At 43.7% G+C, this 111958-nt stretch overlaps 6 protein-coding genes, 3 long non-coding RNA genes and 1 pseudogene across 19 annotated transcripts; 5 read left to right on the forward strand and 5 right to left on the reverse strand.

Annotated features, from left to right (window-relative positions):
- Positions 1 to 223: 223 nt before the first annotated feature.
- LOC144298136 (uncharacterized) lies at positions 224 to 7540 on the reverse strand. The gene is made up of 3 exons (XR_013365127.1): positions 6819 to 7540; positions 4028 to 4118; positions 224 to 1195 (listed from the first exon to the last, which is right to left on the reverse strand). It is a non-coding gene; the product is annotated as an uncharacterized LOC144298136 (long non-coding RNA).
- Positions 7541 to 10570: 3030 nt separating this feature from the next.
- On the reverse strand, positions 10571 to 29561 carry DEFB119 (defensin beta 119). 2 transcript variants are annotated; one of them, XM_077872610.1, is made up of 2 exons: positions 29267 to 29473; positions 10571 to 10828 (listed from the first exon to the last, which is right to left on the reverse strand). In XM_077872610.1, exons 1-2 carry the CDS (start codon positions 29319 to 29321, stop codon positions 10635 to 10637), a joined length of 249 nt encoding a protein of 82 aa, XP_077728736.1. In that variant the 5' UTR covers positions 29322 to 29473; the 3' UTR covers positions 10571 to 10634. The 2 variants fall into 2 exon arrangements, with proteins under 2 accessions (XP_077728736.1, XP_077728735.1); XM_077872609.1 differs by lacking the exon at positions 10571 to 10828 and adding an exon at positions 27839 to 28124 and having other exon boundaries at positions 29267 to 29561.
- LOC144298133 (uncharacterized) lies at positions 27272 to 31866 on the forward strand. Of its 7 annotated transcripts, none has more exons than XR_013365122.1 (5): positions 27272 to 27409; positions 27957 to 28183; positions 30175 to 30245; positions 30614 to 30812; positions 31659 to 31866. XR_013365122.1 is itself a non-coding variant. In XM_077872608.1 (5 exons), exons 2-5 carry the CDS (start codon positions 29508 to 29510, stop codon positions 31671 to 31673), a joined length of 339 nt encoding a protein of 112 aa, XP_077728734.1. In that variant the 5' UTR covers positions 27272 to 27409; positions 27957 to 29507; the 3' UTR covers positions 31674 to 31866. The 7 variants fall into 7 exon arrangements, 1 of the variants encoding a protein (XP_077728734.1); XR_013365123.1 differs by having other exon boundaries at positions 27957 to 28160; XR_013365124.1 differs by having other exon boundaries at positions 27957 to 28146.
- A 3463-nt stretch (positions 31867 to 35329) lies between these two features.
- Positions 35330 to 40123, reverse strand: DEFB121 (defensin beta 121). Of its 2 annotated transcripts, XM_077872611.1 has the most exons (4): positions 39919 to 40123; positions 38545 to 38698; positions 37900 to 38251; positions 35330 to 37780 (listed from the first exon to the last, which is right to left on the reverse strand). In XM_077872611.1, exons 1-3 carry the CDS (start codon positions 39974 to 39976, stop codon positions 38152 to 38154), a joined length of 312 nt encoding a protein of 103 aa, XP_077728737.1. In that variant the 5' UTR covers positions 39977 to 40123; the 3' UTR covers positions 35330 to 37780; positions 37900 to 38151. The 2 variants fall into 2 exon arrangements, with proteins under 2 accessions (XP_077728737.1, XP_077728739.1); XM_077872613.1 differs by lacking the exon at positions 37900 to 38251 and having other exon boundaries at positions 39919 to 40106.
- Positions 40124 to 47796: 7673 nt separating this feature from the next.
- Positions 47797 to 51397, forward strand: LOC144298141 (uncharacterized). Its single transcript, XR_013365129.1, has 3 exons — positions 47797 to 48021; positions 49686 to 49830; positions 51065 to 51397. It is a non-coding gene; the product is annotated as an uncharacterized LOC144298141 (long non-coding RNA).
- LOC144298139 (HIG1 domain family member 1A, mitochondrial pseudogene) lies at positions 48406 to 49008 on the forward strand (annotated as a pseudogene).
- A 4035-nt stretch (positions 51398 to 55432) lies between the features above and the next one.
- Positions 55433 to 72119, reverse strand: LOC144298140 (uncharacterized). Its single transcript, XR_013365128.1, has 2 exons — positions 71861 to 72119; positions 55433 to 55669 (listed from the first exon to the last, which is right to left on the reverse strand). It is a non-coding gene; the product is annotated as an uncharacterized LOC144298140 (long non-coding RNA).
- Positions 70568 to 81682, forward strand: DEFB123 (defensin beta 123). The gene is made up of 2 exons (XM_077872614.1): positions 70568 to 70870; positions 81435 to 81682. The coding sequence occupies exons 1-2, from the start codon at positions 70603 to 70605 to the stop codon at positions 81578 to 81580; spliced, it is 414 nt and encodes a 137-aa protein (XP_077728740.1). The 5' UTR covers positions 70568 to 70602; the 3' UTR covers positions 81581 to 81682.
- A 14639-nt stretch (positions 81683 to 96321) lies between these two features.
- Positions 96322 to 100705, reverse strand: DEFB124 (defensin beta 124). The gene is made up of 2 exons (XM_077872619.1): positions 100448 to 100705; positions 96322 to 96681 (listed from the first exon to the last, which is right to left on the reverse strand). The coding sequence occupies exons 1-2, from the start codon at positions 100503 to 100505 to the stop codon at positions 96527 to 96529; spliced, it is 213 nt and encodes a 70-aa protein (XP_077728745.1). The 5' UTR covers positions 100506 to 100705; the 3' UTR covers positions 96322 to 96526.
- A 1237-nt stretch (positions 100706 to 101942) lies between these two features.
- On the forward strand, positions 101943 to 110818 carry REM1 (RRAD and GEM like GTPase 1). Of its 3 annotated transcripts, none has more exons than XM_077872615.1 (6): positions 101943 to 102072; positions 103088 to 103462; positions 104521 to 104603; positions 106979 to 107026; positions 108503 to 108704; positions 109950 to 110818. In XM_077872615.1, exons 2-6 carry the CDS (start codon positions 103123 to 103125, stop codon positions 110219 to 110221), a joined length of 945 nt encoding a protein of 314 aa, XP_077728741.1. In that variant the 5' UTR covers positions 101943 to 102072; positions 103088 to 103122; the 3' UTR covers positions 110222 to 110818. The 3 variants fall into 3 exon arrangements, with proteins under 3 accessions (XP_077728741.1, XP_077728743.1, XP_077728742.1); XM_077872616.1 differs by having other exon boundaries at positions 102064 to 102193; XM_077872617.1 differs by lacking the exon at positions 106979 to 107026.
- Positions 110819 to 111958: the final 1140 nt, after the last annotated feature.

Below are 111958 nucleotides of genomic sequence, written 5' to 3' on the forward strand. Positions count from 1 at the left end.
CAGGGGTAGAACCTAAGGGTAGGACAAGTTGTCCTCAATAGACAGGGGCAACCACAACATCCAGAGTTGTTTTGGGTTCTATATTCCAAGCTGCCACCTAAGGAACCAGATGAGAGCTTGACGCACATCAGTTCTCTTTCCATTTGGTGCCAGCCTGAAAATGATTCCAAAGCCCTCTTTCCTATATTTTTTGCCATAAAAGTTTTGAGAAAGCTTTTTTTAGATTTTTAAAATTTATTTATTCATGAGAGACACAGAGAGAGAGAGAGAGGCAGAGACATAAGCAGAGGGAGAAGCAGGCTCCATGCAGGGAGCCTGATGTGGGACTCAATCCCGGGCCTCTGGGATCACACCCTGAGCCAAAAGCAGACACGCAATCACTGAGCCACCCAGGTGTCCCAAGAGTCTGGTTTTTTGTTTGTCTCTTTATTCTTTGTTTGTTTTGTTCCTTAAATTCCACATATAAGTGAAGTCATATAATATTTCCCTTTCTCTGACTTATTTCACTTAGCATTATTATAATTGAATAAAAGAATTTTAAAAAGAAAAATGTAAACATACTATATGCAAGTTTATACAGCATTCTTTTGTTCACTTAACAGTATTTTGGGATTATCTTTCTATAACGTCACCAAAAGATCTACCTCATTCTTTGTAAAGTTGTGAAATCTCACTGTAAGATAAGTCATAATTTAGGTAGTCATTTGAGAATTTCCTAATTTTCTAATAACACATCAGTAATCATACTTATATAAAAAGATTGATATAGAATAGATTTATGGGAGCCAAATGGCCAGGTTCAAGGTCAGTGTAAAATGTTTTCTTACATGAATTCCTCCCTTATTTACCTCTTATGACATTGCCTATAAAAATTGCTAGCTATGGGGTTTGAGTAATACTCTGGTTGCAATTCTAAACACAATCAGGGACAATTTCAGATGGTCCACATGGAACCAATTGTGTCTGCTTTGAGTTCTGATGAGGGTGGTGAGACTAGGAAAGAGACAGATGTGAAAGATTTGGTAAAAGCAATCCATGAATCATGGGAACTCAGAGCATGTGGGGAAATATTACATGTTCTGGGGTTTCAAGTCTGAGGGTTCTGGTAAGAGATAAATTTGGATCCATTCCCTTGAAGGAATAGTTCAAAGGATGAAAGAAGCATAAAGTCTTCATGTTTCATCTTGGACAACTCCTAAGTTTAAAGACAAGAATAAATATTAGTGACATTTTTATAAACATGGAAATCTCCCCACCTCTCACCAGCAGTGCACCAGGGTTACCATATCACCATATTCCTTCCAACACTCACATTATTTTTTCCAGTCTCATGGGCATAAAGTAATATTATGCCATTGGCTTATTTAATTTTTTAAAGATTTTATTTATTCATTTGAGAGAGAGAAAGAGAGTATGAATGTGGGAGAGGGGCAGAGTGAGAAGGAGAAGCAGATTCCCCACTGAGCAGAGAGTCCATGCGGGGCTCAATCCTAGAACCCTGAAATCATGACCTGAGCTGAAGGCAGGTACTTAATCAACTGAGCTGCCCAGGTGCCCTTACACCATTGTTTAATTTGCATTTCTCTTATGATCAAAATACATGAATGGCTTCCTCTCAATGACCTGCAAGACCCTTTGAGATCTTAACCTCCATTTTTTTTCTCTAGTTACTCTCCACCTAACTTATTCTGTTGACAGCATCACTACCTTATGGTTTTTCCAAAACTTCAGGATAGATCCTGCCTCTGGGCCTTTGTACCTGCTGCTTCTCCTCCCTGGTACACCATTCCCACAGTTAGCATCAAAGCTCCTTCTTTCACGTCCTCTCCATGAAGTCTCTTACTCCTTCCCTTTCAATCACACACTTCCTGCCCAAACTTTCCTGCTTCACCACTCTCCATAATGCTTGTCTGTATTTAACTATGTCTAATATAAAGAAAGCTGGGATCCCTGGGTGGCGCAGCGGTTTGGCGCCTGCCTTTGGCCCAGGGTGCAATCCTGGAGACCCGGGATCGAATCCCACGTCAGGCTCCCTGCATGGAGCCTGCTTCTCCCTCTGCCTGTGTCTCTGCCTCTCTCTCTCTCTCTCTCTCTCTCTGTGTGTGTGTGTGTGACTATCATAAATAAATAAAAATTAAAAAAAAAAAGAAAGAAAGAAAGCATCACCTTTTCTCTTACTTATTGTGTTACTATCTCCGGAAAAGACCAACATCTCCATGATAGCAGGACTTTTCATTTATATTGTTAATGGATGTATCCTCTTGTATCTTGAACAGTGTCTGATATGTAGTCAACACTTAATAAAAATTGTTGAATGAATGAACAAGTGACTCTTTCCACTTCTATTAATTGCCTATTTGTGGCATTTGGCCATTATTTCTTCTGTGCAGGTGATGCTTTTTTGTTGATCTACAGGAATTCCTTATCTTTGATATGATTCTCCAGTCAGCTTTAGTCATTGGGTATATTATCTCCCAAACTGTCATCTACCTATAACCTTTGCCCATGATATGTCGTTCATTGAACAGAAATACTTAATTCTGGTCTAATCAAATTCAACAATTTTTTTGCCTTGTGGGCAATGCTCAGTCATTTTATTTTTTATTTTTTTAAGATTTTATTTATTCATGAGAGATACAGAGAGAGTCAGAGGCATAAGCAGAGGGAGAAGCAGGCTCCCTGCAGGGAGCTTGATGTGGATTCCATCCCGGATGCCGGGCTCATGACCTGAGCCAAAGGCAGATGCTCAACCACTGAGCCACCCAGGCGTCCCTGCTCAGTCATCTTATTAAAGAAGTTTTTTCCCCATTCTTATGTCTCAAAAATAATGTCTGACATTATTTTCTTTTTAAAAATTTTTTATTTAGGGGACCTGGGTGGCTTAGTGATTCAGCATCTGCCTTTGGTTCAGTTTGTGATAATGGGGTCCTGGGATCAAGTCCCACATAGGGCTCCCCACGGGAGACTGCTTCTCCCTCTGCCTATGTCTCTGTCTCTCTGTTTGTCTTTCATGAATAAATAAGTGAAATCACAAAAAAAAGTATATAGAAAAAAAGTTAAAAAGTATATACCCACATGTATTCTTTATCCAATCATCTGTTGATGGATGGGCTCTTTCCATAGTTTGGCTATTGTGGACATTGCTGCTATAAACATTAGGGTGCTTGTGCCCTTTGAATCACTATGTTTGTATCCTTTGGATAAATGTCTAGTAGTGCAATTGCTGGATTGTACGGTAGCTCTATTTTTAACTTTTTGAGGAATCTCCGTACTGTTTTCCAGAGTAACTGTACTAATTTGCATTCCCACCCACAGTGTAAGAGGGTTCCCCTTTCTCCCCATCTTCACCAATATCTGTTGTTTCCTGAGTCACTAATTTTAGCCATTCTGACCAGTGTGGGGTGGTATCTCATTTCAGTTTTGATTTGCATTTCCCTCACACCAAGTGATGTTGAGCTCTGATACTATTTTCTAACAACTTTTTTGCTGTGCCTTTCACATTCAGATCAAGACACGAGATGAAATGTGTAAATTCACTTTTGATTTTTCTCATGGAGTGAGCCAGTTTTCCCAGAACTATATGCTGAATCATCTATGCTTTCATCCTTGAGCCATGGTGTCATTGTTACAGTATGGAATAGATCGATGAGTGTTAAGAAACAGAAATAGCAGTAAGAAACCTCTTCTTCCCCAAAACCTCAGCCCTGGATGATTTTTAAAATTTTAGTAAAATACATAAAACATAAAATGTACCATCTTAACCCATTTTAGGTGTATAGTTCAGGGGCATTACACACATCCACATTGCTGCATTACCATCCCCGCCATCTCTCCCCAAAACTCTTCACTGCAACTCTGAAACTCTGTACCTGATAGAAAGTGACCTCCTCATCCCCCTGACAACCACCATGCTACTTTCCATCTCTCTGTATCTGACTATTTTAGGTGCCTCATACGAGTGAACTCATATAGTATCTGTCCTCTTGTGACTGGCTATCTCACTTAGCATTATGACTTAAGTGCTCACCACATTGTAGCATGTGTCAGAATTTCCTTCCTTTTAAAGGCTGAGTATTATTCCATTGCATGTGCACACCACATTTTCTTTGTTCATTCATCTGTTAATGGACAGATAATGTTAAATGTGAGTTCTCCTAATTTCACAGAAGATCAATCCAAGTATTACCTTATATAAAATGTTCCAGAAAACAGGAGGGAAAAAGAATTATAGCTCCATTTTGTTCATAAATATAGACCCAGTTTCTTAACACTCATTGATCTATTCAAGTTTACATTTCCTTCCTGTGCCATCCCTGGAATATTTTTCAGGATTTACCCATTTCATCTAGATTTTTAATTTTAGTGGTGTACAGTTATTGATAATTTTCTTCTGTTATTTTTAATACAGTGAATCTGTTTTGAGTTCACCATTTCACTATAGCTGTCATTTTTGTCTTCCTTTTTTTCTTAGTCTTTCCAGAAGTTTTCTGATCTCATTTATTCTGACTTCATTATTCCTGACTTTATTTTACTATTCTTCTAATTTAAGTTTTATTTTTTACCATATTATTTAATTTCTAAACACATGAAATTTTTAGTTCTAATATGGCATTTAGTTGGAAAGCATGGAACACATAAACATTAAACACTATTGAATTATACTAATACACTATTGAATATTAAACACATGAAGTTCACTGAGGTTTTTTTATGGTTGAAACCTTAAACCTTAAACAGAAACCTTGCTCTATAAAATGTAAGCCTTGGAGCAGCAGTGTTGGCATCACCTAGAGGATTTAGAAGAGCAGAAACTCAGGCCCTGCCTCACCAACTGAATTAGAATCTACATTTTAAAAAGGTCTGTATATGATTCACATGCACATTACAAAATTGAAGAAGCACTGCCTTAATACCTAAGCAAACAAAGCATCTCATGTAGGAATATCTACACTATTCTAAGTATCTAGTAACATTCCACTTCTAAGTATCTAGCAATGTTCTACTTCTTAATGAGAATACAGGCAGGGCAGCCCTTGTGGCTCAGCAGTTTAGTGCCGCCTTCAGCCCAGGGTGTGATCCCGGAGACCTGGGATCGAGTCTCATGTCGGGGTCCCTGCATGTAGCCTGCTTTTCCCTCTGCCTGTGTCTCTGCCTTTCTCTCTCTCTGTGTCTCTCATGAATAAATAAATAAAATCTTTTTTTAAAAATGAGAATACAAGCATATGGGTATTCACATTATTGTTACTAGTATGTTTTATAGGTTCATTTGAATATATATTTAAAGTAATTAACCACATAGAGTATGACCAATGCAAATAACTCCTCTACAACAGTGACAACAGATCAACTTTCTTTGTGTGAACAACATCTCACAGCCCCAGGCAGCTTCGTTATAGTAAGCTCAAATTTCTTGTGACTAGCAAATTTCTTTTCATTTATGGTAAGATTCATCTCACTTTCAGAAAAGTTAAAAAATGGGCAGGTTGGAAAAGGTACTTTTAGAAACCTGGTATTTACCAGGCCTGAGCTGGGAGTCTTAAGACCAGAGTCTAATTATGACCCATGATGTTGTCATAGGATGCCAAAGATACAGTCAGTCATGCTTATAAAACTGAAAGCATCAGTAGCCTAAAATAACCGTTATCTTCTTTTGTTATTTAGCCTATGGTGGAAAAAAATGCTGGCACAAATCTGGATACTGCAGGAAAACCTGCAAAGCTGACGAAGTGATAAAAACAGCATGTCAACATTATCAAGTCTGCTGTGTTCCAGCCCAGAAGTTTCCTATCACTTCTCCCACACACATATATAATTTTCTATTCGATATTACTGATACAATGGTAACAAGTGTTACCACACCTAGTTTTGAAATAAGTACCATGAATAAAGAAAATGAAAAGTTTGACTCAGAATTGGAAACTTAGAACTTTCTCTGAGAGGTTCATCAAAGCTCATGACTTCCTCTTGGCTGTCTGTCATTCAGCCCCATCCTCAGAAGGATCAACTCAGTCATAACAATAAAGCACTGAAAATACCACAGTGATCCACCCCGACCCAATATCAATGTGTAATTCTAGATAAAAACAGCTGTCTAAAGAAGTCTAAAATTTTTCAATATTTCCAACAAATAAACTCCTCAGTGCTTTTCGCAAAATTTCAAAATTTTTGTACGGCAAGTTTTAAACCATTTTTACTGTCTCTTGTTTGCTGGTATTCCATTCCTGTTCTTTCCATTGTCCTATCTTTTCAACACGTGCTTTGGTATAGTAGAGGCGTCCTTTGGGTTTCATCCTGCCTCTTGATGGCAGCAAAAATTGTCACAAAGTTACAAATCCTTGCATTTATAAGAGTAGCTTCTAGGACACTAAAGCCTTTCTTTACAACAACAGACACCTCAGGTGAATGCACTCATTTTACTACTCACCACCTTTGTTCCTAAACGCCTATATTATCACTCACTGTAGGAAAATGGCGACCCAGATGTAAGCTATGAGGACTCCTTTTTGCTCCAATTGCTTCCAGTTTAGAAGAGAAGCTATTGAAAGGTTGGTCTCATAAGCCCATTTCCTGATGGGTCATTTTGTCCACTCGGTTATTGAGAGCTTTTTTTATCTCCCTCTGATGGCACAAAAATATCTACACACTCTGTGCACTTTCAGAGAGGCCCACTCACATAACCACCACACACATCATTTTTACCTAACTTCTAATCTTGTTCTAAGACACTGATTAGCTCACCAGTCAGCATGTTATCACTGTCCATGAATTACTATAGATCCAGCATCCCTCCTTCTACAGAAACGATTTCCTTTACTCACTGTTGAATTTCAGGGTCACTTCTAAATCAGGCTATAAGGCATCACTTCTGGACAGTGCTAGTATTTGGTGTAAGCCACTCCACAAGCCTGGTTTTCCTTTTCCTCCTTTGTTATCTAAACATAGGAATTCTCTGTGACACCATTAGTGTATATGAAGGAGAGCAAACAAAGCACAGGCATCTGAGCCACCTGGTCCTACAGGTTATTTATGCCTTTCAGATCTACTGAGTCTCTGCTTTGAATATATCATTTCCACCCAGTACTGGAATGCTTTTCACAATGATCAGGTAATAACCACATAATGATGGAAAATTCAAATCTCATTAATTTATTTTTTCAAATTATTCTTAAAATTATTGTTACTAATAATTCTGATATTTGAAGTCCTTGAAGTCTGAATCTCTGGCCTGTGGTTTCTGCTGGCTTTAATTCATGGTGCCTTATTTCCTTGTGATTTTTGTGATTTGGGGCTCTAAGCTATGCATTTTCCTTGGAACTTATCTGAGTAAATTAGCTGACTCATGACTTAAAGATCCACTCCTTCATTTGCTTCTGTCACACATCTTTGTTGCTACTACTTTGGGACAACTTTAAGCTAAATCTCAGCTTAATTTTTTTTTCAGACCATCTGTATACCAAGAAACTATGTGAGAGGAGCGCTTGGCTGGCTCAGTCAGAAGAGTATGTGACTCTTGATTTGGGGGTCATGAGTTTGAGCCCCACACTGGTGTAGAAATTACTTAAATAAATTAAAAAAAAAGAGAGAGCGAGAGATGGGCCACCTGGGTGGCTCAGTTGGTTAACATCTGCCTTCAGGTCAGTCATGATCTCAGGATCCTGGAATTGATCCCCATATCAGGCTCCCCACTCAGCAGGAAGCCTGCTTCTTCCTCTACCTGCTGCTCCCCCCATTCATGCTCTCTCTTTTGTGCTCTCTCACATGTGCTCTCTCTCTTTCAAATAAATAAATAAAATCCTTTAAAAAAGAAGAAGAAGAAGAAGAAGAAGAAGAAGAAGAAGAAGAAGAAGAAGAAGAAGAAGAAGAAGAAGAAGAAGATGATCCCTGGGTGGCTCAGCGGTTTAGCGTCTGCCTTCTGCCCAGGGCATGATCCTGGAGTCCCTGGATCGAGTCCCGTGTCGGGATCCCTGCATGGAATCTGCTTCTCCCTCTGCCTGTGTCTCTGCCTCTCTCTGTGTGTGTGTCTTTCATGAATAAATAAATAATATCTTTTTAAATAAATAAATAAATATAAATATAAATAAAAAATTTTTTAAAAAAGAAGAAGAAGAAGGGACACCTGGGTGGTTCAGTTGCTTAAGCCTCTGCCTTCTTCTCAGGTCATGATCCCAGGGTGCTGATCCCAGGGTCCTGAGATCGAGCCCCACATCAGGCTCCCTGCTTAGTGGGAAGTCTATTTCTCCCTCTCCTTCTGCACCTCCCCTCCGCTACTGCTTGCTCTCTCTCTCTCTCTCTCTCTCAAATAAATAAATAAAATCTTTAAAAATTCTTTTAATTTAAAAAAAGAATATTAAAAAAGAGAGAAGCTGTGTGAGAGCCAACCTGAGGTTGTAAATTCTCCACAGAGATTTTTTTTTCATTGTAATGAGTACCAAAGTTTAAGACCAGACAGTATTCCTTGAAAAATGCCTAGTGAAGGAGGACAAATATTGCATCTGTTTTATCCTCCTTACACAGCATGTGTAACACTTTCAGGACTGAGATTTATGTAGGAGTCTCCTACAAGACTCCCGTTTTTTCAGACCCTAGGCACTGTCTCCTCTCCCCTTTCTACACCTGATCCTGGCCAAAGCCATGGAAATCAAAGCTCAAGTTCATCTGATTCAGCAAATGCTTTCAAGACAAAAGCCAGCCTCAGTTACTGCCTTCAGAAAAGCAACTGATTTCACTTGGCTTTAATAGTTTTTACTTTTTATGAAGGTCAAGGATGCATAAGGGTTTTTTTAAGATTTTATTTATTTATTCATGAGAGACACAGAGAGGCAGAGACACAGGCAGAGGGAGAAGCAGGCTCCCCCTGCAAGGAGCCTGATGTAGGACTTGATGCTAGGACTCCAGGATCACGCCCTGGGCTGAAGGGAGGTGCTCAACCATTGAGCCACCCAAGTGTCCTAAAGGGTTTTTTTTTTAATATTTTAAATTAATAATTAATGATTTTTAAAAAGATTTTACTTATTTATTCATGAGAGATACAGAGAGAGAGGCAGAAACATAGGCAGAGGGAGATGATTTTAAATATTCTCAATTAGAAGGTTCATCTGGGTTCTTAGACCATTACTCTTCCAGAAACAGAGGTCAGAGCTGCCAGTTTTGTCCAGATCATAAGGTTTGTTGTTATGAGAGTCTGGGCAACAGCACAGAAGGAAGGAAGAGAAGAGAATTGTCAAAGGAGGGGACTGATAGAGTCTGAAGCCAAAATGCTGAAATGATTGTTTTCTTTTTATTCCTCTCTTTTATTTAAGAGAGCCATGCTGATCATACATAGGCTCATTAAGCAGAATAAAGTGCTGAACTTATACAGCATTTGAGGAAATGATCCTGGGGGAGTGGTGTTGGTTACAGATGCAGAAATGGGTTGATGACAACTTACAAGTGTTGACCCTGAAGTAAACCCAACTCTAACTGATCTTCAAACTATAATGCTCTCACTGACGATTTGGCTTCCAGAGGTGTGTTCACCGAAACAAATTGTCACTGATGGATGAGAAAGGTTTCAAACCTCTCAAGGTGTTTACTTTTTAACGTGGCTATAGAACCTTTATGCTAGGGATATGGAAGGTTTTGATTCTCAGAGGACAAGAGAGATTCCAGAGGAATGCAAGGAAGCAAACGACAGCAGAGGAGCTCCAAAAGTAATGGAGGAAGAACAGCCCAGAAGTTGGGAGGAAAACAAAGAGTGAAATCATAGAAACCAACCAAGTTCCTGTTTCTAGGGAGACAATGAACTCCAGGTGGAAATGCTACCAAGAGGCAGAGTGGGATGCAAGATGAGCAACATCCATGAACCTTTCAAAAAGGAGGTGCGACAATGAGCTTGGCCAGAGCCAGTTCAATAGAACAAGAAACACAAAAACCAATTGTAATGAGTTGAGGAGAAACAGCAGATAGAGAAAGATAATCAGCAAATGTAGCTCCTCTCCTTTTGACAAAATTTGAAACTTAAGGTGGAGAAAAAAATGAGATATTAGTGGAGGTAAGACATAAAAAGCACAATGAGAATTTGACCTTAAAAAGCTAGCGTTGGTTGTAAATGGGGGCACAAGCCTCCTAGATTTTCAAGAATTAAAAGTCCTTAACAGAATCATGGAAAAGAACAATAGCATCTAATGTTCAAATTCCTTCCTTAATGATCACCAAACAGACCTCTAGCCTCACAACCTTGAAACTTTGACAGGACAATGTATTTACCTTATAACCTCTGGTTAGGAGGTTCTTCTGTAAACTAAGACACATTTGTCTACAAGACCTCCACCCACTGCCCTGTGCATCCATCCCACTAGTCCAGGGCCCCCTCTGAGCCTGACATAGAACAGACGAAGTCATGGCTCAGCCCAGACTCTTCAACCCTCCCTCGGTGGTCTCAGGACATTCTCTCCCATCTCCCATGGTTTGTCTAGATTCCCTACAGTTTTCTAGCCTTCTCTCCTGTAGGGCTGGATCCGAAATGGGATGGATCACCATACAAAACTCAGTCTCTCACCATGTTTTCCAATGGATGAAAGACAGACAAGGGTAACAGATGCATGAATTTTAATAAGGGGTCTTGACAGCAGGTTGAAGATGGTGATCACCAGCACTCAAGATATTTTTGGCCAGCGGTTCTGTTGACTCCAATCATCTTTCTCCTCTCTGCCAGAAATACTTATCCTCATGTAGGACTGGAGGCAGCATGACTGATAATTTAGGCAGTAGAGGTAGGGCTGTTCAGTCTTTCTGCAAGAGGGTCTACAGATTCCGGTGTTTCCCATGCATCGAAGGATGTGATGTTTGCCTGGCCGAGACAAACAAACAAAATACAAATAGTTAATTTCCACTCAACACCAACCTAGATGTGAGGCATCAAGGAACATAGTAAAAATAATGATAATGAGATGCCACTGCACACCTATTAGGATGACCAAAATCTGGAACACTGACAACACCAAATGCTGGCAAGGATGTGGAGCAACAGAAATTCTAACATGCTACTGGTGCCAGTGAGAAATGATGCAGCCACTTTGGAAGACAGCTGGTCAGTTTCTTACAAAACTAAACTTACGCTTACCACACAATCTGGTCATTGTGTTTCTTAGTGTTTACCCAAAGAACTTGAAAACTTATGTCTACACAAAGATCTGCACATGAGCTGCTTCATGCAGACAGTTTGAAAATAAAGTTCCAGAGAAACAAAAGCTATTTTAGGAGGATAATGGAATTCCAGCACATCTAAAGGGCAGATGCCCTCCCTGTATAGAGCTTGTGTGATGCATCCTGGACGATGCTCACAGTTGGTGGAACAGCATATGCCATATATCAGCTAGCTGTGGCTCCATTTCCCAAGAAGCAGGAGTGATTTCAGTTTATTATCTCAGCAGGATCAGTTTCATGTAGCTCTCTATGGACCACTAATCAATAAATTACTGAGTGCTTCTTTGGAGATCAATATTTATTGATTTATACTATACTAACTCCCACGAATAAAGCAGTCTTTACCATGAAAAAAAAGAGCTATACATGATGTTTGTAGTAGCTTTATTCACAACTGCCAAAATTTGTAAACAACCAAGGTGCCCTTTAGTAGGTGAGTGGATATAAACTGTGGCACATCCACACAAGAGAATATGATTCAGTGCTAAAAAGAAATGAACTACCAAGTCATGAACAGACTTGGAGGAATCTTAAATGGCTATCACCGAGCGAAAGAAGCCAATCTTAGAGGACTACATATTGTGTGGTTCCGACGATACGACGTTTTGGAAAAGGCAGAACTATGGGGACAATAGAAAGATCAGTGTTGCTAGGGGTTGGGGTAGAAGACAGATGAATAGATAGAACACAGAGGATTTGGAAGGCAGTGAAATTACTCTATATGATCCTCTATTGATAAATTCATGTTTTTACGCGTTTGTCCAAACCCAGAGAATGTACAACACCAAGAGTGAACCCTAAGGTAAAACGTGGACTTTAATGATGTGTCAGTGTAGGCTCATCAGTTGGACAAATGTACCACTCTGTGGGGGAATATTGATAATAAGGAAGATTGCGCATGAGTGGGAGCAGAGGGTGTGTGGGAAATCTCTGTACCTTCTTCTTGATTATGAAGTGAACCTAAAACCAGTCTAAAAACATAAAGTCTTTAAAAAAAAAAAAGAAAGAAAGAAAGAAAGCAAGCAAGCCCTGGGCACTCAGGTGGCTCAGTTGGTTAAGTGTCTGCCTTCCACTCAGGCCATGATCCTGGGGTCCTGGGATCAAGCCCCACATCGGGCTCCTTGCTTACCAGGTAGTCTGCTTCTCCCTCTGTGCTCTCTCTCACTCTCACTCTCTCTCAAGTAAATAATTTTTTTTAATCTTAAAGAATCCCTTAAAAAACAAATAAAGCTGTTATGTTATGTTATGTTATGTTATGTTATGTTATGTTATGTTATGAACGTTCATCTACAAGGTTTCAAAACTAAATTTTCACTTCTCTGGAATGAATGCCCAGGAGTGATTTGCTAAGTAACATGGTCAGTGTATATTTAACTTCTAAAAAAGGAAACTACAGGGTACCCCGGGTGGCTCAGCAGTTTAGCGCCGCCTTCAGCCCAGCCCTGGGCGTGATCCTGGAGACCAGGGATTGAGTCCCACGTCAGGCTCCCTGCATGGAGCCTGCTTCTCCCTCTGCCAGTGTCTCTGCCCCCACTCCTCTCTCTCTTTCTCTGTGTCTCTCATGAATAAATAAATAAAATCTTTAAAAAATAAAAAAGTAAAAAAAAATAAAATAAAAAGGAAACTACAGAACTATTTCCCAGAGTTTAACCACTTCACATTCTCACTAGCAACGTGTAAAAGATGCAGTTTCTCAGCATCATTGCCAGCGTTTGATATTGCCACTATTTTTAATTTTAGCTTTCCAACTAGTTATGTAGTGAAATATCATGTGGTCTTAATGCACGTATCCCTAATGGCTAATGATGCTGAGCATCTGTTGGTGTGCTTATTTGCTTATGTGCTTATTTCTGTATATCCTCTTCAGTGGAATGTCTTTCCTTCTAGTTTGATTGGTTTTTACTGTTGAGTTTTGAGAGTTATTTCTATATTCTAGATACATGTCCTTTGTCAGATATGTGGCTTGCAAATATTTCTTCCACTCTGCAGTGTCTTTCCATCTATCCTTTCCACAGGCCTTCTTGCAGAGTGAACATTTTAAATTTTGATTAGGTCCAATTTATTGATTTTTTTCTTTTGTGAATTGTGTTTTCTTATATAAGAACTTTTCACCCTACCCCTAGGTCTGAAAGATTTCTCCTATATTTTTTTAGAAGTTTTATATTTTTATATCTTATGCTTAAATCTATGATCCATTTTCAGTAAATTTCATATGTGAGGCTGAGATTGAGGTTCTTTCTTTCTTTCTTTCTTTCTTTCTTTCTTTCTTTCTTTCTTTCTTATGCTCCAGCACTATTTTTTGAAAATGGCATCTTTCTCCCACTGAATCGCTTTTGCACATTTTGAAAAATCAGTTGTACATATGTGTGACTAATTGTGATTTTCTATTCTGTTCCATTGACCCATATGACTCTCTCTCTACCAATACCACACAGTCTTGATTATCTTAGCTATATAGGCCTTGAAATCTGGTAGAATGCTTCCTCTGACTTTGCTCTTCTTCTTTAAACTTGTTTTAGCTATTCTCATTGTTTTGCCAATTTCTCTACAAGCAAGATATAGAGAAAATAATCTTATCTGTATCTACAAATGATGTTGCTGGGATTTTGATAGAAATTGTGTTAAGAATGTCTCAATTTGAGGAGAATTAGCATCTTTGCTTGTTTAATTTTTTTGAAGATTTTGTTTATTTATTTAAGAAAGCAAGTGAGAGTATGAGAGAAAGAGAGAGAGAGAGCAGGAACAGAGGGAGGGGCAGAGGGAAAGGGAGAAACAGACTCCACAGTGAGCAGGGAGCCAGATGTGGGGATCAGAATGTGGGGCTCAATCCTAGGACCCTGAGATCATAACCTGATCTGAAAACAAACACTTAACTGATTGAGCCACCCAGTTGCTCCTGCTTGTTGAATCTTACAATCTATAAACATGATATGTCTCTTCATTTATTTAGATCTTTGATTTCTTTTATCAACATTCTGTAGTTCTCAGCATACAATTGCTACACGTGTTTTATTAGATATACATGTAAGCATTTATATTTTTTGGAGTGATTGTGAATGGTACTGTATTTTTCATTTGAATGTTCACATGTTCGATGATAGTATATAGAAATGTAATAAATTTTTTATGTTTATCTTGTATCCTGTGGCCTTACTGAATTGAATTATTAGTTCTTGATTTTTTTTGTAAATTCCTAGGGATGTTCTACAGAAACCATTATCACATCTGTAAATAGGCAGATTTCTTTCTTTCTTTCTAACCCATATGCTTTTTTTTTTTTTAAGATTTTATTTATTTATTCATGAGAGACACAGAGAGAGAGAGGCAGAGACACAGGCAGAGGGAGAAGCAGGCTCCACGCAGGGAGCCCGACATGGGACTCAATCCTGGGTCTCCAGGATCACGCCCTAGGCTGAAGGCGGTGCCAAACTGCTGAGCCACCGGGGCTGCCTTTATTTCTTCCTTGCTCGAATGCATTGGCTAGAACTACTCAGATTTAAAAGGAATAATCTTTTTTAAAGATTAAAAAAAATTGATCCACACAACTTGGATGAATCTCAAGAGCATAGTGCTGACTTTAAAAAGGCCAATCTTGAAAGATTACATATGATTCCACTTATATAACACTTTTTAAATGATAGAAATTAGAGAGATAAGAAATGGATTAGCAGTTGCCAAAGGTTATAGTGGCAGAGAGTGGAGGCAGGAAGAGAGTCTGTGCTGCTATAAAGGAGGAGGAGAAACGAGGTGTCTGGGGGGCTCACTTGATTAAGCAGCCAGGTCATGATCTCATGGGCTGTGGGATGGAGCCTAGCATTGGGCTCCGCGCTCAGTGGGCGTGGGGGTTGGGGCTGCTCAAAGATTCTTTCCCTCTGTCCCTTCCTCCACCGGCTCTCTCACTCACTAAAAGAAATAAATAAATCTTAAAAAGGGGCGGAGCGGGGGAGGAGGAGACTAGTAGAGGGAAGACCTTTATGCTGATAGAATAGCTCTGTATCTTGATCACAGTGGTGATTACACAACTCTACACTTGCAATAGAATATCATAGAAGTCTGCACACCCATTGCAGCAGTATCAGTTTCCTGGTTTGTATATTGTACCATATATAGTTCCGTATAATATAATCTTTGGTGAGGATAAAACTGCATGGAAGGTACATGGACCTCTCTGTGTACTATCTTTGCAACTTCCTAAGAATCAACAATTATTTCAAAATAAAAAGTTAAAATAAAAAATTGATAAGGGTGTGAAGAAAAGGGAACCCTTGTGCATTGTTGGTGGGAATATAGAATTGGTGCAGCCACAAGAGAAAACAATATTTTCCTCGAAACATTACAAATAGAATTAGTGTATGATCCAGCAATCCCTCTTCTGGGTATATACCCAAAGGAAAGGAAAACAGACTCTCAAAAATATACCTGTACTCCTACGTCTACCGCAGCAGTATGCACAGTAGCAAACCTATGAAAACAATCAAAGTGTCTGTCAACAGATGAATGGCTAAAGGTGATGTGGTATAAATATATAATGGAATATTATTCAGCCTTGAGAAAGAAGGAAATTCTCCATTTGCAACAGCATGGATGGAACTCGAGGGAATTATGTTAAGTGAAATAAGCCAGAGAGAGACAAATACTGCATAGTATCACTTATACATTTAATATAAAAAAAAAAAGTCTAACCCCTAGAAACAGGGAGTGGAAAAGTGAATGCCCAGAGGTAGAGTGGGGGATATAGGGAGAGGTTGGTTAAATGGTACAAACAGTCAGCTATGAGATGAATAAGGTCTGAGGATATAACGTACAACATGGTGAGCATAGTTGATAACACTATATTGTATAATTGACATTTTCTAAGAGACTACAACTTAAATATTCTCTCACACACACAAAAAGATAAATTTGTGAGGCAATGGATGTGGGGAATTAACTAGACGGTGGAATCTTTTGCAATCAAATCACCAAGATGTACAATTTAAATATCTTATATGTTTACATGCTAATTATATCTCAATAAAGCTGAAATAAATTAGAACACAAATAAAATAACCTAAGGAACTATGGAGTGGTTAAATGAACAGGAAATGAAGTCAAGAACTTTCAAGTTCAAATCCTAGCTCCTGCTTTACGTGCTGGGTAACCTTTAGCAAATTTCTTCACTTCCTGCTTCCACCCTTTCCTCATCTACAGAGTGTAGCCTATAATAGTCCCTCACATTTAGAGCTGTGTTAATAGCTTAATAAATAAATGGTGGGGTGCCTGGATGGCGCAGTCAGCTAAATGTTCAACTCTTGACTTCTGCTCTGGTCACAATCTCAGAGTCGTGGGATCAAGCCCACATGTTGCTCTGCATTCAGCAGGGAGTCTGCTTGAGATTGTCCCTCTCCCTCTGCCCTCCCCGCTGCTCACTCATGTTCTCTGTCTTTCTCTCTCTCTCTCAAGTAAATAAATAATTCTTTTTAAAAAATAGCTTAATTGGGATCCCTGGGTGGCTCGGCGGTTTAGCGCCGCCTTCAGACCAGGGCATGATCCTGGAGTCCCAGGTCAAGTCCCCCATTGGGCTCCCTGCATGGAGCCTGCTTCTCCCTCTGCCTGTGTCTCTGCCTCTGTGTGTGTGTGTGTGTGTGTGTCTCATGAATGAATAAATAAAATATTTTTAAAAATAGCTTAATAAATGGAAAGCAATTACGGACTGGCACATAGTACTAAATAAATGTTTTCATTATTACATAAAGGTCCTTTCTGAAGGACCCATTTCTGCCTATGCTATAACGATGAATGATTAGATCAGGAATACACTCATGAAATCAGACAGACATTTAGACATTTAGTCCCTCAGTGGTAGCCAAAGTTTTTTTTTTTTGTTTTTTTTTTTTTTTTGGAGGCTGTGTACACATAGAAACCAAAGACACAGTTCCTAGGCTACAGTAAGCATTCAGTAAATGTTAGCCATTAATATTACTATTCTTCCCCCTTGGGACTAAGGTCTCTGAAACAGGAATGATCCTTTGACTGGAAAGAAAAATAAAAATAATGACCATTACCATTTGCAAAGCACCCACTGTGAGTCTTGTGATTTATGATAAGTTGTTAAATGTTTACTATAACCTTCTGAAGTAGACATCTCTATTTTTCCTTCTTACATTGTAGAACAGAGGCTCAGAGCAACCGTGTTCTGGCAAAGGCCCCGTAACTGTTGGAGACAGAAGGAGGCCTCAGACTCCACTCAGTATGGCTCCAAGCCCATACTCTTTTGGAGGTGCAGCGCCACCTTCTCCACATTCTGGGACATGGCTGGGAAATGTTGGTACCTCCCTGGAAGTAACAGCTGGAGCCCTGGCCAGCTATTATCTTCAAAGTCAAGCCCAAACTTCAGAACCTGGCATGCATGGGCCTCTCCTCCATTCAACAACAGTTAACAGCACCCAGTCTTTGCCAGGCCTTGAACTTGGTGGTAGGCACATAGGGTCCTTTGTGTCCAAATGGGCTTAATACAAAGCCTAATGTGCATACACATACACACACACAGCCTAATCCCTTGTATTAAGTAACAAGGATCTACTCCATTTAATTTTGACCAGAGAAGCCTTTCAAGACACCCTTTCTGTCACAACCCCCAGAGATAAGATCTTTTTCCATCTTCCCTGAGAAGAAGGGCCCTTGTGAGATTAACATCCAAAAGAGGGGTGTACATGGTGTACATCTATCTGAGAAGGTGGATCAGATGGGCCAGCTGGCTTCAACTTTTACCCCTGGAAAGAGACTGTGGCACCCAAGAAAGGGCTTCAAAACTTTTGTCAGGGGTTTGCAGCTCCTAACTCCTGGCCTCCTGTCAGCTCCATGTCACTCTGTGCCACCACTCAGTGTATCACCCACATCTCTATCACATCCTTTCCATGTCCCCTCTGGCCCCCCACCAGAAACCAGAGAAACTGTTTAGGAATCCCAGCACTGTCTCAAATCTATTTATGAATGTAGGTGATGGTGCCTCCTTGGGGCTCATTTTCCTCACCTATGAAACAGAAAGACAAGGGGAAATTGCCCAGATCAGAGATTCTCACATTATGAGGGCTATGAGGAAAGAAACAAGTTTGGCAGGGGACTTGGGGAGTGGGCGTGGAGCTTTATCTCCCAAGGGAATAGTCTCAGGGAATTTTCAAAATTTCACATGCCCAGACTCCAACTGCAGAGACTCAGACCCAGGTTAATTAAGCACTGGAGTTGCTTTTTACTTAAAAACTTCACATGGCTCGAGGATGAGTTCCAAGCCTATTTATCACCTTCCCATCCTATCACTTTCCAGAGTTGTCTCTATGTGCATGTGTAATGAATTACGAGTGAATTTGATGGGGGCGTGATGGCTGTGTGTGGAGACATTAACACCAGGCCCCAGTATTGGCCACTCTTCGACTCTCCCCAGACCACCTCCCACTCTGAAATCTATTATGTCTTCTGAGAGCAAACTAACTGGTGAATGATGAGAACCAACTTGAGCAAGCCCCCAGAGCTGCTCTGCATCCTTTCTAACACTGCCAGCCAGACCCATATATATATATGTTTTTGATACCACAGCTCTCTGATCTCTCTTACCCAGGAAGGAACCCATCCTGATTCCTGGAAGCTGGCATCACCAGGCATGCAGATATAAATAAGATGATGTCTCAATTGCTGAGGATTTCCACCCAGTCTGTATGTGTTTGAGGGGATTGGTGAGAAGTGAGCAGGGATGAACATAATTCTATGATAATGTGACGTGTCATCCCTGCTTAAGGGTGACACTTTGTGAAGCCGATCAGAACTTACTGTGAACCCCTGCTCTATCTTACCGTTGTGTGACCTTGGCCAATTATACCAGTTGTCTAGGTCCCAGTTTCTTCTTCAGTAAGATAGGGATAATCAGAGGGCTTTTGGGGGAATGGAATGATTTCAGGCCCCTAAACACCAAGCACAGTGTCTGACACATAAGGAGTGACAATGGGAACTATTATTAGAGCTATTAGTATTATAATTATTAAGAAATAGTGAGACAACTCAGAGAGGGAGACAGACCATAAGAAACTCTTAACTCTCGGAAACAAACTGAGGGTCACTGAAGGGGAGGATGGGGTGAGTGATGGGCATTTAGGAGGGCATGTGATGTGATGAGCACTGGGTATTATGCACAACTGATGAATTATTGAACTCTACAACTGAAACTAATGATGTACGCTGTGTCAGCTGATTGAATTTAAATTTAAAAAAAGGAATAGTGAACCAGAGCTTATGGAAGGCTTTCATGGGTAGGGACATCAACTGTACTTTGAGGGTGAGAAGGAATTCATCACAGAGATCACCCTGGTGGTGAGGACAAGGTGGAGGGAAACCATGAGCAAAGGCAAGGTTGTAGAGGGTTGGTCTGTGAGCAGTGGTCATGGGAAACGAAGCTGGGCTACCAAGGCCATTATACCCAACCCTGGACAGGAAGGGGCAAAAGAAGCTATCTAAGCAGGAGAGTAACATGGTAAGATGAATTTCCTAGAAAGAATCCCTCTGATAATAGACACCAATGTAAAGAAAATCTGGAGGCAGAGAAGCCAGTGAGGAAATATTTTGGGTGGTCTCCTCCAGGACCTTGGGGCCCAGGTAGCTCTGTTGTGCAGATCGAGAGTCTCTCCAGATCACATAGGTGTTAAGAATGTGAAAGCACAGGTGAAGCAGACCCTGCCTCTGAAGAGAGCCTCGAGATGCGTTGTGAGCCAGAGCACGATCCAAATTCCAGACACAACCCTACCGTGGGTCCTGGAACAGGAATGCAAATGGAGGCTCATTTATCATATGTCTGCATACTTGACAGCTATGAAGCAAGCTAATGAGTGGGGTAAATAAAGTTTGTCCCATGGCCCTTCTTCATAATGACCTGAAAGAGCAGATTTGAATTTATAATTCTTGGATTCTTCAGAGTTCTGTGCAAAAATGAATGTCCTGGGCATGAGAGGAGCTGGCTCAGCCCACAGCCCAACTTTCTTCTCTCATCCACAACTCTTCCCCACACTGTGAAGACTCTCTCATGCAAGACATGGATACTCCATCCTGAACAGCCAAGCTGGCCCCCTGCCTCTGCAAATAGGAGCACCCCTTGGCTCAGGTGCACACACAGTGGGCCCCATCTTCCAGGCGTGGAATTAGAGAAAGTCCATGTGGTCCCTGAAAGCAAGCACAAGTATTCTCTGGACAGGGCTTCCAGGGCCAGCTCCTCAAAGCATGGTCTTGGAAGGAGAAGAAGGCATAGTCTCTGCATGGATATATCCCACTCATTCCCATTGATTCCTAACCCTGTGGGGAGGGACTTAATCCAGAGGATGCCCTAACTAGGACCAGGGCCAGAGAAAGAGGCATCTCTCTTCCCAGAGTCTAAAGGCAGAAATATTGAATTGAGAACAAATTATCTCCATGGATCAGAGTGAACTCCTTCTATCCATCTCCGTCATGCACCCTGCTTTACAGAACACTCCTGGTCTCTGACCTCTGAACTGCAGAGGTTCCGGGGTGAACAATCATGTTGGATAAATGGGGTCCAGACAGTGAGAAGAGTTCGCGCATCTATCAAGGTAGGAAGACGGGGAAAAAGAAATAAAGGAACAAAGGCCTCCAAGGGGGAGGGGCCCCGCGAGGAGCCGGGCTGAGGCCGGGGCGAGTGTCCCCAGGACAGGAGAGCCCCGTCCCGGAGGAGCAGGAGCTGCACCGACCTGCCCGGGCGGAAAGGGGCTCGTGGGGAGTTGGAGCAGGACCAGGAGGGCGAGGAGGCCCCTGGGCTCCCGGGGACAGTAACAGAGCAACTGCGCGCCCAGGAGAGTGCGCCGAGCTCCCTAAGGGCTGCAGCGCGCACGGCGGGACCCGGCGGGACCCGGAGCAGCTGAAGGGGCTCGGGGGCGGCTCCGCGGAGGGGGCTGCGGGGCCCCGGGAGCAGCTCGGAGGGGCTCGGGCAGAAGAAGAGGCTCCGTGCGGAGGGGGCTGCGCGGTTCCAGGAGCAGCTCGGAGGGGCTCGGGCGGCAGCTCCGCGGAGGGGGCTGCGCGGCCCGGGAGCGCGAATCCACCAGCGCAGGCTCCGCAGCACAGGGCGCCCGGACACAGCCCAGGATCCGGCCTCCCCCGGGACAGGCAGAGGCCGGGAGGGCCCAGGACAGCAAGGACGCTCCTGCCCCAGCTGAGCACATCAGCGGCCCCGCCCCGGAGCCTCCAGGCCCTGCAGACGGAGTTCCTGCCGGAGCTGAATCCAGGTTTCCAGAGCTGCCCCGCCACTGGGGCTGTTCCTCCTGCGGCCTCACGGGGTAAACAACCCCCACCGAGCCCTGCACCAGGCAGGGGCACAGCAGCTCCCCCAACTGCTAACACCTGAAAATCAGCACAACAGGCCCCTCCCCCAGAACACCAGCTAGACTGACAACTTCCAGGAGAAGCCAAGGGACTTAAAGAACACAGAATCAGAAGATACTCCCCGGTGGTTCTTTTTTTGTTTGTTTGTTTTTGTTTTTGTTTTTGTTTTGTTTTGCTTTTTGATTTGTTTCCTTCCCCCACCCCCTTTTTTTTCTCCTTTCTTTTTCTTTCTCTTTTTCTTCTTTTTTTTTTTTTTTTCGTTTTTTTTTTCTTTTTCTTCCCTTTCTTTTTCTCTTTCTCTTTTCTTTCCTTCTTTCTCTCCTCTCTTTTTCTCTTTTTCCCAATACAACTTGCTTTTGGCCACTCTGCACTGAGCAAAATGACTAGAAGGAAAACCTCACCTCAAAAGAAAGAATCAGAAACAGTCCTCTCTCCCACAGAGTTACAAAATCTGGATTACAATTCAATGTCAGAAAGCCAATTCAGAAGCACTATTATACAGCTACTGGTGGCTCTAGAAAAAAGTATAAAGGACTCAAGAGACTTCATGACTGCAGAATTTAGAGCTAATCAGGCAGAAATTAAAAACCAATTGAATGAGATGCAATCCAAACTAGAAGTCCTAACGACGAGGGTTAACGAGGTGGAAGAACGAGTGAGTGACCTAGAAGACAAGTTGACAGCAAAGAGGGAAACTGAGGAAAAAAGAGACAAACAATTAAAAGACCATGAAGATAGATTAAGGGAAATAAACGACAGCCTGAGGAAGAAAAACCTACGTTTAATTGGGGTTCCCGAGGGCGCCGAAAGGGACAGAGGGCCAGAATATGTATTTGAACAAATTCTAGCTGAAAACTTTCCTAATCTGGGAAGGGAAACAGGCATTCAGATCCAGGAAATAGAGAGATCCCCCCCTAAAATCAATAAAAACCGTTCAACACCTCGACATTTAATTGTGAAGCTTGCAAATTCCAAAGATAAGGAGAAGATCCTTAAAGCAGCAAGAGACAAGAAATCCCTGACTTTTATGGGGAGGAGTATTAGGGTAACAGCAGACCTCTCCACAGAGACCTGGCAGGCCAGAAAGGGCTGGCAGGATATATTCAGGGTCCTAAATGAAAAGAACATGCAACCAAGAATACTTTATCCAGCAAGGCTCTCATTCAAAATGGAAGGAGAGATAAAGAGCTTCCAAGACAGGCAGCAACTAAAAGAATATGTGACCTCCAAACCAGCTCTGCAAGAAATTTTAAGGGGGCCTCTTAAAATTCCCCTTTAAGAAGAAGTTCAGTGGAACAGTCCACAAAAACAAAGACTGAATAGATATCATGATGACACTAAACTCATATCTCTCAATAGTAACTCTGAATGTGAACGGGCTTAATGACCCCATCAAAAGGTGCAGGGTTTCAGACTGGATAAAAAAGCAGGACCCATCTATTTGCTGTCTACAAGAGACTCATTTTAGACAGAAGGACACCTACAGCCTGAAAATAAAAGGTTGGAGAACCATTTACCATTCGAATGGTCCTCAAAAGAAAGCAGGGGTAGCCATCCTTATATCAGATAAACTAAAATTTACCCCAAAGACTGTAGTGAGAGATGAAGAGGGACACTATATCATACTTAAAGGATCTATTCAACAAGAGGACTTAACAATCCTCAATATATATGCTCCAAATGTGGGAGCTGCCAAATATATAAATCAATTATTAACCAAAGTGAAGAAATACTTAGATAATAATACACTTATACTTGGTGACTTCAATCTAGCTCTTTCTATACTCGATAGGTCTTCTAAGCAAAACATCTCCAAAGAAACGAGAGCTTTAAATGATACACTGGACCAGATGGATTTCACAGATATCTACAGAACTTTACATCCAAACTCAACTGAATACACATTCTTCTCAAGCGCACATGGAACTTTCTCCAGAATAGACCACATATTGGGTCACAAATCGGGTCTGAACCGATACCAAAAGATTGGGATTGTCCCCTGCATATTCTCGGACCATAATGCCTTGAAATTAGAACTAAATCACAACAAGAAGTTTGGAAGGACCTCAAACACATGGAGGTTAAGGACCATCCTGCTAAAAGATAAAAGGGTCAACCAGGAAATTAAGGAAGAATTAAAAAGATTCATGGAAACTAATGAGAATGAAGATACAACCGTTCAAAATCTTTGGGATGCAGCAAAAGCAGTCCTAAGGGGGAAATACATCGCAATACAAGCATCCATTCAAAAACTGGAAAGAACTCAAATACAAAAGCTAACCTTACACATAAAGGAGCTAGAGAAAAAACAGCAAATAGATCCTACACCCAAGAGAAGAAGGGAGCTAATAAAGATTCGAGCAGAACTCAACGAAATCGAGACCAGAAGAACTGTGGAACAGATCAACAGAACCAGGAGTTGGTTCTTTGAAAGAATTAATAAGATAGATAAACCATTAGCCAGCCTTATTAAAAAGAAGAGAGAGAAGACTCAAATTAATAAAATCATGAATGAGAAAGGAGAGATCACTACCAACACCAAGGAAATACAAACGATTTTAAAAACCTATTATGAACAGCTATACGCCAATAAATTAGGCAATCTAGAAGAAATGGATGCATTCCTGGAAAGCCACAAACTACCAAAACTGGAACAGGAAGAAATAGAAAACCTGAACAGGCCAATAACCAGGGAGGAAATTGAAGCAGTCATCAAAAACCTCCCAAGACACAAGAGTCCAGGGCCAGATGGCTTCCCAGGAGAATTTTATCAAACGTTTAAAGAAGAAATCATACCTATTCTCCTAAAGCTGTTTGGAAAGATAGAAAGAGATGGAGTACTTCCAAATTCGTTCTATGAAGCCAGCATCACCTTAATTCCAAAGCCAGACAAAGACCCCGCCAAAAAGGAGAATTACAGACCAATATCCCTGATGAACATGGATGCAAAAATTCTCAACAAGATACTGGCCAATAGGATCCAACAGTACATTAAGAAAATTATTCACCATGACCAAGTAGGATTTATCCCTGGGACACAAGGCTGGTTCAACACCCGTAAAACAATCAATGTGATTCATCATATCAGCAAGAGAAAAACCAAGAACCATATGATCCTCTCATTGGATGCAGAGAAAGCATTTGACAAAATACAGCATCCATTCCTGATCAAAACTCTTCAGAGTGTAGGGATAGAGGGAACATTCCTCGACATCTTAAAAGCCATCTATGAAAAGCCCACAGCAAATATCATTCTCAATGGGGAAGCACTGGGAGCCTTTCCCCTAAGATCAGGAACAAGACAGGGATGTCCCCTCTCACCACTGCTATTCAACATAGTACTGGAAGTCCTAGCCTCAGCAATCAGACAACAAAAAGACATTAAAGGCATTCCAATTGGCAAAGAAGAAGTCAAACTCTCCCTCTTCGCCGATGACATGATACTCTACATAGAAAACCCAAAAGTCTCCACCCCAAGATTGCTAGAACTCATACAGCAATTCGGTAGCGTGGCAGGATACAAAATCAATGCCCAGAAGTCAGTGGCATTTCTATACACTAACAATGAGACTGAAGAAAGAGAAATTAAGGAGTCAATCCCATTTACAATTGCACCCAAAAGCATAAGATACCTAGGAATAAACCTCACCAAAGATGTAAAGGATCTATACCCTCAAAACTATAGAACACTTCTGAAAGAAATTGAGGAAGACAGAAAGAGATGGAAAAATATTCCATGCTCATGGATTGGCAGAATTAATATTGTGAAAATGTCAATGTTACCCAGGGCAATATACACGTTTAATGCAATCCCTATCAAAATACCATGGACTTTCTTCAGAGAGTTAGAACAAATTATTTTAAGATTTGTGTGGAATCAGAAAAGACCCCGAATAGCCAGGGGAATTTTAAAAAAGAAAACCATATCTGGGGGCATCACAATGCCAGATTTCAGGTTGTACTACAAAGCTGTGGTCATCAAGACAGTGTGGTACTGGCACAAAAACAGACACATAGATCAGTGGAACAGAATAGAGAATCCAGAAGTGGACCCTGAACTTTATGGGCAACTAATATTCGATAAAGGAGGAAAGACTATCCATTGGAAGAAAGACAGTCTCTTCAATAAATGGTGCTGGGAAAATTGGACATCCACATGCAGAAGAATGAAACTAGACCACTCTCTTTCACCATACACAAAGATAAACTCAAAATGGATGAAAGATCTAAATGTGAGACAAGATTCCATCAAAATCCTAGAGAAGAACACAGGCAACACCCTTTTTGAACTCGGCCATAGTAACTTCTTGCAAGATACATCCACGAAGGCAAAAGAAACAAAAGCAAAAATGAACTATTGGGACTTCATCAAGATAAGAAGCTTTTGCACAGCAAAGGATACAGTCAACAAAACTCAAAGACAACCTACAGAATGGGAGAAGATATTTGCAAATGACATATCAGATAAAGGGCTAGTTTCCAAGATCTATAAAGAACTTATTAAACTCAACACCAAAGAAACAAACAATCCAATCATGAAATGGGCAAAAGACATGAACAGAAATCTCACAGAAGAAGACATAGACATGGCCAACATGCACATGAGAAAATGCTCTGCATCACTTGCCATCAGGGAAATACAAATCAAAACCACAATGAGATACCACCTCACACCAGTGAGAATGGGAAAAATTAACAAGGCAGGAAACAACAAATGTTGGAGAGGATGTGGAGAAAAGGGAACCCTCTTACACTGTTGGTGGGAATGTGAACTGGTGCAGCCACTGTGGAAAACTGTGTGGAGGTTCCTCAAACAGTTAAAAATATACCTGCCCTACGACCCAGCAATTGCACTGTTGGGGATTTACCCCAAAGATACAAATGCAATGAAACGCTGGGACACCTGCACCCCGATGTTTCTAGCAGCAATGGCCACGATAGCCAAACTGTGGAAGGAGCCTCGGTGTCCAACGAAAGATGAATGGATAAAGAAGATGTGGTTTATGTATACAATGGAATATTACTCAGCTATTAGAAATGACAAATACCCACCATTTGCTTCAACGTGGATGGAACTGGAGGGTATTATGCTGAGTGAAGTAAGTCAGTCAGAGAAGGACAAACATTATATGTTCTCATTCATATGGGGAATATAAATAATAGTGAAAGGGAAAATAAGGGAAGGGAGAAGAAATGTGTGGGAAATATCAGAAAGGGAGACAGAACATAAAGACTGCTAACTCTGGGAAACGAACTAGGGGTGGTAGAAGGGGAGGAGGGCGGGGGGTGGGAGTGAATGGGTGACGGGCACTGGGTGTTATTCTGTATGTTAGTAAATTGAACACCAATAAAAAAAATAATAATAAAAAAAAAATAAATAAATAAATAAATAAATAAATAAATAAATAAAAAAAATGGGGTCCAGAGAACAGGATTTGAGATAAAGCAAAGAAGATATCCAGGCCCTCTAGATTCCTGATCAAATGTTCCCCATGGCTTAGTCTCCTCCCGAGCTAAATTCTTAGTTCAAATGAGACAAGCTTCTGTGTCTCTCAGAGTCTAACACAGCTGGAAGGCACACAGCATGTATTCCTTAAATGCTTGAAGAAATCAATGAGCGATGATAGCAACAGCTAACATTTATTAGGGCTTACAATGTCCTGGGCACTGCAAGCTCCATTCTCTCCTTTCCCACTTCCCCCAATCCTGAGATAGATTCTAGGGTTCCAAAATCACAGCTGGGGAATCTGGAGTGTGGAGAGGGGTATGAACAGAGTCTGACAGCGGTAAGTGGCAGAGCTGGGGTGACTGAAGATCTAAATCCAGGAGAGAACAGAAGAACTGAACAGTGGATGTACTCATCTATAAATGGGTAAGTTCACATGTTTTATCTTTTTTTAGCACTTGGAAACCTTGTGATCCTTGGAGTTGTGGGATCAAAAGCCATCTCAGCCAACTTTCTTAGACACCCAAGGATTTGGGCTCTACTCGGTCCCTGTCCACCCCTAGCCTTTTCACCCCTAAGATGGAGCAATTCTCCCGCCCAAGGGCTCTCCTCCTCTCTTGGTGTCAGCTGTGTGTTTCAGGCTCTTAGCTTCCCCAGGTGTGCTTCTCAGTCCACTCCAGTAGCCTTTCCTGCAGCTGATAGATGAGGAACTACCTTCAAGACTGTCACCATGACCCCCATTGCAATGTCTCTCTGTTACCTCTTAACCTCCATCCTGCCATCCCACCCACCCATCCTCACCCCCACCCTCAATCTGTTTGGAGCATCGTTCCTCATGATTGATGAACACAAGAAACAGCTTGATGAGTTTTAATGGACTGTGGGAGTCAAGGAACCTGGAAACAAAGCCATTTCTATCTACCATGTACATTTCTGTTCTGTTTACTGTCAGGTCTGTGCTTATGTTTCACAGGTTTGGGTGTGTGAGGAACGGTCTCAGGTTCTATTCTTTCAACAGTCATTGGCTGGACCGTTAAGTAGCGACTAGGGACACAGCACCGTTTACGATTTTCGCAGCGTACGACACTGTCTTCATCACTTTTGCACACCAACCGGCATTTTCCATTCATCCAACACTCTTCTGTTGGGCACAGGAACAACCAGTAAGCAGATAGATGTTAGTATTCCTCAAATGGCAAGGTGAGAGGGGCAAGGGGAGGAACAGGGAAGGGGAGAAGAGGAGACAGCTGTGTAAGTAACAGTGAACACAGTCCCAGGAAAGGGGAGGAGTGATCTTGAGAGAGGAGGGAATTGGGACTATTCCAACCTTGGAAACTCCAAGGCTTTTAGGAAAGCCTTTTTCAGACATCCCACCCTCTATCTTCCTATCCTCCAACCTGCTACTCCTAACTTTGGGATCAGGTAATGCCGATGAAGATCCCCCCCCAATGGAGCTTAGGAAGGATGGGAACGGACAATAAACACCTGTAATATTAGGGGATGGAGGGGATTCACCCACACTTCAACAGATCCAACTCTTTATCAATAGCCTAACCCGACTTAAGCCCACCTGGGTCCAGCCACAACCCAACCTCCAATCCACTTAACCATATTCACCCAATTCAAACTAAAACCCCATCCAGTCTTAAGTAGAACTCCCAACTTTACCCAGCTCAATGCCCCTTGAGCCTGAATTCCAAGCCAAACCCAAATTTAATCAAGTCACCAACCTAGATCCTGAGCAGCAGTCATCAGACACCCTGTACTATTTAGTACGAACTCCCAGCTTCAGCCCAAGCTCCAATCTACCCCCAGCACCATCTCCACTCAATCCAACAATCCCATCCCCTCCCCCTCCCCAACCCACCCCAAACCATCATAGGAGCCCAACACCTTATCTCCGACTCACCCTAATTTTCCCCCTGCCACTTCAACCCCAAGGTCTTTCTCCACATCACAGCTCATGCCTAGCCTCTCTAATCTTAATGCCCCAGAGCCCCCAATAAGTCCCCTAATCTGCACCCAACTGGTAACCCCTAAATCCTCTCCCACGATCCCACCAGAAAACCACCCTGCTCTTAAGTGTCAGGTGCTCCAAAGAGCTACCATCCCACCACCTCGGCAAAAAAGAATCAGAGAGATGTAGATGTGAGCTGATCAGGAGAAAACCTCCGAAAGCTTCATAAAATGAGGAAAAAGTTTCATGCTGCCTACAGGAGAGAGAAGAGGAAAGCAAGAAGTTCATGACCAAAATCCCAGACACTTGTGAGAGACCCAAGTTACCTGATATCACTGGTTCCATGGCCAGAAGGATGACAAAAAAGAGGAAAAACTTCATGGCTGGCAGGTCACAGGAGAAGGAGGTGGCTATGCTGCAGGGGATGGATATAGAGTTCTCTGCTGCAGGGATGAGCCTCTCTTTTATTGGCAGGCTTATGGGCGGTGAATTATAGCAGGAGAGGATTTATATGAGATCAGCCAGGCTGAAGGACAGTGTGTAGCAGATGTCACAGCAAAGCACAAGATGAGAGTGTGGGAAACTGGCCAGCACCCGTGCCAAGAGTGGCTTGCTTTCCTGGTGAGGAGACAGATAAAGGCCCCTTGGCCTTTTAAGACTCACAAAAGGATTAATTAATACATAAATATTTATTTGGGAGTATCTGGGTGGCTCAGTTGGTTAAGTGCCTGCCTTCAGCTCAGGTCATGATGCCGGGGTCCTGGGCTGGAAGCCTGCATTGGGCTCCCTGGTCAGTGGGGAATCTGCTTCTCTCTCTCCTTCTGCCCTTCCCACTCCCCCTTACGTATGCTCACTCTCTCTCTCTCATAAATAAATTTTTTTTAAGATTTTATTTATTTATTCATGAAAGACACAGAGAGAAGGCAGAGACATAAGCAGAGAGAGAAGCAGGCTCCCCACAGGGAGCCCAACACTGGACCCGGGATCTCGCCCCGAGCCAAAGGCAGACGCCCAACAGCTGAGCTACCCAGGCAACCCTCTCTCATAATAAATGTAAAAATACATTTCAAAAATTATGTAAATATGTATCAAGAAACACCTAATTTTTAAAAAATACTTATTTTCAGTTTTCTAACAGAAGAATACATAATAAGCATATAGTTCTGAACTTTGCTTGCCAATCTAGTTCCCAGTTCAGGGCTTTAGCGTTTCTTATTTGATTCTTCCTGTAAAGTTCTTCCTTCAGATTCTCCCATGGGTGGCTCCGGTTAATCATTCAGTCTCATCTCAAATGTCACCTCCTGGGTAAGCTTTTCCTGGTCACCCTAGATAAGGGGACCCCCACCTATAGTCACTCTATGTCATTATAACTTGATTCATGACCTGCATAGATTTATCTGTTCTTCTCAATTTTATTTTACATGGTTAATCTTTTGTCTTCCATTAGAATGTCAGAAATTTGCCTTGTAACCCCCAACTGCCCATACCATCAGTTAGATTAGGATATTAATTCAAGTGTTTCAACAGATATTCTCCCCAAACGAGGATTCCAAAAGATAGACATTGGCTTCTTTCTTATGGAAAAGACTGGACAAGCAGTTGAGTGTAGCAGCTTCCTGGTGCTGCAAGGAGCAAATTCCCCTGTGGCCTGATGCCTCTGCCATCCTCCACAGGCAGCTTTGTTTGATGACCCAAGGGGGCTGCTCCAGTTCCTGCTGTCGAGTTCCCATGGTAGCCATTGGAAAGGACGAAGGAGAAAATGAAGTGCACGCTTTTCCCTTTAAGGGACACCACTTAGGATCAGCACATACCACGTCCACTCCAGTCCATTGGCCAGAACTTATTCATTCAGGTGGCCACACCCAGCTGCAGGTAGGCTGGAAACGTTTTCTTTACTCTGGGCAGCCACGCCTACCTAAAATTCAGGGGTAGTCTCACTAAGAAGAAAAGGACGGTAATGAGGAAGAGCTAGCGACCTCTGACACACCCAGCACATCACAGTACTTAATTAATACCTATGGTCTGAATAAATAACATACATTGCGAAAGTGACCTGTGAGAAGCGACCTATTGGGGAAGTAACTCAAGTTCTTTTAGAGAGTAGAGAAAGCACATAGACTGTGTCCCTTCAGTCAGCATCTCAAGAAACTGAATAAGGACTGGGTTTCCTGCAGAACCTCAGAAATTCTGAAGGGAGAAGAAAAAAGAAAAGAATTATAGAATCCTAGAATACCAGCATTGGAGGATAGTTGAGTTTTTTTTAAGATTTTATTTATTTATTCGTGAGAGACAAAGAGAGAGAGAGAGAGAGGCAGAGACACAGGCAGAGGGAGAAGCAGGCTCTGTGCAGGGAGCCCGATGCAGGACTCGATGCAGGACCCCAGGATCATGACCTGAGCTGAAGGCAGACGCTCAACCACTGAGCCACCCAGGCACCCCAGAGGATAGGTTTTGATTTCATATAGATTTGAATTTGAGTGTTGGCCTTGTCGTTTGATACCTTTGACCTGAAGCAAGGTAAATTTCCTGAGCATCCTACAATAAAATTATAACTATCCCTATTTAATTAGGTGGGACAGATAACTTATATAAATCGCTTAGCAAAGTACCTGACACATAGTAGGTGCTGAATTATTGTTAACTATTATTACTGTTGTTTTTCATTGTCTTTATTATTATCATTGTCATCTTCATATCTATACTTTTTGTTATCCTCAGAAGTGGTTATTATAAACCTCCAACTTGGCAGCCCGGGTGGCGCAGAGGCTTAGCACCGCCTGCAGCCTGGGGTGTGATCCTGGAGGCCCAGGATCGAGTCCTATGTTGGGCTCCATGCATGGAGCCTGCTTCTCCCTCTGCCTGTGTCTCTGCCCCTCTCTCTCTCTGAATAAAAAAATAAATCTTTTTTAAAATAAATAAATAAACCTCCAACTCACTTCTTCTTCTTTTTTTTTTTTTTCCCAACTCACTTCTAACAAAAGTGAGGTTGGGCAGGTGACATGAACCCTCAGGGGCTTCCCAGGGAGAACGGAAGACAGAAAGCCAATTTCCTCAGAGGATGGTCAGGAGAAGGTCAGCAAACAGTTATGGTTGTGAATGTTTGAGACAGAAGGGGAGACCCAGAGGGAGACATGAGGCAGACACCCCATCATCACATGAAGGGGATCCTCTTCGATGCCATGATCAAGGCTGGGGCATCCATCCTGTGGGCAACGGGGAATAGTAAGATCTTTTAGAGAGTGGGCATGCCTGTGGGGACATGGTCAGATTTTTTTCCTAGAAAAATCACTCTGGCAGCCCATATTGAAGAGAATTGCCAGGGCAGAGGCAATTAGAAGGAAAGACTAGCGAGGAGGCTGTTTCTCCTCCGGGGAGAGATTATAAGGCCTGCGTTATAGCCAGAAGAGTGTAGACATAAAGAAAGGGTGTAAAAGGAGTAAACATCCAGCAAGTGCAGTGGAGACCTCAAGCGTTCCATCTGCTGCAGGACTGGGAACTGAGCAGCTTGTGTGTCCTTGAGGATGTCATTCAGTGTCTGCTGGATCCAGCACAGAACGAGACAGCAGAGCAGGAGGTTGGCAAGCCTGGGTTCCAAAGTTAGTCTCCTCGCAGTAGTACCTTGGAAAATGTTATCAACTCTGAACCTGTTTCTTTGGCTATAGGATGGAGGTGATAATAGTACTTATTTTGTTGTTAATGAGGTTAATGAGGTTGTTAATGAGGACCAAATGAGTGAATACACAGAAAGCATGTAGTGAATACACAGCACACATCTGATACTTCCCAATTGCAATTAAAGTATCTGCTTTATTATTGCAAAGTTCCACCCTGGGGACTCCCGGCCCCTCCCCATGATGGTTCTTGGCAATGCTTCCTAAGCCCCTTGACGAATCCTCAAATCCTCACAGACACAGATTGCCAGGAAGCATGGGGAAGATTCAGAGAAACAGCCTTGACTGAGAAAAGGAGAAACGCAAAAAGATGGGTTAATTGCAACCACACATCTCTAGTTGGGTATCTGAGTTTACATCTGTATTGCATTGTATCTCTGTGTATTTATGCGTGTGTATAAATTTGTGCATAGCTGTGTAGGCTCACATTTTGTGTGTTTCATGTATATTTTGAATGCCTGGATTATTCCTGTGTATTTTATATATCTGAGTATGTGAACGTTTACAAGTGAGTATGTTTATACTTGCATATCATTTGCATGTAGACGTGAAATTGAGTGGGTGGGTGTTTGTGTATTCTTGAGTGCGTGTGCATATGCATATTTGTTCTCAGATCATCAAATGGCAAGACCTAGGGTTCTGTCCAGTTCAGCCCCACTGGGACAGTGCTCTGACTTTGGAGCATGACAGTTCCATGGTGATTTTCTGTTAAGCCAGGAGACCCCAGCCAAGGTGAAGGGAAGTGGGCAGGAGGGGGCAGGGGCTGCCAATGTGGCCAGCAAGCAAAAGCCACTGTGGGAGAAGAGACCAGGAGATAGGGAATGAGGCAGACCTTGGTCAGAGAGCCAGCCTGGCCCGTGGGAACTGTGTAGTATCTCCCACATCCTGCCAAGACCAGAACAAACCGTAGCTTCTGTTGCCTCCCACACGGTACAGCCCGGCCTGGCCAGTTCCCTAAGACCTGCACCACCCACTCCCTGAAATCTGCACAATTGCATTTTTCAGCTCTTGAAAGGCTGCCCACTCTCCGCAGCCTGAATCCCATGATGCAGAGGGTGAGACAAATGCTAGTGCAAGTTCCCAGCAGGTCCCACACAGGCCTTTTTATCTCCACAAACCTTCCCTCTAACCTATGAAGTTAATTATATGACAAGAAGAGGCGCTCCCGGGTGGCTTAAACGTCTGATTTCACCTCAGGTCATGATCTCGGGGTCCTGGGATCGAGCCCTGCATTGGGCTCCCTGCTCATATATCTTTAAAAGATAAATGACAAGAAGGTGGAAGAAACTAGAACCATAAATCACAGCCTTTTACAGATTTCTTTGACTTGCATGCACTCACATCTTCCCCTTACTTTTCCCAGGGAGGCAGGAAAAGTATCCAGATGAGGGGTTTTGGCTTTCGAGAGGTGATATGAGGCCAAGTTTGCATAAAAGTGTGGCGAGGCTGTGACAGGGGGGCTGGCAGCAGGAGGAACCCCTACACCAGTATAACCCCCCATTGTGTCTTGCAAGCTTCAAGCAATGTGCCATGACGCAGATGCTAGTGAGCGTGTTGCTTCTAAAAGTCATTAACACATTAATGATCACATACCAGTTATGAATGCTCTGCCAACACTCAAGCCTCAACGAGTGCTTTCTTTATTTATATGTATTTCAATCTCAGCTCCAAGACACAACTTGCGAAGTTGGGGAGATGTCCAATGTCAGTTGCTGTTGGGGTTTCCTGCCCTCCTCCACTTGATCCTATCAGGACTCCATGATTCCGGGAAATGAAGAGGAACCTGTTCCTTGCTTCATCATGATGATGCTCATTTCTCTTGCTCCTCATGCTCAGGTTATTGCTAATGAATTCCACCTGCCATTAATCAGGCAGCTCTGGGCATTGGAGAATTGTTCCTCCCCAGGGCCCAACCCCAGAGGCCTTGCTGTTTCTCCCAGGACTACACCTTAGTGGCTGTCTCCGCAATGGTTGTCTCCATGCCGGCAGTCCCATGCAAGTACTTATCAGCTCAGGGCGCTTTATCAAACAGCCTGGGAGCCAAACCCCCATCTCTTCTCCCAGTTGGGTGGAGATTCAACACCTCCAAATACCAGGCCACTCCTCTCCAGAACCTGAAGCTAAAATCTCCATCCCACTGCTCCTAAGACAATCCAATCTAACAGCCCTCCTTGTGCCTGGGCCTCTCTAAGGAAATGAGGATGGGGGGAGGAAGGAGAGTTGTCTTCAGGGCAGCCCCTGAAACTCTAACTCTCTCTCTCTCTCTCTCTCTCTCTCTCTCTCTCACACACACACACACACACACACACACCTATTTTTTTTTCACTTCCCCAGTGGCAAAGGAAGATCAGGATTCAGAACATAAAATCTTGGCCCCCCTTCCAATAACTGGGCAGGAAAAAAAAAAAAAGATAAAAAAAAAGATCCTTTCCCTCTCTATGTTGATGCTTGCTCAAGTAACATGGGGAAAAAATTATCAGGTAATTGCTACATTAAATTCTTAATATGGCGGATCCCTGGGTGGCTCAGTGGTTTAGCGCCTGCCTTTGGCCTGGGGCGCGATCCTTGAGTCCCGGGATCGAGTCCCATGTCGGGCTCCCAGCATGGAGCCTGCTTCTCCCTCTGCCTGTGTCTCTGCCTCTCTATGTCTATCATGAATAAATAAAAAATAAATCTTAAAAAAAATAAATTCTTAATATGTCACCCTGTCACAACATGTGTTTTAAAAATACAAAGTATATTTGTATAATTGATCTCATTAATACATAATGATTTTACTTTTAAGACAAAGCATGGTGTCCACAAATACTCCAGACATTTGGAGAAGTCATCATCTGACTCACACAAGTGCACCTTTCAATCCAATCCCATAATGGAAGTGTTGCCCAATGGCCATCACAGTGATGGAAGGTGTAACTGTACCCATCCTGCTAAGTGTCTAGTCTTACAATCGCAATGTGTATCTCTAATACCATTCTGTGGTTTTTGACTGTCAAACACTGACTCTATTCCGTTGTGAAATGATGCCTGAAAGAGGGAATTCTCTTGTGAGACCATTCTTGCTATCTATTTTAAGTCAAACATATATCTAATTAAGTCAAAATTGTTCAACTAATATTGACTGAATGCTCAATTTGTGCTAGATTCTGTCCTGAGATACAGAAAAAAAGTCAGCCATGGTCTCTGCCCTCATGGGAATGACAGTCTATCATGAAGACAGACACTGAACAAATATAAACACAGGCATGGTGCATGGTGCAAAGGAGAAGTGCAGGATGCCACTGGCAATGCTGGGACTCGGGGGAGGCGAAGGAGGTACAAGGAGACACTCACATGACCCTGAGGGTGAGTGCCCCCTTCTATGTTACACCATAACACTTCCCCCTGCTCACCTAATCAAGGATGTGGCGGTCAGAAAGGTCAAAGTGGAAAAGAAACATTCCAAGTGAAGGCAAAGGCTTGGGGTAAGATTCCCTGGTAGGGATCACTTGCAGCATCTTCAGACACTCAGCTTCTGAGAAACTTTCCATTCTTTGGCTTTTGATGGAAAGGAGGGCTGATGTCCTCCTACAGAAAACACTAAAGGCAAATATTATTTTGCCCCACTTCAAGAGTTAGTGGGCAGGCATATAACCCAGGCTCAGCCAACTGGGTGCTCCAGCAAAGGACTTTGAATCCTAAAGGACTAAATTCAAACCACAGAGAAGATGGAGACAATACTCACATGGTAGCCAGCAGGCAGAAGCCACTGTGGGAGAAGTCCAGGCAAGACTCCAGATGTCCAGTGCCAGGATGGCAATGCTCTGGTGGGATCCCGGTAGATTACTTCTGCAGCTCACTCTCCCTTGGTCCTTCAAGCTCAATTGTCTAGACTACCTATAGGTTTTATGAGCTACATGGGATCCTTCCAAGAAAGGCCCTTTCTGTTTAACTTTGTCTCTGATGAACTCAAATCATTACGTCCAATGACATGTTTAAGGTATGTTATCATCAAATATGTTGAAGAATGTTGCTGTATGCCATAAGGAACCCTTGTGAAATTGGGTGCCAGGATGTGGGACAATCTGACCTGTGAGGGAGATGAAAAGATCAGCAGCAAAACTCAAGGTAGAAAGCCTAGAGTGTGAGAAAGAAGAAGGAGGATGCCAAGGAAGGACTGAGTGGAGACAGCAGCCCTGAAAACAGTGGGAAATAATAGGGTGTGTACAAAGGCATTGCCAAGGAACATTCAAGGGGCCAAGATGGCAGACCTGATATGAAAAGGGAAGAGGAGGGCATTCAAAGTCCTATCAGAATCGAATGTGCACTACCGTCTATGCTGGGCATTTCCTACCTAAATATTTCATTTAATCTTACGACAATCCTGTGCCTCGGGCAGGATGAATCCTCACTTTAGAGATGAGAAGATAAAACAGAGAGGGTTAAATGACTTTGCCTAGCATCACGCAGCAGATATGTGATCACGGATTTGAACGGAGACCTTCAAAACTGGCTGAGGCCAGTTTAGTGTTCTCATATGAAGGGACTGGATGGTGAGGAGGTAATGCTGAATAGAACCTCTCAATTCAGAATAGAGAATCAAGTCCTTTATGATTAGTCAGATAAGCAGCAAGGGTTGGGAATACTTGAGACCATGACTCAAATCATGGGGCTGGTGATGGGAAGATCCTCATTGTCTCAGTTCAGGATCAGTCCTAGAAAAAGACTAGCTCACAATTCAGTATCATGAGGCCTCAACTGGGAGGAAAGGAAAGACATGGAGCAGGAACCCACATGAAGCCTGGTACCAGCTCTCTGCAGCTTGAAGAAAACTGTGAGACACAATCCTGGAACCCCTAACAGGAGAACTGCAAGTCTTATCAGGGGAGTGTTGCAGCCTTTTGGGATGAAACTAGAGAAAAGGAAGCAGTCTGTATCTCAAGACCCTAAATCTACAGTGTCCAATATGATAACCACTACCCACCTTTAGCTATATAAACTCAAGTATAGATTAAATTAAATTAAATATTCAATTCCCCAGTTACAACTAGCCATGTTTCTTTTCCCCCTCCTCCTCCTCCTTCTTCTTCTTCTTTTCTTCTTCTTCTTCTTCTTCTTCTTCTTCTTCTTCTTCTTCTTCTTCTTCTTCTTCTTCTTCTTCTTCTTTAATGTCCTCATGGAGCTTAATGCCTTTTGTGGGGGAAGAGATATCATGAAAATCACATAATATGTATTTATGAATGATTTAAAAAACAAGTGATCTGCATCTGTATTTTTGTCTGCTGCTGACTAGATACATGTACACGTACCTTTAGAAAACATATAATATTAGTTGATGTTTTGTTTTCCATTTCAGGGAATGTCTTTCTTTTTTCATCCCACAATAGGTCTTTTGGAGTCAGGTATGTTTACATCATCTTTTTTCAGTGATATGTAGTAGTCACTAGCATAGATCCTTCTTTTCCCTACTGATGGACATCTGGAACGTTTTTGGGGTTGGCTTTTGCATTTCGAACAAGGGTGCAACAGGTAGAGACCCGCACTTACTCACTAGCCACATCTCAAATGCTCAATAGCCACTTCTGGCTAGTAGTTACCATATTAGACAACACAGAGCTGGGACACTCCATCATTGCAGAAAGTTCTACCAGCAGTGCTGGCCTAGAAAACAAGAATCAAATGGCTGGAATGAACATTCCTCATTTACAGCATCTGGGACAAGCGATGGGCCAGCAGGCTAGGAGCTTTGTGCAAAACAGACTATCACTACCTACTGGTCCACCCTGTTCTCCTCAATCTGCACACACATACCTTCCTTTGCTATTGATTCGTAAGTCTAATGAGGCAGAACTGCCCGACACAGATGGTACAGCCAAGAATGATTTAATAGAACAGTGGGCTCTAATGATGTTGGACTCAAAGTTAAGCAAGAGGGGACAGCTTGCAGAGGTTACCCCAGGCTTTCAGGTGCGCTTGAGGATCCAGCTCCAATAGGCACATGCTTGGGGTGTACACAACACTTAGCTTCATTGGTGCACAATATATGAAATACTTCATTCTTCTCACACGTTGCTCTGCACCTTCCCAACTTACCCCAGCAAGACATGGCTGAAATGAAAAGGGAAGGAGAGAACAACAACAAAAAAAATTTTTGTTTGTTTTAAAAAGGAGAGAGCAGGATCAGTCTTGAAATAAAGCAGAAGCCTGGGGAAGGAGGAGGTCAAAGTTCAGCAGAGAAAACGTTAGTGAGGAAAATAGGACATATGTGGGGAAGAAGCCCTTACAAGGCATCCTCCAGATTTAGGAGAGATTATGGGCCATTATCCTTTCTTTTCTCATTTGTGTCATCAGTCACTGCCCTAAAGCCCTCCCCACTTGGTGGCTTGGGATCTATGAAGCAGCTTCCCCTCCCTGGCCAGCTTCTTTGGGGAAGACAGGAGGTCCCCCTCTCTCCCAACGGTTCATCTCCCCCATAGAATAATGGAAGCAGGTGCCCAGTATCAGCTACCTTTCCCCTTTGCTCTCAGTACCCTCTCTAACCATATCAATGAGATGGGACAGGAATCCAAAATACACTCATCTGGAAATCTGCAAATCCTCTAGGGCATCGTAAAATTCCCAAGAATGTTGTACTCCCTACTCCACAACATCCTAGACCTTTTCACTGGTCTTAACCAGCCAAGATCATTAGGAACAGCTGCTCTGAGGAACCTAAAAGGGCCCAGATAAATTGAAGTTGCCTGAGAAAGGAATTAGAATCCTCAATCAGAAATTCAGGAACTGTGTTACCAGGTGGCTCAGTCAGTTGGGTGTCTTCCTTCAGCTCAGTCATGATCCTGGGGTCCTGAGATCGAGCCCTCCATCAGCCTCCCTGCTCAGCAGAAAACCTGCTTCTCCCTCTGCTCCTCCCCTGACTCCCCCAACTAGTGTGCATACTCTCTTTCTCTCTCAAATGAATAGATGGAAACTTTAAAAGAAAATAAATTCAGGAACATTTTCATAGAGGCAACCCTAGATCAAAATTCAAGTCCCCTCCTCAATATTTTTGGAAAAGTACCCATTTTCTCTATATTCCACATCCAAATCTCTCTTCCATGTATCCTCTTCCTAGATCATCATCTTCCACTCTTCCAGAGCAAAGAAGATCAGAGCAGTCAAGTAAGGGCAGTGGCAAAATCAGTTGGTATCAGACAGCTCAAATTTTCCCTTGGCTACAGAGATCATCCGAAGGCCTACAGGGAGCCTGCCATCCTCCTCGCCCAGGCTGTTAGGGCCCCCCAGAATTCCCTGAACATGACCCACTGCTCCTTGGGAGAGATCCTGTTTACCTTGGGTGACCTGGACCAGGAGCAGGGCAACAGCCAACATCAGGAGAATGAGCTTCATGAAAGCTGGATGCTCAGGGGAAGATTAGGAGGCTTGAGGCTTCTGGGCTGGCAAGACAGGCAGAGGTCTCCATTCTGGGCAGTCCACACTGCTATTTATTGCCTCGGGGAACATAGCAGGCCCATGATCAGTGAACCAGAAAGGGAACAGTCATTTAAGATTAGACAGACAGGCAAGTAGTCAACCACACTGGTTGATTGGCTACTGAATATACCTCCTTGTCTGCACTTCCAGAGGAGGTCAGGACAGGGGGAAGAGATGTTAACAAAGATGTTAACAAAGACATAGGCTTGCCTTTGAAGAGGTTTATAATATAACCGGGGAGCCAAGAAGGGGGAAACGTTTTTACTATTAATTCATGATGTCTGGTAAAAGAAAAGAGAGAGCAATGAGACAGAAAAGGACTGATACTTCTGTATTCCTTGGGTTCCCTCCAGCCGTGAGGTCACCCTTGGATGTCCCATATGTTGGTGGTTCATTTAGACGATAGTAAAGAAGGGGCAGAAGCAGAGGGAAATACCTAATAGCTCCATGGCCATCGCCACTAGAAGCTCACATATCAGCATTTGTGGAGTGGAATGAGCAGGAAGGCCACAGATCTTACTTTTAATATGTGTGTTCGAGAAGAACAAGTAGCATCTTCCTAGGTGGCAAAGGAAAGGCCATTTGCTCCCATCGTGGTGTTTCCTATGACACATGGTAGACTGTACTATTGGCCCCAATTTTACACCCCTCCTTGAATCCACACATTTGTAAGGTCTCATTCCAGGAGGGATGTGCTTCGCTCTCCCTCCCTTTTGTCTTGCCTATGTGACTTGCTTCGCTAATGATGCATGGGCAGAAGTGACAATGTGCCAATTTTGAGCCTAGGCTTTAAGAAGCAATGAATGTTTTCACTTGCCTTTTTGTGCCTCTGCTGTCACCATGAGAAGAACATACCCAGTGGTCCAAAGACGATGAGAGATACATGGAGTAGAGCTACTCCAGCTGACCCATAGATTTGCAGTGAGAAATAAAGCTGCCCAGCTACTCCAGCCCCAAGCAGAGCTATCCAGCCAAAGTCCAGTTAGCTGCAGGCACCTGAGTATTAATAAAGCATTTCTGTGTTAAGGCCCTGAGTTTGGGAGTGGAAGGATATATAGTAATGGCTTACTGGTACATAAGGCCAGCACATAGATCAGAAAAGAGCCAAATGCTTTTTAGTACAATAATGGGAAGAACTGGGATGCCTGGGTGGCTCAGGAGTTGCGTGTCTGCCTTTGGCTCAGGTCATAATCCCAGGGTCCTGGGATCAGGTCCCATATCAGGCTCCCCTCTGCCTATGTCTCTGCCTCTCTCTGTGTCTCTCATCAATAAATAAATAAAATCTTTAAATAATAATAATAATAATAACAATAATAATAGGAAGAGCTATCATTTCAAAATGGGCAGAAACGGGGGCACACCAACAGAAGGAATATCTCCTCTCATATATGGAATAGGACTGTTGTCTCCAGGAAAAATTAACCCTCTAGGCCTCGGGTCATCAGACCTTTTCTGCAAAGGCCCAGATAGTGACCAAAAGCAACCACAGTGTATGAGCAAATGAGTGTGGCTGTGTTCCAATCAAACTTTATTTATAGACACTGAAATTTGAGTTTCATAGAACTTTCACACTTCCCTAAACATTATTCCTTTCATTTTTTTTCAACCATTCAACAATGTAAAAACCAATCTTAACTAATGGGCCATGCAAAATCAGGCAGCAGGCTGGCTCTAGACTGGCAAATGTTAGAAAGCTGAATAATGCCAAATGAGGTCAAGGAAATGAGAAGAGAGGAATCCTCATGTACTGCTGGTGGAGTGTGGACCAGAAGAAGAAAGACTATGAAGCTCATGTAGGTTCAAGGCCTATCGCTTGCTTGGATTCTTATGAGTGTCAAGAATTCTAGAATGTTCTAGCTAAAGAGGAGAAACAGGCTGTAATCAGGAAATGTTAGTAAGTAAGCATTTCAGGCTAATGATCTTAAAAGGTCTCAGTCATCTATTGTAATTGCTTAGCTCATTCTCAATACATACTCACTTTTGGACCTAATTTTGAGCTTGTAATTTTATGTTCTTTTTTTTAAAGATTTTATTTATTTATTTGACAGAGAGAGAAAAGGAGCAGGGGAAGGGGCAGAAAGGAAGGGAGAAGCAGACGCCCACTGAGCAGGGAGCCTGATGTAGGGCTCCATCCCTGGACTCCAGGATCATGACCTGAGCTGAGGGCAGGCACTTAACCTGCTGAGCCACCTAGGCACCCCTTCTGTTATTCTTAAAAAGAATCCTCAAATTCTAAAAGTGGCAGGCCCCACAAAACCTAGCTCCTACTCTGAGATGGAAGGAATCTAATGACATGCAGTTGAATTAAGTTTAAGCATTTGTTGTGACCCAGAAATGGTCCAAAGAAATCTCCACACTTTCCATTAGGGAATATGGTGAGAGCTATCATAAGCTGGAGAATTAGATGCACAAAAATAAATATGGTTGAATGTTGAAAACCAGTGCTCACTATAAAGGTATCACCCCTTTGAAAGTCATTTTGATGGGGGTTTTGGTTTGGTTTGGTTTTAGGGGTTTTATTAAAGATTTATTTTAGAAAAAAGAGAAAGAGAGGCAGGGGTAGGGGAGAGAGAGGCAAATGAAGAATGAGGGAGAATCTTAAGCAGGCTCCATGCTTAGCACTGAGCCTGACGCAGTGCTCAATTCCGGGACCCTGAGATCATGACTTGAACTGAAATCCAGAGTCAGCCACTTGACCCACTGAGCCACCCAGGCACCCTGGTTTTTTGTTTGTTTGTTTTTTAGTTTGATGATTTCTTATCAAGTTAAACACACTTAGCATACAATCCAACAATTCCATTTCTAGGTGTTTATCCAAGATAAAGAAAGAGTTACATCTATCCCAAAAAGTGCACATACATTTTCATAACAGCTTTATTTATCATAAGTAGAAACAACTTAAATATCCATCAAGTAGCAAAGAAATAAATGGCAGTTTATCCATCTAATAGAATACTACTCATCAACAAAGAAGCATTAACTGCTGCTGTACATCATATGCAGGAATCTAAAAAACATTGGACTGAATGAAAGAAGCCACACCAAAAGGGAATATACTGAATAAATCCACTTGTATGAAACTCTAGAGAAGACAAGTCTAATCTACAGTGACAAAAAAACAAACAAACCAACAAACAAAACAAGACAAAACCACATCAGTGATTCCCTGGGGCTGGTGAGAAGAGGTAGGGTAGGCATTGACTGAAATGAAACACGAGAGAACTTTAAGAATGTTCTACACGTAGGAGTCAAAGCTCATTAAAATTTACCGACTTAAAATAGGTGCATTCTGATGTAAGTATAGTGTTTTACTATACATTGGCAAATGAATTTCAATTTTAAAAATGGGTACATTTTATTTTGTGGAAATCATAGCTGAGTAAAGTTGACTTCTTTAAAAACTAGTGCTAGTTTTAAAAGATAAGCAACAGAATGACATATACGACCTAAAGCTACTTATGTAAAATAAAAATACCTACATTTTAAAAAGGTACACATTAAACCATTGGAAGAGGGACGCCTGGTTAAGCATCTGCCTTTGGCTCAGGACATGATCCTGGAGTTCTGGGATCCAGTCCCACATCGGGCTCCCTGCATGAATAAATAAATTAAATATTTAAAAAAATACAAAAACCATTGGAAGAGTTGCCTATGAAGGACATGGTTGGGAGTTGATTGTGGGGATTTAAAAAAATCAATAAATCAGTAAAAATAAAATAAGAGAAGGGCTGTGCATAAAACCAACAACAACAAATTTGCTGTAAATAATTAACTCAATCCTTGCAACAGAGAACTAAAAGAAAGAAAAAAGTCAGGGAGCCTGGGTCGTTCAGTCAGTTAAGCATCTGCCTTTGGCTCAGGTCATAATTCCAGGGTCCTGGGATGGAGCCCCCAGTCCATGCTCTTTGGGAAGCCTGCTTCTCCTTCTCCCTCTGTGATTTCACACACACACACACACTCACACACGCACACGTGCGCACTCTCTGGCTCTCTATCTCTCTGTCAAGTAAATAAAAGAAAGTGTCCATCGAAAGATGAATGGATAAAGAAGCTGTGGTCTATGTATACAATGGAATATTACTGAGCCATTAGAAATGACGAATACCCACCATTTGCTTCACGTGGGTGGAACTGGAGGGTATTATGCTGAGTGAAATAAGTCAGTCGGAGAAGGACAAACATTATATGGTCTCATTCATTTGGGGAATATAAAAAATAGTGAAAGGGAATAAAGGGGAAAGGAGAAAAAATGAGTGGGAAATATCAGAAAGGGAGACTGAACATGAAAGACGCCTAACTCTGGGAAACGAACCAGGGGTGGTGGAAGGGTAGGTGGGCGGGGGGTGGGGGTGACTGGGTGATGGGCACTGAGGTGGGCACTTGACGGGATGAGCACTGGGTGTTGTTCTATATGTTGGCAAATTGAACGCAAATAAAAAATAAATTTATAAAAATAAAATAATTAAAATAAATAAATAAAAAGAAAAAAGAAAAAAAAAGTGCTCCTTGACAAGGGCTTTTTTCTTCTATGGATTACTAGTAAGGAAATCAGCCCTATGGACTAGAATTCATTTCCTTTCCTTCCAGAAAGGTGGCTGAAAAGAAACCCAAAGTGCCATTTGAGTTTACAAGACTCCAGGCAAAACCAAGGCACAACTTCCTCCATTCTTGAGAAGAAGATTGTTCCTAGAGTCATTAAAGACTGGAGAGAGAGAAGAGGGCATCTTGTGGGAGCCCCATTCATGCAGAAGCCTTAGGCTTAAAGGGACTTCCTTTGTACATCCAAAGAACCCTGAAAGGCATGGAGTTTTTTCTCCACTAAACTGTTTCAAGATCTACTTCTCCTAGTAGAGAAGTTCATCATAACCCTGTGTGCTTGTTCTTATGGATGCTGATTAGCAGAATAAATGGCCTAACAAAGGAAGGACATGCAACCATTATGTGCATTATTTAGCAGAATCAACACTGGTTTTCAGCAGTAGAGGAGACTCTCCCATCTACATTTTGCTTCATTGCAGTCTTTGGGAGTGGGGACATTGGAGATTGGTGGGGAAAGATGATGAGACTACTGGCCCACATGATGCTTGGAGATTTTCTGGCTTTCTATGTTTATCTCTATTACATTCCTGCTCTCTGGCTCCTGGTGCTATGAGTAATTAGCAATGGCAGCAGATACGCGGGCACTTTTTCTTCAAGTTTCTTGAAATGATGTATGACAACCTATCACCAGGGCCAGCATGGGGCAAATTTAAAAAAAAAAAAGAAGAAGAAGAAAGTTTCGAAAACAAACAGATCTGGGTTTAAATCCTCATTTTCTCACTTCTCAGCCACGTGACTTTTTCTTTTTAAGTTTTTATTATTTATAATTATTTTTCTTTTTAAGTTTTTATTATTTATAATTATTTTCTTTTTAAGTTTTTATTATTTATAATTATTTAAATTTGTATTATTTAAATAAATGATAAAATAATTTTTATTATTTATATTTATTTAAATTCCAGTTAGCTAACATACAGTTGCAGATGTCCAATACAGCGATTTAGCACCCCTGCAACACCTGGTGCTCATCACAACAAGTGTGCTCCTTAATCCCCATCACCTATTTCACCCATCCCCCACCTGCCTCCCCTTTGGTGACCATCAGTTTGTTCTCTATAGTTAAGTCTGTTTCTTGGTTTGCCTCTCTCTCTCTTTTTTCCTCTTTGTTCCTTTGTTTTGTTTCTTAAATCCCATGTATGAGTGAAATCATATGGCATTTGTCTTTCTCTGACTGACTTATCTCTCTTAACATTATACTCTAGCTCCATCCATGTTGTTGCAAATGGCAAGATTTAATCCTTTTTATGGCTAATATTCCACTATATATATATATATATATCATTATCCATGTGACCTTAAGCCAATTAATGTCCTTGAACCTCAGTTTTCTATTTCTAATATAGAGACAGCACTGCTGACCTCAGAGGTTTGCTGTGAAGATTAATAAGGCAATACCCATAAAGTGCATGGAGCAATGTCTGGCATACAGGAAAGCCCTGGTGACATAGCTGTCAGTATTTATCATGAATTCTCACCTGCCTGGACTTCTTGGAGCATATGACTGTTGACCTTTTTCCTCCCTGCGACTCTTCTGGCTCCTCCCTTGTTGACAAAATCAGTATTCAATAAAGGGGGCAAGGATGTCAGTGATTCAGAGACCTCTCTGCTCACTGTGCTTTTTCAAATCAAGGTTGAAAATTTCAAAACTAAACTAATGTCAAGTCTAAGATCCAGAGTGTTTACCCAGAATCCAGGCTCAAGGACTGATCTGTCTTCTGTGTCTGGAGCATATACAGTGTATCTCTGTTTGAGCTCCAGTGAAAGACTGTATCAGAGTTTCCAAGTGTATCCTTGTTTCTAGCTCTCTTGTGCCTCCTAGGATTACTTCACTGGCTTCCTTGCTGCAGCCCAAACCTTTCTAGAAGCTGCTCTTTCTCTCAATGCATCATTTCATTTGTCTTCTTTCCCAGGAACCAACCACTGCTGTCTCCAGATCAGGTCATGTTTCCATCCCTCCTAGAATGTCTTTCTCTAACTGGCCCCTACACACAACATATCCCCCCTATGCAGGCCTCAATTTATATTCCTGTGGACTGGTACCCAGGACACAGTGGCAGAGGAACTATCCAAGGGGTTCTTGTCCCTAAAATGCTCACAGCTTCTTCAGGAAAATGGAAAGCAATCATTCTTAAATGAACTTCAAAAAACACTTAAGAAATGTTCGCTAAATAAATCAGATCTTGATTGAGCATCAACTATGAACAAGGTGCTCTGTTGAGCATCAGAAATACAAAACATTATAGGATACTATCCCCCAGTAGTCAACTGTATTAGGATAAACTAGGTTATTGTGGGACCCAGGAAATTTAACAAAAATCCCCTACCCCTGGACTAGCAGAGCAGGACTAACTCCATTTTGTGCTGCACCCGCCACCTCCTGGATCACTCCCACATGACCTGCTTATTGCTTAAGGCTGCTGGGCACACCCTTACCTGACACCGGCTCATAACAATGTAACCCCGCCTTGTGTCCACCAAAACTGCCCGCCAATTCTGACCAAAGTAATAGGCTAGTTCAAATGGATACTATAGGGTAAAATGTAATTCAATTGGCCACCTGCGTGTGGACCCACATGACTGTGCAACTTTCTGCGTATGTTACAATCCCATTTGCCACTGGCCCCTATAAAGCTGCTACGCCTCTTAGTCTCGGGGTCCAAGTCCCTGCTCCACTGTGTAGGGCAAACTTGGACCTAAGCTCAAGCTTGTAAATAAACCCTCGTGTGTTTGCATCAGTGTCGGCTCCTTGGTGGTTTATCGGATTCACAATCTTGGGCCCAACAGTTATGATGCAGTGAAGGGGGAAGACAAGACTTGATGGCTTATAAGAACAAAGGTTTATTTTTCATTCATGCTACATGTCCATTGCAGGTTGGCTGAGGACCCTGCTCTACATCTTTTAACTCAGGAACCCAAACTGATTGATAGCGACTCAGTCATTGATAATCACCATGGCAGAGGAAAAACAGACCTCTGGTGGGTCTTCAACTGCAGGTTTCATGCCCTGACCTTGGACATAACTCACTGGCTACAACAGTGACCTGGGCCTAGGCCCCATTCAACCACAAGAGGGCAGAGATACTAAATGCAGAAAGCAGGAAATATTTGCCTAATAGTATTAACAACCTCTACATACATCATTACAGTGGTCAGGTGGAATGGCCACATGAATAAAAACAATACAAAGTTGTCTGTGTTCAATCAAAAACAAAACAAAACCATATTCCACTAGAACAGAACATGGGACAATCTGCAAAGGCCAGAGGGGTCAGCAGAGCTTCATGGAGGACCTTCTTCAGAGCCTTGAAAGAAGACAGACTTCAGAGAAATGGCAGAGAGGAGGGTATAAGAGCGTATTGCAGGTAGGGGAGCTGTTGTGGGTAGGGGAGCCCCTTGAGCAGAGCAGTGGCGACTGGAGGGCTTGTGAGCCATTTGGAAACAATGAAAATATGGCATGGCTATAGCTGGGAGTTCATGCATGATATAATGTTGCAGAATTGCCTGGCCCTAAGGATTTTAAAATCTTGAATGCAAATATAAGAAACTTAGAGTTGGTTTTGGGGTCAAAATCAGAAAATCCAGAGAGGCTAAGAAGGTAGGGCTCTGGCCCCTCCCTTTCTCTTCCAGCTTTAACCTAAGCATCTTTCCTTTGATCTGTCTGAATTCCATTCAGGTCTTTGCTTTTTAAAAGTTTTCTGTGGCTTTAAAAACAAGTTTGAAAATCCGTGATGTTGCGGCTGCACTGCGGGCATGGGTGAGAGCCAGAAGCCGGTTGGAGTTTGGGCAGAGCGTTGTCTTTGGAGGATTCTTCAGTCACAATGTCAACTGGCACAGATGTTTTTCTTTCTTCATATGATGAAGATCAGGGATCTAAACTTATCCGAAAAGCTAGAGAGGCACCATTTGTTCCCATTGGAATGGCGGGGTTTGCAGCAATCGTCGCATATGGATTATATAAATTAAAGAGCAGGGGAAATACTAAAATGTCTGTTCACCTGATCCACATGCGTGTGGCAGCCCAAGGCTTTGTCGTGGGAGCAATGACTCTTGGTATGGGCTATTCCATGTATAAGGAATTCTGGGCAAAGCCTAAACCTTAGAAGAAGAAAAGCTGTCTTGGTTTTGTTGGTGGTGCTTGCTTTTTAGTTAGGTTTGATTTGCCTGGTAACCAAATTACTTGTGACCAATTAACTAGCTAGGTCATTCACGGGAGTCAAATTAGCACTAAAGAAACATGTCACTTTTACATGCAGTGAGAAAATATTCTCCTTCTTAAACTCTTCTGTTAAAATTAGTTGTAAAGAGGACAGTTTGCCAATTCTGAAGTACTTCCAATTGCTGCAGAATATCATATGCTTTTGATGTTATATAGGAATCCTACTTAACTTTTTTCTGCCTGTTTTGCAGACTGAGTACTTCAGTTTTTAGGGCTCTTAATCCTTTCAGAACAGTGCAAAGAATATAAGCTTCCCCACAACTGAAAATATGTGTATTTAAACCAAACCCAAAAAGCCGATAACAGCTGCTTAGAAGTAGTATTTATTTCAGAATCATACTTGTAAACATGAGAATAACTTAACTGTGGATCCCAGTTTAGCTTTTTTTGTAATTGCAGAGTTATATTTATGCTGCTGTTGTATTAGAATTTTTAAATGTCATCTTGAAATAGAAATGTGTATTTTAAGTACTAATGCAAAGGTAAATGAAAAATACTTAAAAAAGAAAAAAGAAAAGAAAATCCGTGATGTTAACAATATGGAGGCTTTTTTTTTTTTTTTTTGAGCATAGATTCTTAGAATTCAGAACTAAGAGGCTGTCTCATCTGTTACAGATCAGAAGCAAAAATTGACCCTAAACAATCCTCATCTTTTCTTTTAAAACATGTCCAGTGATGGACAAATTAGTACATGTCAAGATAACACATTCAATCCCTGGATTCCTGTCATTTTAGGAGGTTATTTCTATTGAACCAGAATTTACCTTCCTGTGACATTTACCCATCATCCTGATTTCTGCCCCCTAACAGCTACAGAGAATGAGACTAGAAACAACTCCGTGTCAAGTACTAGAAAACAGCTACCATGGGTCTGTTTGGTCTTTTCTTCTCCAACTAAACATCCCAAGCTTCTTCTCTCCACACTGAATGCAGGGCAACGTGATCTCTTATTCTGGTGAGATCTCTCAATATACTTCTCTTCCTTCATTAAAGCAGCAAAAAAATAAAATAAAATAAAATAAAGCAGCAAACATTTCAAAGGAGATGTTTAAAGAAGTGTAAGGCCCAGTAGCTTATCTATACAAAGTTTCCCTCCAAATTTGAACATGTTCTGAGTCAGAGAAAACTTAGGTGGTCCTTCAATTTGAACCCTCATTAATAACCTGGAACCTAAGATAACCAAGGCACCTAAGGTAGGATACTGCCATGGTTAAGAGCAGAGGCACTGGGAGTAGACTTATCTGGGTGATAGCCTAGGTCTACCTCCCTATTAATTGGGTGATATATATATTTCTGTGTGTACAAGGAGCTAGGCAAGGATGTGTTCCCAGCTGGAGAGCATCTTCAGCCTGACCTCACAGGGAACCTGCAGCATGAATTGTACCAGAGTTGGTCCTACCTTGAGGCAAGGAGACCATCCTCATACATTTCTGTGTCAGTCAGCCTGGGGGACAGACTTCCCCTGAGAGGAGGTTATGTAAGCCTCTGGGTAAGGCAGTGCCCATGTCATCTAGCCAAGGGCAATTCTCCTGAAAAGGGAGCAGCTGTGACCCTTGCAGCAGCAACTGGGGATGGGAACCTTTGGTCACGAAGGAGTCTGGCAAGGCATCAGCAGCATCCACCGCTGCTGATAATAATGTTGATAATAAAACAATAGCTGAAATTGCAAAAAAGTATAGCTTCAGTTACACAAAGTGATGAACACTCTCTCTCTTTCAACCAAACTCTGCTCAGCTTCTTTTTCAATTTGGTCTCAACCAAACTCTTTTTCAACTGGGTCTCAACTTTTAGGCTTCCCAGTTTGTCTCTGCATTGCCCAGTTTTAGCGAGAATTCTGCTAAATTGGTCTAACTGGAATCCCCCCATCCTCCATATCTGATCACCCTTGATATCTCATCGGGTTCCTCAGCCTCCACTGTCCCACAGATGATGTCTGCTCACACTGCCTTCAGCAAGAATCCTGCTGGGTCATATTAGCCAGAATCTGCCCCCACACCCACCCCTGATGAGTTTTGCTGTGGTCTAAATGTTCGTGGCATCCCCCTCCCAAATTTGTATGTTGAGATCCTAATGCCCACTGTGTGGGAGGTAGGGTCTTTTGGAGGTTTTTGGCCATGAGGGGGGATCTCTTGTGAATAAGATCAGTGCCCTTATAAAAGAGACCCCCGACAGCTCCTTCAATCCTTCAGCTGTACCCATGCGAGCTTAGAGAAAAGACAACTGCCTACAGAGGAAGAGTCTTACCAGATACTGCGTCTGCTGGCACCTTGATCTTGGACTTCACAGCCTACAGAATTGTGAGATATAATTGTTTGCTGTTTATAAGCCACTCAGTTTATGTATTTTTGTTGTAGCAACATGAATGGACTAAGACATTTCTTCTTGGCAATTTTCCAACCTGTAACCCTCACCCTGCTCCCTGGCTGCAAATTCCCACTTGCCCACACCATGTTCAGAATTGAGCCCCATTTTACCATGGGGTTTCTTTTCCCCTGCTGCAATAATCCTGAATAAAATCTGTTTTTACCACTTTTAACTACGTTCAAGTCCAGTTTTTCTTTGACAAAAATGATACAGATAAAGTACTTGTAGAGTGTCTAATACATAGTAATTACTAATAAAGGTTGGCCATTATGAAAGAAAAGAAATATATATATTGGTCTTTGTCCCTGTCTCCTGGACTGAGCTCCTAAAACCTTTGCAATTTCCTAAAACAGCTCCCTGTTTTCTTCTAGGAGTTTAATGGTACAAGTCTTACATTTAAGTCTTTAATCCATTTTGAGTTAATTTTTGTGAATGGTGAAAGATATTTTCACTCTTTTGCATGTGAGTACCCAGTTTTCCCATCACCAATTATGAAAAGACCATCTTCTCTCCGTTGAATATTCTTGGTTCCTTTGTCAAATATTAGTTGACCATATAGGTGTAGGCTTATTTCTTGACTCTCAATTCTGTCCCATTGATCTATGTGTCTGTTTTTATGTCTGTTTCACACTGTTTTGATTACCATAGATAGCTTTGTAAAATAGTTTTATTTTGTTGTTGTTGTTGTTGTTGTTTTTTTTGTTTTTTTGTAAAATAGTTTTAAATCAAGAAGTACAATGCTTCCAGCTTTGTTCTTCTTTATCAAGATTGCTCTGGATATTCAAGATCTTTTGTGGTTCCAGGCAAATTTTAGGATTGTCTTTTCTATTTCTGTAAAAAAAAAAAAATGTCATTGGAATCTTGCTAGAAATTGCACTGAGTCCATAAATGTCTTTGGGTAGTAGAGACATGTTTACAATACTAAGTCTTCTGGTCCATGAACATGAGATATCTTTCCATTTATTTGTATCTTCTTCAATTTCTTTTAACAAAGTCTTGTAGTTTTCAGTATCCAGATCTTTCACCTTTTTAGTTAAATTTATTCTGAAGTACTTTATAGCTTTTTATGTTGTTGTAAATGGGGTTGTTTTTATTTCTATATTTTCCAAATAATTCGTTAGTGCACAGAAACACAGCTGATTTCTTTTTTTACATGACTTATTTCTTTTTATTTTTAAAGATTTTATTTATTTATTCATGAGAGACACAGAGAGAGAGAGAGAGAGAGGCACAGACAAAGGCAGAGGGAGAAGCAGACTCCATTCCATGCAGGGAGCCCGACATGGGACTCAATCCCGGGTCCCCAGAACCACACCCTGGGCTGAAGGCAACACTAAACCACTGAGCCACCCAGGCTGCCCTACACAACTGATTTCTTATGTTGGCTTTGTATCCTCTAACTTTGCTAAATTTGTTTATTAGATTTAAGTTTTTTGGTGTAGCCTTTAGGATGTATTATGTATAAGATCATGTCATCCATCAACAGAGAAAATTTTATTTCTTCCTTTCCAATTTGGATGCCTTTCATTTCCATTTCTTTTTCTTGCCAGATTGTTCTGGTTAAGACTCCTAGTATTATATTAAATTTAAGTGGTAAGAGTGGGCACCTTTGTCTTTTTCCTGATTTGAGGAAACTTTCACAGCTAAGTATGACATGTTCTGAGATGGAAAGGGGAAAGATGGGGGTGGGGGAAATGCCTTTTCTGGCTGGAGTCCACCATTGGGTGGGCTTGTTGGCTGGGCTCTGCATTCAAACAGAGCTGCTAACTGTGCTCCATGGTCAGATGGGACCACTACAAGGGCTCTGCAATCACCTTTGGTTGGATGAAATCTTAAGTTGTGTTTCCTGACATGATGATACCACTGGGTATACTCTGCAGCTGGGCCCGGCTAAGGCTGGGCTCCATAATCACCTCTGGTCAAGTGGGGTTTTGGGTTTTACTCCCAGGCCAGATGGCACCACTGACTGGATTCCATGTTCAGGTCAAGCTGCAGCAGGGCTTTGTGGTGCAGTCTAATGAAACCTCAGGCTGTGCTCTGCAGTCAGATGGGGCTTAGGCTGTGTCTTAAACTTGAGCAAGGCCACTGCCTGCTCTGAAGTTGGACAAAGCTGCTGGGCATACTCTGGTCAAGCAGTGCCTCCAGATGTATTCCACAGTTGGGTGGCACTAGAGGCTGTACTCCATGGTCAGTGGGGTTGCTGTTCAGACTCCCATGAGGAGTTATAGCCTATGTGTGACAAGTGGGTGGAGTCACTGGCTGGGTTCCCTGCCTGCGAGAGGTCACAGGCTATGTTCAACAACTGGGCAAGGCTGTAAGCTGGGCTGGGCTGGGTTGCAGGGCAAGGATGTGGGCTAGGCTCCTCCTCTGGGAAGTACCATAGACTGGGTTCAGAAATTACCCAGGTCACTGTCCAGGCTCCCTGGTTTTGTCAGGCCAGAGGCTATATGCTTAACAGTTGGGCAGAGCTGCTGGCTTGGCTCCCTGCCCAAACATAACTGTAGGATAGGCTCTGTGGCTGCCCAGGTCCTCTGGCCAGACTCCTGGTCAGCAGAACTGGAGCTATCCTCAACAATTGGGCAGGACTGCAAATTTGCTTCCCTGCCTGGGCAGGCCATAGGACGTGCACTCTGGCTGGTGTGGCTCATTGGCTGGAAACATAAATCAAGTGAACTGTTAACTGAGCTCCCTAGCCATTTGGGATCACTGGCTTGGCTCTACAGAGGCCAGAAATGCTGGCTGGGATCTCTGCTCAGGTCTGCCGCAAGCAACAGTGCAATCCAAGAGCTGAGTACTGGTTACTATAAGCCCTGCCCCCTTCTCCATCTCTATCTGTTTCTCTGTAGTCAAGTCCTGCAGATTCTCCCAGTAATCCCCATGAAGCAAGACCCCAGTGAGCCCCTCTGAAAGCATCCCATATGGCCCAGCTGGATGTCCACTTTAGGTTCTCTTTCTCTCCCTGGAGAAACCCTAGACCCATGGGGTCCTTCTTGGTATAGCACTATGCTGGCCTGGGAGAGGGGTGGTACCATCAGAGTGTAAATTTTTTCTCTGTTTCTGAGGTCCAGGGGTTGTTTCCATCTCACCCCCAGGTTCTGGAATTTCCACAGAGCTGTTTTGTCTATGGATAGTTGCTAGTTGGTCTTTTTGTGAACAGGACTGAAGTTGAGAATGACCTATGTCACCATTTTGATGCTATCACTCCCCCCTCTTAGTTCCTTGAGGAGCTTAGGAAATCAGGGGACCCTGATTTGATAGAAATCAAATTTCCACTATCTGGAGGAATGAAGGTTTATAAGTGATACAGACTGTGTTATAAAAAACAAAGTTGTACTTCCTGTACACACTGATGGAGAACTCTCCTGGGGTGAGGAAAGGGTAGATAAGAGGCAGGGAACAGGTATGTAGGGGGAAAGTAGAAAGGACTTAGTAGCTGGTAAATGAATCACACAAGTACTCAGCCCCACAGTGAATGCCCAGGTTTGGAATCAGAGCCAGAAGAGGAACCACATTTGGGGAGTCCTGGTGTCAAGCCCCAAACTGCAGGGCTAATGCTGTTGAAACCCCTTCTCAGTTCTGACTCTTGGGCCAGGGCAGGGCCAAGCTTTTAGCTGAGAGTAGCAAAAAGATATGAAGCCAGGCAGTACCCACCTTCTGGGTGAAGATAGCCCACTAAACTATACATGCTGATGTATGTGCTAAGTGTCAGAATTGCACAGACCTACAGATGGAGAGAGAGAAAACACATAAATACAACTTTCTGCTTAACTCTTTAGCTTCTACAACAACCCCAGAAAATAGGACCCCCTTATCATACTGCCCTCCCTAGCTTTTTATGGGAGAGATTTGAATAAATACAATATGCATTTCTATTTATATTAGCTATAGTCTAGGAGGCAAGGGGCTATTTTCAAGCCTGTATGCAGCCCGGTATGTAATCCCAGTATCTCCTCATGTTAGTTATGTGAATAGCACTGGGTGAATCACTCCACTAGTCTGAGCCTCAGTTTCTCTATCCATAAAATAAAAATGAGAACCATAACTACCTCTCAGGTTGATCTAAAGAAATAGATGATATAACAAATACATCCAGCACATGGTAAGTCCAGTTTCCTCTCCTCTATCTACTTCTCTACCCAAGTCTCTTCTAACTGAGTTTGATTAGGTGTACTAAGAGAAAAATACAGAACACAGCCAGGGGTATTTTTTAATAAAGCTCAGGAATCTGCTGAGATCAGACTTGGGACAGGGTTATCTTCATTTTTGTGCCCTTAGGCTTCAAGCACTGATTCACCTCTGTAACATATTTGGCTGGAACTTGGGCTTCAGACAGCATAGTTTTCCACTCGTGCAGAAAATGTAAAGCTTTTCATTCTTGATGCATTTCTCACGGCAGGAGCCACGAAGATTCCAGCATTTTTCAGCACTGCCTAATGCAAAGAGGAAAAAAGGGGAGGAGTCAACATCAGCCCTGAGGGAAGATAGGTCCTGGCCTGAGATGGCTAATAGCCTCGCAGAAGATCATAGAACACGGAGTCACCTCTAGATTCATAGGGTCATGGTAGAGTCTCAATCTCACCTCCTTTCTGGACACCCATCCCAATCACTGCTCTCCCTGAATGTTCCCTCTCACAGTTTCAGTGGGTCATAATAATTAGGAGCAGGGACTATTGGAACCCATCGACCTGGACATGAGGTCTGCCTATACCACAACCAACTGAAAGAACTCGAGCCAGTTACTTACTTTCTCAGAGCAATTTCCTCTTTTCCAATTTCCTCTTTTTTTTTTAATTTTTATTTATTTATGATAGTCACACAGAGAGAGAGAGAGAGGCAGAGACACAGGCAGAGGGAGGAGCAGGCTCCATGCACCGGGAGCCCGACGTGGGATTCGATCCCGGGTCTCCAGGATCGCGCCCTGGGCCAAAGACAGGCGCCAAACCGCTGCGCCACCCAGGGATCCCAATTTCCTCTTTTCTAAGAACAAGATACACCATCTGTCTCCAACAGTTCTTGTGGGGATCCAATGAATAGTGTATAAAAGCCACTTGCATGAAAAAAATTCAAAGATGACATGACAGGACCTCAGAAAAAATTGTAGATTCTAAAAATCATTTCATAAGTAAAGACTAATCTGGAAGGAACACATGATCAAATAAATATGGCAGAGAATGGCCTAAAAAAAATACAGAGTGAAAAAGAGGATGTTTTTAAAAAGAAAGAAAGAAGGGATCCCTGGGTGGCTCAGCAGTTTAGTGCCTGCCTTCGGCCCAGGGTGTGATCCTAGAGTCCTGGGATCGAGTCCCACGTCAGGCTCCCTGCATGGAGCTTGCTTTTCCCTCTGCCTGTGTCTCTGCCTCTCTCTCTCTCTCTCTCTCTCTCTGTGTGTGTCTCTCATGAATAAATAAATAAAATATTTAGAAAAAAAGAAAGAAAGAAAGAAAGACATAAGAAGGAATCAACCAAAAGTTACAAACATTGATGATGTCATGATGGGTAAAGGAAATCCAACATACAATTAATAGAAACCACTAAAGGCACCAAGGGGAAAACAAAATCAAGGGAACAGAACAAATATGACAAAGTAGGTTCAATACATTTTTCTGAAATAGATAAATATTTGAAAACAGATACTGAAAGAGGAGACTGCATACTTGAGAATATTGACCCCAAGCAAGATCCATTCTAGTAAAATTACTGGACATTAAAGAAAAAGAATTCTTTGAGCATTTAGGCCTTCCATAACACAAAGTGACATAAGGGAGAAAAAATAAAACTATATTATACTTTTGACAATAATGCTTCATGCCAGAAAAAACATCGTGTCACATATTTAAGATAGTCAAGGAAAGAAAAAAGTAGGCAAACAACATTATATTCAACAAAACTGACTTTCAAGTCCAAAGGACAGAAACAAACTGTTGTCAGGACCCTGAAACTCAGGAAATATTGTTCCCACAAGCCTTTTCTAAGGAATTGACTAGGGAGAGCTTTAGACAACCAAATGAGAGAGGCATTGACATAGGATTAATATGAACATTATTAAATATAGTCATTTGTACAACCAGAACTACCAAGGGATAAAAAGAAGTGAGCAGAGGGGTGCCTGGGTAGCTCAGTTGATTAAGCATCCAACTTTTGATTTTTGACTCAGATCATGATCTCAGGGTCGTGGGATAAAGCCTTGCATCAGGCTCTGTCCTCAGTAGGGAGTCCACTCGAGATTCTCAATCTCTCCCTCTGCCCCTGAACCCATTCTCTCCCAAATAAATTAATTAATGTTTTTTTTAAAAAAAGAAGCGAGCAGAGCATGAAATGGCTATGTTCTGACCATCAATACAGTATACTACAATCATGGGAGAAGAATCATGAGGGTAGGTATTAACTAGAAATGTTAACTAGTTAGAGTAATCATGTTACTGTGACAGTATTGGTGTTACTATATTAAAACTATTGTACATGTAATGAAGGATAAATCAAATGAGCAACTTTGGAGTGTTCTAATTCCATCATCCTCTGCAACCTAGAGAGCCAAAATTCTCAGTATAAGGAATAAAATACTGATGTGAGATAGAAGAACTAAATTTAAGTTTGAGCTTCTTAAAGATATGGCTTATTCCAGAGTTCCTAAACAGGAAATTATAAAATGAGCCTGAAATAGTCTGCCCTTAAAAAATATCAAGCAAGCTACCAAAGACTAATGGGGATATATGCAAAAAATTCCAGAGCCAAATTGAAGAGGTTCTCACTGTCAAGAATAGGAAGATGTGCATTTCAATAGGGATAATTGCAATAGATTGGACTCTTAACTTAGAGCCAGGGGTTCAAAACGATATTTAGGAAAAACTAACTTCTCAATCTCAGAGACTAACAGAAAATGAATTCATTATCTTGCAAACTGACAAGCAAGGATAGTCAAGTGTTTATCCTGCCTCTCCTCTCTGAGCCCTCAAAACCCTAAGGTAATCAAATAGATGAAGGAAAATGTGTCCTTTGTAAGAGCTCAGCTCATAAATAAATGCTCTTCCCTATGTATTTGGGTGGCTCACCCCCTCACTTCCTTCAATCTCTGCTCAAATGTTATCTTTACAGTGAGACATTCCTGTAACATCTCTTTTTGAATTGCAAATCCACCTCCCTAGACTTTTGCGCTTTCTCTGGGAAAGAGATTTTGTTTGTATGTTTGGTTGGTTGGTTGGTTGGTTGGTTCGTGGTGGTTGGTTGGTTGGTTGGTTGGTTAGTATGTTGGTAAGTTGGTTGGTTGGCAGTTGTTTGATTGGTTAGTGGGTTGCCTGGTTAGTTGGATGGTTTACTGCTCTATCTCCAGCACCTGCCCCACTAACTATTTGCTGAATAAATAAATTATTTAAATAAAGAATGACATATTCACTATCCTCTAAATTCAGCTGCCATCATGGTAAGAAGGGGAAAGGGTAAAAGGAGAAACACTGGAAGACTAAACATTTACCCAAAGCAGAATAAATTAATAAGAGGATGCTTTAAACTAGAAAAGATGGATATAATTATCTGCTGAGTTTATGTACACCCCCTGTGCCATGTCCAACCTCCAACTGTCCCATCAGTGGGAGGGAAGTTCCTGGCAAAGTTTAAAGGAGTTATGGAAAATAGAGAAGCTACATTTGTTGCATACCAGAATTGTTGACCCCTCAACCTAATATATTATTTCAAATTAAGAAATATTGGGGTGTGGGATCCCTGGGTGGCGCAGCGGTTTGGTGCCTGCCTTTGGCCCAGGGCGCGATCCTGGAGACCCGGGATCGAATCCCACGTCGGGCTCCCGGTGCATGGAGCCTGCTTCTCCCTCTGCCTGTGTCTCTGCCTCTCTCTCTCTCACTGTGTGCCTATCATTAAAAAAAAAAAAAAAAGAAAAGAAATATTGGGGTGTGTGAGTGGCTCAGTCAGCTAAGTATCCGACTCCTGATTTCAGCTCATATCATGATCTCAGCATTGTGAGATTGAGCCCTGTGTCGGGCTCTGTGCTAAGTGTGGAGCCTGCTTAAGATTCTCTTTCTCAGGCATCTGGGTGTCTCAGTGGTTGAGCATTTCTCTTCAGCTCGGGTCATGATCCCCAGGGTCCTGGGGTCCTGGGATCGAGTCCATATCAGGCTCCCTGCAGGGAGCCTGCTTCTCCCTCTGCCTATGTCTCTGCTTCTCTCTGTGTGTCTCCCATGAATAAATAAATTAAAATCTTTTAAAAAATAAAAATGAAAGATTCTCTCTCCCTCTGCCCCTCCCCCTGCCACCTCTCCTCCTCTCTTTTTTCCTCTAGAAGAAGAAAAAGTAGAAGAAGACGGAGGAGGAGGAGGAGGAGGAGGAGGATAAGAAGGAGGAGGAGAAGAAATAATGAGGAAAATGGAACAGAGCTAATAAGTGGTAGGGCAGGGTCTAACTAGGGGTTTGGAGGTGCTTCCCTTTTCCCTGCGTGAATGGTGTTTCATGCATGTGTGTACCATGAGCAGACACAAGCAATCCATTCCCATCCTGACCCTGTGGAAAGACTAGAGAGACGCCGAGGGTAGCAGAGGTAGAAGCTTCTGTCAGATTATAGAGAGGGTTTCATGCTAACCACTTTGGGCTGGGCAAGTTTGACAAAGAATCTTCTCTACTTAAACCTACTTAGACCTTTTTCAAGGCTCCGATACAGGGGCTGGCACAGACAAGCAACGGTAGTTACGAGATCTTGCCTTCCCTAAAGCAGCTGTGAATGGTGCAAAAGCTAAGTGATTTCAGGGACTATTGTCTCCCTCCTTCCTGCTTTCCCTGTCCTCCCCCAGTCTCCTCACACACCAGACCTCCTCCCCCCACTCCTGGAGCTGACCAAGGAGTCAAGGTCTGGGGGTGCCAACAGAAAAATTTGGAAGTTACACTTGGCGCCTAAGTTCTGGCACCTGCTACTGGAGAAGATATCTGGCTGGGTGCTGGTTCTCCTTTTCTAGGGATTTAGAAAATAAAGAGGCTATGTGTGTTGCATTAAATTTCAGTGTGTTCCATGTTGAGCCTTCAACCTGACTTATTATTCTAAACTGAAGAATGAGACATTAAAACTCAGAGGAGCCAAGTGGTTTGCTGGAGATGTCACAGAGCTAGTAAATGGTGGGGTAGGTCCCTCCCAGGATTTGGGGGCTCTTCCCTCTTCCCTGGATGAGTAGCTTTTCACATTGGCACCTGCCAGCCCATCCTCCCAGGCATTGGGGTATCCGGGTTGAGACCCCCTCCCATGCCATGCCTCCCCCCTGAAGATTCCTAGGTTACCTGAAGTGACCTGGGACAAAAGCACCAGCGCAGCCAAAGTCAGCAAAAAAGCCTTCATGTCTTCAGGCAACTCAAGGACTCGTCTCTGGTCTTGACGAAGTGACAAGCAAAGGAGAGATCTGGACTCTGCGCCTTCTAATCTACTGGAACACTTGACACTTACACGTGCCTCAGCTTCCCACAGTTGTGCTCAGCCCTGGAACAGCCTGCCTCCCTCAGACTTCTCAGTCACCACCCTGACCCCTCCACACCCACAGCTCACCCCTGAGCTGACGTGCCTCCCTTTATCCACTCTCACCTTTCAGAGACCTGCAGGGAGAAATCACACAACAGCCAGAAAATGTTTTATTTTATTTTATTTTATTTATTTATTCATGAGAGACACAGAGAAAGAGGCAGAGACACAGGCAGAGGGAGAAGCAGATGCCCTGTGGGGAGCCTGATGTAGGACTCCATCGTAGGACCCCAGGACCACGCCCAAGCCAAAGGCAAATGCTCAACCACTGAGCCACCCAGGCGTCCCAAGATTTGTTTTTAAATACATGTCAGTCCTTTTTATAACTCAACTTAAAATCCTCCAAGACTCCACACCATACATAGAAAAGAAAAAAAAAAGACAATCTTTATTCTGCTCTACAGAGTCCTGCATTATCTGGTCCAGAGATCCACTATCACCATTTTCAAACAGATTTCCAATTTGGGAGCAGAAGGATAGAGAAGAAAAGACATTCATTCAGACCTTGGGAAAAATACATCTAATTCTTTTCTCTCTAAGAGAAGAGGCCCCCCCCCCCCATCCCTGCTCCATGTCAGGGAGGATTTGGGCATTGAGGGGGAGAAAGAAATGAAAATAATTGAGCTCCCTGTATGGGCTCACTGGCATGTGACCTTAGGTGGACCACTGCTTCCCTCCTTGGGCTTCAGTCTCACCAAAGAGCAGACTGGAACAGCTGAGCCATAAGGATAAACCCAGTCCTCATGTGATATGGTTCTTGGGATGCTGAATATCATGGAAAATGGAATGCAGAAGAACTTCATGTTTTTGCCAACATAGGCCAGGTTAATTGGGTTTACATAAGGATTCACGAGGCTGTCCTCATCAGGCTCCAACTCTTGTTTATACTCTGGAGTCAGAGGCCCCTTCCCTGGATGTCCACACCCCATATGCCAAATGGCACTTGCAAACTACAGTCCCACTTTGGGCCACTCTTTGAATAGTTATGCGCAAAGATTCTATTATGTATTTTTATTTAAAGCTTAATATTCTCCCCCATGGTCCTTGCATGGATCTCACTACATCAGGCTGTTTCAGGAATGGGGTCCATGGGATACTCATTTGGGAGCAGGGAAGACCCCACCCTGTTCAGCCTGTCGCAGCTCTGGACACACTTCATACGTCACATGTCCATAGACTCATCAGAATCCAGGAAAAACAAATTAAAGTAACATTGGGTTATAGAATTCTTCACCTTTCGAGCAGCCCCAGTGGCGCAGCGGTTTAGTGCCGCCTGCAGCCCAGGGTGTGATCCTGGGGACCGGGGCCGGGGATCGAGTCCCACATCGGGCTCCCTGCATGGAGCCTGCTTCTCTCTCTGCCTATGTCTCTGCCTCTCTCTCTCTCTCTCTGTGTCTCTCACGAATAAATAAATAAAGTCTTTTTAAAAAAGGAATAAAAAAAAGAATTCTTCACCTTTCAAACTGGCAAGAGCTTCTTTTTAAAAAAATAATAACCCCAGAATTTCATAGGATCAAAAATGTAGCATTTCCATATTCTGCTTGTAGCAGTGAGCATTGGTGCAAACTTCCTGAAGGACTTTGGCAACTTCCAAAGCCTTACATGTTCACACTCTGCAATCCAGGATTTCTGTCTCCAGTACTCCATGGTGGTCAGCCTGTCTTCCTTGCCCACTCAGCATTTATTCCAAGCCCTTCTAGTGGCAGTACCTGGATTTTCCTTTGGGCAACTACCCTTTCCTCATCCTCGGCTGATGGGGTTCCAGGGTCGCTGGCCCCACCTTCCTGGCTTCAGAAGGTGCACGTGACCCAGTGGATATCTGGCCAAGTGCAGCCAATCAGAATCTCATTGATAGGTTCAGATATGGGAATTTGACTGAATGTGGTCATCAATCAGATCCAATGCCAAAACTTCTGAAAGAGACATTACCTTAGTCAGCTTGGGCTGCTATCACACAACATCAGACTGAGCACTTAAACAACAGACATTTATTCCTCAGGGCTCTGGAGGCTGGGAAGTCCAAGATCAAGGGCCCCACAGATTCAGTGTTGGGTGAGAGCCCTCTCCCCAGTTTGCAAATAGCTGCCTTATTGGTGCCCTCACGTGGTGAGGAGAGAAAGCTCCGGTATTTATCCTCTCTATGAGGGCATTTACAAATGCCCCATCCAGGGATCTCCACCCTAATAACCTCGCCTAAACCTAATTTCTTCCCCCAAAGCCTCACCTCCTAACACCATCACATTGAAGATTAAGATTTCAACACCTGATTGGGGGGGAGGGGGAGCACAACATTCACTCCATAGCAGAAATCTTCTATCTACTGGAGTTTCACTGGTGAATTCCCAGCCAAGGAGCACAGTCACTCTGTAATAGGAAGTTAGATTCTGACATTTTAAAAGTTGTGATATTCCCTCAACTCTACCCATGTATTTGATCTGGTAACAGTGAGACGTTTTTTGTACCTTCTGTAACAGATTGCAAAGTTGTCCACCATATTTGGCAATTCCTCCTGATGAGAGAGGTCAAGGCCCCATGAGGGAGGTCCTCAGGATCCTCCCCAAGAGGGTTATTGGCTTTACACAAGAAAGAATTCAAGAGCAAGCCATTTAGAGAAAGAGACAAAAATTCATTAAGCATAGAAGCAAGAAAGAAGCTACTTCATAGATAAAGTAGCAGTCTCTTCCGTAGGTGAGGAAGAAGACCCACCCACCTCTAACGAAAGATATTATAAGGTCTTTTGTGGTTAATTAGCCAACTATACAGGGAGGGGCTTACTCTTTTCCTTCAGTTTTATCACTTACATTCAGCTAGTTTTTCCATTGTCCTGGAATTACCCACAGGGAGCAATTTTCAAGAATATCCATCCTGTGTGGCTTTTATTGCCAGAGGGAGCGGGGTCTTGTGATTTTTCCACGAGTTGGATGGTGTGACTCTTTTTATGACTTGCTTACTTTTAGGTTAGGGGTCAGGCTAAAACTAAACTGACTTTACTTTGGTCAATTTGTCTTCTGAGCCTCCCTTCCCTCCTCCCAACAGAGATGGAATCTATTTCCCCATCCCTTAAATCTGGGCTGGCCTCAGCGATTGCTTAGACCAATGTGACATTAGCAACAGGATGTAAGAGATCTGAAAAGTGCTCACAAGTTGAGATACATCCCCCCACCGTACTGATCCCACTGCTGCTCTTGGGAACCCTTTGATTTCTATCATGTGAACAAACCAATGCTAACCTGCTAGCTGATGAGAGATGTGGGACCCAGGCATCTGCAGTGGCCATCAAGTCAATCACCAGACATGTGAGTCCATCCAGCCCCAGCTGAGCCAACCCAGCCCCCCCAAAAATGGTCCAACCAAATGATAGACTTAAGAGAAATAATGAATTTTTTTAAAGTTTTTATCTATTTATTCATGAGAGACACAGAAAGGCAGAGACATAGGCAGAGGGAGAAGCAGACTCCCCATGGGATCATGACCTGAGCCAAAGGCAGGCGCTCAGCCACTGAGTCACCCAGGTGCCCCAGAAATAATGATTTTTTTTAAGATTTACTTATTTATTTGAGAGAGACAGCATAAGCACAAGGAAGGAGGGGCAGAGGGAGAGGGAGAGACAGTCTTAAGCAGACTCACCACTGATCCCGGAGCCCAACTGGGGGCTCAAACTCATGACCCTGAGATCATGACAGCCGAAACCAAGAACCAGATGCTGGATGCTTAACTGACTGCCCCACCCAGGCGCCCCTAAGATCTTATTTATAAGTAATCTCCATACTCAACATGGGGCTCGAACTCACAACCTTGAGATCAAGAGTCACATGTTCCACCTAGTAAGCCAGCCAGGTGCCCTGAGAAATAATGACTTTTTAATGTATAATATCACTAAGTTTTGAAATGCTTGTTACATAGCAAAAGCTAAAAGACACAACATCCTTTCCTTTCACTATTAAGGGAATAATATGCCAATAATTTATTTTAAATTTTATTTATTTATTCACAGAGACACACAGAGAGAGACAGAAACAGGCAGAGGGACAAGCAGGCTCCACGCAGGGAGCCCGATGTGGGACTCGATCCCAGAACTCCGGGATCACTAATATGCCAATTATTAAGCTAACTTTGTATTAGATGGAAACCAACCCTTCTAGTCTCTGCCCCGCGATGCAGAGGCTGAAACTGCGAACTGCAATTTTCATTTCCCTGCCAGTTTCTGATAGTCCTGCCAATAGGGGGCGATAGAGAGACAGACTGTAGGCTGAAGGAGACCGAAAGGACTAGCTCCTTCTTTCTCCCTGTCCTCTCAGTGCCAATTCAGCAATGGCCTTTCACCCTGTGTGCAGCAGCTAGTTTTAGGCTCCTTTATACTTTTTTTAAGGCTTTATTTTTGTAGAGCAGTCTTAAAATAAAATTAAGAGGAAACTAAGAGATTTCCCATAGGACCCCTGCTCCCACACAAATATAGCCTCCCCATTATCAATATCCCCTACTATTTGTTACAATTGATGAACCTACACTGACACATTATAATCAGCCAAAGTCCATAGCTTACATTACAATTCACTCTTGGTGTTGTATGTTCTGTGGGTTTGGACAAATATATGACATATCCATTACTGTAATATCATACAAGCATTTTTCACTGCATCCTCTATGCTCTGCCTATTCATCTCTCTCCTCTCTCCAACCCTAGCAATCCCTGATTTTTTTATAGTTTCCATAGTTCTTGCCTATGTCATATAGTTGGAGTCATAGAGTATGCAGCCTTCTCAGATTGGCTTCTTTCACTCAGTAATGTGTGTTTAATAAGATTCCTCCATGTCTTTGCAAACTCATTTCCTTTAGCCCTAAATAGTATCCCATTGTCTGGACGCACCACAGTTAAGTTATCCACTCACCTACTGAAGGATATATTGGTTGCTCCCAAGTTTGGGCAATTATGAAAAAAGCTGGGGCACCTGGGTGGCTAGGTTGGTTAAACGTCTGCCTTTGGCTCAGGTCATGATCCCAGGGTCCTGGGATCAAGCCCTGAGTCAGGCTCTCTGCTCAGTAGGAAGCCTGCTTCTCCCTCTCCCTCTGCCTGCTGCTCTGCCTACTTGTGCTCTTTCTGTCAAATAAATAAATAAAATCTTTTAAATCACCAAACTGTTTTCCAAAGTGGCTGCACCATTTGCACTCCCACCAACAGAGTATAAGAATTTCTGTTGCTCCACATCCTTGCCAGCATTTGGTGATATCAGTGTTTCAGATTTTGGGCATTCTAATAGCATATAGTGATATCTCATTGCTGTTTTAACTTGTATTTCCTCAATGACATGTGGAGCACTTTTTCTTCTTTTTTTTTTTTAAGATTTTATTTATTTATTTGAAAGAGAGAAATTGAGAGACAGAGCATTGGTGGAGGGAGAGAGCCAGAGAGAGAAGCAGACTTCCCCTAAGCAGAGAGCCCAATTTAGGGCTCCATCCCAGGACCCTTAGATCATGACCTGAGCCTAAGGCAGACATTTAACCAACTGAGCCACCCACGCACCCCTGGAGCATTTTTTATATGATTATTTGCCATCTATAGTTCTTTGGTGAGATGTCCATTAAGATCTTTGGCCTCTTTTTCAATCAGGTCGTTTGCTTTTTATGGTTGAATTTTCCATATTTTGTGAATTGCACTCCTAACACAGGCCTTTTTTAAAAAAGATTTTATTTATTTATTTGAGAGAGAGAGAACGCGTGTGTGCATGTGGTGGGGGGGGGAGCAGAGGGAAAGAGAGGATCTCAGACTCCCTGCTGAGCTTGGAGCCCAACACCATGAGGCTCAATCTCATGACCCTGAGATCTTGACCTGAGCCAAAACCAAGAGTCAGACACTTAACCAACCAAGCCACCCAGGCACCCTAACATAGGCCTCTTTACTTCTCTTGGGGGAACAACTTCAACTGTCTGGTGCCCCTCCTCATAGGTCAGAGGATGGGCAAGCATCTCCTCTGAGTTCTGATGTGCCTGTAGGAGCTAGGAAGTTCCTTTCCCTCAAAGTATAGATCCCAACCCTGTGGGGTCCTTGTCCAGGCAAATACTTCCAACCTCCTCCTTTTATTCCCTCAACCTTTGGAGCTAGAGCTGCTTCCAGCAATTATTATTTTTGTGTCATTTCAACATCCTCTCTCCTTTCGTCAATACCTGTTTAGCCAATCCTTTCTCTCCAGTCCTCTTTGTTGAAATATCTGGCATTGACCATTACAAATAATAATGGGATCATAAGGGATCCCTGGGTGGCGCAGCGGTTTGGCGCCTGCCTTTGGCCCAGGGCGCGATCCTGGAGACCCGGGATCGAATCCCACATCGGGCTCCCGGTGCATGGAGCCTGCTTCTCCCTCTGCCTGTGTCTCTGCCTCTCTCTCTCTCTCTCTCTCTCTGTGACTATCATACATAAATAAATAAAAATTAAAAAAAAAAATAATGGGATCATAACCACAATGTTTATCACTGTTTACAATGCAAACAATTAGAAGCAACCTACATGTCCACACAGAGGTCTGGGTAAGTAAATTGTGATGCAGCCATCTGGTTGGTACCAGATAGGCCAAAAGAGGAGTCCATGACATTTCCCAGGGAAAGTAGGTCCAACGCATCCTCACCAAGTTTAGTTACTACGGTTCATATGAAGTGCTGTGTTCACACTCAAACCATCCTGATGGGATACCCTCCATGGAACAAGACTTCCTGCCAAGGCAAAAGGTCCCCAGAATCAGGAGCTGGAAGAGTCACAAGAAGTCAACCAGAGACCTCATCATCACTTTTGGGAACAATATAGTATGTGCATCCTCTGAAATATCCACAGAGGGGCCCCACAAATAAGCCAACATTTGGATGCCCACCATAACTGAGAAGGAATTTCTCATCTATTCTTGAGGAACTTGGAGGCCCTGGGACAACCTCACAGTTGAGAATGGGTGGAACAGCAACTGACTGGTCTCAACTCTTCACTGCCCTTGACAGAAATGTCCATGCAAGTGCCCTCTGGCCCAGCTGGGGAGAGAAAGGACCCTTCTACCCCAGCCTCCTCACCTAGCTCAGCAACAGCTTCAGCAGCCCCCAGCAGCTCTGAAAGGAAATCTCTTGGGCCTGAAGCTGCCAGAGTTGTCAAAGGAAACCATCTACCTAGTTTCTCAACAAATATCATGTCCTGTCTTTTCACTTTTGCCTGGAACGCAATGCCTGGAACAAACGGTATGAGTCTTCTATGGTACTCTGAATGGGAAGAGTGGCCATATATTGGAAGGCTGGCATTCCCATATTTGTGGTAAAGACCAAGCTGTCTGTCCAAGATTCTTGTGGTTTCATTGTCATCTTAATGTGGCACATGGGCTACTAGGCCTCCCCCCAGTACACCTCTGGTTGCTGGCAGGTGTTGCCTTTGACAACACCAGCACCCCCAACAGGGTTGTGTTGGAGATCCAGGTAAATGTTTTAAGGAAGACACCCCCACCTGGTGTCTTTATGGAAAAACTATATAAACAGCCCTTCATTACCACTACCAACAGCAGCCCACAGTCTCTTCTTACAGTTGGCTTCGTAGAACCTTGACGTTGTCTGCACCACAATGATATTCAGCCTTGGAAGTTTCTGTGTTGTCCAGAGCACAGCACAGTCCCCCTTTTAGCATTATTCACATTAATACTTAGTATATCTTATTTCAATATTTATTCAAGATTTTAAAGATTCAACAGAAATGCCTTCTTTTTCAACAACTTATTTGGCTGGAGTTGGAGATAAGGACAGACGTGATAGGACATGCAGTACTTTTTTTCCTTTTTATTTCTTCAGAGGTAAATTCAGTGTCCACAAGAAAGTAAGTGAATACATTAAGAGTTTGCTGTCCTAAATGACCTGGAGCAGATTTTTTTTTCTTCAGAAAAGAAGGAATAAGGGCACGGATGTTTCCATTTGGGCAGAAACAATATTCATTGTTCATTGTCATAAACACCTAAAGATACATTAGTGTTAGTAATAACAAACTTGATATGATGATGTATCCATTTTCAAGAACTGCCATGACAAAGGACCACAACCTGGGTGACTTAAAATAACAGAAATTTTATTTTTTTCTAAGATTTTTTATTTATTTATCTGAGAGAGAGAAAGAGCACGCATGCATGCACGCATGAGCAGGGGGAGAGTCAGAAGGAGAGGGAGAAGCAGACTCCCCGCTGAACAGGGAACCCAACATGGGACTCAATCCCAAGACCCCAGGATCATGACCTGAGCCGAAGGCAGACACTTAACCGACTGAACCACCCAGTGGCCCCTCTTTTTTTTTTTTTAAGGTTGCTTGATTGATTGATTGATTTGTGAAAGAGTGAGAGAGAACAGAAATTTTCTTCTCTCACAGTTCTGGAGACTAGAAGTTCAAAATCAAAGTGTTGGCAGGGTCACTTCCTCCTTGGGGGCTCAGAGGGAAAATCTGTCTGGTGCTTCTCTTCTAGCTTCTGGCAATTGCCTTGTTTCTCTTGACCTGCAACAGTGTCACCCCAATCTCTGCTTCCATTGTCACGATGCTTCTCCCTTAGTGTCTCTGTCCAAATTTCACTCCTTTCCCTTTTCTTATAAGGCTCAGTCTGATCCAGTATAACTTCACTTTAACTTGATTATATCTGCAAGGACTCTCTTTCCAGATAAGTCACATTCACGGGTGCTTGGGGTTGGGATTTGAACATCTCTTTTGGGGGCCGGGGGAGGGGGACGGCAATTCAATCCACAGCAGATTTTTTTTAATTCTTATTATGAGTAAAGTTGAACATCTTTTCACATGTTCAAGAGCTTTTTAATTCTTTTTTGTGAATTGTCTATATGTATTTTTGTCCATTGTTTCTCAGACTTCTACATCAGCTCCCTTAGTGACTGTACAAAGGGAGTCTTTACTTTCCCAGCTCCTTCTGCAATTGAATAGAGTATAATTCTTATAATAAATTCCTTGTCGCATAATACTGTTACAGTTCTGCTGTTTCCCAGATTGAATCTCAAGGAATACATTGTTTGAAAAGATGAGCCTTTTAGGGGCACCTGGGTGGCTCAGTGGTTGAGCATCTGCCTTCTGTTCAGGGTATGATCCCAGGGTCCTGGGATCGAGTCCCACATCGGGGTCCCCACAGGGAGTCTGCTTCTCTCTCTGCCTTTCTCTGTGTCTCTCATAAATAAATAAATAAAATCTTTAAAAATAAGTTGTTTACACTTCCTGACCTCATTATTTTTCCTATTTTTCAGTCTTCAACCTCCTCACTCTGTTGCCCCTACAGATATAGTTTTCGAGTCATTTTGTCTTGTAAACCCTCTATATGCTTTTATACCCTTGACGTCTGTCTCCAGTAGCGTCCAGTCAGGAAATGGAAGCCACACGGGATATTTAATTCTGGGAACTGGTCACACACTGTTGGAAGACTGAAAGAACAAGAAGACCCTAAAAACAGAATAGTGACGACAGGAACAAAAGGGAGACAAGGGGCTTTCCAGACCTGGGAGTTCAGAGGGACCCCAACAGCTGGTTCCTGGATCTAAGGAGGGGCTCAGCTCGGAGTCCAGAAGACGTGCCCCCCCCCCCCCCGGGTCAGGTGCCCGGCGCGGTTGGCGCTCGGATGGCCGGATGGCCCAGGGCACGGCCAGGCTGGTGCTGGGAGCTTCATCTCTCACCATCGTTCTCACGGGTTCCCTCCAGTTACATCATGTTTCTCACTCCCACCCCAACGTCAGCCCCGGGGCGGACTTCCTCTGCCTGGGACACCAGGTGGGCTCACAGGTGCCGCGGGCGCCTGGGTGGGGCCCGGCTGCCTGCCCCCCTACTTCCCCCTACCTCCCCCTCCCACTCCCAACGACCAAATGACCACAGGAGGCGTGCCAGCTGCAAGAGTGGCGGCAGACCCTGGGCGCAGGGAGTGTGGGGGCCGAAGCCGTGGGCGGCCGAGGGCACGCGCGGGTGACATCGTTCCGGCTGAACAAAGGGACCGCCAGCCAGAGAGGCTGGAGCCCTGCCCCGTTGGTTTTGCCATCGCCTCGGACTTGCAGCCTCGCCTGGGGCCACTTCGAGCCATGAAGCTCCTTTGGCTGACTGTGGCTGCACTGCTGCTCCTGACCCAGCTCACTCCAGGTAACCTGGACCTCTGCCAGGAGGGGCAAGGGGGTGGAGACTGAGGCCTGGTCTCGGAATCCCCAGGCCCGGGAGGATGGGAACTTCCCCTTTTAGAAGCTCAGAGAGGAGGCCCCTGGCTCGCAGCAAGGGCCCAAGCTTGGGTACCAACCACGACATCCAGAGTTTCCCGCGGCCTCCCCGTCCCTCTCTCCCTCTCAGGGAGCAGGTGCAGGTGGCCTCGCGTGTGACAAAGAATGGAAAGAGTGCACAGGAGAAGCAGGAAGAAGGAGGCAACAGTGGGCCTTTTACAAAATAGTCCCCAGAATGATGGAGGCTTTGTAAAGATCACAACCACCTTAACCAGAGAGAAAAACTCACCTACACTGTTGCTGCCTCTGTGGCTAGGGCCACAGAGATAAAGGATGCGGCCCTGGGGGAGACAACGAATGACATTTACAATCCAGAGTGACCTGAGCAGTGACGGAGGGGTCTACGGATCTCAGGTGCATATGGGAGGGACCAGCCCAGTCTGAGGGCCAAGAGAGTCCTCCTGATGGAATGTTGAGTCCCAAAAGTATGTTGAGATTAGAAGGGAAAGGAGAAAAGAAGGAAGTAGGAAGGGTGTCTCTGGCAGAAACTATCTTGTGCAAAGGAAGGTCCAGCTGTGGGAGAGCGCCTGGCGCCTTCAGGGAACTGGCACACAATTGAGTGGGTTAGTGGCATCGTGAGGGGGAAACTGAGGAAGCATTCAAGGTTCAGGTGTTGATGGGCCTTGACTACCAGGTGAGGAAGCCATGGGAAGGCTAACCAGTCCAGGCCACGGTCAGTCTTGCCCAATCCACCATCCCGGCCTAGCTGTCTGCCCCTCCTGCTCAGCTGGCTGGAGGATCTGCCCATACCAAGGCTTTCACCCCACCTGCCCAGAGAGTCAGATTGTGTGAATTTCCTCAGCCAAGCTGACCTCAGGCCTTGCATCTGCCTGTGGCAAATGCCTGACACACCACTCACCACAGGGTACAGACGAAAGCCTCAGAACCTGGTCAGGATGCCCCACCATTTGTTAACTTCGTGACTTCTAGCAAGCAGCTCCCCAGCTCAGAGTTTCAATTTCCTCCTCTCAAACTGCTACAATAGCGTTTGTGCCGTAGTATCAGATTGAGGGGAGAGATGGAACACAAGAGGTATGCAAAACAATGTTATCTCCTTTACTTTCCATAAATCATCTGAATTTTCCCAGGAACTTCCATCCCGCTGGTGGGACAGTTGGGAGAAGCCAGAGAAGGCTCATTAGAGGCTGGGCCCAAAGTCAGCAGTTAAAACTAATACTCTTCTAGTTGAAAAATGGTTTCCATGTTAATTGAGTTCTTTCGAGCAAATATTCCGTCTTTCAGTATTTCTTCTGTCTTTTCTCTCGCCTTCCCCTTCTCTGGACAGCATCTGGGTTTAGGAGAAAGTCATTCGATATGTCATAAAGGAATTAAGTGATTCAATAAGCACGGTTGAGTGGATTTCATGTTCTAGGCACTGCGATAGGTTCTAGAGTCAGAGCATTAAACAAATCAGAACAAAATAAGGTGAGCAAAGTCTCTGTCCTCTTGAGTTTACGTTCTGCTGAGGAAGGCAGAAATTTTTTTGAAAACTAAGTGAAACATATGCAATGATAGCTGATGAGTATAATGAGCAGAATTAGGCTGGAAAGGTGATAGCAAATACCAGGGGGTGGTAGATTTGCCATTTCGAAGGGGTGCCCATAAAATGGCTCACTATGATCTGAGGGAGAATAAGGTGTGAGCCATGTAAATTTGTGGGGAAGAACATCCAAGCTGGAGGGAACACCATGTGGAAAGGCCCTGGGGCAGGAGCAGGAGGAACTGGGCTAAGGCCCTGTGCTAGACCTTCACTGACTTCTGAGACAATGGCCCTCATGTGTCACAGGTCAGTGAGTGTTCTGATGGCACTTGATACGGGATCCCATGACTGTTGAAACATCCTGGTCCTGTTGAGGGCCCCATTGACTGAGCCCTTCAGCTCAGCCAAATTTTCCTTCTGGTCCACAGGTTCGGGCTGTTCACCCCCTCCACACATACAACCTTCTGTGTAGGGGTCTACTCTTGGCAGTTCCCTCAGGCTGACAGTCTGGTTTTCCTATGTCCACTAGAGACATGAAGAAAAGTGGGGGCCTTCTAGATCTCTTTTATGCCACAGGAGAGCAAAGGGAAGACACTCAGCCACTTCCCTTGACCATTTCTTAATCCCCCTCCTGGTGGCACCATGATGTGCTGTATCCCTGCTGTTAGCAGTTTCCCTGGGCTGCTCTGAGAGGCAAGGAGTGAATGCCCTCTCCTCTGGGAGTTTCTCCATACCAATCTGGGCGTTTCTAGAAAGACACTCTTGCCCCTGTCTTTTTCACATTACTTATCTCTACTTCCCAAGTATTTAGGTCGATCAGCAGACCCCTAGTAGGGGAGGAGTGAAAGGCCTTAGTCTCTAGCCTGCTGGTAGGTCCAGCAGTCTGATGGCTGCGAGACATGGGGTGTGGATTCTAGAGGAGCTTTCAGGCCACCAACTGCTGGTCCTGATGAAAGAAGTGGATTTAAGTACCCCGTTTCCCCTACAGAGAACATTTCCCTTCTACTTCCTGTTGGGTATAGCAGTGATAACAGAGACTCAACAGAAGTTTCTTTAGCTGGACCCTCAGCCTTTACATCTTATGGCTTATGGTCAGGCAGTATTTTCTGACCATCAAGCCACCTAATATATAAAATAGCTTTTGAAATTGGATCAGGAGCTCCTGATCCTTTTTGATAAATTTTGGGTTTAGAAATTATTTTCTTTTTTTTTTTAATTTTTTATTTATTTATGATAGAGAGAGAGAGAGAGAGGGGCAGAGACACAGGCAGAGGGAGAAGCAGGCTCCATGCACCGGGAGCCCGATGTGGGATTCGATCCAGGGTCTCCAGGATCGCGCCCTGGGCCAAAGGCAGGCGCCAAACCGCTGCGCCACTCAGGGATCCCTAGAAATTATTTTCTTATCATGAACTAAAACAACTCTTCTTGTTTAAGCTAAGCAGTGACGTGTCATTCTAACTGTTATGTAACATCCTCCTAAATGCCAGAAACTGCCTGATGCTGCTTTTTGGCAACCAAGGGGGGTCTCGAGATGAAAGAAGGATGAAATATATACCACTTTAATATGTTCAAAATATTAAGGTTAGGTTAATTGTGGAAATTCAGGACATATATGTAAAGCCCGAGAACCCAGCAGAAATTAGGTTTAGGGGAGACGTGTCACTTATGTTTGCCACATTATATCTACATTATATCTTCTCAAAACACCCAGAGTTCCTCCTTTATAACTGTCATTACGACCCTGGTCAGTCAAATGTCTGGGTGGCTATTTCTTTCATGGCTATTTCTCCTCCCGCTAAACTAGAAGTTCTCTGAGGGCAGGTATCTATCTCTCACTTGTTTAATTAGTATCTTGAGTGTATAAGCTTCTTAGTCTATACATAGGAGTATTTCCTAGGACAGACATCTAGAAAGGAAATGGCTGGGTAAAAAAAAAAAAAAAAAAAAAAAGTGCATAATTTTTAAATGTAAGTTTTTTTTAATTTTAAAATAAAGTAAAATGTTGTAAGTTTTTGCTAAATAGCCTCCAGAGAGACAAAACAACGTATGAGGACATCTTTTCCCCTCACTCTCACCACTGGTTATGACCATCAATTCTTTGCATTTCTGTATACTTCCATTGCTAAGTATGCACCTCTAGACACCCTATTGTTGACATGCTCACTTTGAAAATCTGCCATCTCTTGAGATTCTTTTAATTTTTTAATGTTTGATTATATCTTCATCCCTCTTGGTCTTTATAATTTATCCATTGGGTCATTTGAGCTACGCTTTCCCATGCACAGACTCTACTGATTGCATACTCAAGGTGAAATTCAGTGCCTTCCTCTGACCTCTCTATTTCCTGAAAATTGGTACCTGTATCCAGGGCTGTAATCAGGCTCAAGTTCTACCCTTTTTGGTAAACTTTTGATGATAATAATATTCTTTCATCAGGAGGCACATAGTATCCTGGTTGTCTCTCTTTTGGTGACATTTATAATCACTGATGCTCAAAGCTCACCCACATTAATTCTTTGGGCATTGCAAAATGGTGATATTCTATTATATGATTTTCACTAGTTTGCTGGAAATTTATTATACTAAAATAATAAAGACACTCATCATCTACTATTTGGTTACTCAGTAGGACAATTTATATAAGAAAAACAGAATAAATGCTTGGTGGTTTCCCAAAATGTGTGAATCTGCAAGATAATGATCTATTTTCCTATCATCCCCCAAATGTGATGAAATAGTTTTTAATATATTTGATGAATTTTCATTCAATGCAATCTTTATTCCTGTTGAAACTCAAATTGTCCCAAATTGTCTTTGGCTTATGGTAGCCTTATTTTAGATATATCCCTGCCACTCTTTGATAGTTTCCTTATGATGCAGTCTATCTTATAGACACCACAGGAGACTCACTTGCAGTCTGACAGATAACTTGGCACAGCAGAGGAAAATACACACCTAAGGAGCCGTGGGGCAAAAGAAGGAGCAAATAGGGTTTCTATAGGATTAAGGAGAGGGACAAAGTTCGGGTAAAATGTAAATGAAGTTGTGTTTTTTGTTCTGTTTTGCTTCAAGTTTTTATTTAAACTTCAGTTAGTTAGCTTAGAGTGTAATATTGGTTTCAAGAGTAGAATTTAGTGATTCATCGCTTATATATAACACCTAGGTCTCATCACAACAAGCGCCCTCCTTAATACCCAACACCTGTTAGCCCATCCCACACCCTCCTCCCCTCCAGCAAACCTTAGTCTGTTCTCTATAGTTAAAAGTTTATCTTTTTTTAAATATTTTATTTATTTATTCATGAGAGACACACAGAGAGAGGCAGAGACATAGGGAGAAGGAGGCTCCCATGGGGAGCCTGATGCAGGACTTGATCTCATGGACCCTGGGATCACAACTTGAGTCAAAGGCAGATGCTCAACCACTGAGCCACCCAGGTGCCCCATATAGTTAAAAGTCTCTTATGGGTTGCCTCCCTCTCTTTTTTTCTCCCTTTTCCTTATGTTCATCTGTTTTGTTTCCTAAATTCCACGAGTGAGATCATATGGTATTTGTCTTTCTTTGTGAGTAGTGTTTAATAGACTTCATGTGTAAAGGGATTAACATCAGGCTGAGGAATGGATTCAGGGTCCCATTTCTATGGAAAGTACAAAATTAAGAGAGATGTGGAATCTCACATCCCAAAACCCCTTCTCTGACACTCTGCCCTTGGGTCTGAAATCAAGGATACTTTTCTGTATTGAAAAACTGGCTCCTCAGGAAAGAATGTAATGTTCCAGTCCTGCAGATAGGATTTCAAATACAAAGTTTCAGACCGATGTGACTTGAGACTTTGTCCTTTTGTGAAGTAACAAAAGCAGTTTCAATGGTTCATAACTGGTTATCTGGTGTGACAAGATATTCTAGGTTCATCTTGCACAATTCCTGCCCTAGATCTTGAATTCCACATTTCTTCAAGAAGCTCTGATTTTTTTTTTAAGTAGGAAAATGGTACTTCAGAACCATGATCTAGATGCTAGAGGTATTCAATGCCCTAAATTAGTCCTTCGTTCCACATCTTTTCATCAGATAGAGCTAGGTATGAAAATCAACACATTGAATACATATAAAATACCTCATGAATTCATATTAATACTTCCCATTCAAAGTGATCTAGGGGCACCTGGGTGGCTCAGTGGTTGAGCATCTGCCTTTGGCTCAAGTCGTTATCCTGGAGTCCTGGGATCAAGTCCCACGTTGGGCTCCCAGCACGGAGCCTGCTTCTTCCTCTGCCTATGTCTCTGCCTCTCTTTCTGTGTCTCTCATGAATGAATGAATAAAATCTTAATTTTTTTTTCTCAGAGCACCTGGCTGGCTCATTTGGTGGAGCATGGGCTTCTTGGTCTCAGGGTTGTGGATTCAAGCCCTATGTTAGATGTAAAGATTACTTAAAATCTTTAGGGGCATCTGGGTGGCTCAGTGGTTGAGTATCTGCCTTTGGCTCAGGTTGTGATCCTGGGGCCCTGGGATCAAGTCCCACATTTGTCTCCCAGCACGGAGGCTGCTTCTCCCTCTGCCTAGGTCTCTGCCTCTCTCTCTGTGTCTCTCATGAATTTTTTTAAAAAGTGATCTTGATTAGACATCATAGGGCACACTTAATGAGTGATATTCCTATGAAGAGAAAAAGCATCAGTAACAAAAATGTGCACCCAGGACCAGAGTCCTGTTTGGAATATCCAGGAAAAGCCACCAGAAGCAAACTCATTGGTCCCAGAGGTCAGACTATATTGTTCACTCAACAAATGTTTTGGTTGCTTATGCAGATGCACTCACATGCGTACCACACACATGCGTGTGTGCACATGCACACATCAGAAAGGTTTCTAGGAAATGTGAATGTGGCAGACATTACCCCCATTTGCACATCTGGCTCTCTCACATAACAGGATGATGTCTAATGCCAGGTGATGACAGACAATGGTTTTCTGGAACTCAGAATTGGCAAAAGACTACACTAGTGTTTTAGTGACATTGTCAGCAGCTCAGATGCTTCATGAATGAACACATGGAAAACTCAGGCAGTGGGATGAACTTTTCCAATGTCCTCCAGACTGTTTCTCTAGAAATTGCCATAGCATAAAACCTATCCCCAGTCCGGGTAAGCCCATCTTGATTCCAAGTTTTTCAGCTTCTTCACGCAATTCTTTTCATCACCACATGAGAACAGGTGTTTTGCAGTTAACCCCAACCACTGAGTTCAAGAGTGAGAGTTTAATTCCTGACGTGAAAAGGCAATAAATTGTTCCAGCTTAATCCAATTGTACAGCAAGAAAACAAGAAAGAGCTGGTCAAGATATCATGGCCTTTTATAATTTTCTGAGGGAGAAAAACACTAAATATTAGACCCACAAATAAATTATGAGTCACTCAGGCTCTCCAGGGCCTTCTGAATTCTTCTGTCAGTATAGGAAGCTTTAATTTTAATCTATAACGAGTTCTACTTATTTTTTCTGAGGATTAAGATGATAAGGCATGATTTTTGGCAAAATTGTCATTCCTTAATTAAAGTCCCAATCAAAAGAGCACCTTAGTCACTAGAAAGGCAGATAGGGTTTCCCAATTTTAGTATACGTGGTGCCGAAGCAAGCACCAGATAAGGCTTCCCAAATAGGAAAGACAAACTACAGTTGTTTCTAGTCACAGGAAATGCTGTTGCTTTCTGGCAAGGAAAAGCATCTAGTCCTCCATAGAAAAGGCTGATAGTACGTATTCAAATCCTTGAGATTTAGGGAGCTGTATAGAGTCCCTGAGATGGTGGTTCCTTTTCATGTCCCACTTACACTGTTTTCCCAAGAATGATTAAGCTAGCAGGTGGGACATATACCAGCGCTACCCTCATTAATCAGTAAAAACTTCTCTACCAGCGTTGTCTTAGAATAGTTTGTAAGTTTTGGGGGGCACTGGGCTGGCTGAGTCAGTGGAGCATGTGACTCTTGACCTTGAAGTTGTGAGTTGAAGCCCCATGTTGGGTGTAGACATTACTTAAAAATAAAGTCTGTAAAAAAAAGAATAATCCTGGGGGTACCTGGGTGACTCAGTGGTTGAGCATCTGCCTTTGGCTCAGGTTGTGATCCTGGGGTCCTGGAATCAAGTCCTGTATTGGGCTCCCTGTGGGGAGCCTGCTTCTCCCTCTGCCTGTGTCTCTGCCTGTGTTTCTGCCTCTCTCATGAATAAATAAATAAAATCTTTTTAAAAAAATAATTTATAGGTTTTCTTTACTGTGGGTCAAATTTTCCTTCAAGCTCCATTTCAGACAGTCCAAAAACACCAGTTAGCCATCTTAACTGTCTCTATAACACATCAGATTTCTCTCAGGATGTTTTTTCAGAACCTAGTTCTTTTTTTTTTAAGATTTTATTTATTTATTATGAGAGACACAGAGAGAGGGGCAGAGACATAGGAAGAAGGGAGGAGAAGCAGGCTCCATGCAGAGAGATCGATGTGGGACTCAATCCTGGGACTCCAGGATCACACCCTGGGCCAAAGGCAGACGCTCAACTGCTGAGCTACCCAGGCATCCCCAGAATATAGTTCTTATGATGCCAATTTGCTCAAGGTTCAAAAGAAGGGTTTTTTTTTTTTTGAAGATTTTATTTATTTATTCATGAGAGATACAGAGACAGAGAGAGGCAGAAATGCAGGCAGAGGGAGAAGCAAGCTCCATGCAGGGAGCCTGATGCGAGACTTGATCCTGGGGCTCCAGGATCATGCCCTGGGCCGAAGGCAGGCGCTAAACTGCTGAACCACCCAGGGATCCCCTCAAAAGAAGTTTTAAAAGATAATTTGTAAAATACCACCAAACTCCTGGCTTATATATACATACACACACACACATACATATACATATATATGTAAATAAACATATGTGTGTATATATGTGTACATATATAGATATGAACACATGTTAAAGATTTTATTTAACTCGTAATGAGAGAACAAGGGAGATTTTATAACTGAATCAAAGCAAAAATAGAAATTGGCTTTTTTCCCTCCCATGGTGCAGGGGAAGAAAGGGAGTCAACTGAACCTCTGTGCAACAGAATATCCTTGCAAATATAGAGAAATAATTATTTTTGCCCTACTATTATTTATCAACAGTTCATTGGGTTATAAAATAACCCCCACTTAATCAAAATCAGATCACCCTAAAGATTGTGATCTACCTAGACCAGGAACTATTGACACTACTGGCAATTATTGACCTTTGGGCACTATTGACATTTTGGGCTAGATAATTTTTTGTTGTGGCTGTCCTACGCATTGTAGGATATTCAGCAGAATCCTTGGCCTCTACCTACTAATTGCCAATAACACGTCTCACCAGTTTCAGCCACTAAAAATGTCTCCACACATTTCATTGCCAAAATTCCCCTCAGGAGCAAAATCACCCCAGTTGAGAATCACTGCTCTGGACAATGCAGTTTCCACTGATTCACAAATTTCCCCTGATAGTCTCTTCTGTATTGGTCAAAAGATAATCTCAAAGAAAGCTTACTCCTGACCACAATATAAACCTGGTCAAAACCTATAACAGAAAGGAAGAAAAAGAAAAAGATTACAAATTAATGAAACTTACAATTAACTTACAAACTAATGAAATAGAGAATAGTCATGGCTTGAAACTGACCCAAGCTTTATGGTTTAACAGACAACTGGAGGTAACAGGCTTTGTTCAACTGATGGAATGCCTGAAGATCCAAGTCAGAGCAGGCTTGGGGCTTTTACAGAACAAAGAGAAGGATACAGGTCCCTGTTCGGCTCAAGTGGAGGATTTCATCTTTAACAGCTGCAAAGCCTGTGGTTGGAATAGCAAAACTGTTCCGCATTTGTGTGCCCCTAGGCTGAGGCCATGGGTACCATTCCACCCCCACAATTGTCTGAACACTTCTTTCAAGAGCTGTGTTTGCAAGCCTTACAGTTTGTTGGTTGGTTAAGAATCCAGGACAGGAAAGACACCAAAAACACTGTAGATGGGTCATTGCCAAGGGCTCCAGGGGAGTGGAGAATGAGGATTACTGTTTAATGAGTATAAGAGTTCCAGTCTTACAAGATGAAAACAGTTGCTCAGGTGGCTGATGATGATGGCTGAACACAATGCAAATGTATTTAATACCACTGAGCTGTGCACTTAAAAATGTTTGAGATGATAAGTTTGATGTTATGTGTCCTGTACTACAATTAATGAAAAAAACTAAGGAGAGCCACCTTCTTAATGATAGGCCTTGGTAAAAACAAAACAAAACAAAAATAAAACTATGAAGAGAGTGATGGAATGTTGTCAAAAACAAAAACAGAAACAAAAACAAAAAACAACCAGTATGGATAAACCTTGAAAACATGCTAAGTGAAAGAAGCCAGACGCAAAAGGCCACATATTGTATAATTCCATTGGCGTAAGATATCCACAGTAGGCAGATCTATAGAGAGGAGGGCAAATGGGTGATTGCCCAGGGCTGGAGAGAGGGGTGCAGGGTTTCTCTTTGGGATGGTTAGAAAGTTCTGGAACTAGATGGTGGTGGTGTGGTTGCACAAAGGCACTTGTGAATGTACTTAGTGCTACTGAACTGTGCATTTTAAAATGCTTGGGTAGCGGGGTGGAGGCACCTGGCTGGCTCAGTAGGAGGAGCATGCTATCTTGATCTCAGGATCATAGGTTTGAGCCCCACATTGGGTATGGAGACTATGTAAATAAATAAATAAGCAAACAAACAAACTTAAAAAAATAAAATGCTTGAACTAGTAAGTTTTATGTTCTTTTACCACAATTTTACCACAACTTTTAAAAAGGGAAGGAAAGAAAAAGGAGGCCAATGGTGAAAGGCAGGGGAACCTGAGGACCCTCTATAGCACACCTGCTTTAATACCTCTTCTCAGGGCTAATAATCTCTCCATTCTTCTTTCTTTTTTGTGTCAGGTGGCACCCAAAGATGCTGGAATCTTCACGGCAAATGCCGCCAGAAATGCTCCAGGAGAGAAAGGACCTATGTTTACTGCACAAATAATAAACTGTGCTGTGTGAAGCCCAAGTTCCAGCCGAGAGAAAATCTATGGCCATTTTAAGTTCTTGGAAGCCAGAAGCCATGAAAATGCAGATGTAGGGAGATGCCCTGAGTCTAGCCCCAGTGGATTCCTAAATTCTGTCAAATAAACACGTGTGGCTGATCTCTGTGTTTGCCTGCTAGTCTACCCCAGCAGTTCTCAGGAAGTCCCCTTTCGGGTGAAGTCAAAATAGTTTCATCATAATAATAAGATAGTATTTGCCTTTTTCAATCTCACTGTCTCAGAAGTGTGCGGTGAAGTCTTCTGGAATCTATGAGACATACGGTGATGTCATTGTCCTGGCAGCTAATGAAAAGTGTGTTTATACATCCTTGTGTTTCCAGAATTTTCTGAGGTAGCAGGCTTAAAGCAGAGGGTGTTCATTTTCAGAGATTCACTCCGCTTGTTCTTAGTAATTGTATTGTACTCTTACTAGCCATCACTAGTTACGTGATTAATCTCCATAACCTCAATGATCAGCTAATAATAAATCATTACTTTGAAATCCCAAAGTTTTCCTTGTACCTGTGTATGAACCCAGGGAGAACCAAGAACACTTTGTTATCTTGGTTTGCACAGGCATATTAACAACCGGTACCAACTTGCTAACAGAGGAGAGCCTACACTCTCCCTGAGTGAAAACAACACCTACTCTACTCTCTGCAGTTCTTTTAAATACAGTTTCTAACACACAATTAAAACATATTAAAAGACATTCACAGAGGAAGGAAACTAGGATCCATAACCAAGAATAAAAAGTCAACAGCAGCAAATCCAAACATGGCACAGGTGTTGGAATTCACAGACAACTTTAAAATAACTATTATAAATATGTTAAAGAAATTAGAAGGAAAGATTGAAAGGTTCAATAATTTAAACCAATACATAGAAAAATACTGTATCAGTTTTCTATTACTGCATGATAAACCACTCCAAAACTTAGTGGATTAAAATAACAACTATTCATTAATTCTCAGATTTTTGTGTGTTAATTGAGTGGTTCTTCTGATATTCTCACCTGGGGTCACCCCCATGACTGCATCTCTGTCCACGTGACCTCTTGGTTTCAAGGACATTAACTTTGGTTTCTTACATAGATAGGTCTAAGAGGGTAAGCCCCAATAAGGTGCCTTTTCAAACTTCTGTTATGCTTTCTTAAATACCATTGGCCAAAGCAATATTTTTTCAATTTAAATTCTAGTTAGTTAACATATAGCACGTAGTAGAATTCAGTGATCCATCACTTAGATACAACACCCAGTGCTCATCACAAGTGCCCTCTTTAATGCCCATCCCCCATCTAGCCCATCCCCCACCCACGGCCCCTCCATCAACCCTGTTTGTTCTCTATCATTAAGAGTCTCTTATGGAAAAAAAAAAAAAAAAAGAGTCTCTTATGGTTTGTTTCCCTCTCTCTTTTTTAAAGCATAGCATAGTCAAACAGCTAACAACCAGAAGAAAACATATTTCCCAATATCTTTGAATATTTCAAACAATACATACTCAATAATTTTATGGAAAAAATTAGAAGCCTTTACTGAAAGACAATATAGAAAGCCTAAATTTATAGAGACATACTGTGCTTATAAATCAATGCCTTTTTTTTTTTAAAGATTCTATTTACTTATCCATGAGAGACACAGAGGGAGAGGCAGAGACATAGGCAGAAAGAGAAACAGGCTCCATGCAGGGAGCCCAATGTGGGACTCCTGTGACTCCAGGATCACACCCTAGGCCAAAAACAGACACTCAACAGCTGAGCCACCCAGGCGTCCCGACTCAATGTCTTTTGACATCAATTCTATAGGAATTGTTTCCCAGATTCAGTGATAATTAAATCAAAATCTTAACAAAACTTTTTCCAAGACTTGATCAAAATGTTCACTTATTAACAAGTGTTTTGTTAGGGGCATGGACATAAATGATAAAACGAGCAGTAAAACACAAATTGAGGATAATGGTTAACTCTTAAGAATATAGGAATTGGCAGGGATAATGGTGATAGTCCATTCTTTTATCTGGATGTAGGTATAGAGATGTTTGTTGTCTTATTATTTTTATGCCTTTATAAATATTCTTTTGACTTCTCAATCTATAATAAAAATCAAGTTTCTCAAAGAGAGATAAAATCCATGAACATTAAGAGGTGCCTGGGTGGCTCAGTTAGTTAAGTTTTTGCCTTCTGCTCAGGTCATGATCCCAGGTTTGGGGATTGGGCCCTGCATCAAGCTTCCTGCTCAGCAAGGAGCCTGCTTCTCCTTTTCCCTCTGCCTACCACTCTCTCCACTTGTGTGTTCTCTCTTTTTTATTTTTATTTTTTTTTTGCTCTCTCTTTTTAAATAAATTTTTAAAATCTTTTTAAAAATCCATAAACATTGTCTTAAGATCTTTAAACCCAGAGGAAACGGAAAAGGAAAAGATAAACCAGTCATGAAGACCCAGAGAAGAAAATATGAGAAAATTACATGGTGGGAACGTAAAATAGTGCAACCACTTTGAAAACACTAGACAGTTTCTCACAAAGTATAATGTACCATATGATCCAAACACATCTAGGTATCTACCCAAGAGAAATGAAAGCATATGTCCACACAAAGACTCATATATAATTGCTCATGGTAGCTTTATTTGTAAAAACCCAAAACTGGGGGATCCCTGGGTGGCGCAGCGGTTTGGCGCCTGCCTTTGGCCCAGGGCGCGATCCTGGAGACCCGGGATCGAATCCCACATCAGGCTCCCGGTGCATGGAGCCTGCTTCTCCCTCTGCCTATGTCTCTGCCTCTCTCTCTCTCTCTCTCTCTCTCTGACTATCATAAATAAATAAAAATTTAAAAAAAAAATTAAAAAAAAAAAAAAACCCAAAACTGGAAACACTCTAAATGTCCATCAACAGATGAATGGATAAACAAGTTGTGGTATATCCATACAATGGAATACTACTCAGCAATAGTGCTGAATGAAATTCCATAATGCTGAATGAAATAAATCAGACAAATCATGAGATCTTCTTGGTGCAAAAATGTCTGTACAGTCTGATCTCCATGCATCCTCCAATTTTGACACATGGCATTTTGGGGCCCTAGATACTAGAGTCAACTCAGAAACAGCATTGCCTTTCCCAAATATAGAATCATCATGGTCAATGGCCACAGGTGCCTTGGCCTAAAGAAAGATTTTCATTACGTACTTTTGGCATTGGTACAGAGTTCTTCCTCAAAGGGACACAACTTTCACTTCAGGCAAGGGCTTTGGGGTCTATGAATTTAAATGAGAAGCCATGGTTCTCCACAGAGGCATCTCAACAAAGGATTTTTTCCCCAGGGCAGGAATTTATCTGTTTTGTCTCCTGCCAAATCCTCAGTGGTTAGAATAATGCCTGGCACATAGTCATTCATCAATAACTATTAGTTGAATTAATGGAAAACAGAAAAAGTAGGGTATTGATGCCTGTGAAGTGAAGGTGGGCATAGTAAGCTGAGTATAGTTGGGATGGCAGTGGAAACCATGAAGCATGCCTAATCAAGGAAGCCTAAGCCTCAACAGGCTCACTGGACTCTTGGTTCAAATAAGGAAGAAATGGAGCAAAATTAATGGACATGCACATAATGCTTGAAATATATCATTGAAAATCATATATAGAAGCACCTGGGTGGCACAGTCAGTTGAGTGTCTGCCTTCATCTCAGGTCATGATCTCAGGGTCCTGAGATGGAGCCCCACTTGGGCTTCCTGCTCAGTGGAGAGTTTGCTTCTACCTCTTTCTCTGCTCCTCCCCTTCCTCATGTGTTCTCTCTCACTCTCTCAAATGAATAAATAAAATCTTAAAAAAAAAAGTCTTAATTAAATGGCTATGAAACTAAAGATTTTTTTTACCATGTCTTAGATCTACTGAACCATAATTCCCATAAAACATAGATTCATTTGTTCATTTAGTCATATAACAAGTATTTGTGGATACCTGTTATTTGCCAGGCACCAGGTGGGTCTCCAGTTATACAGTAGTAAATAAAACAAACATGCACTTTGTCAACCTGAAGCCTACAACCTGTGGAGGAAAAAGTCATTAAAGAAAGAAATTCATAATTATATATGCAGTAGGGTTATGAAGAGTGTAGTGATTGATTCATGAAGAAGGTGGACCTCATATGAGCTGTCACAGTAACTCTCTGAGGGGGTAGCATTTAACCTGGGATCTGCAGGGTGAGAAGTCATGCTTGCAGAGAGTTGGGAGTGGGTTTGCAGAAGAAGATTCCAGGTAGAACAGCATGTACATAGGCCTTTGAAGAGGCAAGTGGCTTGTTCCAGAGACTGAAAGAATGGCCATGTGGCTAAAGCCTGGTGTATAAGAGAAGAGAGATACAAGAGGAGATTTGAGAGGCAGACAGTGTGATAGGCATGCAATATTGTGATGCTTGTGTTTTTTTTAAGATTTATTTATTTATTTATTTGAGAAAGAGAGAGGGAAGTCGAGGGGAGGGGCAGAGAGACAGGTAGAGAAAGAATCCTCAAGCAGACTCCCTGCTGAGTGCAGAGTCCCAAGCCAGGCCAGGCTGGCTAGACATAGGGCTCCATCCCAGGACCCTAAGATCATGACCTGAGCAGAACCAAGAGTCAGCCAGTGAATCAACTGAGCTCCTTGATGTTTGTATTTAAAACACAACTTCTGGAACAATTTATGTATTAAAGTGAAGGAGTCTGCCTTTTCCCCATTTTTACTTACGGCTTCTACTTCCTCAAATTATGCTTTATTCCACCCCTGCTCCCACCACCCACCTCTGCTGCTCTTCAACCTAAACTTTTTTGTTAAGATTTTATTTATTGATTTGAGAGAAAGAAAGAGAGAGAGCATGAGTGGGGGAAGAGGCAGAGGGAGAGGGAGAAGCAGACTCCCCGCTGAGCAGGGAGCCCCATACTGGGCTGAATCCCAGCACCTGGAGATCATGACCTGAACTGAAGGCTGACGGCTTAAGCAACTGAGCCACCAGGCACCCCCAACTTGACTCTTACTAAGGCAGCCTTTCAGCTTCCACTCCAATTATAAACTGCAATAAATACAGAGAATTATATAATTCTCTGTATTTCCCAATTCTTGGAACAGAATCTGATGAATGCAGTTCATTTTGTACCCACCCACCTCATAGGTCGCTGGTCAGCCTATAGGAATAGGTTGGCTTGAGAGGTGCCCACCTCTTGTCCAATCAATTGTGTCTGGGTCATGGGGGAAAGTGGTCTCCTGGTCTGTGTACAACTGTCACTTCAGTCAAGGCTGTGAACAGGGCTACAAGTGCCATCTTTAGTGCCCATCACCCAGTTACCCCATCCACCCACCCTCCTCCCCTTCTGCAACGCTTTGTTTCCCAGAGTTAGGAGTCTCTCATGGTTTGTCTTCCTCTCTAATTTTGCCCCACTCAGTTTCCCTCCTCCTTCTCCTTATAGTCCCTTTCACTATTCCTTATATTCCACACATGAGTGAAACCATATGATAATTGTCTGTCTCCAATTGATTTATTTCATTTGACATAATACCCTCCAGTTCCAACCATGTCAAAACAAATGGTGGGTATTCATCCTTTCTGATGGCTAATATTCTACTGTATATATATATATATATATATATATATATATATATATAATTTATATATATACATATTATATATTATATATATACATATTATATATTATATATATACATATATACCACATCATCTTTATCCATCCATCTATCGAAGGACATTGTGGCTCCTTCCACAGTTTGGCTATTGTGGACATTGCTGCTATGAACATTGGGGTGCAGGTGTCCTGGCATTTCACTACATCTGTATCTTTGGGATAAAAACCCATAGTGCAATTGCTCAGTCATAAGGTAGCTCTATTTTTAACTTCTCGAGGAACTTCCACACTGTTTTCCAGAGTGGCTACACCAGCTTGCATTCCCACTAACAGTGCAAGAGAGTTTCCTTTCTCCACATCCTCATCAACATTTGTTGTTTCCTATCTTGTTAATTTTAGCTATTCATACTTGATGAGATGAGCACTGGGTGTTATACTATATGTTGGCAAATTGAATTTAAATAAAACATTTTTTTTAAAAATTTTAATGCAAATTTAAAAGAGTATATATGGATGGGTATTCACTATTCCATGTATCTTTGCTATAAACTTCTATTGGGAAGGAATATGTCTGCTCTTTGTGAAAAACTGAGACCCTTTGCTTAGGGAGAAAGAGACCTCAATGAAACATGGATCTTCCTGGTGGAAGTCTGAAGAAGGGTACCTATGGCTCCTCTCTCTATCACCTCATGAGGTCTCACTTATCTATTCGTGAGAGCTCAACATTCCCTGGGTCCTGTTAGGCCCAATCAATGCTCCTTTTTATAATAAACATTTTTCAGTATCCCCTTCTGTCTTAAAATAAAATTCATAAATATTTTAACCTATCTACTCACATAACTGCAAGGAAAAAAATCAAATTAAGCCCTAACTATAATATAAAGGAGAAAAAAAGACTATTTTTATAATCATATGTATTTTGATGTGTAAATATACTTAAAGACATAATGAAATATATCAGATATTGTACCTAAATGTAGCATGAGTGCAGAAACTACAAATGCACGCTCAAATGTGTGTGCCATATGCACAATTCAAATATGACCCCAAGTGTTTGCTATCTGTATCCTGACTTTCCACAATGGTAAACAGCTTGGGTAAAGTTCTAACCAAAACAAAGTATAATCATTCCTATATTTGCACAATAATTTCATTCCAAAAAATTCAATATGCAAAAAAATACTTGCAAAACAGCCTTAGATTCTAAGCTCAGATAATTATGAACAGTTTTCTCACCTACATAAATGTCGAGCGGGACATTTGAATTTTGTTTGGGAAATGGATCAATACTTCATTTTCCAGGACAGTCACACACATTGCATGCCATGCTGCATCCTGACGCCCCAACCTACTAAATTCCAGTAAGAACTCCTTTAATTTTCCGAAGAAAAAAAGGAAAAAAAAAAAAAAAAAAAGCTACCACCAAATTCCAAAACTCACCCCTAGAGGGCAGTGTCTTCCCGTTAAGAATCATCGTCATTAACAGTCCTTTCTCCCTGTAGCTATTTGTGAGACAAACGGAGCTGCCTCATAAGCACAGATAAGCTACTCAACTAAGTGTGCTCAGAAGAAAAGAGACAAAGAGAGAAATGAGTTGTTTTGTTTTGTTTCGATTTTTTCTTTCTTTTTTTTTTTTTTTTGGAGATTTATTTATTTGAGAGAGTGCGAGCACGTGTGTGCGAGCATGTAGGGGGAGGGGCAGAGGGAGAAAAATCCTCAGACTCCCTGCTGAGCGCAGAGACCCAACCGGGCTGGATTTCAAGACCCTGAGATCATGACCTGAGCCAAAACTAAGAGTCAGACACTTAACCAACTAAGCCACCCAGGCTCCCCTTCTTACTTTTTAGAACAACCTAATTTTGCCTTTCTGAACGTCATATAGAAGCATTCAGTATGTACATCTCTTATATGTCTTCTTTTGCTTACGATAATGTTTTTGAGATTAATTCATGTTGTCTCAGTATATTGTTATTGTTTATTGTTGTTAGTATTGTACTGTATGGATGTAATTCATTTTATCCATTTACTTGTTGAACATTTCGGTTGTTTCTAGCAATGGGATATTAGAAATAAAACTGCTATAAACGGGGTACCTGGGTGGCTCAGCAGTTGAGCATCTGCCTTCAGCTCAGGTGGTGATCCTGGGATGATTCCTGCATCAGTTTCCCTGCGGGGAGCCTGTTTCTCCCTCTGTCTATGTCTCTGCCTCTCTCTGTGTGTCTCCATGAATAAATAAAATCTTAAAAAAAAAAAAAAAGCTGCTATAAACATTAATAGAGAAGTCTTTGTATACATATATTTCTATTTAGTTTTGTAAGTAACTGCAACTGTTTTTCCAAAGGGATTGTCTGTGTTACATTCCTATCAGGGAGATATTAGCATTCCAGTTGCTCCATATCTTCACCAATATTCACTTTGGTCCATTTTTTCAATTTTAATCATTCTGGTGGGTGTGTAATGGTATCCCATTATGGTTTTAATTTGCATTTCCCTAATACCTAATGATTTTGAACATCTTTTCATGGGCTTATTGCCCATTTGTATACCTACTTTTGCAAAATGTCTGAAATATTTGCCCACTATGTTATTAGATTGTCTTTTTCTTTATGGTTTGTAGGAGCTCTTCATATATTCTGGTAATGAGTCCTTTGTCAAATATATGTATTGCAAATATGAGCTATAGTAGTCCAAATAAACCAGAAGAATCCCTCCTGGAGCCAGTGGCTGTGTACATGAAAGATGGGAATTGCCTCGATTCCCATACAGGAAAAAGCACATCGCAATGAAGGGATCGCACTGTGTTGTGTGACTCCATTTGGAGAGATATTTATTTTTTATATAAATGGTCCAATAAAAGATACTGCATAAGGTATATAGTCTGTGGTATCATTACAGCAGTGCATGGTGACAGATGGGAGTTACACTTGTGGCGAGCACATCATACCCTATAGAGGTGGTAAATCACTATGTTGTACACCCTAAACAAATGTAACATTGAGTACCAACTATACTTCAATTAAAAGATAAATAATAAGCAGTGCCTAGCTGGCTCAGTCAGTGAAGCAGCATGCAACTCTTGGTCTTGGGGTTGTGGGTTTGAGCCCCATGTAAGGGGTAGAGATTACTTTAAAAAATGAAATCTATAAACAAATAAAATACATTTTAAAAAATAAGTTTTTCTATTTTTTTTTCAAGATTTTATTTGTTTATTTGAAAGAGAGATTTTATTTGTTTGTTTTTCAAGATTTTATTTATTTATTTGAGAGAGTTTATTTATTTGAAAGAGAGAGAGAGCACAAGCAAGGGGAGTGGCAGAGGGAGAGGGGGAAGCAGGCTACCTACCTAGCAGGAAGTCCCACGCAGGGCTGGATCCCAGGACCCCAGGATCATGACCTGAGCTGAAGGCAGGTGCCCAACCAACTGAGCCACCAGGGTATCCTTATTTTTCTTTTTTTTAATAAAGGAAAAGAAATATCCCCTAAACATAACCAGTAACCTCCTTTGGTGTATCTCTAGAGAAACCTGATATGTTCCATTAATGGAAGAAAGTTCACTCTGTATGTCAGTCTCCAGAAAGATGCCTTCCTGAGCCATTGTCAAGGATAATTTGGACCATATGTGATTGTAGCCTGGCTCTCAGACTTAGAGGTAGCCCTGGTACAATAAGCAATTCCATTCAACACTTTGCCATTGAAAACCCAGGTGGGGAAGGGAGTGCAGAGTCACCAAATCTTACCCTGAACCCCTTATTGTAACTTACTTGTTCTTTTTTTTAAGATTTTATATATTTATTTCTTTGAGAGAATTTGAGAGCACAAGTGGGGGGCAGAGGCAAAATGAGGGAGAAGCAAACTCCCCACAGAGCAGGGAGCCCCATACAGAGCTCGATCCCAGGACACTGAGACCATGACCCGAGCTGAAGGCAGATGCCCAACTGACTGAGCCACTTAGGCACCCTGTGACCCCCTTGTTCTTTTTCTTTCTTGTAAGCCCAAAGAGATCCACCTGTCAGTGGAACAAGAAAGTCCTCTAATCTCTAATAGAAGAATCTCTATGAAAATGCATATATATATACTAATACAATATATATTATGTATTAATGTATATATGAATAGTATATGCACTCTATATAATAGTATACACACATGCAGCTTTATGACTTCTAAAAAATATATAGATATCTCCATACTGAGAAAATATGTTAATGAAAACTAACACAGAGTAGCATATGACTCTTGATCGCAGGGTTGTAAGTTTAAACCCCCGGCTGGGTGTAGAGATTACTTAAAATCTTTAGGGGCACCTGGGTGGCTCAGTTGGTTTGTTGTCCCACCCTTGATTTAGGCTCAGGTCATGATCTCAAGGTAGTGAGATGGAGCCTCATGTTGGGCTGCTGCTCAGCAGGAAGCGTGCTTAAGATTCTCTCTCTCCCTCTCTCTCTACCCCCTGCTCATGCTCTTTCCCTTCCTCAAATAAATAAATGAATCTTTAAAAATTAAAATCTTTTTTTAAAAAGCTAATAGAGATTATAAGAATGGTAAATATGTTGAAGCTCATCTATGATTTTTTTTTCCTACAATGTGTTCTAACCATTCTACTCAGGTAATAAAAATTGGAAAATTTTTTTTTAAAATTGGAAAATTTTAAGGAAATTTTCTAGGAGGCATTTTAGTGTTAAAAATCTTGTTTTGGAAGGCTATCTAAGCACATATGGAAATGCTCATGGTACATTGGTAAGCAAAAACAAAACAAAACAAAAACAGGACACCAAAAATTATGTGCAATTTTATTCCTTTTTATTTGTAAATCATATTTAACATAAATTTTATTGGTGGGTATTTCTGTGTAGTGAAAATACTGATGATGTTTCCTTTCTTATTTGTGCTTCTGCTTTCCAAGTTCTTTCCAATGCACATATATTACTTCTACAATTAGAAAAAAAATGTTATTTTAAAAGCACAAGTAAGGGCAAACCTGGAAGATAAAATAAAGTTCCAGAGGACCAGAGCAGAGTCCCAACTCCACCATTTACTGAGTGTATGACCTGAACAGCTCGCTTCACTAAGAGCTTCAGTTGCCTTCTAGAAAAGAAGAGGATTATAGTGCCAGGGCTATGAGAATTAAGTGAGATTAGGTATGTGAAGCAGTTAGTACTGATATTATTGTCATCACTAGCTCAGCCATTCAATGATGCTTTGGGGAATGAATGTTTGTTCTGAAATGGTACTTCTGAATGCCAATGCATAGCAAAAATCCCTTCTGTAGCACTGCCCACCCCCCTGGCTCATCTGGCCTACCTCCAGGGACAGGGAACTCTCTTCTTCCAAGAGCTTCTCCTTCACCATGGCCTGTCCTACCAATGTGTGGCTATTGTTCTATGGAAGAAGCCTTGAGCTGAAGTCCAAAGATTTTTTTAAATTATTTATTTATTTATTTATTTATTTATTTATTTGAGAGAGAGAGAGAGCATGAGCAGGGGGGAAGGGCAGAGGGAGAGGGAGAAGCAGACTCCCCCCTAAGCAGGAAGCCCGACATGGGGCTCCATCCCAGGACCCTGAAATCATGATCCCAGTGGAAGGCAGACGCTTAACTGACTGAGCCACCCAGGTGCACCTGAAGTCCAAAGATTTAAGTCCAAGTCCCAGCTTTGTGCCTCAGGAGCTGTCTGGCTTTGGACAAGGCACTTTCCCTCTCTGAGCTTGGGAGCCTCATCTATGAAGTATCTCAAGGAACCTTCCACTCTAGAATTGCCTCATTTCCTTGGCCTGTTAGGTGCATCCATACAGCTTAGGAGGTGGGATATAGGCTTAGGTGATGGTCTGCTAGCTAGGGTCCTGGGTAGAAAACAGCCCTGCACATGTGAGGTGTGAGCTTCAAAAAACAGTCTAGACTGTTTGGTCTTAGTTCAGCCCTCAGAAGGGTGATAGCTGCCTCCAACATGAAGCTCTGAGAGAAACACGGCATTGCTTCTGGAGTATTCCTGCCAAAAACGCATAAGTTGAATTCAGTCACAAGGAAACATCAGACAAACTCAAACTGAGGGACATTCCACAAAATAACTGGCCGGGACTTCTCAAAGCCTTCAATGTCATGAAACACTGAAAAACTGCTCCAGGTTCAAAGAGATCAAAGAAACTTGACAGCTGAGTGTATGCAATCCAGAGGCTTTGTTTTGCTGTAAAGGACTTTTTTGGAATAGCTGGTAAAAGCTGAACAAGATCTGAAGATTAGACAATAGAATTTTGTCAATGGGAATATCCCGAGATTTAGCATTGTACTATGGTTATATAAGAAAATGCCAAAAAAGAAAAAAAAAAAGAAAAGAAAAAAAAAAGAAAGAAAAAAGAAAATGCCTTTGTCTTTAGGAAAAACCCACTGAAATATTTAGGTATAAAGGGGATCATGTCTGATATACAAATAAATACACACACATATATTTATAATTTTATATGCACATGGAGAGCAAGAGAGAAGAAATGATAAAGGAAAAGTGGTAAAATGTTAATATTTGGAAAAACTGGGTGAAGGATCTATGAAATTATTTGCATTGTTCTTGCAGATTTTCTGAAGTCTGAAATGTGTGGAGAAGAAGGACACTGATGTATCTCTTGCTCAAGAGAAGAGACAGCTTTACTGAGCACTTACAAAGTACCAGAGGATCTCCTCTGACCCCACGGCAACCCCAAACAGGGCTACTATGCCCATTTTGTAGAGAAGGATTCTGACATCAGACACAGGAAGTGACTTGCCCTGTTCACACAGCCTGTGGCCTGGACATGGCAGAGCTGGTGTATGAGCTTGAATCTAACTCCTCACTCCTAAAAATCATCACCATCTTCACTGCAACAAGGTCACAGACTCCCTCACACCATGCCTGGGACTGAGCAAGGAAAACATAGCTTCTTCACTCTGTAGAACAACAGAGAGGAGAGGGGTTAGAGTGCAGAACTAAATTTAGTTCATTCCAGCTTAAAACTTGGTCTAATTCAACAACTTAAATATTCTCTTGAGGTTTCTTGAATTCAGAGAGACTTAGGATCTTTGGTATCATTGCTCAGGCTTCCAGATTCCTCCTCTCCTCCTCTCTCCTCCCAAACATGGCAGCTGCTAGCTGGGGGTGAGGAGATTCAATGATGGGCTGGCATCTGCTGGGATCTGCATGTCACTGAAAACAGCCACTGGTCTTCCAGCTACAGCTGGTTCCTGGTGAACTGGTCTGGCCTTCTGCTGACTCATTGAGGCCTGGTGGTGACACTGGCTAACAAACACCACCTCACCCATAGCTCACCACGGTTCTGTGGCTGGCTCTGGGGTTCTTATCTTATCCTCTTCTTAGGCTCCCAACACCAAGCCCACCTCATCCCCATCACATCGGGTCCTAAAACAGGGCCACTGGCCATCAGTTCAATGTCTAGATCACTCAGAAATGAAGGGGGGTACAGAGGCAGATCTGATACAAAGGTGGTATGCTTTGTTACTAAAACAATTCAGAGGGACGCCTGGGTGGCTCAGCGGCTGATGTCTGCCTTTGGCTCAGGGAGTGATCCCAGAGTCCTGGGATTGAGTCCCACATGGGGCTCCCTGCATGGAGCCCGCTTCTCCCTCTGCCTATGTCTCTGCCTTTCTCTCTCTCTCTCTGTGTGTGTGTGTCTCTCATAAATAAATAAATAAAATCTTTTTTAAAAAATAAAAAATAAATAAAACAATTCAGAGCTGGGACACCTAGGCGGCTTAGTGATTGAGCGTCTGCCTTTGGCTCAGGTCATGATCCTGGAATCCTGAGATGGAGTTGCGTCCTAGGATCAAGTTCTGCATCAGGCTCCCCAGTGGAGGAGCAGGGAGCCTGCTTCTCCTTCTGCCTATGTCTCTGCTTCTCTCTGTGTGTCTCTCATGAATAAATAAAATCTCTTTTTAAAAAAAATTTTTAAATTAAAAAATTCAGGGCTTCCCTCCTGGTTGGTAAAAAGTCATTGCCCAAGACCCTTCAGCATCCCCTCCTCCACTCCAGCTGCCTCTGGCACATTCCCAGGTCCCTCTCATACCAGAAACCAAAAGGTTAACACAGCAGGTAGTCTCCAAGACTCTGCTCCAGCCCTGAGGCTCACTCAGCATCCCTCCAGATGTGAAGTATTTTGAATATCATCTTCTTAGCCAGGCCAAGCAGGGTCCTCTCTCTTGCTCCAAGACTACCTTGAATTCTCTGAAAAGTCTCAAAGGACAGTGGATAAGAACCCCTCTGTCCTTGGTATTCCCTTCAATTTATTGAACATGCCTGCCCCTTTCTGGGGCCCAAGAGAAGGTGGGTTAACACTGGAGGTCTTACCCATCTCCCTTTCCCCACCCCCAGGCCATGTCTACCATACAGGCAAATGCATTCTTCCCAGCCTCCTGGACACCATGTGACACAGCTCTAGCCAACGAGAAGGAGCAGAAGTCGGCTGGGGAGCGGGGCGTGTTCCAGGGCAGTGTTTGCTTTCTGTAAAAGTGAGAAACCAGCTCAATCCAACCCTCCCCCTGCTTCCTGCTTTAAACATTGACAAAGTGCCTGAAGTTTTCATAGCCATATGGGACCCCAACAGGATCCCAAAATGCTTGCCCTGAGGTGGTTGCTGCCTAACTCCAGATAAACCCCTGCAAGGTGAGCTACCTACTGCTCTGCCAAACTACTCCTGATGCAGGGTAATTGGTATGAGCGTGTCCGCCTCCCTCCCTGACTCTGCTCATGTTTTCTCGTGCCCACAGTTCCCTGGGCCTGGCCGAGGCCGACTTCTCCTCTCTCTGCTTTCCCTATGTGTATGAAAACTGCTTTCATAAAATCCTGTGGTCTTTTCTACCTGGCGGGCCTTGAAACACTAAAACGGGAGGTAAAGGAACATAAGAGAAATCCTTTCGCTCTGAAGGGCCTGCCTTTCAAAATGACAAAGTACATTAACTCTACCATTATTAATCCTTACTATATTGAACTCATTATTATTATTAACTCACACGGTTACTATTAACTGTAACTCTCTTTTTGCATTCCTTCTGTGGAGTCCAAATCTCCTGATGTTATAATGTATCCCCATTTATGGATGAGAAGACCCAGAATGTTTATGGAGGTAATTTTTTTCAGAGTTGGACTGACCAAAAGAAATAGGAACTGGCAGGCCTGGAAGCATTTACAAAGGTCTTTAATACCCACTCTCTCCCTGGGCACCTCACCTCCCTCCACCAACCATCCCTGCATCCCTCCCATACCAGGACCTTGTCCACCCCCACTTCCCCAGCATGAGGGTGGCAGGGTGGTGAACAGGCAGCAAGAGGAGACAGCCAGCAGCAGGTGTTTCTTGGAGAGTAAGTGTGCCAGCCCCAGAGCCAGCTACACATATTCAGGCTTGGAGGACAGAGGCCTGCTTCCATAGGGGAGACAGCACAGAGAGGCATCTGGGCACATGTGTAGGTAGGTTTCTTGCCTCGTACAGTAAGTCCGGCAGGCCCCTTGGCCCTTCCAGCACCGCTTAAATTCACTTCTCCCTATGCAGAGGAAGACCATAGGTCACAGAGCAGCCCATGGGTTGTTGCAAGTTAGACCACTGTTCGCAGGTTTTTTCCCTTGTAGATCAAGGGCTAGGCCATAGGTCACAGATGAGACCACTGACCACAGTACCTAATGTAGGCCACAGTACCCACATTAGATCACAAGTCACCGGTTAGCTCTCTGGTCTTTTGTTAGCTCTCTGATCATTACACTGGGTGACTGGTCATACAACAGCCTACAGCGCATAACTTAGGCCACAGGACATGAACTCTGATTACAAGCCAAGGGTTAGACCAGATGTAACAGACTATACCCCCAGTCACAGATGAGACAACTAGTTACAAATGAGCCCACAGATTTCAGTCCAGGTTAGCCCACAGATTCCAGGTTATACCACTGATTACAAGTTAAAAACTAATTTCCTTCCTTTCTTTCTTTCTTTCTTTCTTTTTCTTTCTTTCTTTCTTTCTCCTTTCTTTTTTTTTTTTTTTTTTTAGATTTTATTTATTTATTTAGAGAGTAAGCAAGTGGGAGGAAGGCCAGAGGTAGATGGAGAGAGAATCTAAAGCAGACTCCATGCTGACCACAGAGCCGACATGGGGATCAATCTCACGACCCTGAGATCATGACCTGAGCCAAAATCAACAGTTGGACACTTAACCAACTGAGACACCCAGCTGCTCCTAGAAATAATATCTTGTCCAGATTAACCCAACCCCCCGCCCAGGTACACTCTAAGCACTTTTCATCACAACACTATACAATTATAGTCGATCTTATTATGATCCCCATGATACAAGGTAAGGAAACTGAGGCACAGAAAGGTTAGCAAACTTGCCCAAGATTACAGAGTCATTAAGGAGCAGAGCCAAGATTCAAACCCAGGTAATTGGGTTCTAGAGTCCACACTCATAACCATGTCATAAACTGCCTCCCCAACTCAGGGATCTGTTTAATGTTAGTGGAGGAATTTCTAGCCATAGGCCATAGGAAAGGTAGGGCTCTGGAGGAACAGATCCTGTACCCCTTCTATAGGTCTTCGGTCACAGCATGCAGATTCTCCTTCGTTTATTCATTCAGCAAACATGAGACATTGGTGAACAAGATGGGCCATGGTCCATGCCCTCAAGGAGCTTCCAGAAAGAAAGGCAGTTGAAACTCTAGCAAATAAATACAACAGTAGAGTTGTGGTAACGCCCCGGAAGGAAACCATCAGGATGTGGTGATAGCCAATTAGGGCAAGTCTGCAAATACTCAAAGAGAGGCTCACTCACTCAGGCAGGCCTGTCTGGTACAGCAATATTTCTAGATATGACCAGATGGGCAGAGAGTAGCTCTGAAGAACTGTGGCTGAGTGGGAAGTGGAGGGGAAAGGCTTCCCTTCCTCTCCCTGGATTAAAAGAGATACCATGGCGGTGCATAGGTGGCCCCATCAACTGGGCGTCTGACTCTTGATTGGCTCAATCCTGATCCCTGAGTTGGGCTCTGGCCTTAGTGGGAAGTCCCCTTAGGGTTCTCTCCCTCCCTCTGCCTTCCCCACCCTGCGTTCTCTTGCTCTCTCTCTCTAAAATAAATAAAAATAAATAAATGCCTTGTTTTTTTAAAATATTTTATTTATTCATGAGAGACACAGAGAGAGAGGCAGAGACACAGGCAGAGGGAGAAGCAGGCTCCATGCAGGGAGCCTGGTGCGGACTCGATCCTGGAATTCCAGGATCACACCCTGAACCGAAGGCAGACGCTCAACCACTGAGCCATCCAGGCGTCCCACATAAAAAATTCTTTAAAGAGAGAGGGAGAGGGATGCCTGGGTGGCTCAGCGGTTTAGCACCGCCTTCAGCCCAGGACCTGATCCTAAAGGCCCAGGATAGAGTCCCACATGGGGTCCCTGCGAGGAGCCTGCTTCTCCCTCTGCCTGTGTCTCTGCCTCTCTCTCAGTCTGTGTCTCTCATGAATAAATAAATAAATCTTAAAAAAAAAAAATGAGAGAGAGAGGGAGAGAGATCCCATGGAACTCTCACAAGGGGCCGACCCATAGGTGTTATTCCACCTTGTCACCCAGCCAGCCTTCCATCCTGCCAAGGGAGAGAATCTTAGGAGATAGACCTGGCCTCAAAACCTCTACAAGGCAAAGGATCCACAGCCTGAAGAAGGTGTGTGTATAGAGGTTGACGGCTTGGTTTGAACCCAGCTCAGACCAGCATGCAGATTCATCTAAATCCCAGCTCTGCAGATTCATCCAAATCCCAGCTGTGCCATTTCCCAGCTGAGGGATCTTGGCCTCAGATTCCTCATCTGTATAACTCCCTTTCAGAGGACAGTTATACTGGCTTGAATCATTTTAGCACAGTGCCTGGCACAAACTAAATGCTCAATAAACAGAAAGTGAGATTATTGGAATGACAGCATAGAGGGTGGAACAAGCAGAGCCAAACCTCTCATTTTATAGATCATTTAAGGAAGCGACTTATCCAACTTTTCCTAGCCAGTAAGTGGTGGGTTCTGGAACTAGAACTCAAGACCCTGACTCCCAGGTGAGGGCAGTTCCAGTAACTACTCTTAATGCATCATCACATTTTGACCTTCCAATGAGCCTGAGACCAGAGTTGCTATTTTCTCCTATATGAATGCATCCCCCACCACTCTTATGTCTTTGACTTCATGTTGCTCCACTTCTCTCCTGGTATACCCCTATTCCAGCCATACTGGCCTCCTCACTGCTCCTCAGACACATCTGTCATCTGTCTGCTTCCTGCTGCCTGTAAAGATCGTCTTAATATTCTCACTGGAGTTAGATCTCTGCTCAAATTGACCTTATACAAAATGGTTAAGATATCTGAGATTGACTTCATAACCAGACTGGTTTGGGGAGTCTGGGTGGCTCAGTTAGTTAAGTGTCTGCCTTCAGCTCAGGTCGTGATCCCAGTGTCCTGGGGTCCAACTCCGTGTCCCCCCAGTGGGAAGACTGCCCCTCATTTTTTCCCCTTGCCTCTCCCTCTGCTTGTGCTTGCTTGCTCTCTCTCTGTGTCAAATAAATAAAGAAAATCTTAAAAAAAAAAAAAAAAAAAAAGGACTGATTCAAGTTGACAATTGTTGAGGTTAGGTGACGGGTACATGAGGGCTTTTAATATTATTTTTTAATTTATGTTTGGTATTTTCTAAAATAAAAGATCTCTTTTAAAAACTTACATCATTACATTATTCTCTGCAGAATTTACATTTTTCTACAATAAACTTTAAAAACTCACCTTGTTCTTTATCCTCTCTACTTTCATGTAAATTTCAAGTTTTTCAAAATAAAAAGTTAAAAAACAACTTATACAGGGCCTCCCCCAACCATCCCCATCAGCTCCCATCCACCCTCCCCCATATACACACACCACACTAACACCTTCTCCTGCTTCTCTTCTTCTGAGCACTTACCCTGACATATTATGTGTTTATCTGGTTTTATTCTGTCTGAAATATCAGCACCGTGAAAGCAAGGACCTTGTTTTCTTTCCCAGCTGGAACCCCAACAGTTGTAGTAGGGCTGGCACACAGTAAATATTTTTGAAATAAATATTCGTTGAGTGAATCCCAATTTTAAAGATTAAGAAACCAAGGTGCAGACTGATTTAGGAGCAGTACCTCTGGTGCTCAGCAAGTCAGTGGTGGGACCAGAACACAAAAACTGGTCTAGGCCTCCTCTGTCCCCCAGAAGCTGAGAGGCTATTCCTCATTTCTACACATACACATGCATACGTACACACAAGTGGTTACCTGGCTGCATATGACCCAGGGCCAGGAGAGCCACAATGAGCAGAAGCAGCTGTGTCATGGCCACAGGGCTTCTGGGGAGAACACCGAAGAAGCCAGATATACTGAGCTGCCTGTGGCACAGCCTTTATCAAGCTGCAGATGGAGGCAGGAGTGTGGCCAACCGGAGACCTGAGTGGGAGGCTGAGGCTCTGTGATCCCAAGGATGTAGCTGGATCTCAGCCAGCAATGTGGGGAACTGCTCAGCCATACAGCAATTGAGCTGCAGATCCAAAGCTGGAAGTGAAGCTAAGTTGCCTCACTCCTAGATGATATACATCATGACATCAGCCACAGCCCGCCTTGTGAGTAGGAAAGGGTTGCCCAGAGGGTCAAACCACAGAAGGAAGCCAGGTGTGAGGGGATTCAGTGTCGGTCCAGAGCCCTGCGGGGGCTGAGCTCAGCTACAGGCCACTGTGGGAGTTGAGTTGCTCTGGGCTGGACACCTGGACCCCCTCAGCCATGACAATGAGCCCCACTCACAGGTACAGCTTGGTCTGCATGAACCCACATACATACCTGCCCCAGTCTCTCATGATCTCAAAGGAAGCACCCTGCTCAAAGACCCTGGATCCCTGCCCCTTGGATGGCCAAAATCACAGTTCTCTACAGTCAACTCCCCCTCCAAGTGCCTAGGAAGTTTGTTTTTGTTTCTGTTTTTGTTTTAAGCCTTGGGCAGTGATGGAAAGGGACAGTTGGCTGAGAAGCAGAATCCTGAGTCCCAGGCCCAGCTAAGCCCCAGTGTAATCATCCTTTTAGTGTTGTGTCTGGATTAATTGAGCTAATAATCCAGGAAACGTGCTCAAATCATACCAGCCACAGCCCAAATACCCAGTGAATATTTATCAGAGAGGGAACAGCCATTCTTCCAGGCACAGGAACCACTGCCCCTCCTCCCACATAAAGAGTGCTTAACCTAGAATTTGGTGACTGAATGAATGGGATGCCAAAGTCGGATAGTCAGAAGTCTTTAGTGCAGACTTCCTAGGGTCCCTCGTCCCCTGTAGCTACCTCCCAAATTAATTTCCCCCCTTCCCCATCCAGAGCAGAGTGTCTCCAAATGGGGTCCATGAACTCTGCACGATTACTTAGGCACTTGTTTAAAATGCAGATTCTGAAGCCCTCTCCCAGATCGCCTGAATCCGCTTCCCTTGGAGGTGGGACCTGGGAATCAACGTTCCAGCAGCTCCCTAGGTGGTTTCTGCTAGGGCTAAAGTTGGTGCGCCCTGTGCCGGCGAGGACGCAGAGGGGATCCAGACGCAGGAACTCCGAGGTCCCATCTTTCCTCTCGCGGGTCCCGCACCCCGCCACCGCCACCACCACCCCAGATGAAGGCCTCGCGACAGTGGGTCAACCGAGCTGTGCGGAAAGTCTGTGGGCGGCGGAGGCGTCGGGGCGGGGACCCCGGGGCTGCCCTGACGGGGCGGGGCGGGACGGGACGGGGCGGGGTCGCGGCTCCTCCCCCGGCCCGGGCGGCGGGGCGGGGCGGGGCGGGACTGGCCCGAGGGGCTGCGCGCCGAGGCGGTGGTGCAGCCTGGAGCACCCGGCAGCTGCGGCGGCCGGGGACCCTGGACCCCTCCCCACGCGAGGTAAAGGCCCGTGCAGCCCGCCGCCAACTTCGTTAAGTTGGAGCGGAGTTCGCCAGGCGCCTGCATGGGGGGCTCTGCGGCGCAGGCCGGAGCGAGGGAGGCCTCGAACCCGCGCCCCGGGGTGAGGGTCCTCCGACCTGGGGCCTGGTGGGTTGGATAGCCTCGGACAAAGAACCCTCCCGGGATCGGGGACGCACACTCAGGACCCGGGGCGGGGGAAGCTCGGCCGACTCCGGGAATGGCACATGCGCCCCCAGGCCCTATAGGTCCCTTCCCCGCCCCCCGCCAGGACTCTGTCCTGTCACCAAAACTGGGGCCCCACTGCCTCGAAACCCCCGCCCCCCAACAGCCGCCGGAGGCCGTCGCGCCAGCCTCTCCTGAATTTTTCACGTAGGGGGCGGGCCGGACACGCCGTTCCCATGGCACCGGGGCGCTCGGGTTACAGCCCAGGGAACCCCCAGACTCCCCTCGCCCTCCGGCATACCAGCCCACGCAGTCCTGCCTCTTACCCAGCCTTCGGGAGCTGGGGCAGCGGAAGCGAACCCCCCAGGGGCCCTCAACCCTCCAACCCCGATCTGAAGCTCTGGGAAGAGAAGTGTGGGGAAGGGGAGCACCGGGGCAATTCAGGAGGCTTTCAGAACGTGGGTCCCATGATTCAAATGGGAGGGGCACGTCTGTGTACAGGGGTGTGCGCGTGCTTGTATGGACATCCCACCCGCTGCTGCCCCTCTGCCTGTCCCTGTCTGTGTGTCCTGGCGTATTGGGTTATTATCCTCGAGGTATAGGAACTGACCTCTGGGTGTGCTCACAGCTTGTGTACTCACCCCTCCCAGCCTGACCTGGGTTTACTCTGGCCCTGAAGCCAGGGAGCCCCCACCCCAAGGAGCTGAGCTGCCTCCTCCTGTCATTTGAACAAGAGAAGGTGTGGGAGGAAGTCCTCTCAGAAGCTCACTGAACCCTGCAGAAGGGGCTTATAGGGCCTGGCTCACTGCCCATTCTGGCTTCTTGCTTACAGAAGGAAGGAAGGAGCAAAGCCCCACCCACCCAAGGATGACACTAAACACCCAGCAAGAAGCAAAGACTCCCCTGCGTAGGCGAGCCAGCACTCCACTGCCCCTGTCCCCCCGGGGCTACCAGCCTGGCCTCCTGTGTACAGCACCTACCACAAAATCCCAGCATCCCCGGCTGGGCCAGTCAGCCTCCCTCAATCCTCCCACTCGGCAACCTTCACCTGCCCCCAATGGTTGGTCCTCTGAATCCAGTGACTCTGAAGGCTCCTGGGAGGCCCTCTACCGCGTGGTACTGCTTGGAGATCCCGGCGTAGGGAAGACCAGCCTGGCCAGCCTCTTTGCAGGGAAGCAAGAGCGGGACCTCCATGAACAGCTGGGAGGTAGGGACCCTGTGGGCTGGGCTGGAATGTGGCCAAAGGAATGAAAGCCCTGTCGTCAGGGGCACAAGGCTGCCAAGAAGAGTTGTGCAGCTCACACACTGCTCAATTCTAAAGGGCGTCATTCACATAGACTATGAAGTGAATGACACTCCCCACCCAGAATGGTGCAGGACACAGCCCACACAATGGTCTACAGGAGGGAAATTCCTTGAATAGTGAGAATTTTGCCAATTTCTCATGGATGAGAGGTGTATGATTAATTTCCATGTCATCAAAGAAGCAATTCTGAGTTCCATGAGTCTCAAATGGAAAGAAACAGTAGGCTTCCACCCCACTCCAGCCCCAACTTCCCCTGACTCTCAGATCCTCCTAGCTCCACAGACAACCATCCATGGCCACCCACAATCTGCAGCAAAACTAAGATCTTGCCCAAAATAGAGACTCCCTAGGTTCCCTATTCCCAAGAGATGCAGTCAACTGCCAAGAGGGTTGGGGGTAGGGGGGCAGGTTGAGGGGAGACAGGGACAGAACAGAGGAAACGAAGATGGGTCCCTATAGGACCAGCGGAGAAGACACAGGATGAGTGGAGAGGGAGGTTGGTTAAAAGCAAAGAGAAAGTGAGGACACTCTGGCCAGGCCCCTTCTCTAACCTTGACCCCTCTGAGTGTGAGAACTCTATATGAGAGGTGGGCATATATGCACCTGTAGCTGTGACAGATGAGGAGACTGAGGCCTAAAGAGGGTAATATGACCTGCCTGAAGCATACGCTATGCCAGGGACAGCCCAGCTTTAACCCTACCACCCCACACTCATCAATCAACCAAACTAGCAAAAGGTTTCTCAGAACCTACTATGTGCCAGGTATTATACTGGCAGCTGGGGAGACATGGGCTTCCCATGGAGCTTCTTGACCTGTCAGGAGAGACAAATATCAAACAAGTGTGCTGAGCGCTCCAGCACACTGGAGGGGGTCTGTGACCAGAAAGGGAACTGGGGGGCCATGCCCTCCGCACACCTGCCCCTCCTCCCTGAGATCTGGCTCTTCCCTCGCTTGCAGAAGATGTGTACGAGAGGACCCTCACGGTGGATGGAGAGGATACCACACTGGTGGTCATGGACACCTGGGAGCCTGAGAAACGGGTATGGCACAGCAAGCAGGACTTGGGGGGAGGGGTGCTGACCCTAGGACCAGAGCCCTGTCCCCTCCTAGGACATGACACAGCATGGAAATGGCAGAGTCCAGCCTCAGCAGCACCCAAAGCCCATAGCTCCCAAGCAGCCTTTGCAACCAAAGACAGAAGAACCTCATGACCCCAAGTCCTTTTCTCACTCTGCTGATCCCCTCTGCAGCCATCCCAGGATGTGCTTCTCCCCCTGCAAACCTCCATCTCGTCCTCAGCACCCTCATCCCACCTACCTGCCCCACACACTGTGCAGAGGAAGGAGCATTGCACTTAGCACCAAAATCCCTGAGCATAACCACCCCCCTTCTATTTCTTACCAGTTTCGTGGCTTTGTGCAACTGACTCTATCCACTCTGCGCTGAATTCAGTGTTCTCACCTGATAAATGGGTCAATCATTCCTGCCCTCTTTACCAGCTGTTTTTTTTTTTTTTTTTAAGTTCTTAAGCAATTTCACAGCAGTGAGCACAGTTTGGAGCATGAAACAATGCTGAACATAGATGAAGAAATGTAAATAATGATCACGTTTATTACTCATAACTTGGTTGCTAGTAAAGGAGGAGACCAAAGGATGTCCTTCCCTACCTCATTCCAGAGCAGGAAAAAAGCATCAGACAGGGATATGCCCCTGTTGTGCTTTTCTTACCTTGAGGGTTTTTTTTTCTTGCTATACAGATAATACATGCTTATTGTAGAATTTTGAAGAAATACCACCAGAGAGAAGGATGTAAAAAAATCACCTGGGAGCCTATCTCAGTCAGGGGTAGGCCCCGCCCCTAACATGCAGGGAGACCCCACCCAGAGGGTGGGGTAGGAGGACACTGTCAGGTGATTGGCAAGAACACTGACAACCCCAGTGATAGGCGGAAAGGCTAGGGATGAAGAAGCTAAAGTGGCCAATTACTTTCCACAAGGATAAAAGGACAGCTAGATCCAAATGAGCATGATGATGATGATGATGGTCCTCCTAGCAGCAGCTGGCATTTATGGAGTACCCTCTTACCAAATGTCAGCCCCTGTGCTAAGCACTGGATATATATTATGATGTTCACTCAAAACAAATACTATAGGTGAGTATTCTGATTCCCGTTCTACTGATAAGGAAATCAAAGCTCAGAGAACTTCAGTGATGTGTCCAAAGTTTTCAGAGAGCAAGTGGAATTCAAATCCAGATCTATAAGCCCCTGAGCCTGTAGTCTTATGCACTAGGACTGTCCCTCTCCATCCCTACAAGGAATAGCACCTTCTGAGCCTTCAGATGGAGTTTTACCCCTTCACTCATTCATTCACTAAGAAACACTAGCTGGGTATGGATCACAGGCCAGGACACTGAAGACCCAGCAGTGAGTAGGATAGACATGTCCCCCGGCCTCACAGAGTTTACAGGCTGGTGAGGGTGGGGCCATTTTCTGAATGCAATTGAAAACTCTATGGGGCGGAGTCCAGCAAACTGAGAAAAGTGATCAGCCTGGGAATCCTTCTTGGGAGACAGGGGAAGAAGAGTACTGGAACTGAAATTCTGTGCCCAGCTGGCTGTATAGCCTTGAGAAAAGAAAGAGAAAGAGAAAAGAGAAAAGAAGAGAAAGTTTTCTCTTCTCCTCTGGCCTTTGGTTTTCCTACAAGTAAAATGGGGAAACTGAACCAGCTTCCCTGGCTGATGATGGTGGAAGCAGTTTCCAAAGAGGGTCCACACAGTAGCTGGAATAAGCATCCATCCTTTCAATAGATGGTACCCTTTGACATCAGAGAGGCAAAATCTGCCAGAACCAGGTAGGTCTTTGGCTCATGCGGTAGTGCCCTAGCTCCCACACTAATAATCACTAGGGTGATTGTCACACTCACCTAGAGAACATAAAAAATGAAATTCTCTGGGGCACCCAAGTGGCTCAGTCATTTAAGCCCCGGACTCTTGATTTCAGCTCAGGTCATGATCTCATGGGTCATGAGGTGAAGCCCCGCATGGGAGTGCACACTCACTGGGGAGTCTGCTTGAGAATCTTTCTCTCCCTCTCCCACAGTCCCTCCACCCCTATTCAGGCACTCGATATCTCTCTCTCTCTCTCATAAATAAATAAATATAAATAAATAAATAAATAAATAAATAAATAAATAATCGTTTTTAAAAACCTAAATTCTCAGATCTCATCCCAGACCTAATGAATAAGAACCTACAAAAATGGGGTCCTGCCACCTATATTTTTAATCATACCCCCAAGGAGTCTTACCCACCAATCCATGTTCCAGCTGGCTTCTGTGATCCTAACGTGTAGCAAATCCTTCATAAACATTTGTGCAATGAATGAATGCTCAAGACCCATACTTTCATTCTACAGATGGGGAAACTGAGACCCAGAGGGAGGAAGGAACCTGTCCAGAGTAAGGTTAGAACTCACATCCATCTGATTCAGCCCATGGTTATTTGGCCTGGGAAAAGATCAGTATGGCTGTTGAGAACTTAATCCCTTTGACAGTGTGTTGACTATCAATCCGATGCTTTCCTATTCATCTATATTATTAGGTTATCAGAAAATTCTTCTGGTTTCTTCCCCCCTCAAAAACAATGCCCCCACCACACTAAGTATTTCCTACCCCTGGCCTACTCTCTTCTCCTGCTTATCCTCTCTTACTCCACTCACCGGTCCACTCTTAAGCCCTCTCCACACTCTGCCAGGTTGAGTTCTTCTGACCACCTCCCCTCCAGCCACTTGCTCTTGCCTCTTAATGGAACTTATCACAGGGAATTCTAACTCTCTATTTCCATAGCATCTCTTCCAGACCATGAGCTTTTGGAGATAGGAACTGTGTCTTACTAAAAACACTTAGAAAGTTGTTACCCAGATGGCCCAGTGCTGACCCTGACAAAAGATCACCACCCAAGATGGCATATCAAAATTGCTCCAGTTTTTCCCTTCCTTGTCAAACAACTTGCAACGACTCTGCTTCTTAAAGTGTCCCTGCCTCTCCCACCTCTTCCCTTACACTCCACATTTGCTCCTTCACTTCTCCAACACTGGCCCCAAAAATGTTTCCCCTTGAACTCAGCCTCCCTTCTCACTTCTTTTGTCTTTTTTTTTAAGATTTTATTTATTTATTCATGACAGACACAGAGAGAGAGGGAGAGGCAGAGACACAGACGGAGAAGCAGGCTCCATGCAGGGAGCCCAATGTGGGACTCCATCCCGGGTCTCCAGGATCACACCCCAGGCTGAAGGTGGCGCTAAACCACTGGGCCACCGGGGCTGCCCTTCTTTGGTCTTTTTTAAAGATTTTGTTTATTTCTTTAGAGAGTATAAATGGAGGGAGGGGCAGAAGGAAAGGGAGAGAGAATCTCAAGCAGACTCCACACTGAGTGCGGAGTCCAATATGTGGCTTGATCACATAACCCCGAGACCATGTCCTGAGCCTAAAATAACAGACACTTAACCGACTGAGCCGTTCAGGCCCCACTTTTGTCTCCTAACTAGACTGCAGAAGGCCAAAAGAATTGCCTAGCAAGACTAAGCTGTCCTCAGGAGCCAGACAGAAGAGCTGAATGAACCCTCCTTAGGGAGGGGGAACCAAAGAAATATTTTGTCTCCAGTGCCCTGCCTACAGAAGGAATCAGTGAATGAGAAAATGTAGTGAGGTGTTATGAGCCCAACTTTTCACAAAGAGAAACCGAGGTGCAGAGAGGATTGGTGGTTTTCCCAAGGCGACACAGAGAATAATGGCAGAATTTGTCTCCCAAACCTGTCCAAGTAGAAGCCTCAGCCCCACCACACCCATCAGACCATCCCAACCCCTCCTTTCTCAGACAGGGCCCTCTGGCCAAGAGGTAGGTACCCTTGGAGAATGGGCCTGTGGTCACTCTGTTGCAGGATGAAAGCTGGAGCCAGGATTCGTGCCTGCAGGTGGGCAGCGCCTATGTCATTGTGTACTCCATCGCGGACAGAGGCAGCTTCGAGAGTGCCTCTGAGCTCCGCATTCAGCTGCGGCGCACGCATCAGGCAGACCACGTGCCCATCATCCTGGTGGGCAACAAGGCCGACCTGGCACGCTGCCGGGAAGTTTCCGTGGAAGGTGAGCCCTCTACTCCCACCTCTTCCACTTCCTCTCAGCCTGCTGACACTGCTCCTTCTCCAGTGCTCTCCATCTCAGGGGCTGTCACCCCACCCCCGATCCCTGTCCCCATCCTGCATCTATTTGCCTAAGCCTGAAAGCTAGAAACTATTCTTGCTTCCTCTCCCACTCCCCCAAACCAGTCCCCAGATCCTGTCAGGTCCACCTCCCATAACCCCATGTTCCCTTCCCCCTATGCCCACCACTTCTGCCCTATCCAGGTATCTCCACCTTAGCATGGGCCCCCGTACTTCTCTCTCCCCATTCAATCAGTTCTCCTCGCCAGCTACCAGAGTCTTCCAAAACCAGATCTGACCTTGTCATTACTTTGCTTAGAAATTCCCCATGGCTCTCCCATGCCCTCAGTCAGAGACACTTTATCCACCAGGCATGACAGGCCCTGTGCCTACAAGCTTTCCAAGGGTTTACATCTGGGATCTGAAACAATTATTAGTTCCAAAACACAGTGAGAAAATTGCACATTAAAATTTCACAAAGCTTTAGTCATCTACAAAACACAATATGGTGGCAGCTGAGAACTGCAAATCAAAACGTTTGGTTATATGTGATTTATATTTAAAGTGGAATGGGGAATATTTGGATACGTTTGATAATATGTGGGATCCATAAAGACCTCAAAATGACCCTTCTCGCAGGGCAAAAATCTAAAAAAAAATATGAAAACTGAGAGCCAGAGAGGGTAAGCCAGTTCCACCAGCCACTAGGGACTAGAACCGAGGCCCCCGTCTCCCAGCCCAGTGGCTTCCTGAAGATAGAAGACCATTTGCTTTCTGAGCAGACATCTCCAAATTCCCCAACATAATCCCCGGGGGAGATTTTGTTAAAACGTTGGTTCCCAGACCTCATCCCACCCTAGTGAATCAGTCTTTCCTGGTGGGCTCGGGAATCAGCATTTTTAACAAGCCCCGCCCCCCCCGCCCCCGGATAATCCTGATACACAGCGCAGACCCCTTACCTGGCGTGCAAGACCCTTCCTAGCCTCTCTGTCTTTCCAGCCTCCTTCTGCTACCAGTTACCAGTCACTGCCCTGGGGACTAACTCCTCAGAGCCAGGTCTCATGCCTGGCGCCCAGGGCAAGGTAGGACCAAAAGAAAAAGTGCTTGGCCTGGGACTCAACACCCTTCTTCCCACCTTTATGTTCCCCTCTACCTGGCGCACCCGGCCCCGCCCCGCCCCGCCCCGCAGAGGGCCGCGCCTGCGCAGTGGTGTTCGACTGCAAGTTCATCGAGACGTCGGCCGCGCTGCAGCACAACGTGGCGGAGCTCTTCGAGGGCGTGGTGCGCCAACTGCGCCTGCGCCGCCGGGACAGCGCGGCCCCGGAGCCCTCGGTTCCCCGGCGGCGGGCGAGCCTCGGCCAGCGGGCCCGCCGCTTCCTGGCCCGCCTGACGGCCCGCAGCGCCCGCCGCCGGGCGCTCAAGGCCCGCTCCAAGTCCTGCCACAACCTGGCCGTGCTCTGAGGCCGCCGCCGCCCTAGGGGTGACGGAACACTGGGCTGCATTCCGAGCTCCCGATGCCACCGAGGGGCCACGCCGGCGTCGCCCGGAGTCTGCGCAGTGGGCTGTGCCTGCCGGCTGCCCCGGGGCCGGGAGCATCTTTGGGGCCGCAGCTTCAAGGACCTCTCCGCCTCGGGAAGCAGTGGACAGACCATGGGGCCGAAGCCTCAAGCTGGACGCAGAGTAGGGATTTTTATGCGGTGCGAGCCTTTTTGTAAAAATCTTCCCTGTCCCTGGGCTCTGGCCAACTCCCCACAATAAACCAGACCAGAGGGGTATCCAGTCTGAATGCCCAGATCTCGTCTTTTGGGCTCTTCCAGCATCTCCACCTCCCACTCTCCCGTCTACACTGGCCACAGTCTGGGTTAGCCTGTCACCTGGTTCAAGTTAAGTCAGTAAAATCACGGGACCCTTCTCTCAACCACTGGGCATGGCCCCTGACGCCGGTCTTTGAGGGAGACCCAGTGGTGCACAGACAACCACATTCAGTGTGATGACCTCCTATTTTCTCATAAACCCGTTGTTTAGATTATAGATTAATAAAATCCTATCTGGAAGGAATCTCAGCATTCATCCTCACAATATTATAGCTCTTGTTTGTTAAGAGCTGTGTTTTAAACTGTCCCAACTAGTAATTAATCTTCACAAACCCTGTTTACTAATTAGAAAAACAGAGGCGGGATCCCTGGGTGGCGCAGCGGTTTGGCGCCTGCCTTTGGCCCAGGGCGCGATCCTGGAGACCCGGGATCGAATCCCACGTCGGGCTCCCGGTGTATGGAGCCTGCTTCTCCCTCTGCCTGTGTCTCTGCCTCTCTCTCTCTCTCTGTGTGACTATCATAAATAAATAAAAATTTAAAAAAAATTAAAAAAAAAAAAAACAGAGGCACAGGACAAAGGTTCATACTCAAGATCACATAGCTGCTATAAGTGAAGTTTTCAGGATTCCAACACAGGCTTGTCAGGCTAGAGTCTGTGCCCTATCCACAATACTCTTGGAGAATGTGACAAAAAGCTATAGAGTCCCAGGGAAATGGACTTTCAAGCACAAGTTTGCTTACAATTTAAAGTGGAGGGGATGCTTGCCTCCGTGAAATTCAATCCATTAATCCCCAAGATGGACACCTATTCAGTCCAACTCATTCATTTTTCTGAATGTGGAACCTGAAGCCCACAGAGGGGAAGTGAGCATCCCACAGTCACCCAGCTAGTAAGAGTGAGGACCAGACCCCAGGGCCCAGCCTCCTCTGTGCAGGAAGGAGGAGGTAGTGAGGAATCCAGCCTGGCTGGGGCTGTGGGGCTAGGGCTGGGACTTAGGGGTCAGGTCAGGAGTTTCCAGCTGAAGGGGAAAGGGGTGTCACTACTTTGAGAGGAGAACAAGAATGGTTTGGAAATCATGTCCCTAATGCCTGACACCCCCGCCCCCAACCAGCTGCCTGCCCCAATGCCTCAGCCACCAGGAACACAGTGCCAAAGAAGACCAGAGCTTGAGCAGATGAGCCATATCCTCTGTTTTCCAGCCCCCAATCTTGCCAGGAGGGCACTGATGGGATTTATTTCCCCATCCTAACTCCAGCTTGGGGAAGGGAGGAGGAGAAGGAGGGTCTTCCCCCACCCCAAGCTGTCTCTGGCCTGCGGTTGTGGGGGAGGGGCTATAGTTGTGGAAAGTTGGCAGAGGCAGCCGGCAGCAGCCGGAGAGTGGAA

The sequence above is a fragment of the Canis aureus genome, chromosome 26 (assembly GCF_053574225.1).
Source record: "Canis aureus isolate CA01 chromosome 26, VMU_Caureus_v.1.0, whole genome shotgun sequence".
Lineage (NCBI taxonomy): Eukaryota > Metazoa > Chordata > Mammalia > Carnivora > Canidae > Canis > Canis aureus.

What these genes read in the sequence shown, in the direction of transcription:
- LOC144298133 (XM_077872608.1), top strand. Translation starts at nt 29,508, where the DNA reads ATGAGAGTGTGGGAAACTGGCCAGCACCCGTGCCAAGAGTGGCTTGCT. An exon ending in AAGAGTGGCTTGCTTTCCTG is followed by an intron (nt 29,562 to 30,174) that starts GTGAGGAGACAG and finishes CTTCCTGTAAAG; the next exon opens with TTCTTCCTTCAGATTCTCCC. An exon ending in TCTCAAATGTCACCTCCTGG is followed by an intron (nt 30,246 to 30,613) that starts GTAAGCTTTTCC and finishes CATCCTCCACAG; the next exon opens with GCAGCTTTGTTTGATGACCC.
- DEFB121 (XM_077872611.1), bottom strand. Translation starts at nt 39,976, where the DNA reads ATGAAGCTCATTCTCCTGATGTTGGCTGTTGCCCTGCTCCTGGTCCAG. An exon ending in CCTGGTCCAGGTCACCCAAG is followed by an intron (nt 38,699 to 39,918) that starts GTAAACAGGATC and finishes TTTTCATTTCAG; the next exon opens with CCATGTCTTGCTGGGGTAAG. An exon ending in AGCGCACCTGAAAGCCTGGG is followed by an intron (nt 38,252 to 38,544) that starts GTAACCTCTGCA and finishes CTTGTTTTCTAG; the next exon opens with GCCAGCACTGCTGGTAGAAC.
- REM1 (XM_077872615.1), top strand. Translation starts at nt 103,123, where the DNA reads ATGACACTAAACACCCAGCAAGAAGCAAAGACTCCCCTGCGTAGGCGA. An exon ending in CCTCCATGAACAGCTGGGAG is followed by an intron (nt 103,463 to 104,520) that starts GTAGGGACCCTG and finishes CCTCGCTTGCAG; the next exon opens with AAGATGTGTACGAGAGGACC. An exon ending in CCTGGGAGCCTGAGAAACGG is followed by an intron (nt 104,604 to 106,978) that starts GTATGGCACAGC and finishes TTCATTCTACAG; the next exon opens with ATGGGGAAACTGAGACCCAG.
- DEFB119 (XM_077872609.1), bottom strand. Translation starts at nt 29,321, where the DNA reads ATGAAGTTTTTCCTCTTTTTTGTCATCCTTCTGGCCATGGAACCAGTG. An exon ending in CATGGAACCAGTGATATCAG is followed by an intron (nt 28,125 to 29,266) that starts GTAACTTGGGTC and finishes TGTGCCCAACAG; the next exon opens with AAGAGTGTTGGATGAATGGA.
- DEFB123 (XM_077872614.1), top strand. Translation starts at nt 70,603, where the DNA reads ATGACCACAGGAGGCGTGCCAGCTGCAAGAGTGGCGGCAGACCCTGGG. An exon ending in CCTGACCCAGCTCACTCCAG is followed by an intron (nt 70,871 to 81,434) that starts GTAACCTGGACC and finishes TTTTTGTGTCAG; the next exon opens with GTGGCACCCAAAGATGCTGG.
- DEFB124 (XM_077872619.1), bottom strand. Translation starts at nt 100,505, where the DNA reads ATGACACAGCTGCTTCTGCTCATTGTGGCTCTCCTGGCCCTGGGTCAT. An exon ending in CCTGGGTCATATGCAGCCAG is followed by an intron (nt 96,682 to 100,447) that starts GTAACCACTTGT and finishes TCCTCTGCATAG; the next exon opens with GGAGAAGTGAATTTAAGCGG.